Source organism: Tursiops truncatus, chromosome X (genome assembly GCF_011762595.2).
Source record: "Tursiops truncatus isolate mTurTru1 chromosome X, mTurTru1.mat.Y, whole genome shotgun sequence".
Lineage (NCBI taxonomy): Eukaryota > Metazoa > Chordata > Mammalia > Artiodactyla > Delphinidae > Tursiops > Tursiops truncatus.
In genome coordinates, this window is record NC_047055.1 from 16888841 (window position 1) to 17033019 (window position 144179).

General features: G+C 43.5%; 1 protein-coding gene and 1 non-coding gene across 2 annotated transcripts; both read left to right on the forward strand.

The window, feature by feature from the left end:
- The first annotated feature begins 1727 nt into the window (after nt 1-1727).
- Nucleotides 1728-110466, forward strand: GPC4 (glypican 4). Its single transcript, XM_019919063.3, has 9 exons — nt 1728-2399; nt 72955-73113; nt 87386-87777; nt 100474-100639; nt 105852-105982; nt 106076-106222; nt 106816-106952; nt 107615-107790; nt 107889-110466. Exons 1-9 carry the CDS (start codon nt 2240-2242, stop codon nt 108089-108091), a joined length of 1671 nt encoding a protein of 556 aa, XP_019774622.1. The 5' UTR covers nt 1728-2239; the 3' UTR covers nt 108092-110466.
- Nucleotides 110467-126028: 15562 nt separating this feature from the next.
- On the forward strand, nt 126029-126131 carry LOC117310519 (U6 spliceosomal RNA). Its single transcript, XR_004524663.1, has one exon. It is a non-coding gene; the product is annotated as a U6 spliceosomal RNA (small nuclear RNA).
- The last annotated feature ends 18048 nt before the right edge of the window (nt 126132-144179 follow it).

Here is a 144179-nt window from a genome sequence, read left to right on the forward strand (position 1 = left end):
ATGCATCAATCAATGAAAGTTAAAAGTGCTCTGGGCTAAGCCCTAGCAATGCCTTGAGGACCTGACGGTTATCCGTTTAAGGAAAACCTGGACCATTTGAAAGTCCCTCGAAAATGGCAGGAAATTCATCTGTAGCTGAGTTTGCTTATTTAGAAAGACTCCTCTCCTAGCTGCAGAGTTAAATGTTATGCCAACCCACCGAAACTGGAAATTTAAGTCCCACTTATAGACGGGTCACAATCTGTCTGTTTCTGCTGATGATCTCCAAGAGTTAATAAAATGTAGAAGAGTCTGCAGTGGGCTTTCAAAACAACAGCTAGCTACTTTCTACAGCTCCTCACAGCCAACCATGTCAACGAGGTTCGCAAACAACAGTGGAGGAAGTCTCAACAAACCCCATGAGGGTGATAATTGTAATGATGGTTCATATCTTCACCCTATGTAGTTTTATGGGAATTGAGAGTCTAGCCAAATAATAAGTTCCAGCCCCTTTTATCTGCCCAGTTCCCAGCACACTCCCGAGGTGTCTGAGGCGCTTCTCACCCTAACCTCTTACAGCAGATTGTAACAATAACAACCGTAATGACAAGTTCTCAATCTGCACAGTTCCCCTCATTAAAGGAGCCCTAGAAGCTTCAAAAACACTCATTAATGGAATGTGACAAAGCTTAGAAGGTGGGAAGACTCACCCATTTCCAGTTTTCAGGTGGCTAAGTGGAGACAGGGACCCGGAGAGGTGTGAGACTCTGTTAAGAGGCTTAAGGGCAGAGGGGAAGGGGGTTCCTGGGCTACCTTTATTCCATGTGACCTGGGAGTCAAGTCCCGGGTTCTGGACAGCCCCCCCTCCCCGCGGCAGCTACATGCTATCAGCAAGTCGCTTCTCTTCTCTGGGCCCCAGTTTCCCTTCGTGAAGGGGGGTTTGGGCCAGAAGGTTTCCAAGGTCAACCCTGAATTTGCTCTGCGGTTGGCAGGGCAGCGGTTCTCCCGCTTCAGGGTTTGATTAGACCTGTAGCAGAACCAGACTGGGGGCTGGGGGGGCTGAGAATGCCTGCCAGGTTTCCGAACAGGTCGGTGCTCCATGAGCACCGTCTGACGGAAAGCAGGTCTGAGGAGGCCAGGTGAGGCTCTAGGGCCAGCTCGGAGTCCCAAGTCCCTCTGGTGCCCGCTTCAAACAATGAGATTAATGCCAGCGCTTTCCACTCCTAGCCCAGGAGCTGGGCGGTTACGGGCGTCCTCCAGGCTGCGGGGCTGTAGCAGCGGCGGAGGGGTGCTGGTGGTTAGGTATCGAGGCCGGAGGGCTCCGTCCGGCTTTGGCCCGCGGGCAGCGGGTCAGGTGGCCGCGCGCAGAAGGCCTAGGACTCGGACGTGGGTTTCAAGTCCCCAGCCTCTCGGTCCCCTGGGACTTGGGCCCTTCACCCCGGAGAAGTCAGCCTGTCCTCCCCGGGTTGGGGGCGGCGGGCAGGCTCCCCGCCTCCCGGGAGGAGGGAAGGAGGGAGGAGTCCCGCGGGGCGTGTCGCGCGAGGGCGTGTCGCGCGAGGGCGCGTTGCGCGCCCGGTGCGGGCCCCCTAGGAAGTGGATTTGGACGCTCCGGATCCAACCCCGCTTCCAGGTTTTCTCCCGTCCCGGCCCTGCTTGCTCCCGCCCGTCTCCGGCCCCCCCGCCGCCCGCCCCCTCCCCCTGAGTGCCGCCCGCTGGGCCAAGTTTGTGGAGCGTCGCCGCGCACGCCGGCCAGTCAATCAGCGGCAGAGCTGAAGAGGGCACAGCCGTGCGGCCGAGGGCAGAGCGAGCCGAGCCGAGCTAGCAGGGCGGACCAGCGCCGGGCAGCCCGAGCCGCGCGCCGCGAGCGCCCGCCGCCGCCCCTCACGCCCTCCTCGGCCTCCGCGGCGCCTGCCACCTTCCCCTCCTTCCCCGCGCCCCTGTCCCGCCTCCGGCCAGCCCGCCCCGATCGCTGCCCCCGCGGAGCCGGGAGGTCACCGGCCCGCGCCTCCGCTCCCCTGGGCCGCGCACCGCCTCCACGCCCTCCTCCTCCTCCCCGGGCTGGGCGCCTGGCACCGGGGACCGTTGCCTGACGCGCGAGGCCCAGCTCCACTTTTCGCCCCGCGTCTCCTCCTCCTGCTCTCCTCCTCCTCCTCCAACTCCCCTCGCCCTCAGACTCCGCTCGCGAGCCCCCGACTCCGCGCCCGCCCGCCACTTTCCGTCCCGCCCCGAAGGTGGGAGCGCGTCCGCCCCGGCCGGCACCATGGCACGGTTCGTCTTGCCCGCGCTGCTCTGCACCCTGGCCGCGCTCAGCGCCGCGCTGCTGGCTGCCGAGCTCAAGTCGAAAAGTTGCTCGGAAGTGCGACGTCTCTACGTGTCCAAGGGCTTCGACAAGAACGATGCCCCCACGCACGAGATCAACGGTAGGTGGGAGTCCCCGGGAGGCGAGCGCAGAGACGGGAGAAGGGGCCGCAGAAGCCCCCTCGCCCCGCCGCCCCTCGCGCCGGACGCAGGTAGCCGAGACGGAGAAATGGGCAGGCGCGCCGGAGCGAGCCCCGACGCAGAGCGTTCGCTGCGGACGCCGGGGCCCCGGGTGCGCAGCAGGCGGAGGGGCGCCGCCGAGTTACCCGGCGGCACTCCCGCGCTCAGCTTCCTTCCCCCACCCCCCCTCCCGCGGTCTCCCTGGTCCCAGGAAGCCCCAGAGGACTCTGGCCCGCAAAGTGCGTGTCACCGGCTCCCTCGCCTTTTCCGGGTTGAACTCCTTACTGGGCTCCCCGCTTTGTTGTGTGGGTGACGAGAGGTCGGGTAGGGTGGAGGTTGCCAGGTTCCGGGGGGCGCAAAACGTGGAACTTGATGTTTCATTGATGTTCTTTAAAAACCCACTCCCCGCCTCTCTTCCACCGCTGACACGGATTAGGAGTTTTAGTAGCTACAGCGGCTTTAGAAGTGGCCTTTAAAAACCAAACGACTCTCCCTCCACTCCTCCAAACCCTGACTTTTGGGGACTCTCCTGCTTTCCGGAACGTGTTGGACGAGAAGGGTATTTCCCCCCCTTTTCTTTATTTCTCACCCCATTTTAAGGGTTAATTGCACTTTAAATTACAAATCTTTGAAAGGACTGATTACTGGAAGCCTGAATCTCAGTTGGGAGATGGTTATGCAAATAGAGACCGCTTAGCCTGTGAAAAAGTTCACCGGGTTTCGGCGCTGGGGGTGCGTGGGGTGTTTGTGAAAGCCCTTGCAGCGCTGGGAAGGCAGCTTTGCGGCGGGTGCCCTTCGCCCCTCCTCGCCAGGCTGGCGGCGGTGGCCGGGCCGATCCCCTCTGGGTGGCACTCATTCGCAGAGGCCAACTGTTGCGCGCAGTCCCGCGGGCCGCGCTGGGGCCAGCGGCCGCGCAGGTAGCCTCCTCGCCCCGAGGGTTCGGAAAGAACCACGAATCTAGCTGGCTGATGGCCAGCTTAACCTAACGGAGAAGTGAGCGATTCGAGCCCCGGGGGCCAAGCCTCCATTCCAAACCTTTCATGGAAGTGAGCAGAGCGCGCCTTTGCCTCGCGGTGTTGGTCACCCGGGTGGGGCGGGCAGGGGGCCGGCAGCCAGCAAAGGAAATACTGTAATTTCAACCAGGCGCTTCCAAAGGCTTAGGAAGACTTGGGGGTCATTTTTTGGGAAGGGCTATTAATAACCTTGGAGATTAAGTGCAGTCATCAATTACATAAAAATTACAAAGGTAGTTGAGGGAAGTTGCTGGGCACTTTTCTTGTGTGACCGGCATCTATCTAGAAATAGAACCTAAGAAATGGTTGGAGCAGCCTAGGACCCCACGCACCTTGGGAGTTATCAAGTAACTCGCACGTTACTGATTAGAGACTGTTTGCCCTTGAGCTGCTTTTTTGGGGGGGAGCTCACGTCTGTCTTCACAGCGGCACGATTTTATTGGTTGTAGAGCCCTAAGAAGCCCTCTTTCTTTCCCCTCTCCCTTCCGCCCCGCTCGAAAAAGTAAAGTTGAGTTAGTAGCCACTGAAGCTTGGGGGCTCCACAGGTCAGACCTGGGGTCTTTGTGCCCTGCACGGTTTGGGCCCGGGGCCCAGTGGAGATGATTGGCGTGAAGGTTACAGTTGTCATTCCCACATTTTGAAGGGATAGATGCAGCGATGCACTTAATGGGAACGTGACAAGTTTTCATCTTCTGCTCGTGCAAAACAATATGTGCCTTTGAGGTGGACTGGAGGCGTTCGGGGAGTGGGCTGTGAAATTGTCCGCCCCACTTTCTCCAGCTGTGTTCTGTGCAGGCTTGCAAGGGCAGGACATCTTCCCCCGCCAGCATCTCAGGAAAAATGAAGTTTGAAGGGTGCCCAACGACAGTGCTAGGTGTTCCCTTTGATTGTCATGGTCCCCAGAAAACACCTGAGGAATGTTTTTGCATAAATATTTCTCTGGACATATTCCCCCTAAAGATAAGAGCGTTATTAGTGACCAGCAGCAGGAAATGGAAGCTAATGTGCTCACACCCAAAACATTTTATTCTTTTTGTCTTGTCCTTCATCTCCCTCCCAGGGCTGCTGCTTTTATTTCCCCTTTTGAATGACCTACTGGACTGCATTCTCCCGAGGAACAAAGGAAGTGCCTTTTTAGCTGGAATCCTTGGAAGACCACCAAGGACTTTAGCTCATGCAGTGCAATTTCGCACCACTTTCAACAATAACAAAAATGCATGACTGAATGGCTCAAAAATGTGGAGTGTTAGAGGCATTCATTTGAGTCTAGGACACTGTCACAACACAGACAGACCCAAGTAAATACCTTTAGACGGCCAGTATAGAAACGGGGTAATCTTTACCATCACCCTGGCCTCTCCAGCTGCATACATTGTCGTTGTCTTCCCTGGGCTCCACTCAGATAATTTTGGTCATTTGGGAGAGCATAGTCAACGTAGCGACTTGAATGAATTAGTTGCCAGGCACTTTCTTTGGTTGGGGGTGTGTGCGTATGTTTTCTTAAGTGCAAAAAGTCCAGGATTGTTTTCCAGGCAAAGGGTCACAGTGTCTGGGTGCCTAGCCCCAAGTTTAAGGTTTGATTCTTGATGGCCTTGCACTTGCCTTCTAGAGGTTTGAAGAGGTTTTGAGAATACTCCACGTTCTTTAAGGAACGGTTCAGTCTTTTTAGATTATAATTAAGATAATTTGATGTGCTCTCAAGGGTGTTGGGGAGTACAGCATGCTGACAGGGCTCCGACCTAGGTCCTGCATTGCCTATCCACTTGACCCCTGAACTTAACCAAATAATGTGTAGCCCAGATGCCATGATCAAAAGGGATCTTTAACACAAAGGATGGGTTTTTGTTCAGCTTCAATGGGCATATCTTTTGGAGCACCTACTGTGTGCGAAATTCTGTGCTTAGCATCATGGGGGCAGCAAGAAGGACGGGAGGGCCTCTGCCACCAGGACCTTCCCAGGTGATAGGGAGATAAGCCTTGCACACACACGATTGGAATACAACATGGTGTGCGATAAGGACCATATGAGTGGTACAGATGAGGAGAAAGGAGTACCTGGGGAGTTCAAGGGAGAAGGGATTTGGGACTAGGATATTAACTTACTAATGGTAGTTCAATAGTAAAAAAAAAAAAATAGTATTTATAACAAGGAATTGTAAAATCTTACCATTCTCATTGCACCTCCCTCCGTAAGGACAGGATAAAGGATATGCAATAATTGGCATTTATTACTAATCTAATCTTTGCTTGTAATTGTCTTGAAGAGTGAGGCAGTTGGTTAGAAACCTACTTCACCTTGCCAAAGGTCCCTTCCACAGTGACATCGGATGATACCAAGGAGAACTTTGCATCACAGGTGTGATTTGGGAGTTTTTATTTTCCTGTTCCCATTTACGCTCATGACCAGTGCACCTGTGAGTGTGCACGCATGCGCACATGTGTACCTCGGAGGGAATCACATAAGCTGTTAGGATTACATGGGAAAACATGTGCTGGAGAAGTAGGAATACTTCCTTTTTTTTTTTTTTTTTTTTTTTGCGGGGCCTCTCACTGCTGTGGCCTCTCCCGTTGCGGAGCACAGGCTCCGGACGCGCAGGCTCAGCGGCCATGGCTCACGGGCCCAGCCGCTCCGCGGCATGCGGGATCCTCCCGGACCGGGGCACGAACCCGCGTCCCCTGCATCGGCAGGCGGACTCTCAACCACTGCGCCACCAGGGAAGCCCCAGGAATACTTTCTGATACTGCGTTGATTATTCCATGTAAGACACAGCATATGTCTTCAAGAATTGTATTCCCTCTTACCTACTTTAAGTAGATGAGTTGGATTTTGCAGAGAACTTGTGATTTTTCTCACCTGTCAGTATAGAAATTGTCCCAAGTAGTACAGGGACTATCTCCTGGACATGCTCAAAAAAGAACTTGGTAAAAGTTCCGGCTTATGCAGCTCAATCTCTAGTTAGAACATACAAATATAAAATGTTTGATTCAGCATAATTACTATTTTCGTTTTTTGTTTGACTCACGTTGGGTTGCACGCAATTTCAGGATTAGCTGGAGGGTAGACTGAAGAATGAAAAAGGAAGGTTTTTTGTTGTCTCAACAAGGGAAACATCAGTGATTATCTAAGTCAGTTGGGAAGGGGTCTGTGGCTCCCCAATAACATCTGTTTTAGCCCTGAGGTGGTTGCCATATATGTTCACCAAAAATGCATTTTGGCTTCAATGAAAAGATGAAAAGAGCTGGTGGCTATTAAGTGCTTTCCCTGGGCCTGGTCCTAAACAAGATCGTCTCATTTAAAGTCCACAGCAACCATATAAAATCAGAATGATGATTATATTCATCATCCCCATTTTACAGACAAACAGATTCACAGGGATTTAGAAATCTATTCGCAGTCTTACAGCTAGTTAATGTTGGAGGTGGGATTTGAACCCTAGGTCTTATCTGACCCAAAGTATAGTCTATGCTGTGTTGTACAGATAATAAGAAAGTACCTTCCCAACTCCCATAGGGGGCTGGTCTTAGAAACATAAGCTATGAGAGGACCAGCAACTAACTGGTAAAAGACCATCATCACAGCACTATGCTGATGCTCTAGTAGAGAGATCCAGTCGTGTCCTTTGCAGGCAAAGTGTTGTACCCAGACAGAGACAATCTAATGTTAACAGTAGAAGGACTGTAAATTGTATTTCCTGGGTCATGGGGAGCCCACGATAGCTTCTGAGGAGGGGAATTTCGTTAGTCAGGCTGTTTCAGGAAGATAACTAGTGGCACTGCAGAGTTCAGGGTTGGTGAGGCAAGGGGAAAGCAGGGAGAGCTGTTGGGAGGCTGTTTTAAATAGTTCTTAACTGCCTCTTGTCTGTTACATCGGATCCATGGTCTTTGCACACAGCTGTCTTGTTTCCTAGTTCATCGTGTGTGCAGGCACACGTGTGTCTTCTTGCCTCAACTGTAAGTAACCTGAGGACAGATGGCAGCTCCTGGCATTTTGTGTGCCCAATGGTACCAGGTGCGCGAGTGCGGTGCAGTATTTGTTAAACGGGTAGGGGGATGACAGATAATTGTATTGCCTTGTCTGGCAGGACACCGGTGCTATCATGGGATTATACTGCCTTGGTGATAGATCATCATCCCATGGTCTCTTGCTCTCCTGGGAAGCTTTTGGGTCTAAACATTCTGAAGTGAAATAAATTTAGAGTAAGTCTCCTAGAAATGTTGTTATAACTTGGAGAATGTTTTTATTCTCTTGGGAGTGTACTCATCTTCACCACTTCATTAATAACCGAGTGTCATAGGCATTTTTCAGAAGCATTCGGAATTCTGTTTTTCTTTCCGCCTTGAGATATACCTCTTTTAAGAAACAAACAGTTGAGACTTGTGATGAGGCAATTTAGAACAAATGGAGAAGAGTAATTTAACACCTTAGATTCAGCATATAGAGCTGTCTGATGCACGTCAATTACCTTTAAAAAAATAAAATCTTAAATTTGTTGTCTTTATCAAGGTGAAGAACACAGGCTTAAGGATATCAATATTTCATATAAGCGGGGAATTCCCTGGCGGTCCAGTAGTTAGGGCTGTGTGCTTTCACCTCCTACGCCCTGGTCGGGGAACTAAGAACCCACAAGCCGTGTGGTGTGGCCAAAAAAAAAAAAAAAAAAGCAGACACTAAAATACGAACAGGTAAAAACTAGCATTTTCAATTCCACTTGGCTAAACATCTGTTGCTTACTATAGAGAACATGAAAGTGCAGAAAATTCATGAAGCAATTCCATCTTGGAGGTAATTTGAAATATATTTAAGTTCTGATGCATTTAATTCAGCAATCTGGTGGGAGAGAAAAATCAAAGAGCTCCATCAACCAGGTATTCAACCTTTGAAAAAGAAACTCTAACAAATGTTAGAAATTAGGAAAAAAATTGAATGGAAGAGTTAAAAAAAAAGTCAATAACCTCCAGGAAGCCTGGAAACTATGTAAAAACATCTTATTGGAAGCCCAGATAAATGTGTGCCAGACATCAAAAAGACCAGCTGCTTGGGGGAAGAAAAAAAGAACCCGGCATGACTAACTGGCAGAGTGAAAGAGGTGCTTCAGGGAAAAAGGCATCTTTCACAAAATGGAAAGTTTAAGCCAGCAGAAGAGGGAAGTCCACGAGGTATGGCAGGGCAGGTACAAACTAGAAATTAAGTGAGCTGAAAGAATCAGAGGTGAGCCTTGCCAGGGATTTGAAAAAGGGCCCATGTGATGATAATGGTGAAAAGGGTGGGCTGAGTCCAGCCTCTTAGAGGAAAAGCAATATGGCTTCTTTAAGGGGCAGCCATGCCTGATTAACCTCCCAGAGATCTTTGAAAGAAGCAAGTGGGTGGATACAGGGAAACAGACCTAGTTTAGATTGTCAAGAATTATGCAATGGGATTCCAAGACGGAGTATATTCAGAAAATGCATTTACTTTGGGATAGGTGAGGACATTGGGTTATTGAAAAGAGGAAATAATGGAGGAAGGGCGGGGGAAGAGGGAAGAAACCCCACTGTCCTAGGTGGAGTAGTTTACATGGAAAGGCCATGGTTTCTTGAAAAGAGCAGTTCTAGCCTAGCTCTGTGACAAATCAGTTGTCTTGATACCTTTGGTGAGGTTCTTTCTCCTCGATTTGAAAAATGGGAGTGGGGTTGTTAGAATACTGGATTACATCAGTGATTCTCAACCCTGGCAACGCTTTAAAGCACCTGGAGAGCCTTTTTTTTAAAAAAATAAATTTATTTATTTATTTATTTTTGGCTGTGTTGGGTCTTCGTTGCTGTGTGCGGGCTTAGTTGAGATGAGCCGGTGCTATTCTTCATAGATGGAAGGGAACTCACAGAGATTCTGTGATTCTGAATTTTCCAATGAAATTCATCACAAAGTGTTATCTCAGAAGAGAGCTTTGATTTAGACCCAGTGCATGCTTGTTTCAATTTTGGCTAACTTGGATTTCAGAGGAACGTCTGGTTTATTTATTTATTTATTTAAAAAATTTATTTGTTTTATTTATTTATTTTTGGCTGTGTTAGGTCTTCGTTGCTGCTCGCGGGCTTTCTCTAGTTGCGGCGAGCGGAGACTACTCTTCAGTTGCGGGGCACGGTCTTCTCATTGCAGTGGCTTCTCTTGTTGCGGAGCACGGTCTCTAGGCACGCGGGCTTCAGTAGTTGTGGCTCGTGGGCTCTAGAGCGCAGGCTCAGTAGTTGTGGTGGTGCATGGGCTTAGTTGGTCCGCAGCATGTGGGATCTTCCCAGACCCGGGCTCAAACCCGTGTCCCCTGCATTGGCAGGAGGATTCTTAACCACTGCGCCACCAGGGAAGTCCAGGAACATCTGTTAAACTTGGGAAAAATATTTTTTAATCAAGACGCAAGTATATGCCATAACCAGTGATGCTTTGCTGAGGGTGGAGAAATAAGACTAGGACATTGAGAGTACTTTGGAGAGAACTAGACAGGAATCCAGCCTTGCTGTTGTTTATTGATTGTCAGTGTGCTAGGTGATACTTCTTCCCATCTCTTTATTGGTAAAATAAAAGAAATCTCTTTATCCCTTACTTTAATGTCCTCTTTGCCATGTGTTTATTCTCTTCAAGTATCTTATCAAGAAATAGAAGTACAGTAAATCCCTAGGCTTCTGGTCGGCACAACCATCCAGAACACAGCTGGGAATGTGGAAGTAAGCAGAAAAGCTAAATGATGGAAACAGCTGTCATAAAGCCCATGCATTCTACTTGGAGAAAAGGCCTTCAGAAATTTGTCATCCGCAATCATTGATTTTTTTTTTTTTTTCGGTACGCGGGCCTCTCACTGTTGCGGTCTCTCCAGTTGCGGAGCGCAGGCTCAGCGGCCATGGCTCACGGGCCCAGCCGCTCCGCGGCATGTGGGATCCTCCCAGACCAGGGCACGAACCCGTGTCCCCTGCATCGGCAGGCGGACCCCCAACCACTGCGCCACCAGGGAAGCCCCGCGACCATTGATTGAATAGCTCTTCTATCAAGAGCAGAATGCTAGGTGCTGGGGATTCAAAGAGTTCCTTTAAAACCAGAATCAAGCTTTTTTGAGGCACTTACATTCAAATTAGGTAGATAGGGTTTAAATGTGGGAAGATAGAAAGTTTAGGTTACCTGGCTTCCCAGCACTACTTGCTACTCCTTACCTGATTAGGAGTAGCACGTAGTGCTGGTTGGGTTGTGGACCCATCAGAGGAAGGGATGGGTTTGGAGGCAGGCAACCACTGGACCGCCAGGGAAGTCCCTCAGGGCAGTATTAAATAATTGTATATTCTGATTTAAAAGTTCCGAAGGTTTTTTTTTTTTCTTTTTCTGCACCATGTAGCTTGTGGGATCTTAGTTCCCCCACCAGGGATTGAACCTGGGCCCTCAACAGTGAAAGCGCAGAGTCTTAACCACTGGACCGCCAGGGAATTCCCAGAAAGTATATTTTAGAAAGAGTGGACATCTTCTAAATACAAAAAAATTGCTCTTGAAAGCACATTACCTTTTTAGAGCACCTAGTTTCCCAACAGTGCTGGGTCAATAAGGAGTAAATTCTGTGTGTCACTTTGTCCTTTTCTGGAAAAAAAAGTATTTTAATATTAATATTAATACCACTGAGTATTACTAATTCAGTGGTTTACTCACTTCAGAGCTTTTGGTTGGTGATTTTGTTCCTCTGCACCTTGTCTTCTAATCCCCTTAGAATGTCAGATACTGCTGTTACCACCTGCTGTGCTCAGCTTGGGAAACTGACATGCTGACCTGAAGCCACTAAAGGCAAGAGTTGGTTTTGAGTTAGAGGTGACAGGTTTAAATATGTGAATATTGGTTTCCCTTTTATACATTTACCAAACTAAGTAAATGGATAATCATATTTAAAGAAACACTAGAAGTTAAGGACGGGAGTACTGTATTAAGAATGAGGACACATTTGAGGGTCCTTGTCTCTGATGAGGTGGCTGTTGGAACCTTTAAAGGAAAAGAAGCTGTTGCTGCCCGGTCACGGCCATGTAGCTCCAGCTTTTATCACACTGCCCGGCACATGGTAGGTGTTAGAGAAATGTTTGTGGTTCACAAAGAAGTTCAAGCATGATTTGTGACTTTTGTATTCATTCTGGGAATGAATATTTCTATTCATCCATCCCTTTTAATTCAATTAACTTATTTTTAGCTATTTATTTTAAAATTTCTAATACGTTTAGTCCTAGATGCCTAAGTGAGAAAGAGAATCTTTTTTTTTTTTTTTTTTTTAGAATGTAGTGTTATTTCTCAGCTTGCTCAGAGGTGGGAGCTAAGTATTTCATGTGGTTTGTTTTAATCCTGGTAGACAAATGGTTGCTGCTTCTTACATTGTCTGTTCCAGACATTAATAGGAACTCTGCTGTACCTGCAGAGGTACTTCTAGAAAAAATAGCCTTTGCTCCTGTTCCTTTCTTTAGACTCTCAGCCAGGTGTTTGCGTCCCTCCCCTTCCCCAGGCAGTTCAGGTTGGGCCCCAGACAGGGTTGCCCTCTTTGTCTAGTCTAGCTCAAGGTCACCTGGTCCCCACTTCATCCCAGCCATCTTTTCATGCCAGTCCTTTCTCCTCCCAGCTACTTTGTCCGTTGGCTTTCGCAAGCCTCTTTAAGCCTGGCTTCTTTCTTGATGTTGGGCTTCTGTCTACAGGAGCAGACTGGGAAGTGGTTTCTTTTGGACTGCAGAGGTTTCCTTAGTTCTCCAAACCCTTGACGTCGGCATCCCAGCAAGCATCAAGCCGCAGAAAAAAATTTTCCCTTCAGTTATTGTTTCTATTCCACCAGCCGGGTTTGTCTCCGTTGAGTTTTCAGTCTGGTGTTTGGTTAGAGATGAAAACAAAGAACTGTGTCCTTGCAAACTGCAGTGTGAAGCATGTGGTTAACAGTTACACTTGCAATGGTCCAGCCTGAGTGGGAGTATCATTTTTCTTGGCAGTCACTTCACAGAAAGTCCTGCTTCTTTGGTGCCAGAATAAGCAGTCATTGCATTCCTTACAATTTATAGTCAAATTATTATCTACTATTGTTAAAATTGCCTTAATTATGGAATATTTCCCCACGCTAAGATTTTAAAAAGCAACGCAAGACAACTTTTCACTGGTGTACTTCAGAAATAGTCCTTAAAAATCACTCTCTGACTAGGATGTCAGAGGCTATGATGAGGAATAGTTTTTTGTTTTTATGAGGAGAATTTTTTTTTTTTAAGGGGAGGAGTGCAGTGGGTTCACTTTAAACCGAATCCTAACTAACTGCCCCCAGCTGGCTGGTTGGTTAATATTCTGCCTTGTTTATCCCCAGTTTGGAAGTAACTTTCTTTTTCCCCTGCCTCTTCAGGTCCCACAAGCCTGGATTCATTCTGGGAAGAAGGCTTTACTGGTGGGAGGTGGGTTGATCATTAAGCAGTGTGGCGATGGGAGAAGATGGTCTTGTGTCTTTCAGGTTGGAGGGCAAATGAAGAAATCAGAACCTTCCAAGATAAGACACTGTTCGTTTTCTTGGGATCAGAACAAAGGTTTAGGTGACTGGGTGGGCAATGTTTCTGTTTAGATGCTCTCTCAGAATCTCTGCCTTTGAGCTCTGCTTTCAATATGGATCCAAGAATCTGTCCTCTTCTCTACCACCTCGGTAACTACTGTCCTGATCTCATCTCCCATCACCTCGTCCCTGGATGATCACAGCTGCCTCTGACGAGTCTCTCCGCTCTGGCTCTTGCTCCAGCCTCTTCCCCACCAGTGTGTTCCCAGCACATTAGCCAGCGTGATCCTATTCTGTTAAACCTCACTCTGACCTTATCACTTGTGCTCAAAGTGCTCCAGTGACTCCCATTGCCACCCAGACCGAAAGCCAGAAGCTTAGGAGGCCTTACAGGGTCTGCCTCTGGCCCCCTCCCATGCCAGCCTGCGCTTTTTATAATTTTCCCCCATATACTGGTCTGTCTTCCTCAGCAGGGCTGGCTCCCTCACAGGGTTCTGGGCTTTGCTTACCTATCCCCTTCATGGAGGAGCCTTTCCTGACCTCCGTGTAAGCTAGAATGCCTCCCACAGACACTTTGTCCCTCTCCCCCACTGCTTTGTTCAGTTCTCACAATCTGACCTAAGGGCAGGGACTTTGCCTCTTTTACTCACTGCCCTACACCTAGTGTCTAGTGTGTTGCTTGCACTCGGATGTTTCTTGAATGAATGCATGAGCGATTCCTCCTGGCAAGTAGCGTGCTCTTAACCGTCCGAAAGCTTTTTCCTGACTAAGAGCATCCTACTTGCGAGTGTGAGGCTACACATCTGACCCTCCATCTGTAGAAGGAGGGTGCCTAGGCCGAAGGTTCATTCAGCAACTGCTTTCGAGTACCTCTGAATTGATGGGCATGGTGCTGGGCGCTGAGGGTGAGGCAGCGACCAAAGAGGACACAGGCTTCGCATGCATGGCGTCACGGTCTAAACGGCGAGACACATATTGACTTGGTAGTTCTCCAAATCAGTATTTAGTGACAGTTCTGATAACTACTTTGAAGGAGAAGTAGTCTTGAGTGCATATTGTACATGATCGGAGTGGAGCACAGTGTGCTGGAACTTTCGACCCCCCATTTAGGCCCGTGGGGCTTTTCTCACTTCCTAGGAGATGTGCGTTTTACACCATCACAACCACCACCCCTGCAACTTGAATGGCAGGGTCTGTTACTGCCAGTGGGTCCTGAGGCGAAGGCCGGAGTACTTGGAACAGCCCAGGGGAGATGGGCCTAAGTTAGCGAGGCTTACACGGAGCACTCTTCTCTGGTTTTATCTCTTGGCCATCATTTTAGAGATGGGGCTTACGTGGGCACCAGAAAGGGCACGGTGAACTCTTGTGTCACCTTTGCACAGTTGTCTTCTGTTCTCGGGGTGCTCCGTGGGGGAACCACCAGGTACCATGAGTACTGAAGCCTCCAGGTTTCTGTGAAAGGTCAGCGTCCACTCTTAGCCCCACAGAGACCACAGAAATGCTAGTTTTTAGAAAATATTTTATTGAAGTATAGTTGATTTACAATGTTGTGTTTAATTTCTACTTTGCAGCAAAGTGATTCAGTTATACATATATATTCTTTTTCATATTCTTTTGCATTATGGTTTATCACAGGATACTGAATGTAGTGCCCTGTGCTGTACAGTAGGACCTTGTTGTTTATCTATCCTGTATCTAATAGTTTGCATCTGCTAATCCCAAACTCCCAATCCTTCCCTCCCCCACCCCTCCCCCTTGGCAACCACAAGTCTGTTCTCTATATCTGTGAGACTGTTTTTGATTCGTAGGTATGTTCATTTGTGTCGTATTTTAGATTCCACATGTAAGTGATATCATGTGGTATTTGTCTCTCTCTGTCTACTTACTTCACTTAGTATGATAGTCTCTAGGTCCACCCATGTTTGCTGCAAATGGCATTATTTCATTCTTTTTAATGGTTGACTAATATTCTGTGTATATACATATGTATATGATACACACATATGTGTATTATATATACACATGTGTATGTGTATATATACACATGTGTATGTATGTACACCACATCTTCTTTATCCATTCATTTGTCGAGGGACATTTAGGTTGTTTCCATGTCTTGGCTATTGTAAATGGTGCTGCTATGACCATTTATATAGCGTGTATCTTTTCAAATTACACTTTTGTCTGGATATATGCCCAGGAGTGGGATTGCAGGATCACATGGCAACTCTGTTTTTAGTTTAAGGAACCTCTGTACTGTTTTCCATAGTGGCTGCACTAATTTACATTCCCACCAACAGTGCAAGAGGGTTCCCTTTTCTCCACATCCTCTCCAGCATTTATTATTTGTAGACTTTTAAATGATGGCCATTCTGACTGGTGTGCGGTGGTACCTCATTGTTGTTTTTGATTTGCATTTCTCTAATAATTGAAATGCTAGTTTTTTTGACCAGTGAGTGGCTCAGCATGAAGCCCTCCGGCCCCTCAGTGACTATTCCAGTAGAATTCTGGGTCAGCAGAAACGGGCCAGATGCTCTTGCCAGTTGGTAGCAGGATTCCTTCCCTCTCCAAGCCTTTATGAATGGCAACCGAGTGTGCAGGTCTGCAAGACAGGGGGACCCTGGCTGTGCAGATGACAGGGGGACCCTGGCTGTGCAGATGAGTGCAGAGGCTGGCCAGGGAGATAGGATTGTAAGGAAATGCAGCCCAAGTGATAAGTGTTCTAGCAGTTATCATCGGAACAGGATGGGAAGGAGCATTCCCTGCCGTACATTGAGCCCCTCAGAACAGGGTTGTCCCCATTTCAAGAAGGAGTGTATTTCAGAATTTTATTATATATATATATTTTTAAATTGAAATAGGATTGATGGTTTTCAGAATTTTAGATGAGTACTCTGGATGAAAGTAGGGCCTTATTTTTGTTAGTATGTTCGGAAATTCCAAGCTCTAATGAGGAACCCTGAGGCTGAATTATGTATAGGCACCACCTTGCGTGCTTGACAGTTTTACCTACCAGTGCACAAGTAGTCATGAGATCCCAGTATTCCCAGTGTTTCCCGGTTACAAACCAGTGGTTTTCACCATCTTCTAATCCAGACCCCCTCCTTTTACAGCAAGGACAGTCTGTATTGCAGTGTTGAAGGCTGAAGCCCCAAGCTCTTGATTTAACGTAGTGAACTGGCTGTATCTGTAGTAAATGGGTGCGTATGTTTGTATGCAAGGGCCAAGTCTTGCGTAGATATGCAGATTAAGGTGTTCCCTATTTTATATATGGATTTAAATATGAAGATTTTGGCATATGCCCTATTTTAAATACAATAGGCTGGCACTATCAATATATAAGGATAAGTTGCCTGATTAAAAATAGAAATAAGCATTTTGTTTCTTGTTGTCCAATCAAGCAAATGGTCCATATGCTATGAAGTACTCATGGTTTGGACTAAGATGTGTGGGTTCATGCTGGGGCAAACCAGTCCTTAGCTATCTAAACATAGCTTTAAGTTTAGGGAGAAGTGATTAATTGTCTCTGGTTTTATTTTTAAAACAGACACAGCATGGAGCATTTTTTCCAATAACCTCTTAGTGTTTCTCTTAGAGCCCAGAGATTTTCTTCGTTGCTCCTAAGCTCAAGAATGAAGTAAAATACAGTGAGATTCTGGGATAATGGAGGCTGAGGCTAAGCTTGTTTATCTCTGCTGGATCTGTAATAAAAGGGTTTCCTAGGCAAATGAATGGTGTAAATAAGATCTTAGGAGATGTTTGACACCTGCATAGGGGAAGCCAGGATCTCCGAACACCTCAGGAACAGCCATTTTAATTGAAACCATTGTGTTAATTACAAGTATCTCTCTGTTTATTGAAGTAGGGTCTCTAAGTTACTATGGTGGGAGAGTGGGAAGTCACTTTGGGTTTAAAAGTGATAAATCTGTGTTTCTTTAAAATATTGTATAATTCAACTCATATTCCCTCCAATTAGTCAAATTTATAGAAGGCATTTCTGTAATTGACCATAGCAACATGAGCAACTAATGGCAGTTCTGCTGTTAGGGCAGGATATGTTTTCCTTCTTGAAGTCCCAGCAGCTGTTGTATCCTCAGAGTTTTCAGAAGGGAAAAACAACCCGAAAAATTGAGATGTGTTTTTCATGTGAGAGGAATGCAAGCTGATCACTAAGAATAAAGGGAAATGACTGCATTGGCGCAGTTATTAATTTCAGAAATGTCTTTGAATCTGTGCTATATGCCGGAGTGTTATGCCAATGCTTTGTGGCTTCCTGGGGTGACACTTAAGAAATGTAAGATTTAGATCCTGTATTTTGCCAAGTACGAATTGCCTCAGTATTAAGTGTTTTTCTTAAAAATTGGTTGTAAAGGAATTTTTCACCATTTTCAAGTTACTTGATGTGTGATCAAACCTTAAATTTTCATAAGAGTGTATATTTAGTAGTGTACGCTCTTGTGGAAGAAAGCAGAACCCCAACTGCAGACAGCTTCCAAGGGACCATTAAAATGTCCTTAAAGTATTTCACTTGTATAGTCATTCTTGGAAATGAAGGACAATTTTGATCCTTAATTTAAAAAAGGAAGAATAGGGCTTCCCTGGTGGCGCAGTGGTTGAGAATCCGCTGCTAATGCAGGGGACATGGGTTTGATCCCTGGTCCGGGAAGATCCCACATGCTGCGGAGCAACTAAGCCCGTGCACCACAACTACTGAGCCCGCGTGCCACAACTACTGAAGCCTGCGCGCCTAGAGCCTGTGCTTTGCAACGAGCCCGCGCGCCTAGCGCCCGTATGTTGCCACCGCAATGAGTAGCCCCCACTTACCACAACTAGAGAAAGCCCACACACAGCAACGAAGACCCAGTGCAGCCAAAAATGAATGAATGAATGAACTTATGTTAAAAAAAGGAGTTACTCCCTCTTAATTGGAGGGAATATTAAAAAGAAAAAAAAAGGAAGAATAGGTACTTCCTTGGCCATCCAGTGGTTAGGACTCCAAGCTTCCACTGCAGGGGGCACGGGTTCGATTCCTGGTGGGGGAACAGATCCCACATGCTGTGTGGCACAGCCAAAATAAAAAAACAAAACAAAACCCCAGGAAGAATAGCAGGACATTTTACTCCAGCTAAATGTAAAATATTGGAGATTTCTTCAAATACCACATCACTTCAGTACGTTTCTTGGTTGTATTGAATTCTGTCCACTGAAGTAGTTGACTTTTGTGCTTTTGTTCTTTTCTAAACAATTTATTGTAACCTTGACCAGGCCTTTCTCATCTCCTTTCTCTTCTCTTCCTTTCCTAATATTTGTTTTGTTTAATCAGTCAATATTGATACATTTTTTCCATTTTAAAAAAAACAACCAAGAGGGACTTCCCTGGTGGTCCAGTGGCTGGGCCTTCAGCACTCCCAATGCAGGGGGCCCAGGTCCAATACATGGTCGGGGAACTAGTTCCCGCATGCCATAACCAAAGATCCTGCATGCCGAAACCAAGACTCGGCGCAGCCATATAAATAAATATTAAAACAACAACAACAACAAGAAGAGGCTAACGTGATTTCATTAGCCCTCTAATTGCTTTATTAATGGAAACCTGTTGGTCCGTTCAAGAGCGAGGGTGCTGGTGACCGGTTCTTCAACCATATGTCTTTAATTTTTAAAAATCTGGCAGGGCCTGAAACTTTGAGAAGTCATGTCATTTTCTTCCAAGGTTTTAAAAATTTAACTGTAATATAAACACTACCTACTTAAGATTATTTAATCCATATTCAGTAAGATTCCTACAATCATAGTGATCATCATTATTTTAGTTACAATAGATAGTATGTACTGAGCACTCATTATGGGTCTGTTTGGAAAGCATTATGTAGAGTAACCCATTTTATATAAACAGAAAATAAAAAGACACGATGGAAGGAGAAGGGAATGAGGAATTGTAAAAGCAAGGCTTATGCCAGTGAATGGGCTATGCCAGTAGGCTTTCCAGGTAGCATTTATCTGAGAAAAAGAAACCTGACAGTTCTTCAGGCAGGACACTTTCTTGTTGTTACTAAACCTGGAACGAATTTATTATATAGGGTTTTACGTAAAAGACATCAAACAGTGTAATAATCAGTGTCATCAATATGATGTCATTTATTGTACTGATCTCCCATAAAAACCCCAAGAAACAACATTTGAGAAATTCAGTCTGGCTTTCAGATCCATGGTATTATCTTCAGTCTAAAGAATTCACCTCTTCTACCTTTCTGGGTAACTGCTTCCTTTTTGTGTATGAATTCATATCTCTTGGTCTCTGAGTCAGAGCTCTCCTGTAACAACCCCATGATATCAGCAAGTACAGCCACCTGCAATGTCCAGAAAACCAGAAAGAGTTACATACCAGGGGAAGTGAGAGCCTGTGGGCTGAAGCCACTTTAGATCTAGGGATTGAAACCATTTTGGGGAGCTGGACAGCATCTTTGATTCTTCAGCCATTTTTCTTCTCCCTGTCCTAACTCTGCTCTCAGGACTTTGTACCTGGCACTCAGAATTGTTAGAGTGTCATTTGGCCTCCAGAGATTGCTGTTTATGGTAGGTTACATATTTTCCAATTGAAAAGGTGATATAACAGTAATAATAATGAGTAACTTTTACATCCTTTGCACATCACAGCCCAATCCCTATTCACATGTACACGTTTCTATGTGGCTTAAATTATAGTACTTGGTGTATCTGCTATTTTTCCAGTTTGATTGAGATATAGTTGGCATACAGCATAATGATGTGATTTACATATACCATGAAGTGATTATCACAAGTTTAATTGAACATTCGTCGTCTTGTATAGATAGAAAATTAAAAAAATAGAAAAAAAATTTTTTCTTTTGATGAGAACTCTTAGGATTTCCTCTTTTAACAACTTTCATATATAACATACAGCAGTGTTAATTCTATTGATCATGCTGTACATTACATCCCTAGTACTTATTTATCTTATAACTGGACATTTGTACCTTTTGACCACCTTCATCCAATTTCTCCTGTATCTGCTATTTTTAACATAACATGAAAAATGCTTCTGTAGTTCTGTCGAATTCAAATTTTCTAATAACTGTATGGTAGTCCCGGAAGTTGATGTACCAGAATCTACTTTACGTACCCCATACGGCTGTTTAGTTATTTCTGGTGGTTTGTAGATGTGTGTGTTGGGTTTTACATTGAGCACAACGGTGATCATCTTCATCCCTATGTGTTTGGCTTCTGTTGAAGAACTTCCTTAAGTTAAATTTTATGTAAATCTCTTTTTTTTTTTAATTTCAGAAAGCTTAAAAAAAAAAAAGGAAACGTTCCCCTGGTGTCTCAAGCGTGCTGGCGGCACACTCCAGCCTCCTCTGTTCAGGTGTGCAGGGAAGAGAGAGGAGAGGAAATCTGAGGTTTAACCCAGGGACTTGGTCAGCTCTAAGAGTTCAGTTGTTTTTTCCAGCATTTCCCAGATGCACCCTCTCTCAGCTCTTGCCAGGAACCTACATGTACTTTGGTCCCTAAAAACCTAGTTCAGCAATAATCCCAGAAACAGCTCAAATGTTGGTTGTTGGGAGGGGGGATTAAACCTGAAGGCGAGTATGAATTAGCTGCTTGCAGGGCAATGCCTTTTTCTCTTGTTCTTCTGCCCTTTGATTGGAGGAGGGTTTCCCACATGTCTGTGTGTCCCACTTAAAACAAAACAAAGGGGAAAACCCCGAACAAAACCCTTCCTAAAAACATTTGTCATTTAAACAGAACTTCCTAGAAAGCAGTGTCATTTTTTTTCTCAAAGGAGGGGCTTGTAATAACCCTCCTTCTCACTCCTCCCCCAGTTTTTGACAATGAGAAGATTTTATGACTATTAGTAGTGAAATGGCTTAATTCAGCTTCTTATTCTCTATGGAAAATAACTTTGCTATGCCTAGTGTCTGTCTCTGGTCAAAGGGCGTTTCCTCTGTCATTGACTTCCACGGTTTGTCTGCTTTCAGCTTTGTGGACGGGAGGGTACAGTCTCGCCTTTTAAATTGTCCGCTTCATCTTTTATCTTTCAACAGGTCCTGGAAAGAAATCGTCCAACGGCTTCTTTCCAGTGTCAGTTTTTGAAAGATCCATGGTTTGCTTTATTTTGACAGGTGGCTGGTGAAAGAGGTGCTTACAGGGTGGGGTAAAGGAGGAGGGGCATCTCAGTGCAGAGAGAGGAGAGAGGTTAGCTGCTGCTTCTGGGGCTTTCTGACACAGGGCGAGTGATCATTGTGCTCTTTCTCCTCAACGGGGCCTTGAGAGGAGTTTGCTGACAAGGCCTCCAGTTGGAAGACAGCTGTACCCTTTTTAGGACCGTTTCGGGGTCTTTGCCTTTTACTGGGAGCAGAATTAGAATCTGGAGAGGATGCAACTGTGTAGATTAATTTCTGGTGATGGTGAACAGTAGTGATAAGTCATTCAAAAGCTAGGTGTCTTTATTTGGGGGAGCTGTAGCTTTGGATCAGCCCCAGAGGCCAGGCCAGCGTGCTATCTCCGTTGGTCTCAGCGACCCTGGTGTTCAGGGATATCTTCCAATCGTCCTGAGTTGCTTTTAGCCATGCTTGCGTTAGTTTATACCACTCCTGGGGATGGCAAATTGACTGTCGACTGCCTGCTGGATAAGTTAGTGCTTCTTTGTTATAACTGAAGCAACTCCCCAGGTCTTTTAACCTTTGGTTATTGGTAGCTTCCTGAGATTGTCACTTCTAGGGTTAATGGGCCTTTATGATGTCCTAAGAGTTAGAATACATATGTATCCCTTTACATCTTCTCTCCGGTACCAGACTGCCCTCTCTCCCCATCCCATTCTACCGCTGACTTTTCATCATTCCAGTTTCTGTCTCCTGAGCCTTCAATTCAGGTTACGGCTTGTTTCATTTGCACAGCCCAGCATTATACAAGAATATTCCAGGTGGTTGGAAGAGAGGTAGGAGAGTGTTTTCTGACTCCCATCCCCTCCCTACGTTCGGGGACAGTTGTTTTTGGTGTTGTCGACTACAGTACATTTAACAGATTAAGCCCTGTTAATAATTAAGAACAAGATGTAAGGTTTAAACGGGTCTAAAGAATTAACCAGTAAAACAAGTGAAGCTAAGACAATACATAACTGAAAGGATTGGGGATCCAGGAGGCTCTTTTCCAGACCCTCTTTTCTTGCTCAAGCCCAATCCTGGCTTCCAAGTGGCCTCTTGGGGAGGAAACTGAGTGATCAGTAACGGTGAAAGCAGGGAGCAGAAATCGGTCCACATTGTCTTTTGTACTAGAACACTGTGGTAACAAAGGCCTCTTGGAAAGAGGGCCATCTGCTGAGGCAGGGAAAGCTTTCTGTCTGCCATGAAGGGGGATGCTTCTTGCATGGGGTTTTAGGAAATTCACTGTAAATTAGAGAGCCTTGATATTAAAGAAAGTGGCTCAGTGTCCTAAGTGAAGGCAGATGCTAGCAGTAACAGCAAATAATAATTAAAGTTTTTTTTAGGGAGGGGTTTCGAGAAACTTGACAATATGCATAGCTCTTAATTCCTTTTGCTGACCTTTTCAGAAGTTCTAAGCTACTCCACTATGCCGTTTGATTAGAATATTTACATTCGACTTTAAGCTGATTTGTTTGGTTTGGTTCGGTTTGGTTTTTCCCGTAAGCAGACACAAGCTGTAACATAAGCACGGAAACATATCACTGGCAGGCAGGAGAGAGCCTTCCTTGGATGGCCTGTGAGTCAGGAAGCCTGGGTTCTGCTCCCTGCTCGGCCCCTGACCAGCGGGGGTGATGGGCATTCAGTAAGTCATCATATCAGGGCCTGGTTCCTGGTGTTCATTAAAGGAGGGCGTTGCACTAGATTATCACTAAGATCCTTTCCAGCTCTGATATTCTGTATTTCACTGCAAATGTGTTGAGAGCTGATGAGATGATCTGGAAAGATGAGAGGAATAGAAGGAAAGCCCTTTCCTCATTGCATATGTATTCTCGAATACAATAAAACCTTGAAATGAGCAGTTCTGGGTAACTGAGCTTTCTGAATGGTTTTTGTCTCCTTCCTCGCTGTCAGCTGTCATTCTGTATCGCTGTCAGCATGCCGGCTTTTAGCAACTCCTGTCCCCCCTTCTTGGCTGCTTCCCTTGTGTTCTTAGAAACCGTAGCATTAGGCTTACCAGAACTCTGTGCCAAGTAAGTGGAGAGAAGCTGCTGGGAGGGCCTCGCCTATGACCCCAGCCCGTGGACGTTGGTTGATCAGAGCTTTTTGGGGCTTATTTTTAGGTTCCAGATAGGCCATGTGTCACTCTATCCCTGTTTGTCTCAGGCTAGACATTAGTGTAGTTAATAAGCACATTTCTTTTCTAAGCTAATTAGTCACAGTAGGTGGATGAGAGGAGGTGCGGAGGCACTGAGACCGGGAAGGGGCCGGGGACTCAGTGTGTATCCCAAGGTGTAGCCAGATGGCTAGACATGCATCAGAAGATGCCTCGTTTTCTAAAGGATCAGAAAAGTGGTTGGGAGTGAAGAGCTAGGCTAAGGAGCCGTGGCTCGGATTCTAAAGAGAAACCCGGCCCAGGCGGGCCTCTCTGCTTGAAGTAGGGTGCTGCCCGGGCCAGTGTGTGTACGTTTAGGATTCGCTTGTCTGCCTGGTGCCCGGAATGTTGCACTCGAGCTTCTGAAAAGCTACAGACACGCTGCTTGCTCCCTGTGACTCAGGACGTAGTCCCAGAGTGGGAACTTCAATCAAGCCAACCCTCCAGAAAGTTCCTCGGCAAGGCATTAACATCCCAATAGGCTTCCTTTTTCTGAATTTTCTTTCAGTGGCTCCTGCATGAGACAGCAGAAGTGAAATGATTCATCATTACGTTCAGAATAGTCTCTCTGGCCATGAGGCCAATAGCAGTACGTAACCCACAATCCAGGCGGATAAACCTTGCCAAGTAAAAGAAGCCAGACTACTCATTCGCCAAGAACAGCAGGACTGTCAGGTCCCCTCCCCACCAGCCGTGGCACACGTGTTCTTCCTTCTGCCTAAACTTGCCCCTACCTACTTCTGCCCATTGAATATTCTGCGTCTCTCACAAACCTTTGCCTTCATTTTCTCTGATACCCATGGTTGAACATCTCCCCTTCTTGCCCCTAGCATTTTGCTAGGAAGGAATAGATGGACGAATGAATGGACATTAGAATTAGAATGAACTATTCATTCACTTATTCTGTAAGCATTTATACAACATCTTCTATGTGCCCAACTAAGTGGCAGTTACTAGGGATATAAAAAGACAGATCGTGTCTCAGTCCTCAAGGAAATAATCCTCATCTCCTACTAAAATTGGCTATTGGTTTTATTACCTCTCCAGGTTTGGAAGCTCCTTGAAGTCAGGCATCCTGATGTCTTGCTCAGCTCTATAATCCCCCATCATGCCTCGCAGCACAGTACAGGAGCTCCATAAGTGTTTATTAGCTTGATTTGAAAAACACTCAACTTTTGCCCATGAAAAAAAAAGGGCATACGTTCCCAAAAGCCCTTTCCACAGTGTCGTCGTTGGCGTGGTGCTTTGATCTAACAACAGCAGGCGTGTTAGTCTTTGAAGCACACACTTCCCTCAACATCAAGTGGACTAAAAACACAGAGGGTTAAGACCAGTCGCTGCCAGCCAGGTACAGGAAGGGTCTTCTTTTTACTGTGAAGCCTCCAAAATAAGGACTTCTGCCCACTTGTACTTCTGGATAAGTGCACGTTCCAGCCTGCCACCTATCTTGTTATGCCCAGAGTTGATAGAGTGCTTTTAGCTACAAATATGTGCATCTATTGAAAAGATTCGATGCCGTCTACTCAGCTGTAGAAAAGCCTAGCAGAAGAATTGTTTCAGGAAGAATAAGGCTTTTAGACCACACAGTGGTGTTGGAGAAAACAACTTCTAATTATCTAGTTCTTGAGTCTAGTGTGAAAATAATATAGCTAGGGATAATTTATTATGCTGAGTGTAAATGGGTGTTCAGAGTTAGAAATTGAAGAACTTACTGGGGGAATTCAAGTATTTAAGCCCTTTGATTCAACCATCAGCACTGCACTGAGAGTTAGGAAAATGAAGGGCTGCAACCTCACAGGTCCTACATATCATGTGATTAATTATCAACAAACCTTTCGAAGTATGATGATAAAATTAAATCCAGCTCTCATTTACAGGAAACCCTGCCTCTAGTACAAATTATAGACTTACTAGGTTTATCTAGCAAGGCCTGTCCTTTAAGTGCTATATAATTATTCCTAAACCTTTCAGGAAAGAATTTGAGAAATAATATTTTAAACCCATAAGCTATAGTTCACTAACAAGTTGGAAATCTCATTTAGTCTTCTGTGCTTGCTGGCTGGCTTATTTATTTATTTATTTAAAATGTTCAAAAATTAACCTTTCCTGCCCAGAAATGCTTCCAATTCTCTGCTGTTCCTACTCTGGCAGACAACTATAAATAACAAGGAATTAATATCACTACAAAATGCTTCGGGACAGTTATTCGCAGCATGTAATTGAAACCCACTGCTGTTTTCATGCCGCATGACTACAATAACAGAAAATACTGGGAGACCAAAGGAGAGACTCTCGGCTCACCCCAAGGATAACCGGACGCCTTCTCCCGTAAAGCCACTTTGCCCTTGTGAACTGAGGCCGGTGTGTTATGGCCAAGTAAGATTTAGTGGACATCTGTGAAAACAGGCTCCTGTCAGGACACAGCTGATCAGCAGTCACAGTGAGGATCTGAACGGCCCATTGGCCCATAGCACAGGTATCCTTCTTCATGGGCTGCAGATCCCAACATCTGCTACCTCCAATGGGCTGGGTCGCGTGATGGACGCCTCAGAGGGAGGGACCGAAGGCTTCTGGCTGCTGTCCCCCTCAAGTCTTCCCACAGAATCTGGTCTCTAATGGCCATAATTAGCTTGGGGTCCAGAAGCACTGGGTGTGAGGTTTTTTCTAAAATCAAATTCTAAAATCAAATTCTGCATAAAAGGAGCTCTCATCTCAAAAACATAAACTAAACGGACTAGAAACTGGAGGCGGGGGGTGGGGGGGAGTCCTTTGTACTCAGAGAATAGGTACTTTTACTTTAAGTGTGCCAGAGTGAATTAGGACTATTAATGCTTTCACAACTCTGCTAGTTATTGAGCCGGTCCTTAAAACAAGGGAGGCAAGGGGGGATCTGAATAGACGGATCTCTGACTTAACAGCCACTTCTCAGGTTGTTCTTTAGGCTCTGAGCATGTGCACCTGCCTCTCATTTCCATTCACGTCATTAAGAGCCGCATATCATGTGTAATACAGGACCATCAGCGTTCTTTATTGCTGTTCTTTGAAAGGGAATAAAATCATGTCCCTTTCATTCTCTCTGAAACACGACGTGTTAGAATTAAGGGCCCTGGTGCTTTGCCCAATTACTTTTCCAGATAAAGTTTCTTGATTAATGTGCCTAGAAGTAATTTTCATTTAAACAGGCAAATATGTATTCTTTGTTTAAACGTTTTCCAGTTCCATTTGTGTCCCTGGTAGAGTCCTCTGAAGGAACTGCTTAGATTTAAAAACAAAACTAAACCAAACCAAACCAAACAAAAAAACCCCAAAGAACAAAAATACCTCCCCAAACCAAATAAAATGGACGCCGGTGCCCTTAATGCTATTTCACAGCCACGAGGCCCCGGTATCAAAAAGCTGCTGCATAAAGAACCGGCATCAGTACCCTCAGCAAAGCTGAAACCCCAGTCCTATCCCTCTGCCAAACTACTATTATCAGTAGTTTAGGAATGTCCCTTAATTTTAGCGTTAGCTTAATAGCACATACACATAGATAAGCCATCCACAAATCAAACATGAGTTTTGGCTCCCTTGCTTTTTGGGATGTGGGTGGGAACAGCAAAAGGAGCTCAGCAGTTAGATGACCTGTATTGTAACTAGTACAGAGGGCCTATTCTGGGATAAGCTTCAAGGAATCTTATCGATATATCAACTTCACAAGCATCTTGGAAGAGGATTTTATTTCTTCATTTTTCTGATCAGAAACCGAGCCTCAGTTTTTCTGACTGTAAAACAGGATACTACCTTTGACAAAAGAAAGTAATATATGGGAAGATGCTTCAAGAGCCGTATGAACCACGTGAGGCGGCATTGTTAAGACAGCTACTTCTGTTCTGGTTATACATAGGTACTTTCAAGTAAAAATCAAAACCAATGAGCCCAATCTTTTGACTGTTCCTGATGTTTAACAACAGAATTTTTTAGTGTTTCTGACGTTTCTTCGAAGACCACCTCGATTACAAACATTTTTAGACTCCTTTTCCCCAACCTGCCACCCCATAAAAATTGATTTGTAAATGCCGCTGCAGGTCACCCTGTTTGCGAGCAACACCGCGTCCTTGAACGAAATGCTCTACTACAAAGTCAAAAAGGACACGTTCCTGTGAGGCAGAGGCTGTGTTGCCCCTAAATACATTTTCTTTATTTACTCACAAGTTGGAAAGGTGCAGGGACTTGGTAAGGAAGTAGTACTAGGCTCTTGGAGTCATCAGTTACCTGTACTGAGATACATTTTGATATTTTTATGCCAACAGATGTGCATTCATTATGAGTCCTGGCTTAGGGTTCTCTGGCCCTGATCTGAGTCCCCTCTTGAGTTCAAAAGGGCTGCTGAGGGGATCCTGAAGGGCAGTGCCTCCCAGCAGGGTGTTACAGACTAGAGAGGGCAGGCCTTAGTTTTCAAGCTGGGTCCAGATACCCTTCCTGTTCTGTGGGGAGTGGGCGGCAGGTCAGAAAGGGGAATGCTGGCTAGTAAGAGATTTGCTGCGGGGGGGCGGGGGTGTCAGGGCTGTATGCATGTGCCCGAGATGTGACATCTGTGCTGGTAGCTTCTTAGGGTTCCTGGTTACTCTGAAGGTCTTTGCTGACACCCTTGGGGAGTGATGTCTGACCTGGGACCTTTCGAGGTTCCTGCTTGTACATGTAGCCCAACGTCTGAAGCCTCCTGAAGCCTTCCGGAAACGCTTTACATGTGCCAAAGACAAGGCCCCGAGTCTGCTTTTGGCCTGGGTTCTCCCTCCTACTCAGGTAATTGTGCATCCTTATGTAACCTTTCAAACTGAAGACTGAGACATTTATAGCAACCCTAAAGTTCCTCTCATCTCTTCTCACTTTCCCCTTTCAAAGTTTGAGCTTTGAGGTCCGGGGTGTGTGTGTGGGGGTTTTTAAGAAATGCGTTTAATTCACTGCAGATTTAACAACGTCGTATGTATGGCCCTGCTCCCAGCTTCAGCTGAAGGACGTGGCTTTGTTTGACAGAGATCCTTGAGACTTATTAACTTTTAAAGAACAGATAGCACGATTCCTTCCAGGAAAAAAGAAAAAGGTTGTATGGCTTCTTTTCATAAAGGAGTCAAAGTTGTCACAATTAGTTAGGGCTTTTTTATTTTGTGCATGGCCATTTGCTCTGGGTAGTGGGTTCCTATGGACACATTAAAGTGCAATTCTTTGTGCAATTTTAGTTCTCTGAAGAAACTTTTCACGTTGCATTATCACAATAATAAGCATAAATGTTTTTGAAAGGGCTTTTTAACTTTAAGAGCAACTTTTAATATTTTTTAATGGACTTTATTTTTTAGAGCACTTTTAGGTTCACAGCAAATTTGAGCAGAAAGTACAAAGAGTTCCCATGTACCCTACGCCTCCCCACATGCACAGCCTCCCCTGCTATAAACATCCTGCACCAGAGTGGTGCATCTGTTACAGTCTGAGCCTACAGAGTTACATCAGTGACCCTACGTTATCACCCAGAGTCCACCCTTTACATTAGGATTCTCTCTTAGTGTGACACATTCTGTGGGTTTTTGACAAATGTATAATGACATGTATGCACCATTACAGTATCACACAGAATAGTGTCACTGCCCGAAAAATCCTCTGTGCTCTGCCTATTCATCCTTCCCTCTCTCCCTGCCCCCAACCCCTGGCCACCACTGATCTTTCTACTGTTTCCGTAGTTTTGCCTTTTCCAGAATGTCCTATAGTTGGCATCAGACAGTATGTAGTCTTTTCAGATTGGCTTCTTTCAGTTAGTAACATGCATTTAAGTTTCCTTCATGTCTGTTCATGGCTTGATAGCTCATTTCTTTTTAGCACTGAGTAATATTTCATTGTCTGGATGTACCACAGTTTATCCATTCACCTACTAAAGGATATATTGGCTGCTTCCAGATTTGGGTAATTATGAATAAATCTATAAACATCTGTGTGCAGGTTTTTGAGTGGATATACTTTTCAGCTCCTTTGGATAAATGAGTATGTTTAGTTTTGTAAGGAACTTCCAAACTGCCTTCCAGAGTGGCTGTACCATTTTGCATTCCCCCCCAGCAATGCATGAGAGTTCCTGTTCCACAGCCTCACCAGCATTTGGCGTTGTCAGTGTTTTGGATTTTAGCCATTCTAATAGGTGTGTAGTGGTATCTCATTATTGTTTTAATTTGCAATTCTCTAGTGATGATGTGGAACATTTTTTCAAATGCTTTTTTTGCCATCTGCGTATCTTTGGTGAGATGCCTACTCAGGTCTTTGCCTCATGTTTTTAATCAGGTTGTTCATTTTCTTATTAATATTTTTTCATCCTATGACAGATGTTCATTTGCTCTCTTCTAACTGGCAGCTAGACAGTTAAATTTTGGTTACATATCTCACCTAAGATATGTAGGGTTTAAGGCAGATCATGCTTGGTATATGTTCCCCCGGGCTTGCTGAAGGATTCACTTTTATGAACATGACTCTGGTGAAAGGGCAGGTAAAAGTTAGTGATCAATTAAGTGTGCAGCTGCCAATTAACCTATTGAATGTATAAACCATGTCAGAAAATCCAGTTAGTTCTGCTATAACACAACTTATTCATTCCTAAAAGTCACTCTGCTATGTAAAATCATGCAGTGAAACCACAGGGCTTATTGGGAATATTGGGGTTAGGGTCCAACAATTAAAAAAAAAAAACTTCACCTGTGGCACATTTTAAAAGCAGGAAACCTAAGAAAAACAATAGCCTACTTTTGCACATGGTTAAGAAATATATAAAAACTACAATAAATATGACACTTTACCTTAAAGAACACCTGAAGTTTGCTTGTGGTCACGGGGGTGGGGGGTGGTCAGAAGGGTTGCAGACTGTGAGTCCTGGAAGTGGTAGAAGGATGTTATCTGAAGTCAGATGGGAAGTTAATAAATGTGAATGGGTGTGACTCAACAGGTGAACTGACAGAGCTGGTGGATGTTTGTGTGTTTATGTGTAGATTCCTACTTGGTTTGTTTCAGCTGGTTGGAGTCCTCTGCTTCTACCTAGTGTTTCTTGAAGATGAAATCACCAGTGAGGGAACCACAAGTGAGCTGTGAAATTCACAATTATGCCCAAATTGCTTCCTGATTTATCAATGGCATTGGAAGAAATTTACATTTTCAAAATAAGCATTGTAGCCAAGTGGACTATAGTTAATATCCTTTGTTGATTTCTTGAGTGGCGGTGGGTAGTAGCTGCTCACATGTGACCTCCTTTGTATGTGCTGCTCAGAAGTGCTCCTCTTGAGGGTCCACTGACCAGGGCTCTCATCACCAGTCAGTCCCTCCACAAGGGGCCTCTTGTGCTGCCTGGGAGGGCCGGTTAGCATGCGAAGAGTGACTTCTGGTTTTATATTGATGGGAGAATGCTGTGTTAAGACCTCTGGCTTACTCATAATTGCTGGTGTGGGTGAGGCATTGGCCAGCAATGAGTGGCAAGAAGGCTTCCCTGGAGCTGGTCTAACTAAGGCTGGCTGTATATTTGAGCCCTCAAATGGACTGTCGTCCTAGAGTAATTAAAAGCATATTAGACTCTGGTCTTCTTTCCAGTCTCTGGCATGGATCGTAAGAGGACTGGATTCAGTTGTGTCTCTTTTCTGTGCACTTTTCCCCTGATGGATTAAAGAAACCAACTTTTACTAGGGAAACTTTCAATCATGTCAAAACCTCGTTTTCAAAGGGAAAACACCACCTTAGAGAGGAACTTATTTTCAAATATAGACATTCACATTGCATATAAGTATATAGACAAGTGCTCTAACAACAGCAGCAAGATGCTGCCCTTCTGTTCTGGAGAACAAATACATTATTTTCACTTTGGAGGGAGGGATTCTCCACAAAATACAGATGCTCTGCTCTATGTGTATTATTTCCTATAATTCCCCTCACTAAACATGCTTTGGCTCTGTTATTCTTGGGAACCTTTGGGTTTTTCTGTAGATTGGCTGAGACAGATCCTTAGCCTTAAAACTTCTTGCTATCTGGGAGCTACATCAAATTTATGGGGCTGCTGTGCTTGATTGGGAATGGGTCCTTGGAATTAGGAGCTGACATTGTAAAAAGGTCAAGGTTTTGTGAAGAAAACTCGGAACTGTCCCATCTCCGGGTCAAAGCCATCTAGTTTTCCTGGAGCCCCATATTTCTCTGTTACTATTTCCTATTTAGGACCACTCTCTTATCTATGGAAAACTCCACTGTTTCAGCACTGATTTTCGTGTGTCACCTCCTTTCATTCTTGCAAAACATTGTAAAATTACTCCCCCCTCCCCCGTTTTCCACTTAAGGGAACTGAGACTTATCTAAGTCTCTTGCACAGGATCAAGCAGCATGCAATTTGAACCCAAGACTTTCTTTTTTTAACTCTTATTTTTTTTCATTGTGGTAGATTTCACATAGAAAATCTACCATTTTAACCCTTTTCTTTATTTTTTTTGGCTGTACCGCATGGCTTGTGGGATCTTAGTTCGCCAAGCACAGATCAGACCCGTGCCCTCAGCAGTGAAAGCGTGGAGTTCTAACCACTGGACCACCAGGGAATTCCCTATTTTAACCATTTTAAAGTGTACAGTTCAGTGGCATTTAGTACATTCCATAATATTGTTTAACAGTCAGCACTCTAATTCTAGAATATTTTCATGTCAAAAGTAAAATCCTGTACCTGTTAAGCCACCATTCTTCATCTGCTGCGCCCCCCCCCCCCCCCCCCCCAGCAATCATTAATCTGCTTTCTGTCTGTAAGCATCTTGCCTATTCTGGTATTTCATATAGATGGAATCATACAGTATTGGACCTATTGTGCCTGGCTTCTTTTACTTAGCACGGTTTATCCCCATGGTTGCATCTATTGGCATTTTATTCTTTTTATGGCCGAATAATAGTCCATTGTATGGACATACCACGTTTTTAGTCCATTCCTCATTTGATGGATGGCCTGTGGGTTGTTTCTACCTTTTGGCTAATTCAGTAGTGCTACTATGAACATTCATGTACACGTTTTTGCTTGCAACACCTGTTTCAGTTTTCTTGAGTATATGCCTAGGAGTGGAGTTGCCGGGACATATGGTAATTCTGTGTTTCATTTTTTTTTTTTTTTTGCGGTACGCGGGCCTCCCACTGTTGTGGCCTCTCCTGTTGCGGAGCACAGGCTCCGGACGCACAGGCTCAGCGGCCATGGCTCACGGGCCCAGCCGCTCCGCGGCATGTGGGATCTTCCCGGACCGGGACACGAACCCGTGTCCCCTGCATCGGCAGGCGGACTCTCAACCACTGCGCCACCAGGGAAGCCCTGTGTTTCGTCTTTTGAGGAGGTGCCAAACTGTCTTCCACGGTGGCTGCACTATTTCACACCGCCATCAGCAGGTGTGAGGTGAACGCAGGTCTTTCTGACACCAGAGGCTGTGCTCATTTTCTTAGGCCATACCGTCTCCTAATAACTCCGCAAAGGCTCCGGCAGCCCCCTGCCAAGTCTCTCCTCCAGCCAACAACAGAAGCACGTTTCAGCATGTCTCGTGTTTCGAGGGGAAGTTGGTGGTAATACGACTTCGGCTTGGGGGAAAGAACAGGTGTTTGCAATTTGTCAGTGGCCATCTCCTCTTCCTCAGTGTCAGGTAGTGGTGAAGAGGGTAGGCTCTAGAACCAAATACTGTATGATTCCAATTCTAGGAAATATCCAGAGTAGGCAAATCTATAGATAGTCGGGTCAGTGACTGCCTAGGACTTAGGCAGTGATAACTATGGTATGGAGTTTCTTTTTAGGGGTCATGAAAATGTTCTCATATTGGCTGTGGTGACGGTGCACTAAATATACTAAAAACTATCGTGTGGTATACAGTTCTTTTTTTTTTTCTTTTTGGCCACACCGCGCGGCTTGTAGGATCTTAGTTCCCCAACCAGGGATTGAATCCAGGCCCCTGGCAGTGAGAGTGCAGAGTCCTAACCACTGGACCGCCGGGGAAGTCCCTGTGTGGTGTACTTTAAATATTGTATGTCACTAAAGCGTTAAAAATCAATGTCGGCTCTAGAGTCTTACTGCTGCTTATTAGCTCTGACCTTGGACAAGTTCCTTAGTGACTTCTGCTCCAGGGTTCATATGTGTAAAAGATGGTAAAATAATAGGTTATACCTACCTCATAGAGTTGTGAAGATCAAAGGGGCTAATATAGATAATATAGTGCTTGGCATGGTGTCTGACACATAACCAGTGGTCACTGCATGCTGGTAACTATTAATATTAGCATCATAAAATAGTTTTTGAAGATCCAACTGATAGATGGTGTTCATGATGGGACAGTGAAGACAGGAAGTAGGTGGAATTCCTCTTGCAATTTGAATTCTTAGTTCAACCCTGCTGCCGAGGGCAGTGAGCGATACAGGACAGCATAATGAGGCAATAATTCGGATAGTAATGGGAGATGAGGTCATGTGGCAGGGGGCGTTGGGTAGAGACCTAAGGGCTAGAAAAAGAATATTGGTGCTGATGTGGGAGAGGAAATTGTATTAAAAAGGCTGCTCTGCCCTTCACTGACAACAGATGTTGGGAGGTCTTGGGCTCTGGGCTCCAGGGTCTCTGACCCCCTTGAAATTCTCTCCGGTTTCTTTGGAGGTCATGATCCCACAGTTGGAGGAGTCCTGGTGTAGATTAGCTCCCTTGGATATGTTTTCCTCTCTCTTTGCCTAATGCCTCCCATACCCAGGAACTTGGAGGTAGGTGCTCATGCTAGCAAAGGAACCAGCAGCTTTTCTAGAGCAACGGAGGAAAAAGCTGGGATGGGATGGAAGGCAGGAGCCTAAAAGACAGGGATCTGTGAGTGAAAAGAAAGCAGAACAAAACGCCGAGCTGCTGCGCTGGTCCAGTTGCTCTCAGGCTGAAGGCCCTCCAGAGAGTCAAGCCCTTGTCTGTGTTCCAACTTGCAGGCTCCAGGCATGGGACGATGTCCCACTTGAGGGGCACACAAGAGCAAAGACAGCCTCCCTCCCCCCAGTATTTGAGGAGACAGACTCAAAGCAAACACATAAAGGGACTGAGGATCATGTCCAGAGAACATGCTCTCGAGTCCAATGGGCAGGCTGTAAACCGAGTGTGTAAAGTGCCTAGCGAGGCAATATGGTTAAAGGTTTAGGTTCACAGAGTGCTTTCCTGCCGTCTCTGCACCTCCTTTCCATAAGCCGGTGTCCTGCGTGGACTGATCGTGTTTTACGGCCGGGAACACCCTGGGCTATCGACCCGCTGAGTGATTTGTCACTGAGAGACTGTTCAGCGCTGGTGTCTGCTTCTGTGAGGGTATCTGTGCTGGATTCCATCATGGGGGTAGGGATGCCTTTGCCAGCCGAAGCCGCACACGCACGCTCTGTGGCCGAGCGCATGCCTGGGCCATCGTGGCAGATATGGGGATATCCTTGCCAGGAGGCTGGCAAGTGTGAAATGCCATTGGCAAGGACCGGGGCCCGGAGCGTGCAGCGCTGTTGCCCGGGGCAGGGGAGGGGGTGGTCGTGGGCAGCAGGAAGGGGCCTGGGCTCTGATGTGCAGCTTCTCCCTGCCTGCTCGCCCACCCCTCTCCAGCCTGCTGTCTGCCCATCAGCTGTGGGACTGCCAGCCTGAGCACGTGGGCTGCTTCTTGGCTTCGAGCCAGTGGCGAGCTGGGAACCTGTGACTTTGAGACTTGGCCCTTTTCAGTTCTCTTTGTTCAGAAAAAAGTTTCATCCTGGCTCTCTTCAGTGGCTGCCGAGGATTAGGAGAACCCCGGGGAGACTTGGCTATAGGACAGCTCTCAAAGCTGTGCTGGGAAATTTGAAGAGGGGCCATTTCTCTCTGTCTTATTTCAAGTGACATTCTTCTCTCCTTTCCTAAACGGGTTTTTACTGTTGCAAACCCTACAGCATAATCCCCTCGTGTACTTTTGTGATTCCGCAGCTATGGAGGGGATTAGACCAGTATCTGGACCAATAAAATATGGTAAGGACCGTTGAAATGGACAATAAGAAGGAAAGTTCAAATCTAGGCGCTTGTTTTTAATGGTTGGACCAGTTAGAGCCTGTGCTTGTTTTCCTGGGTTAGCATTTCTCATTCTTTAAAAAAAAAAAAAAAGTCTGCTTTTCACTGCCTTGGAGGGAAAAAGAAAGAAGGGAGGCTTTGCTCCCCTGAACAGAACTTGAGAACCGGACAGCTAAACGGCCAAAGGCTATGGTATTCCCAAGTACAAGTGGGCCATTTTCCAGAATGTGTAACTGCTTGTACTTTCCCCAGTTTAATATTGTTAAGAAATGGAAATTGCCTCGGTTGTAAAGTGGTTTCGTATTAAACTTTCTTTTATTAGTGTCAATGGCTTTTAGCTTTTAAAAAATGCTATTTATTCCATGACTATGAATAAATTGTTTTTTGAGAATCTGATTATTAAAAGAGACAGATTTTTTCCATTTTCTGTACACTGCCCTTTGGTATATACGATAAGTGCCTCTATCCGTCTTGTTACCATGTTTCTTTTGGTATCTTGGGGAGAACTTAACTGTGAGCTGCTTCCATTAGAATTATTTCCTGGAGGACACATTAACAAATCAAAAAGCTGTAGATGACTACATATACACATACCGGGGTGCTTGGTTCGGTTTCTGTAATCCCACAATATACAAATGTTGGCAGAATTTCCATGATTGTATTAATCCTGTGAGCTACTTTGTCATGCATGCTAGCTGATATTTACAAATGGAGGTCTGAAATGGTCCGAAACTTTGAAGTTGCTTTATTGTGCAGTATGTGAAAGTGGAAGTGTTTATATTTCTTGTTTTAGACTATACTGGCCAACTGGGCAGCAAAAAAATACACAGTCTCCTAATAGGCTGCAACAATCTCGTAACAAACCTGAAGGTTCCTGGGGAGTTTTCACAGCCTAAACCAACAAGGTTTTGTCAAAGGTTTTGCCAAGGTCTTAAACCCTATGGATGGGTTTTCAATATCTGCTGTGAAATGTTGGTCCATTTCTATGTCATCCACATACCTGCTGAATGACTTTCTTAGTCAGTTTCTGTATTGTGAGCTCAGATGGAATACGATAGCCCTGCTACAAGGAGTTCCTGGTTCTTCAAGGGCTCTGCTTGATTAATGGGAGAGGATTTGAGCATAATTAGGAATCACATTGCGTTTGAAGACTGGAAGTGGAAGCCCAAGAAGGGTCACTGATTTGTTCTCAAGGTCATAGAGTCAGACCGAGTCAGCCTCGCTTCCTCTCAACATGTGTAACAGACTGGATATAGGTTGCTTTTGCCCTTTCCCCCACTCTCCCTATTGGATACATTTTAAAGGTTTCTATAATCAAAGAAGGTCTCGGCTCACCCTGGCCATGCTCTTTGTGACTTTGCACATCTCTCTTTTCTTTCCTCCACCCACCTTCCACTGGTTGTCTGTTTCTCCCACTGGCCTTCTCCCTTCCTGTCCCTTTCATTTTATTGTTATTGTTGCCCTTCTGCAGAAAGTCTCTTGGTAGTGTTCATGTGTTTTAGAATAGCAGACGATATTCCAGGCACAAGTGAGTTACCCTTTGGGTTGTATAAAGAGTAGGCCTTCCTTTTTCCTTTGGTTGCTGCGGGGGGAGTGTTGGTTTTGGTCTCTCATGGACTGGAGTATTTCCCCCCTCCCCCAGCTCTATAAGGCATGCTATGAAACTTACCGTGTTAAGGTGTACAATTCAGTGGTTTGTAATATAGTCACAGAGTTGTGCAACCATCACTTAACAGTCTATTTTAGAACATTTTTGTCTCCCTCCCACAAAGAAACCCCTCTAGCAGTCAGTCTCCCCTTATCCCCCCCCACCCCGCCTCAGTCCTAGGCAACCACAAATCTGTTTTCTGTGTACAGAGTGGCATCCTGAGGGCCCAGTGTATGGTCCCTTCCCTGTGATAAGAGGAGCCGTGTGGCTGCTCGCTTCCCCACCTTGACAGTGGCCTTCCTGAGTTTTGCCCATTTTTCCTCACTAGCTTGACATATCACTAACTTCTTTAGTCCAGTAAGCTTGGAGATGAGTGTGCCCTGCACTCCAATTCCTATTCTACAGGTTCCGGGATAGGACCTTGGAGAGCCTCTGTGTTGAACTCCCTTTCTGATGTCTGACTTCCTGCAGCCTCGTTGTTTGTCAGATGCCCCTTGAACCCTGGTGATAGAAAAGCCCAAGACTGGAAGCCTGCTCAAGGCAGGGACTGTGAAACTCCAGCTCTGAGCCCAGTGCCTGCCTGTGGCATAGGAGATGCTCAGTATTCACTGAATGAGTGAGCTTACGCACTGATATTAATGAAGATTAAATTACGCTAGCATTTTGAGACATACCTGTCACTGTTAACTGAGTTCATTTATGCTGTTGTGTACGTGTGTGTTTTCTTTAAATAACCCAACTATGGAATCATTTTAAAAATAGCATGTAAAGCTGTTGTCAGAACAAATTCGGGATGTATCTCATTTTGTGTATTAATGAGACATATGCTTTCCTCTCAACCTTTTGTTTCTTGTGAGTTGGGTCCCTATCGAGGAGAAAACAACATGATGCTCTGTTTATTTTCAGGGGAAAAAAGGAGACGGTTTAGAGGACGTAGTAGGACTAATGCTATAGACATGAGTACTCCAGGTAGCTGCTTTGGTTCTTTTTAGCGTTTTTCTCATTTATATGAGGATGAGCATCTGGTAAGGAATGCTTTTACTTGCCATTGAGGACATGCCTGTCGTGCAGTCAGAAAACAAGTGGGAGTGAGACATTCTATCTGAGATATCTCTGATTGCCGGAACAGCGGGCTTGGTGTCAAAGTTGAGAAAGTGTCAATAAAACGTTAATGGGGAGACTCCAGGAGTTCAGGGCATTTTGAAGCTCAGCACGTATTCACATCCCTCTGGTATCAGTGAAGATTCCAAAGTGAAACCTGTAGGGTCATTTGGTTTTAATGTTGTCCCGCAATAGGATATTAAAAGCCACACACTAAGGAGCGCAATATTGAAAATTGCTTTGAACTTGCAAAGCTTGCTATCTCAACTGTCCCAGCAACTTTCAAAATGTGATAAGCAGGAATGCAGCAGTTCCAAAGACATGTGCTTGCTCTTAAGCAAACGCCTCAAATGCTCTTAATTTGTACCAGAGACCTTATCAAAGGCCTTGGCAAAACTTCCCGTTTGGCAGTTACGAGAATTAGTTGAGCTTAACCTCTGAGGCGTGGGGTAGGGGTTGGGGAATGAGCATTTCATGCTACTTTCTCGTTGTCAAGGCAGGTGGACCATGGACGAGTGGAAAAGGAATTGGGAAGCAAAGGGGAGGGAATTTGAGAGGATCCTCTTTTCCGAGCTGCCACAACTTTCCCTCCAAGACCACTGTCCCCACCAGGCACAGTAACCTATTAGTAACAACGTTAACCCCATCAGTGAAAACTTGGCTTTGTGTTAAGCTTTGGATGTTGGCGCTCCCACCCTCAGGCCCCATTTAGCCATGATACTGCTAGGAATAAAGCCTTTTTAAAGAAATTGTTTGTTCATTCTTACTAAGGACTTTTTAACAGTCCAGAAGACAAATTCCGCGTTAGGAAAATAAGTGATGCCTATCTGGCTGTCTGTGACCTTGAAGTAATGACTGGCTTTCCTAGAATTAGGATCTGTATTGCTTGAGAAGCTTTTATTATTTTATTTTTAATAGATCTTTATTGGAGTATAATTGCTTTACAATGGTGTGTTAGTTTCTGCTTTATAACAAAGTGAATCAGTTATACATATACATATGTCCCCATATCTCCTCCCTCTTGCGTCTCCCTCCCACCCTCCCTATCCCTCCCCTCTAGGTGGCCACAAAGCACTGAGCTGATCTCCCTGTGCTATGCAGCTGCTTCCCACTAGCTATCTGTTTTACATTTGGTAGTGTATATATGTCCATGCCACTCTCTCACATCGTCCCAGCTTACCCTTCCCCCTCCCCGTGTCCTCAAGTCAATTGTGAAGCTTCTAAGTAGATGGTAGAAGAGTGGGTCAGAAGAATATTTTCAGAGATGCAAAGTATCTACAACTTTGTAGATACAATCGTCAGCAACCAGAATTTTGAAATAATTCCATCTTCCTCAGGAAAGATGAAGGGATAGTGTTTATCAGTAAATGGAGACCACAGCTGTTTTTCTCTAACATATGGCAGGGGGATAAAAATCTTTTACTATATTTTGGCATTTAGGAAAATGTTATAATTTGGTTTCTTTGGAGTGGTGTGTGTGTGTGTGTGTGTGTGTGTGTGAGTGAGCGAGCGAGTGTGTGTGTGTGACACATTCCCCTTTATACCATGTGTCTCGATTTTTAATCATTTCCAGAAAATGTAAGAAACGGAAAGAATTCTGAAGGAACTAGTAAGAAGTAGGTGTTCATATTGAACCAGAAACTGCATTTAATGGTGTTTTCTCCGTGAACATCTAAGAGTAGTTGTCAGTAGTCCTGAAGCTGACTGGCTGGGGGGGATCTTTACACGTAGGGTTAGATGACTCTGGAGAGAGGGGTCCCAAGGGTTAAGCTTGGGAGTGGGTCAGGAGATTTCATTCTAGAAAATGAACACCCGCATGTTATGATTACCCTTAATTTATTATACCCTTGGGGCCTCCTTACAAAACAAAAAAACATTCTGGAGTTGAAAAGCAAAATTTGGGCTTCATGGAGCCTCCTTCAGCTGTTGAGCCAGGGTCTGGGTGGAGCCGCTTGGTGTTGGGATAGGGGGCCACACTCATTGCTATGAAATTACCTGTAGCCCTTTGGGCTCAATTTTAGAATGACTTTTAGAATGTCCTGGAAAGTAAATTACTTACCTTGGGGCCTCGGTTTCTGTGAATTGCCTCGCTCTGTTGGAAACCTTGTAACTCATATAATGGCCTAAGGTTTGTTAGATTTATATTGATCAGTTTGGAAAAAGAGAAATCAACTCAAGCATGTTTTCTTTTTTTTCTGTGAAAGAAATCCTATGTCCATTAAGGACAAGCTTCGTGTATAAAGATAGCTTTATTTATATTTAGAAATGATAGCTGCAGGCTTTTTAAAACATTAATTAATTAATTTGTTTTTATTTTTGACTGTGTTGGGTCTTCGTTCCTGTGCGCAGGCTTTCTCTAGTTGCGGCGAGCGGGGGCTACTCTTCGTTTCAGTGCGCGGGCTTCTCATTGTCGTGGCTTCACTTGTTGCGGAGCACGGGCTCTAGAGTGCGGGCTCAGTAGTTGTGGCGCACGGGCTTAATTGTTCCGCGGCACGTGGGATCTTCCTGGACCAGGGCTCGAACCCCTGTCCCCTGCATTGGCAGACGGATTCTCAACCACTGCACCACCAGGGAAGCCCTAGCTGCAGGCTTTTCTTTGATGAGTTTGTTTAGATTCCAAAACCTGAGCATGTTTCAGCACTGGGGAAGGGAGGCTACTGACACTTCCCCCAAAAGACAAAGTGATTTGAGTAAAGCAAAAGAGTTGGTAGTAATATGTACACACGTATTGTGTGTATGTGAGTTTTTAGTCCTGAAACTAAAAGTAATTTAAAATAACGAACACCGTGTTTCAACGGACTGTGTATTTGCCTTAAAAGTATCACTATCACTGAGTATGAGTTGCTTCTTAGCGATTTGTAGTTCTGCCCTGTCTCATTTAGGCCTAGAAGTCAAGAAAAAAGTAGACTTTTAATTAATAGTTTTAAAATTTGCCATAGTTTCCAATTATGTTTATATTTGAACAGGAAGAAGGCTTAGGACTTTAAGAAAAGTGATGCTCATAAAACACACTGAAGGGGAACTTACTTGAAGACTGGTTTCATATATGTGTACACACACACACACACACACACATACACAGAGCAGTAAATTGGGAAGCCACAACAGCTTGATGAATTTTTCAAATATTTTAGGAAAGGTTTCAGAGCACTCATGAAACAAAAGCATTAAGGACTGCTTGTCATAGCTAATAAAGTTTGCTTGGATCTCACTTGATTTTTCTGCTTCACTTCACAAGGTAATTGAAACTTCCTTTTTACTTCGAGCTCCCCCCCCCCCCCCCCCCACCAAGAGCTACAGTCTTAAAAGAACATCTCTTTTGGTTAGCAATTCTATGGAATTTTTCTGAATGTAGGACTAGGTCTTAAATAGTTATAGAGCTAGTGGTCTTTCAGTCCTTGGCAGGGAAATTAGTAAAATCTCTAAGTGGCTTCTGGCGGCTGAATAACATCCAAAGAGGAAAAAATGGCTTATTACAGCTGGAGCATTTAAAGCATCTCTTGGGTAAGACTGGAAATTTGATCCAGGTCGAAAAGTAGAGATGATGGAACTGTCCCCCTGGAACAACGAAGGTATGAAAATAGGAATCTCCAATCGTCAAAAATCCCTGAAGAACTTAGGTATAGGAACTATGAATTGATGCAGATGTGTCCAAATGATGAGGTTTCCCAGTGATCCACGTCTGCTTGTTTGCTTCTTTATGTCAAGTGGTTCTCTAGAAAAATGCTTTTCTCCATCAAATAAACCAACCTGGAACTCTTAACCAGCTCTTGCAAAATAGCTTCTTCCTCCCTCCCTTCCACCCATGGTTGGTTTTGGGTTGACAGTAAAAGACAAAACAGATTGTTGACTTTACCAGAAAATTTGGGGGACAGATTTTGCTGCTGTGGCTGCCGCTGAGGTGAACAAAAACCTCAGATTGCATGTCCCGTATTCTCAGGGCAAAAGCACTTATTTTGGGAGCGATGTGGGTGGGTTTTGAGGCGCTCTTCTGTTTTTGTTTTAAAGCGTTTGGTAAGAAGACACTTAACTTTGAAATTTTATTTTCATATGTACTGGCTTGAGAGCCCTGACCTCCCACCTCCGCTCAATCCACCTTGTCAGCTTTCATTTTTAACTAAGTAATCAACTAGTTGACATAACTTGCTTATTTTAAAAGCAATCATATGGGAGTAATTTGGCCTCTTTTTTTTTATCAAGTCGAGTGTTAATTATTTTGATCTGCCTCTTGAATGGTGGGTTGTTAATAGTAATATTAGTCACAGCTGGGCTGTGAGTGCTTGAGTCCGGATTCCTTGGTTGACTGTTTCATAGGTCACTAAACAATTTTCTGATGAAAATGATTTATTTAAAGCCTAATTCTTGACCTCTGTCTTCCCCAGTGCCTTAGGATAATTAAATGCTCAGTACTGTACCTCTAACTAGTTACTTGCCGTTCAAGAATTCCTCATTTCAATGTTCATATCATATTCAGAAAGAATTATGTGTCCTGGAAGGAAACCTTTGTAAATACTGGGGTGTTTAATTCAATTTAAATTCATTTTGAAGAGACTAGTACCATGGATTGAGTGACTGCATTATAACTCACTGTGCAAACGAAGGATTTGAAAAATATTTGGACGTTCTTGACTAGGTTTCATGCCATTCTTTATCAAGTGCATCATAATATATTAGGTTTCTTTGCTTAGCTCACACTGTCTAATGTGTACAAGTTTAATATCATTTAAGACAGACTCTGGTTATCTCATATAAGTGACAGTGGTTCTGTGAGAACTATAGCTTCACAGAAATATAAGAGAAACAGGAACTAGGGTCAGAGGCCCGCCAGGGTATGAAAGGATCATAACCTTTCTCAGAGAAGGCAAACTTGACTGATATGCTAGTTTTTATAGAGCACTTTATTACATGAAGGAATGTAGTAACAGGACTGAAAGCAAACATATAGCAGTAATAAAGATTAAATCAATTGTATGTCCTGCTTTGGGGGGAGATAAAAGGATGTGGTTTTATATAAAATTACTTAATTATAAGTAGGATAAAAATGTCCTGGTTTTGCATATCAAAAAGGTACAGCTCTTCCTCAACTTACAGTAAGTCAAAAATGCATTTAATGCACCTAACCTACAGAGCATCATAGCTTAGCCTAGCCTACCTTAAACTTGCTCCGAACACTTACATTAGCTTACAGCTGGGCAAAGTCATCTAACACAAAGCCTATCTTATGATAAAGTGTTAAAAATCTCATGTAATTTATTTATTTATTTTGCGGTACGCGGGCCTCTCACTGTTGTGGCCTCTCCCGTTGCGGAGCACAGGCTCCGGACGCACAGGCTCAGCGGCCATGGCTCACGGGCCCAGCCGCTCCGCGGCACGTGGGATCTTCCCGGACCGGAGCACGAACCCATGTCCCCTGCATCGGCAGGTGGACTCTCAGCCACTGCGCCACCAGGGAAGCCCTCATGTAATTTATTGAATACTGTCCTGAAGGTGGAAAACAGAATGGTCGTTTGGGTACAGAATGGTTGTAAATTTATCGCTGGTTTTTCCTCGTGAATGCGTGGCTGTCGCTGCCCCAGCATCACCAGAGTCTCCTACCACATACCCCCTAGCCCAGGAAAAGATTGACATTCAAAATTCGAAGTGCGGTTTCTATTGATTGTGAATCACTTTCGCACTTTCCTAAAGTCGAAAAATCATAAGTTGAACCTTTGTTAAGTCAGGGACCGTCTGTACTGTATTTTATGACGTGTTGCATGTATACGTTTATGTATAAGTAGGATTTACACTTGGATATATGAACAAAATCAAGAAGCCAGGTCAAAGTCTAAAGATGTGTCATCCTTGTATCCCTTTATATTGAAGTAGTGTCAGTATTTTCTTAGATGATAAAATTACCATGCTCTTAAAAATATTGAGCGTGAAGCTCTAAGTGAATCCACAGTCTTTTAGATGGTAAGTCATGAGAGTACAAAAGACGTCGAAAGGTGATTAATTTTATTAACAGAGCTTTTGTGAAATGAAAACATCCCCTTAGACCTTGGTGTGGAGGAGGGAAAGAAGGCGGTGTTTTCAGCTTGGACATTGGGAGTTCTGTAAAATATGCTCCCTCGCCGGCCCCGGGGTGTCTTGTTCAGGGAGGCCTGCATCGTTATTGAAGGGCCTAGATTGGCCATGCAGATAATTGGGATTAAATTAAGACTTCATACGCTGCCAGGAAAAATAATAGCATATCCATTTCATCTCCAGTACGGTTTCAAGATGATTCACAGTTGGAAGATAGATGGCATGGACTTGAACCACTATGCATTTTATTTTACCCTTTGATTTGAAAATCTCAGCAAATAGATACTTTACTTGAAATATTATAGGTGAGGGGGGGGCTCATTGTTCCAGTTTGCCCAGCACAGTCCAGGTTCTCAACCTGTCATCCCAGCATAATTGTTAATACCGCCTCCTTTCACTCTCAAACGGGTCCTGGGGGTGGACTGTAATATACGGTCACACTAAGGACAGGAATCGGTATATTCACAAAAAGAACTCGATAATTAAATATGATTTAAAAGAGTCTTGCTCCAAAAAAATGGGTACGTGAACTTGCAAATATTTGCTAGATGTGAGTTAGCCTGAGTTAGCAGCAGGTTGATGTCCTGGAGGAGCAGGTTCTGTGTATGTTGGAAGAGCACTTTTCAAAGACACAAGAAAGCCGTCTAGACGGTGTCTAAAAAGAATCACTTAGAATAGAATTGAGGCCTATTCCGATGGCACTCCAGGGCCCCCATTATGAACAGCCCCTCTCCTGACCCTGGCTGCGCACGCAGGCACAGTAAGAGTGGGGGCTCAGGACTCGCACGCGCTGGGAGGAGTTTTGTGGGCTCTCGAGTATCTGCTTCCCTCCACAGGCTTCTGCCTGAGAGTTGGATGCGGTATATGCAACTGCCTTCCTCCAGGGCCTGCCAGTGTTTGTGTTTTTGAAATCACCGATAAAGACAATCTTTTCTTTTGTGAACCTCTTTCCAGGGAACAACAAAGAGCAGCCAAGAAGCGCGCTTTGCTGTTTTATTTGTGCATTTTTTTAAACTGCTTCCAATGCTATAGGGCGAAACTATGAATTATGGTTTTGTGCCTGGTGATCAAATCTCCCCAGCCTAGGGAACACCATAATACCCAAGTTGGATAGAAATGTCCAAATAGTGCAGAAGAGGTGTTTTCGAATCAGATTTATGTGTTTATTATTATGACGTGGTTTAGTGGACCTGGAGCAGGGTGATTGATTCCCAGGCTATATGGGATGACCTTGGATAAGTCACTTAATCCCTCTGTGCTTTAGGTCCCTTTTCTACTTTTCCAGGCTTAACAAAGCTACGGAAATACTCTTCTGGGGTTAAAGGAGTGAATTGCTTGCTTACAGGAGACACATTCACTCACCCACCCTTGTGTCTCGCTTGCTAAAACAGGAGAGGTCACGGAGGGCTTGACAAGCGCCTTCAGCTCTAACCCTTGCCCCGAGCAGGATGAGATTCAGAATGCATAGAGTTCCCGGACAGGAATGTGCAACCTAAGTGTAGCAGGAGGTAAGAAGGCCTGGAACTGGCCCGCCCACAGGCCTGCAGGACTATTTTTAGTTCTGGGGCACTAGGGTGGGTCAACTCCTTTTCCAGGGCAGTGTTTTAAACTGGAGCCATGAGTGGCAGGCCCCTCTGGGGAAGCTTTAAATTGGGCCAGGATCGGGTCCCAGTCCATCCCTGGCTGATGATAAGAAAACTGAGTTATTTGGGCAACAGTGGATAGGGCAGTTACATGTTACTTACCAGGAGAATATCTCAGTTGAGAAAACTGGATTACCTTGGAGCAGTTGGGAAGTGCTTCTTTTCGCCATCTGGTTCAGAGAGACCATGACAGAGGGAATAGGGCAAAGTAGCAAGGATAGAACACATGGCTCCCCATGTTTTGAAAGTACCTTAGCTCATAAGGCCAGACTCGGACCACCTCCGCCTGCTTTCCATGGAGCCCTGTGCCCTTGGAGTTCATTGTCAGAGAGCTTCACGTGTGCATCTTTATGGTCATGGGAACAAGTTATGTTAATCTTGCTGACTTTCAGTTTCAGTGGTGATTACAACACTTATTTCTTAGGATTTTCTTACCTTAATCAATTGCAAGTGATTTTTCTTGGATTCTTTTAAATGAAAAATTAAATAGAGAAAGACCATAGTACATTAGACTTGGGGCTAGCGTACAGGGGAAACTGAGACCCCCAAAGGTTAAGTACTTTGCTTGGATACAATTTATGAAGTTGGTCCTAGGGACTTACCTCTGTCGTGCTAGGCTGGCACTGGGAGTAGGTTAGGCTGGCAGTGGCCATGGGAAGAATGTTTTGCTTTAGTTTATTACCGTTTAATTCATTGCTGCTTTTCAGTCCTTTACCCTTTGATAGAATCAGAATCATATTCTGTTTGTCGGTGGTATAAGTTTAAAATTGATTTCCAAAGGATAAGTCTGCAAAGTCCGTTTATTTCTGTAGAAATGTCCCCCCATTAGCCTTGGCAGGCCTCCAGCCTTGCAGACGTAATGGACCGAAAACTCTGCTGGTTGCCAGCTTTTGGCATTCATACACTGGAACGTACCAACTGGACCATCCCACAGAGGTAGACGTAACTGTAGTCTCATAACTTACAAAAATACAGCTACTCTATTTGGCCTGCTACTAAATGTAGAATGTAGAAGTTGCCGTTGAACACAGAGAGGCAGGGTTGGGGAAGAGAAAGTACACTGCAGAAGGAATCCGAAATGATCCGATCTTCCTAAGAACCTCTAAGGACCTCCGTTGACTAAGAAATGAGAGGTTTGGTCTGAAGGCCCTTTCCAGCCTTCCTATTCATCCAAGTATTTACTGAGAACAACTCAACCAGGTACTGCAGCTCTGAGGACGCTCAGGTGAATAAAAGAAACCATTGGCTGCTAGAGGAGCACCCAGTCTAGGAGCTCATTCGGGGGGCCAGTGCTCCTTAGCTCTGCCCTCCACAGGAGGTCCCTGGGTGCCCCTGAGGAACAGAATCATGGGAACATAGTAAGATCTTAGAGCTCCTATGAATGTTGGAGCTAGAGCGGGGGTCAGAAGTCATTTAACAGATGAGGTCACTGACACCCAGAGAGGTGTCACATCACCTGTCATACTTGACCCACATCACCAAGCTGGCTTGTGGCAGAGTCAGTTTGAGGACCACGGCTTCTTATCTTCTTCATCATTGCTCTTTTAAAAAATCAATCAACCTATCTATCTATCTATCTATCCATCTATCTATCTATGGCTGCATTGGGTCTTCGTTGCTGCACTCAGCCTTCCTCTAGTTGCAGCGAGCAGGGGCTACTCTTCGTTGCAGTGTGTGGGCTTCTCATTGCGTGGCTTCTCTTGTTGTGGAGCACGGGCTCTAGGTGCGCGGGCGTTAGTAGTTGTGGCACTTGGGCTCAGTAGTTGTGGCTCGCGGGCTCTAGAGCGCAGGTTCAGTAGTTGTGGCACATGGGTTTAGTTGCTCCGTGGCATGTGGGATCTTCCTGGACCAGGGCTCAAACCCATGTCCCCTGCATTGGCAGGCGGGTTCTTAACCACTGCGCCACCAGGGAAGTCCTTCATCATTGCTCTTTAAATGATACTGTGGTAATCTCTCTCTCTCTCTCTCTTTGGGCTTAACAGAATATTGGTTTGGTGTCATCCATGGTGACCATTTTTTGCTGAGTACAGAGTGAGAATGGTTCACCATCCTTTCCTAAATCATTTTGATCATTTGTCTCTGGTGCACCAGCTCACTGGCTGCGTTCTCTGAGGGACGCGCAGTAGTGCTCAGGGTAGGCTGCAGTGGATCCCAACCTTTTGTAGTCTGAGAAAACCATAGTGCGTTCTGTAAGTGGGGCAGTATTCAGTGTGCAGAAAGTACTTGGCAGACCTGTAAATCCATAGATGTTTGGCAATATCGCTAAGACCCACAGGTTGAGAACCACTGAACTGAACCATTGGAAACACGTGTGTGCGCCTTCATGTAATGATAACATTTGGAGCTTTGGTCTTGGAACTTGATGTTATGATCTGAAATGCTTTTAAACTTGAGTCATCTCAGTGCATACGTGATCTATGCCTTCATTACATTCTTTTGACCTGAAATGCATGAAGCTGATAAGGACTTGAGAAGGCCGTTCTGATGGCATGTAAACACTTGGACTGATAAATGTCCTGCTATAGTATTATATCCTCGCTGTCCAGCTCTTGAGGGATTGCTTATTAACATTTTATCAGCCAATCATTTGCCATTTCTGATCTTACTGTCTAAAACGTGTGCCCTCTAACCTAACATCTAGTACAGGATGTTGCTCCGTCTTTTTGCAGAGAAAAGCATGTGAAACAGCTGCAAGTATTTAGGAAAGATGAGTAATGCAGAAAATAGTGCATGTTTGCAGGTTTTAACAGGGTTGTTTCCTTTTCTAACAAAAAATAAATGAGAAAAATCACAGCCTGTAGGTTTGGAAGACCTCAGACAATAAAATCATTCTGACTTTCGTTTATGAAATGGGGCTGGAAATTCTTCAGACTTTCTTGTTCTTGAAGAGATTTCCCTGTCAATGTTGGTATTCAGCATCAGAATAAAAATGGAATAATTTGAGTATGGTAGAGCAGTAAGTCAGAGGGTCTTCTGGGAACAGATCTCAAATCCAGCAGGCTCTCAAATAGATGGTTTGACATGGAAGCTTGGTAGGATGTTGTCATAACTGGGATGGAATGGAAATGGGTAGGGGTGGGTTGGTGGAATAATGCATACTAGACCCCGAGCTCCTTTAGGGCAGAGAATGTGATCATTTTTTATCCTCATCACCTGGCACAATACTTGAGTGACTAGAGACAGAAAACTGGTGGAGATATAGGTAGAGCAAGCATGGTAGTGGTGAAAGACTAATGAAATTGGGATGAAAAAGCACAAGTTTTAAAAATTAGGTGGAAACCACGGGGGGTGTCTACAGGCAGCCACCAAAACTATAGTTGAAATAGAATGAAACATTAAAAACAAATTGGGGGAGGTTGTAAAAAATTACTTATTTGGCTTTGGGGCTAAAATTCTGCAGCTGTCATCAGGGAGAATGCTCTGCCCAGCAGCCTGAGTAATGAACAAAAAGAATTTTCAGAAGAAAATAAATCAACAAGCTCTGTGACTGGCCAATTGCGGCCTCCCACCATCTTTGACAAGAATGACATTTTACCCACCCAAGCCATTCTCCTAAAATGAATTGATAATGTTTGCATTAGAAGGATCTCTTGTTAGAGAACGAGACTGTCTTAAATTTCTTACTGAGCTTTCAGCTGTGTTAGAAACAGTGGCTATTCTTAGATTTTCAACAGCATTCATATCTGGATATCTTTGGGATAATTTGTTGTGTTCTGACCTGGAAAGTTGATTATGTTTTCCTTTTACTATTTCTGAAAGATGTAATTCACATGAGAGTTATTAAAGTTATCTGATTCTTATTTACTATTTCATTCCAGTTTTACAGTTGTGTGTGTGTATTTGAAGTTCTGAATGCCCTGGGTAAATTTTACGATGAAAACAGGAAGTAGTGACTATATTTAAGTGTTTTCTTAGTTGAGGGATTAAAACCCATGTTTTCGAGTTTGTTTTGTTTTGGCCATCACTCCCAATTTAAATGGCGTTGTTGTTTTCTGGTGGCCAGAGGAGCTTGTGGAGACCAATAACTTGTGTTAAGCTTGTATGCGAGGTCATTTCAGATGAGATTCCTAACTGTAAAACGTCTATGGATGGCATTCAACATACTTTTTGGCCTGACTGAGTAATTCCACTCCTAGGTACATACCTAAGAGAATTGAAACCCTTTGGGCAGAAAAAAGAAAAACAAAACTGTAAATTTGGGGATTACTGAGATTTTAGTGCTGTAAAACTGGTTTCCTATTAATGTTTGTATCCAGTATCAAAAATCTGATACTATAATAAATAATGTAAGTATGTTTGTCACAACATTATCCACAGTTGTCACAAGGTGGAAACAACCTAAGTGTCCATCAACAGATGAATGGATGAACAAAGTACAGGCCTACATCGTTTTATTGTGCTTCACTTTATCGCACTTCACAGATATTGCGTGGTTTTGTGTTGTTTTGTTAAACAAATTGAAGGTTTGTGGCAATCCTGCATGTTCATGTCTCAGTCACATTTTGGTTAATTCTCACTATATTTCAGACTTTCATTATATTTGTGATGGTGATCTGTGATCAGGGGTCTTTGGCGTTACTATCGTAATTGTTTTGGCATTTTTAATAATAAAGCATTTTAAAATTAAGGTCCGTACTAAAGAAGGCATGTAAAATTAAGGCATAGTGTAGTGTAAACATAACATTTGTATGCACCAGGAAAGCAAAAAATTCACGTGACTTGCTTTGTTGTGATAGTCACTTCATTGTGGTGGTCTGGAACCAAACCTGCCACAAAGAAGAATGAAGCACTGATACATGCTACAGCACAGATGCACCTTGAAAACCTTATGGTTTGTGAGAAAAGCCAGTACAGAGAGACTATATATTGTATGATTCCTTTTATATGAAATGTCCAGAAGAGACAAATCCATAGAACCAGACAGTAGATTACTGGTTGCCTTGGGCTGATGTGTGTGTGCAGTTGGAGGGGAGAGAATGATGGTGACTACTAATATGTATGAAACTGCTTTTGGGGGTGAGGAAAATGTTTTGGAATTAGATAGTGGCGATGGTTGCAAAACTCTAAACATACGAAAACCCACTGTATTGTACACTTTAAGTGGGCAAAGTGTATGGTATGTGAATTATATTAGGGTTTTTAGAAGTTGCAGGGTGGGAGTGGAAAGCAGCATGTTAGCATCGTTTCCGATGTCCAGTTCTCAAATGGCTAATGTCGGGGCTCACCTGACAGATGGGATGGAAGAATTACAAGCTGGACCACAGGAGACCAGGGTTCTAGCCCTAACCAAATAAGCTGATACTGTCCCACCTTGGACAAGTTCATCCACATTTGCAGGGAACTTCATTTCCCATTCTATAGACTGAGGAAATGTGATCTCGAGATCATAAGTCCCTTCCAGTTCTTAGTAGTTGGAAACTTTGATGGCATTTACTTACGTGCAACCTTATTTCACTGTTCTCCATCCCCAGAGAATGAAGGGTGATGTTGGGAGTTGAGCCGTGGGAAAAATAGCGTATCCTTTTCATAATAAAAGGATTGAGGGTATCTGGGGAAGGGGGGAAGGAAAGGAGCTTGGCTTAGTCACTTTGGGCTGCTATAACAAAAATATCATAGATTGGGTGACTTAACAGAAATTTATTTCTAACAGTTCCGGAGGCTGTGAAGTCCAAGATCAAGGTGCCAGCAGAGTCAGTGTCTGGTGGGAGCCTCTGGGGTATCTTTTGTAAGGTCCCTAATCCCATTCACGAGGGCTCCACCCTCATGACCAAAGGCTCCACCTCCGGATACCATGGCAATGGGGATTAGGTTTCAACATATGAGTTTGGGGGGTGGAGGTATACAAACATTCAGTCTATAGCAGAGCTATATGTTTAAAAAACAAATCTGATTTCTCAGACTATTGGGTGAGGGCATGCATGTGGGGTTAATTCCTATTACTGATCCAGGCCGGACCTTGACAATGATTTACCCAGGCACCCTTTGGCCTCTCTGCCTTGGAAATCCCAGCTCTCCTCATGCCTCAGCTTTCTGTCAGAACCGAAATCCATCACCACCATTTGTTTTACCAAAAGTAACATCGTCTCTGCCCTGCCCTCCCCTTCTGCCCTTAGCCTGGCTCGCCTGACCTGACTTACCTGTTCTTTGTGGTGGGAGACAGCTCTGCAATGGGTGGGAGGTGGAGGGCGTCCAGATCCACCGCAGCACCCATTCATCATCGCTCTGAGAGGAAGCAAGGAGTTTACAAGCTTTTAGTGAAAAGTCATCGTTGTGTAGGTTTTCCGGAAATAAAGATTGTGTGAGCCATCACCGAGGGCTGTTTTCAGGACATCCCTCACAGAGGATGTTCGTTCGTTCCCCCCAGAAATGCTGGCAGTGTGTAAGCTTTTCATCCCTTCTTTAGCAAGGCATCAGTCTGGTGCTTTTAGTGTCTGATCCTGCTAAAGAAGTAGGAAGTGTTAAGAGGGCCTTGTTCTAAAGAAATGATCTCTGAATATCAGTGCTAAGCACCATCTATGACCACACACATGTCCATTTATAAAATGCCCTATGACACTGGGAGCCACGATGGTTTTATATCAAAGTTCAGTCTCCAAATCGGGTCCATTTAAAATTGTAAAACCGTTCTGAACTTGTATTGTGTTTATGTTACACATAGGGTGCAGATGTGGCAGGTAACATTTGGTACACTGGCACTTTTAGAATGAGAAATAGTGAGCTACTGTTTTCTCCTGCTTCTTCCCTTCTCTGTCCTTTTCCTTCAAGGTTTTTGTTTCCATTATCATATGTAATTTGTTTGGGGGGGTCTTTCCCTTACTGAGCGTCCTGCCTTGTCACTTGTTCTCTTTTGTGAGAGATGAGCAATTTTTGCATTGGGGTACTCTAAAATGAATGAATGATAGAATTTATGCAATTTGGTGTTCCAGAAACTTTGCTTATTTTGGCCTTTGATATCACCCAGGCTTTCTAACATTTTATTTCCCTGGAGCACTTCAGGCAGCTATGGTGTTCTTCTGGCGTGCGCAGTGGCTTATTCTAAGGCATATGGTTTGAGAAATGGCTCTTCTTAAGTATCTTATTTTTGCTTTCTTCTTGGATGTTTCAGATCTGTTTCCTTCACTAAGACCTAGTTGTCTTGAGATAAATTAAGAATGGTCTGAAGTGCAGACAGCAGAGTCTCTCTTCCCAAGTAGGAAAATATGTGTTTGTAGAAATAAACAAGCCCGTTCTGAGAAATAAATTTATTTTCATGTTTACTTAACTTTTTTCTTTTAAATCTTTTAGGATTAACATTTTTGGTAATATGAATCAGCTGTTTGAAGCCCTTTGAAAGAAAAAACAGCATCATGACCTGGGTCAGCTCTCTGGTCAGTTGTGTCTCTGGCAAGGACACCACACTCAGGTGGAAGGACAAAGAATGTTCTTTTTTGGAACAAAATCTAAGGATCTAAATGTATACAAAACAAACCAGTTTTCGTTAATAAATCACTCCATTGATCTCTCTCTGAATACATCTAGAACTTTTGTGAAGCTCTTGAGTTGTAACCTCGGACAACTGTTGACCTTACACTTGTGGCAGTCAAATATTATGTGTTAGTTGTCTTGCTTCATCTGAAAAGGAAATATTTGGAGTAACAGATTTTTCTAGATAACTGTTCTTTTACACATCAAACAAACTTTTAAAGATGTTCTAAACATCTCAGTGAAAATATTTCTGAAATATTTATTCTCCTGCCTAATTAAACAGAACGATAAAACCATAACTAATTAAAGAAGACCCAGGGTCAGCAGGGAAATCATATAATAAATGATACTCTAACGCAGTAATGTCCTTAGGGGTTTTTGAAGTATGAGGAGCTATTTGCCCCTAAGCTAAATGGCCCTAGAAGGTTCTGCCTGTGTTGCTTCTGCCTCCGTTTTCAGCTGTCACTTGAGCTGTCCTTGATTTGGGTTCACTCTTTGTCGTTTTTCACCCAGGGCAGAACTGAAGGTCTAGAAATCAGACAACAGAGTTGGTCAAATATGCAACTGGAATATTTGTGTGCAAAATAAAGGCGGCGTCCCAGAGGGTGGCTCCAATATTCTGCAGTAAATTTCACAGACTTTGACTGTTTCTGTTTTCCTCTTTTTGTTGTTGTTAAACCTCGGCTTCCCTTGCTCATTGGGTTGTCTCAGAGGTTGAGGCAATGTGTGAGCGATTGCTATGCTTCTAGGGTTGTTTACTGAATGAGTGTACTATATCGGTAGTCCATAAAAAATACTTTTAAAACCTCTCCATATGTGTAATTAAAAAAAGTAATATTCCCATCTTTCCACACCAAACTTTAATTTATTTTCCTTCGTCTCCTCCAACTCCCTTAACTTCTTTTTATCTAACTTCGGAACTTTACTTACCTCCTTTGTATCTTTTAAGGTTCAGTGCCAGTACACAGGAGCACAGGTGCATGGTAATGCTTTCTGTTATGTTTTTAGCATCCTCCGTAACTTGTATATTCAGGGTCCCCTTTATTCAAATGCATATTCTCCTTGCCTCACCAACCCCACAAGCTCTAGCTTATTAGATGAACGGGATTTTTCTCCTTTGCCAAAATATTTGGTGTTCTGTCTCCTCCCAGGCTTTATTTTTGTAAATATGCACTGATTTCACCTTTATTGTAAAGTCGGCCGGCCTACTTGATATGGAGATGAGTCTTACTGGTTTCTACTTCCCAGGGTCCCCTCTGGAACCCTTCTTATGAATAGGAATCGCGTTGACAAGCACCAATCTCTTGGGCACAGTGGCTGTTTGTAATGACGGCCGACACATGTTGGCCAAGACAATTTCACCCTTGAGTGACTTCAGAACTGGCTGGTGGATACCATCTGGTCCCAGTGATTTATCTACTCCTGGTTTGTGATTAGATGCAGAGCATCGTGTTTACCACTATTTGATCTAGTACCTCTGACCTGCTGAGTTCAGTGTTCTGGTTTGGGAATGCGAATCTCTTTCCAAGACAAAGAGTTCATTCAGTCTCTTGAGCATCTCCTTTTTAGCCTGTGACTGTGATTAAGTGGGTCCTCGGATGCTCTAAATGGCTTCCTCTCTTACTCTGTTGGCTTTGCGATCTCTTGCAAGTGGCTCCTGCCTAATTTTTATTTTGTGTCTAACCTTCTATGCCTTTGGGGCTTTTCTCCGTACCCAGTCTGGGACTAGCTTTTTATTTCATCGATGATACCTTTACTTCTTTTTACTCTGGCCTTTTAGCCATGAGGAAGGTTCTCTTCTCTCTCTCTCCAGCCCTGTCCTCAAAATCTAAGTGCTTGGGAGCACTTACTCTGAAGTAACAATAAGGAAAGGTCCCCCCCTCCCAACCTCGTATTTTCAAGCCAGTCTCCAGGCATCTTGCTTGTTGTTTACTTTCTGAACCCTTTTTTTCTCTCCCTCAGTAATGCCTGGTTTTGTCATAGCTTCTTACTCTAAAATGGGCCATGTAATTTTGAACTTTTCTTTTCCTCTCCCATGGCGTTGTTGAATTTCATAGTGCTGGGATCCCCACTACACACTGTTTATCCAGTTCTTTGGTGCCTAACTAACTTCTATATACTACTCAGGACCAAGGCCAGGGTATCTCAGGCCCCCGTCCTCCCCTCCCTCCCTGCACACCCCCACCCTATGGAAACATTTGTTCAGGAAGCACTTTTCATCTTTCCAAACCCTGCCTTCACATCCTGGCAGGTGAGTATTATGTTGATGAGTTTTCCTTTTCTCACTCATGTCTGTAAATTATACGCACAATTGTGAAGGGGAAATGCAGGGAAATGTATGGCCCCAGTCTAAAACCTAGTAGAGAAAGACCTATTTGACAGAAATATTACAGAAATAAAGAGAATAAAAGGAGGTGATCAGATGATAAACTGACAGACGCTCTGAGGTCGATATACTCTCATCAGCAACATCAAAAAATCAGCACTTAAATGCATCACGATTGTGCGGGGCAGCTGTCATTTCCATCTTTGTTCTCCCTTTCTTTGATGTGATAGGGAACAAACTCCCTTCATCTGGGGGTCAGTGTTTTTGTTTGTTTGTTTTTATTTGATACACACTTATCCTTAGATACTCTAAATTTCTGAATCATCCACCTTTATTTTATAGAGCAGAGTGTTCTTTCAACAAAGTGATTGGCTATTAAGAACTGATCATTTGTCAGGATAGTGCAGTTAACATAGTATGTACTCCAGGCACATGCGTTTTTTTAAAGAGTAAGTTGCATATTTAAGTAAGTAAATAGGAGTGTCTTATTTCAGTCTTTTGTATTCATGAGTGCAGGAGTTCTAGAATGCAAATGATTCATAGTTTATTTGTAGAAATACTTGGATGTTGATGCAAAGTTGATTCCTCAAAATATTAGGCTGGGCTATGTGAAATTGTTGATATTTCACCCTTTTGACCTGAAATAATGGCAACTTCATATGAATCAACCTTTATTATTTTTTTTGTTAATCTCCAACTTTATAACAGAGCCACTTCAAAACTTAAAGAAAAGATCCTCTAGTCTGTAATCCCAAAGTGATATTGCTATAGCCTGAAGTTTTACCAAGGGACAGTTTTGTGTTTGGGCTAAATAAAGCTAAATTGCTGGTTATTTCTGTAATTTTTAGAAGCAATGCTTCTTAAGACTACTAATAATAGTAGTAATAATCACAACAGGAAAACAACACTCTTCCCTTGATTAAATATAGCTGAACCCTGAAGCATAGAAAGGACCTCCCTTCTGAGGAATATACAGCCATTCCTCGGGATTGGGGTGGGGGGTTGGTTCCAGGACCCCGCCCCCCCAGGGATACCAAAATCCATAGATGCTCAAGTCCCTTATATGACCTAGTACATTGTTCCATATGCTTTAAATCATCTCTAGATTACTCATAACACCTCATACAATGTAAATGTTATGTAAGTGGTTGCTGGTACATGACAAATTCAAGTTTTGCCTTCTGGGACTTTTCTGGAATTTTATTTATTTTTTAAAATACTTACCTAATTTATTTATTTGGCTGCGCTGGGTCTTAGTTGCGGCATGCGGGATCTTTTTTTTAGTTGCGGCATGTGGGATCTAGTTCCCTGACCAGGGATTGAACCCGGGCCCCCTGCATTGGGAGCACGGAGTCTTAACTACTGGACCACCAGGGAAGTCCCTAGAATTTAAAAAAAACACATATTTTCTATTCACGGTTGGTCGAATCCACAGATGTGGAACCTGTGGATACAGAGAGATGACTGTATAGCATCTTTTGATGTCAGTATTTATAATAATAGCTACTATTGAGTGAGGCCCTATATAGTTTAATGCTTATATTGTATATATATTATATATAGTTTGACACTTATATAGTTTAATGCTTTCAACGATAACGCTTTCAACGAATCTATGAAGTAGATTCTGTTTTTGTCCCTGTTCTACAAAAGAAGTGGTCTAGAAGTAAAGAGATCAACCCAAAGTTGCACAATTAGTAAGCGACAGAATTCAGTGCAAACTCAGGTCTGTGTAACTCCAAAGCCTTGATGCCTTCCGTATAACATGGTGCCTTCCTGCCTCAAAGACTCAGAGCAAGTACTGTGTGTAGGAAGCTTTTCAGTTTCCTTTGTTTGAGTTTCCTGCTTGTTGTGACTTTATTCATTTGTTTTGTAATGAACTGGTCTGACTGAGGAACCTTGGTGATGGGGAATAAAATAAGCTGAAGCTCTAGGTTCATTAAGAGCCCGATCCTTCCTGTTCCAAGTTGCTGTTCACTGTGAGATGAAAAGAAGCTTGAGTTCTGTATGCTATTCCCGGGCTGCCACATTTGTCAACACTATTATAAGAGTTTTAGCCAATAATGCATCATGTTTTTTTTTTAAAACATAGGCTCATTATTTTTTTTCCATAGGCTCATTTTGTAATAATCCCTTAGGTAATTTCTGTTTACATTTGCGGCCACAGATCATGGTAGCACAGAGGTTCATCTCACAATAATGGAACAATGCCTTTTTATAAGAGGATACCCACCGTTTACCCATACCCACTCAGTCATCAGGCCAAATGGAAACCCAGAAAGTCAGACTTGTGTCACTGAGCACCTCTTGGCGTGTATGTTTATGAAACTTGAGATTGAGCTGTGGTTCTTTTCCAAGCTTACTTAATTATGGTCTCAGAATCATATTCTATGATTGAACTTATCATACCATAGTAGGGTTAAACTTCCATATGATTAGTTGGTCTTTTTGTATTGGGCTGTATCCATTGTAATATATTCAACCTAGAAACGCCCATGGGCAAAAACATAAGTATTTTTTTCAGATCACCCGGTCAAACTCATTCTAACTTAAGCTGTTCATTTGCAAAAACCAGGGCTTATAATGCTGGACATTCAGCTTTTGGAATGGCCTTTCCCTACTACATTGAAACTGAAAAAGTTACTTTAGTTTTTACTTTCCTTTGAAGTACCTTTAAGTATATTCTTAAAATACATCCTAAACCACATACCATTATTCATTTTTCACATAGGATAAAACATCTTCAAGGAGAGGAGCCGAAAACAAGTATATTAAAGTGACTTATTCTTTTCTGGCAAGAAGTCCTGGTGTGAAATTGGGTCCTTGAATTTTCCAAAGGAGGCTGTATTTACTGACCTTCTTTTCTAAGAAGGGCCATTTTAATAATTTTTGCTCGCACATCAAAGACTTTTCACAATAATTATAGTCAGTAATTGCAGTAGTAATGCTGTGTGCCATCTGCAGGCTCTGTGTAGTGGAAACTGGATAGAAAAACGTGTCCCTCTGCTTGATGGGAGTTACCGTGAACTTGAGGCCCTGGTGCCAGATTGCCACTAGCATCAGCTTTAGGTGGCCCTGCCACTACTCGGCCCTGGGTCTCATACCAGCTTCCTTTTCTTTCCCTTTCCCTGGGCCCATTTCTCTTCAGTTCTTTCTCTCTCCCTCCCCTACCCCTGCAGCCTGAACCTCCCCATCCCCCATGGTTGTTGCTCATCCTAAATTAGCTGATGGGTCTTGATGCAGACTCACATTCCCAGACTGGAGGAGTAATTGGAACTTCTTTGGGATCAGATATTTGACCAAATCAGTTGCTTTACGAGTAGTTGGCCCATGACCCAAAAGATTTATGGAAAGCAATTGGATATTGAAATAATGAAACAGGTACTTACTCTCCCATTGCTCCAGGCCTTTGAAAGCTGTCTGATGTTTGGAGTTTGTGAACATGAGGCCTCCAGACTATCTCCTGGCCAGACTCTGATGCTCTGGTACTTCTCTTAGGTCCTGTGACAGACACCATTCTATAGTGATTCCAGTGTCAGCCCTATGGCAGCAACCTTCCTGTCTTCTTCGAGGCTCAAAGCAGAATGGCCTCTCTCCTTTCATCCCCACCCAAAGCAAAACACGGGAACACGCAACCCCTTTATTCTTAGTTTTCTGACGGTTCTGCAGGAAACAGGGCCAGGGTACCTCTGATGCACTAGTTGCTTTCTGGAACATTCATATCTATCTCTGTGGCTCTGGGGTGACTAAGAGGACTCTGATCTGGCCAGCCTATATCTGAGGATGGTCAGGAATTGAATAGGCCAGTGGGGGCTTGGATGCAGAGCGAACGACTGGTTTCTCTCTTTTCCTCGTCACTTGTTGGCAAGGTCAATCACTTTTCCATCTTCTTCTGTAACGAAGTAAATTTTTTTGTGTGTCATAAATAAGTAATCACATTAATCTGTTTAGTGCCCAAGATCTGCCCTTATTTTTCCCTTCTCTTAAACCAGAGGAAAATGGTAGATGGCTGGCATGACAGCCCAGCCGAAGAATTTCCTAATTGATACCTTACATTTAACTTTAAGTACCTTTTTTTTTTTTTTTTTTTTTTTTTGTGGTACGCGGGCCTCTCACTGTTGCGGCCTCTCCTGTTGCGGAGCACAGGCTCCGGACGCGCAGGCTCAGCGGCCATGGCTCACGGGCCCAGCCGCTCCGCGGCATGTGGGATCCTCCCGGACCGGGGCACGAACCCGTGTCCCCTGCATCGGCAGGCGGACTCTCAACCGCTGCGCCACCAGGGGAGCCCTAAGTACCTTTTCATCAGTTTCAGAGCCCAGAACAAACAGGGATTATTCCTAGCACGGTAGAGAGGAATTATGAAGTCTCTCAATTCCTTTGCTCTTTGGTTTGTCAGTCACTTGAGGGCATAGAAGCTCCTCTCCTCTGACCTCAGCTGCAGGAGTTGGATGGGGTGTCACGCCAGTGATTTATTGACTATTGGAATATAAGGTTCGGGAAGCTCATCATCAAGGGACCAGATTTAGATCTAGAGACGTTTAAGAAATTGAAGCATGAACATCGTCTGAGAGATGGCATTTTTAAATTAATTTGCGTGTTCAGTGACCTGATTTGTCAAGCCAAATAAGTAAAGCATTTGTGTGAAGTTTTTCCTTTGTGGATTTTGCTTTATTGACCAAGAAAGGCAGCGGAACTAGATGCCCAAGGAATTTGCTCATTGCAAGATTTTGCTTTGAGTCCAAGCTAGTACCTTCTGTTAGTTTTGGATGACTCAAAAAATGGCCACGGCATATCTGGCAACGTATAGATTATATTTGAGTAGATGAATCTCTCCCAGTTTGTCCAAAGGCACCTCCTAAGGCACATCTGTTGATGCCCCCAGTGTAAGAAGCATGGGCTGGGTGGATTTGCCTGGGATAGTGTCCCCTCTCCTGTCTTTCGAACTTGAGTTGTTTCTAGATGAGATCAGAAGACCTCAGAGATCTTTGGTCGGGGGAGGGTGGAGGAGTGGCGTGATTCAGAATATATACATTAAGAGGGAGAGAGAAGAAGCCTATAGAGCAACAATAAAATCCACTTCTGTTCATCTTGTAATTTTCAAGAGGGTGGAGACCGAGCCTTTTGCCTTTTCTGCACCGAGGAATGGCATGTAGCACGTAAGAGGCACTGGGCAAATACTGCATTAAGCACCAACAATTTTTTGTGTGTTGTCAAATTGGGCCAAAGGTTAGTTTGGGAGAAGTGAACCAATACTTTGATACAGAGTTGGAGAAAATTTTAGGACAGGGTTCCATTTGCAGATAATCTCTTGAGGTGGAATGGTTGAAGTAGTAAATGTACTCAATTTTTTAATCCTCATGAACAAATCAAATGTAATTAATCAACAGGTCTGATCCTAAAGGAGAGATTCTGAAAGGTGAGATTGGGGAATTGAATGGCGCCAAGGAGACGGTCATTAGAATAAATAGGGAGATGGCCATTAAAATAAATGCCAGTCAGACCTGGGATGCCTCACTTATAAAGGCAAGCAGGTAGAATGTATAATAGAGAATGGGAACACTGGAAAGTTAAGCAAACTTAATCTTCTAGGAAGGGCAACATCATTTCTGTAAGTGGAATCTGTGCTTGATTAATGACCTTGTGTTTTTCAAGGGACTAAAGCATATGTGGACAGAGGGAAACCAGTGAATGTGATCTATCTGGGCTTTCAAAAAGCTCTTCGTGGGATTGCACAGCAAGCCAAGGAAACTTAAAATAACTGGCATCACCACAGAATTGTGGGGCTATTCCATCCAATACTATGATTGGCTTTGAGGCAGGAAGCAAAGGGTTAGCGATAAATAAGTCAAGCCTCTGTATAGCCACATTAACAGTGGCATTCTCTCCAAAATCAAGATGGAGACAAATTTTGCTTGAAACTCTAGTAAATGGCCTAAAAGAGGAAATGTACGTTGAAACTTTACTTTTGGCAACAAAAATGGGACTGAATTCTAGGGTGTCTGCCCCAAGGGTGGCAGGCCCAAGTGTTAGGATACTAGATGATGGTGAAGAGGAGCTTTTTTGAGGGTTGGGGAAACTCAGCCTTGCAAAATGAGGGCTCTGCCTTTCCTCCATCTGCCTGCGCTAAGGTTGCATAACACTTTTATCTCATGCTATAAAAATTAACCCCTGTTCAACTGTGGCCCATGTCCATGGGAAGGGAGACTAATTAAATTAAGAGTCCTTAAATGCACATCTGTATTAGAGTCAGCTGTAACTTACTGTGACCTTTAACAAGAATTTTGTGCAAGTGGGTTTTAATTAAGTACAGACTTTGAAAAAGTAACTTTTCTTTCCCCTTCGCCGTTTCATTGATACCTGGCTAGAATTTTAAAGAATGGTTCGTGTGGCTTGAAATCTGTTGTTAGAGAATCATTTTTCTTTACGTGAGGCAGTGAACTTTCTTATCACTCAGGGTAAAGGCATTCTAAGTAGCCATTTGGAAAAATATCTGTGGGAGAATTCCTAATGAATGACTATGTTGTTATTTAGGTATATTTTTCCTAGAAAGTAGATTTATTAAAAACCTATTCTCACACTGTATTCAGGAGGGAGGAATTTTAGGTATGTCATGAAAGGGGGAGTAAAGAGAAGTTAAGGAGGGTTTTTATTTTTCTACTTACCCAAGCTGAAAAAAGGCATAAAAAAGGAGAAAACAATGTTAAAAATGTTCGTGACCCACACGACCCGTGACACGCATATAAAACGAAAGGCATTAATTAATGTTTGTATTAGCGCCTCCCCACCCACCTACTGCATTTTCTCCTACACTTGGAATAGACTTGGTACCCAGCTGTTGACCCTTTCCAATCTTGCTGTGAAACCTAAATGGCTGTGGCGGGTTATCTTAGAATGGGGCTCCTCGGGGTTTCTTTAGAGAGGAAAATCGCTCCCTGTTGGAAGTCTGGTGTTCCATCAGACCCCTGGGAGAGGGGGACAGGAGCGTCTCCAGTGTTTTTCTGAGGATGCCTTCCTCCTCCACTTTCTCTGAGGTCTGATGTGGTTGCCCGCAGGAGACTGCTCTCGGGGATCATTGTAAGAGTGTACGCTAGGGGTGCAGAGAAAGGACAAGATGCTGGGGGCCAGCATCCCTCCCATCCCAGGAATCCCCGTGACCCTCTGAGCCTGGTCTCTTCACTGTCTTAGAGATGGCCCTCACGAGGCCTCGCTCTACCAGTAATTAGGACGCTTGGCTTGGGTACCTAGGTTCCAGAAAGAAGTACTGTTGGGCACCAAAGAAAAAAAATGTCCTAGCCAGTGGTGTTTCCTCTCTAGGCTACATTTTATTTGTAGCTGAATTTGAAACAGGCGTATTTGGACTCGGGCATTCTGTTAAATGACGAGCTCAATGGAGATCGGAAACTAGTGTTCGAGAGAAACTCTCAAATGATGCTACTCCAGGTATGTGCACCTGAATCACTGACAGGAGAGATCTTCATTATTTGTAAAACAAGTAACAGAGCTCCTTCTTTTCCTGCTTGCCCCTGTCGGGGGCCCCCGCCCCCAAGTCAAGTCACCAACACATTTCCGGGAGCCTTTTATTAGCTTAGGTAGTATTTACTGGATCCTCAGAATTGTTGAAGAGATTGGGGTTAATCGCCAGTATTATTATTCCTGTTGAGTCCTGGACCTGGACGAAGTGGTTGGAAATGTGCAGAATAGATGCAGTTGCTCTACGTGCTCTAAAGTGATGGTAACATAAGGTCAGAGTATGCATTTCAGGTCATTCACTCAGTTTGGTTGATGTGCCTTTCTTCAGTGAACCTTTGGTACAGTTAAAATGGAGATTGAAGATTGTCAGATAAAAACTTTGGTTCATAATTTGCTTATCAGTATAAAGCAATAAAAAGCCCTGCTTGATTTCTATCTCAGGTGGATTTTAAAGCTGTTGCAAGCTCACTGAAATGAAGTGCGGGGTTTGAAAGTAGCAGCCCTGACTCTTCCAACGACACTTAAACGAAGTATTCTTAGGAAAATATAATAGAACTGATTTTTGAAATGTATGTGTTTCTGATTGGCCTTCTAGCCTACCTTGCAGGATTAGTGGACCTAAAAATAATCAGTAGCAAAGCCCTCCAGAGCTGTATTTCGGAAAGGTTTTGCAAAATGCTAACTGGCTGCATTTCCCCTACTGATTGGTAGGTGATCTCAAATCATACATCTCCATAATGACTGTAATTTATGTGCTTTATTATTACGGTTTAGGTCAGAAGGCTTCAGGCTTTGGATGTGCATAGCACATTACATGCAGTCATTTCACTGCTGTTTCGCAAGGGAGGAAGGATGGATTAATGTATACATTCCCTCATCCCCCAGGGATTATTAAAAACCTTTAGAGATTTTCTTTCTTTGTTCCCATGAAGCAGAGCATTGTATATTCCTCCTGGGGTTCTTAGATAGCTTGGAGGGGATGGAGTTATACAGCAACCTGCATTTTAGCTCATTTTGTGGCTACACGAATTTAGATCTAGAAAGTGAACGGAAACTATTTTGGTGACTCTTTAGACCAACGGCAAGGAATTGTTTTACCTTCAGAACAAATAAAAATTAGGAAAAGAGTAAAGTAGCAATCGAGGGATTAGGAAAATTACTGCAGCAAGTAATAGTTTGATGTTGCTCCCCAATATTAGAATTACATCAAGTGTTTGATGTAATACTGATGAAAGCCCCCCCCACGTATTGATCCTTTTTACTTTGAAAACTGAAGCTTGCTTTTTTAAAATTTTTTTTTATTTTTTATTTTTTTTTGGCTGCGTTGGTTCTTCGTTGCTGCGTGGGCTTTCTCTAGTTGCGGCCAGCAGGGGCTTCTCATTGTGGTGGCTTCTCGTTGCAGAGTACGGGCTCTAGGCACTCGGGCTTCAGTAGTTGTGGCTCGCGGGCTCAGAAGTTGTGGCTCGTGGGCTCTAGAGCGCAGGCTCAGTAGTTGTGGCACACGGACTTAGTTGCTCCGGGGCATGTGGGATCTTCCCGGGCCAGGGCTTGAACCCATGTCCCCTGCATTGGCAGGCGGATTCTTAACCACTGCGCCACCAGGGAAATCCAAAGCTTGCTTTTTAAAAAAAAAGAAAAAATAAAATTTATCTTAGAAGGGTTAGATTTACAGAATTTGCGAGGATAGCCCAGAGCTTTCCTATACCCCAAACCCAGTTTCCCCTATTATTAACACCTTACATTTCTGTGGTACATTGTCACAATTGATAAACCAATATTGATGCATTATTGTTAACTAAAGTCTATATCTTATTCCGATTTCCTTAGCTTTTTTTTTACTAACAGTTTCATTGACGTATGATTCATATCCCAAACAATTCACCCATTTAAAGTATACAGTGGCTTTTAATATACTCACAGAATTGTGCATTTATCACCAAAATCAATTTTAGAACAGTTTCATTATCCCAGAAAGAAAGCTCATATCTTTTAGCTGTAACCCCTCCCTTACTTCCCATCCCCCTGCCCACCACCCTCCCCTCTCAGCCCCAGGCAACCACTAATCCACCTTCTGTCTCTATAGATTGACCAAGGCTGGACATTTCATGTAAATGGTATTATACAATATGTGGACTTTTGTGAGTGGCTCCTTACTTAACATAGTATTTTCCAGATTTCACCATGTTGGAACACGTTTCAGAAGTTCATTCCTTCTTATGGCTGAATAACATTTCATTATTCAGATACACCTCATTTTGTTTATCCATACATTGTTGGACATTTGGCTATTTTGAATAATGCTGCTGTGAACATTTGCATGTAAGTTTTTGTGTGATTTCCTTCATCTTCCCCTAATGTCTTTTTCTGTTCCAGGATCCCAGCCAGGGTACCACATTATGTCTCGTCATCGTGTCTCCTTAGGCTCCCAAGGCTTTTCTTTTGAAGGCCCTTTAAATAAATGTCTGTACTTACTTGTCATCAGTTCCCCATCACTTATGCATGCCACTGAACTCCTAATTGATAATGCTGTCTTTTCTGGCTATCTTTATTCTCCTAAATTCTGCCTCCAATAAGAAATTTCCCTGAAGTAGCTGGAAGAAAGAAGGTGCTGCTCTCCTGGCCCCTCTGCCTCTCCTAGCACAAGTCATCAGAAAAGTCTCTTTCTGGAGAACTTCATTCAGTAGCTTATCAGTATAATAGATGCTCTTCATTTTTGTCTTGGTTTTGTAATTGCACTGTATTCATAATGCTTCCTTCTTTACAAAGGGCTTCTTTAAGAGCCTACAGTGAATCATGTAGAGCTGGGACTCAAACCCATATTTCTTGCTCCCCAGATCAGTCTCTTCTCCCCAGACTACCATTAGACCTACAGAATAAAAGACACAGATAGTATCAAGTATTTGGAAGCTTTTTAAATTCACTTCTTTAAAACCCCTTGTCAAGAGCTAAGTATCCATAAACTTCACCAAGGAGGTAAAAGAATTATATGCTCAGAACTACAAAACATTAATAAACGCATCGAAGATGATTCAAAGAAATAGAAAGATGTCCCATGCTCTTGGATTGGAAGAATTATATTGTTAAAATGGCCATATATCCAAAGCAATCTACAGATTTAATGCAATCCCTATCAAATTACCCATGACATTTTCCATAGAACTAGAACAAATAATCCTAAAATTTATATGGAACCATAAAAGACCCAGAATTGCCAAAGCAATCCTGAGGAAAAAGAACAAAGCTGGAGGCATAACCCTACCAGACTTTAAACAATACTACAAAGCTATGGTAATCAAAACAGCATGGTGTTGGCACAAAAACAGACATGCAGCTCAATGGAACAGACTAGAGAGCCCAGAAGTAAACCCACACACCTATGGACAATTAATCTTCGACAAAGGAAGCAAGAATACACAATGGGGAAAATACATTCTCTTCAGCAAGTGGTGTTGGGAAAGTTGGACAACCACATGCAAATCAAAGCTAGAACACAGCCTCACACCATACACAAAAATAAACTCAAAATGATGAGACACCATAAAACTCCTAGAAGAGAACAGCAAAACATTGTCTGACATAAATCGTACCAATGTTTTCTTAGGTCAGTCTCCCACGGCAACAGAAATAAAAGCAAAAATAAACAAATGGGGCCTAATGACACTTAAAAGCTTTTGCACAGCAAAGGAAACCATAAACAGAATGAAAAGACTGGGAGATAATATTTGCAAATGATGCAACCAACAAAGGCTTAATTTCCAAAATATAAAAACAGGTCCTACAATTTAATAACAAAAAACCAAACAACCCAGTTAAAAATAGGCAGAAGACCTAAATAGACATTTCTCCAAAGAAGACATACAGATGGCCAGCAGGCACATGAAAAGCTGCTCATCATATCTAATTATTAGAGAAATGCAAATGAAAACTACAATGAGGTACCACCTCATACCAGTCAGAACGGCCATCATTAAAAAGTCTACAAATAATAAATGCTGGAGATGGTGTGGAGAAAAGGAAACTCTCCTGCACTATTGGTGGGAATGTAAATTGGTGCAGCCACTATGGCAAACAGTATGGAGGTGCCTCAAAGAAGTAAAATTAGAGTTTCCATGTGATCCAGCAATCCCACACCTGGGCATATATCCAGAAAAAGACGAAAACTCTAATTCAAAAAGATACCTGCACCGCAGTGTTCATTGCAGCACTATTTACAATAGACAAGACATGGAAGAAATTCAAGTGTCCATCAACAGACGACTGGCTTAAGAAGATGTGGTGGATATAGATAATGGACTGTTACTCAGCCATTAAAAAGAATTAAATAATGCCATTTGCAGCAAACGTGGATGGGCCTAGAGATTATCATACTAAGCGAAGTAAAGTAAGAAAGAGAAGGATAAATACCATATGATATCACTTATATGTAGAATCTAAAAGATGACACAAATGAACCTATTTGTGAAACAAAAACAGACTCACAGATGTGGAGAACAAACTTGTGATTGCCAAGGGGGAAGGAAGGATTGGGAGTTTGGGATTAGCAGATGCAAACTATTATATATATAGAATGGATAAACAACAAGGTCCTACTCTATAGCACAGGGAACTATATATTCAATATCCTGTGATAAACCATAATGGAAAAGAATATGAAAAAATATATATGTGTGTGTGTGTGTGTGTGTGTGTGTGTGTATATATATATATATATATATATATATATATATAAACTGAGTCACTGCTGTACAGCAGAAACTAAACACAACATTGTAAATCAACTCTACTTCAAGAAAATAAAATTTTAAAAAACACACACAAAAAAGGAGCTAAGTTTTCTCCAAATCCCTTTCTGCATGAAAGGCCATCGCAAAATCGAATCTCTTACATTGGCAGTTTTCCTAAGCGCTTTCCAGTCTGTTATTCTCAAATGTCCCTCACTGCAGCCCCCACCCTTAGGGTGCAGTTTGTGTGTCTCTTCTTTACCAAAGGCATTTGGTTGCATTTTTGGTAAAATGAGTTGGGCTACGGAGAATGCTTGCTGTCCAAATCGTGCTGGTGCTGGCATGCCTGGGTTTTCTGCATTGTCCCATAAAACTTTCTGGCTGCTGTTTCCTCCATTTAGGACTCTGGAGGAGTAATCCTGAAGACATTTACTTTATCTCCTACAGGTATAGAAAGCTGACACCCTAGCGGTAACTACAAGTATTCCTCTATCATCATCTCCCCCAAAATGTGTGAGAATCTGAGAGACATTTTCTTGGCTTCTACTTGGACTTCAAAATGAAGTTACAGATAAATTGGGAGATTGGGATTGACATATATACACTAATATGTATAAAATGGATAATTAATAAGAACCTGCTGTATAAAAAAACAAAGTACATGTATGCTTTAATAAACGTATAAATTGGGTATAGTGGTGTATCAGGGAGCATCTTATTATAATATACGTTAATAATGTCCCTTTACTCGTCTTTTACATGACAATGACAGAAAATGTCCTGTTATGTAAAAAAGACATGAATCTGGATGTTATTTTAAATGCATCTTCAATAAAATATGAAACTAAGCTGAAAAAAAAATGAAGTTACAGTTAGAAGTAGTTACGTTGATAGTAAATAGGCTGGCCTGAGAATGTAACCACCATTTATAACATTTTCTATGGGCAGGTGGGTTATGAGTAACTGGAAATAAATGGACATTATCTGCACCCCATCTGTACATCACAGCCAGCCTTTGGTGAGAGGAAGAAATGAAATAAAATGAGAAAGCACAGTTCTACAGATTGCCCGCCACAGAGCCCTGTTAAAGGATGGACTAGATTCCTCATAGTCAATGCCTGCTTCTTTAACTATTGAGTTGAAGTGCTTCAAAAAAAAAAAAAAAAAAAAAAAAGGAACCAATCCACACACTCAGCAGGATTGAGTAGTAATTTATTGTGATTGTCTTTGTTCAGCTTTGAAAAACGAAGGCATTGATATTAAGACTAAAGGGAAATTACACAGAGCTGGTGTGACTGAAAAAAGTTTGGCTCTTTCGAGTGATTTTTTTGTTTTTAATGCCACAGAGTTAAGCTTTAAAAGCACGCTTCATTGACTCTCATCCAAGCCTCCGACGACAAGGCTAAGGGACCTTTTTTCTTTTGAGGGCCACTGACCCACAAAGAAAAACCCTAATCGAGGGCCATGTACAAAAAGCAACTTAATTTAGGTGCTTTCTTAGAAATCCATAAAGCCTTCAATTCACCTGCTTTTAAAATTAAGAACAGGGAACTCTCAACAAGTATAACAAACAAAAAAGTCCTTCGGTTTCACATTATGTGCAGTTAGAAGAGGTGGAGTGTGGTGAGAGAGAACAGGATGAGCAGAGTGAAAAGAGAGTGGAAAGCAGACAGAAGAGGGCCATGGAGAAGAACACAGAAGGTCCCGGAAGCAGGAGGTTGAGTTAGCGAAATAGAGGAGGCAAATGATGGTTGTAGATCAACCCACTGTTGACTCAAACCATTGGATGAACTTCGATTCCCGGTTCTTCTGTGGCTCTAATGCTTCAGCCTTTCAAACTAGAATTCTTCAGGAAGGGTATGTATCAGAATCCTCTAGGGCCACCCCGCCCCCCCTTTTTTAAATGCATGAGCTCACCGCTTCCCCTGCAGTGGCTGTCATCTTCCTGTCCCACATTGGATCCTGTCGTCCCTGTGCTCAACGCTTTCAGCCTAAAGAACAAATTGTGACATCCTTCTTAAATAAGAAGTATACAGGATCACCAGGTTGAGAGGTGATCTGCAGAGAAAAAAAGCATGTCTCATTCAGACACAGCATTTTAGAGGCAGTCTCCAACAGGCAAAATGGAATGTCTTTCCATTGATACGTACGCCCTGGCTTTTAATCATAGAAATCATTTTTGGTGTTACAGTAGAAATATTCAGGTTTTAAAAATCAAATGAGTTGCTCCAGTTCTTAGTACAGTGCAGAGCTGTAGTTTCATTTTCAGATGCACTTGTCCCCTTTTCCTTCCTAGTAACTTCTCATCAGCGGAAACTGGTTATGGCACTGAATCCCCACTGGCCCATGTGTGGCTTGGGATTTAATTCATAAGTGTGTCTTGGACAGGGCCTTTGGCAAGAATGCCAGATTACATTTTCAAGGAATGCTTTTTAGAAACAGACAGAATACGTGGTGTATGCAAGGCTCAAATGGGCAAAAGTGGCCCGTTGGTGTGGCTTGTTTGCACTCAGGGGAAGATGACTTTGCCAGCAGAAACATTACCCAGGTATCTACCCCGTTGTCACCCTTTCCACAAGGCAAGCCTTTACCATTAGACAGAGTCTTCCTGTAAAGATCTTATCTGTAACATGGAAGTGGACTCTTTTTCCTTAGTTTTTGCCAAAACAAATAAATGTGCTTCAGTGTTCAGATATCAGCAGGTCTCCCGAAGGTCCTGCTGAGGGCCCCTGGTGGGTAGGTGGTGGGTGGAGTGCACGGGCCTTTTGTTTAGCTGCTGGCTAGTTCAGTCGGTCACCAGTAAAACTTTAATTGCTGTGACCCATTTTTGAAGGGTGTTTGTTCAGTGCCCAAATTTTAAACTCTCAACATCTAGCACCTTCTTATATGTAGAAAAGTATTCTTTCCTTTTGTCTCTTCGAATTTTCTGGCTTTAGGTTCTGTGTGTGTGTCTGTGCGTATGTGCATTGGAGGTGCAAAGAAGGGTGCTTTTTTCCTTGGTCATAGATGCCTATTTTGATAAGATCCAACGAATGACCCTTTCGTTTATTGTATGTGTGAACCATGTTAAGATTAGGTGAATATAGATTCGCTTCCAGACTCTGAACTGTTTTGCCTTGGAAATTCAGTGCATTACCACAATCGAATCTTTGCAGGGGCTTGAAAACCAGCCTGTGATTAATTTTAGCCTGTGAAAATCTTAAAAAAGTAGCTGCTCTCTTATTATAATTCATGTACCTAGTTCTGTATGTCCTAAGTTCTCATTGTGAGCATTTCAGTTAATTTTCTTCGTGGTGTGTGAGAGTGATATGGACTCTTTAATACAGCTACGTCAAGTACTGTACTAGTTGGGGGTCCTTTGTATTACTTTATGTATTAAGATTGTGTTTGGGGAGATCCTCAACCCTGAAACCAGGAGACACCTGGATATCTCTTTGTTCATCAGGTGTCCCAGTACCAAAGGCCTGTTGTGAACGTGTTAATCCAGTCAAGAGGCAGTTCTGGTTTTGGTTGTAACAAGGTGTTTCCAGAAAACTAAGCTTCTTCCACTAATGAGATCTAAGATGTTCGGCAACCTCACAGCTCTAAACTCCTTCACATTCTTCGCTGTGCCTCCCCCCAGCCCCACCGCCTTTGTTAGAATTATCGGTTGACCAAGGGTTTCAAAAATGCCAAATGAAGCATTGAGCAGTTTCTGGATGAGGAAGTTATTTGAAGAATGTTTCCCTTCTCCCCTTCTTTAAAAGTCCTTTAATGCTACGTATCCATTTTTGTCTGGCAATAACGCTCTCCCTACTTTTGAATTGCCAGGAAGGAAGAACGATCAGGAATATATCTGATTATGTAATTATTTGCATCTGTGCAGTTGACGGTACTAGTGTTCGTCAAATAAATTGCCAACACCATGTTATTTGAAATCCACCCCCTCCGCAAAACTACTTTGGTATCTGTCCGAAGTGAAGGCTTATTTCCTCTAAGCGCCCACAGCCAAGAAGCAGCGATGGCCGTCTGCTCCTGGCCCAGTCCATGTCCATGATTAGTGTTGTTAAAAAGATTTTGCTCTTCATTCCTGCTCCCTTGATTTATTATACACACTTACCATTGATAGGTTCATATGTCTTCAGTATACGCCTTCCTGAGTTCCTGAGACCTTAGGTCTTTTCAGACCCCTTTTGTCTGTCATGGAACATGAACTGCAATGATAGAAGGAACAGTGAAGGTGAATTGGTATTGTATTGGTGTGACTAACGTGATAGTACCTGGTGGGGTTAGTTTTGAGTGACGCCGTATCTCTTGGTCATTATGAGGGAGAGGCGTGGTCTGTTCAAAGCACAATTTTTGGTCTTTGACAGAGGAGGAACAGGGCAGAAGCTCTCCAAACTCTCAGGTCCAAACCACAAACAGAATGCCGTTGCTGTAGGGGAGGCAGATGGTCTGCATGTCTTTGACATTTTCTTGGCCCTTAGGGCTACCTAAAGGCGACATTTACTGGAAGCCATTCATCTGTATTTGGACAAGTGGCTACACCGCACACGATCATAAAGGTCAATGTTATAGTGTCTAACATCTGTACAGAAGATGCTGGACAAGAAAATCTTAAAACCAAGAATCATTTAACGTCCCCCTTTGTGACTTACCATCGACTCAAATCCCAGCGTGGACTCCGTTCTTTCCTCTTGGCTGACAGCTCCTTGAAATGCACTTACCCTTTGCTTTATTCGCCACATCAATTGCTTATATATTTGCTCAGCTTTTGGTTGTTGTCACATATTTTACAAATCATTCTTCATTTAACGGTACCCTCTCTTGCAGTGTAAACTCTCAAAGCTAGAACAACTATGTCTCATTTGCATGACTTGCACAGTAGGTAGCATAAAATCTCGAAGAATTTATGCGAGCCTTCCGTTCATATTGAATGATACTCTCTTTACTGGCCACACCGATTTTTCCTGTATGATAACAATCTTCCTGATTGGAACGTTCTTTTCCTTTTGGAGATGGCTTCATTATCTTATTTTTCCGAGAAGGAAATCAATATTTTCAGTATAATGAAACTTTTTAGATAACGCATAATGCCCGGGCCTTTGCAGGAACATCACGGAGAGAAATGAAGCCAAGCGTGTGCACCTAAATCAGACTCTTCCGTTTTGGACTTGATGAATGATGACGGAGATTGATTGTCCTACATTTTATCTTCCAGGTGATCATTTGAAGATTTGTCCCCAGGGTTATACCTGCTGCTCCCAAGAGATGGAGGAGAAGTACAGCCTGCAAAGTAAGGATGATTTCAAAAGCGTGGTCAGTGAGCAGTGCAATCATTTGCAAGCTGTCTTTGCGTCCCGTTACAAGAAGTTTGATGGTATGTATTGGAACTTTGGTCTACGTAAGTGTAGATATTTGCTTTGTTCTTGAATTCTTTTTCTTTCTTTTTGCCATGCGGCTAGCAGGATCTTAGTTCCCTGACCAGAGATTGAACCTGGGCCACAGCAGTGAAAGCGCTGAGTCCTAACCACTGGACCGCCAGGGAACTCCCTTGAATTCATCTTATACCTTTTAGTCAAGTCAGATCTACGAGCTGCCAGTGAAGTTCGTACAGTTGCTTTTCCCAAGTGCCTTTCTTCTCTCAGTGTTCAAGTTTTCTCCCAAGAGGCTCTCCTGGCTGGACCCCAGGGGCAAGTTAGCCTTACAGCTTTATTGTAGAATCCTTCCAGATACACTAGAATCTGTACGGTATGGTAGCCATTATGGAAATATGGTCACAAGGAGCCAAAAAAGAGATTAAAGTAGTTTAATTTAAATGCTTTCATTTATTTTCTTGGGTGAACACACAATAGTGTTGTTGACACAAGTCACTAAAGAAAAATCTTCCTAATAAAAAGCAGGCATCTGAAAACTTAGTCAAAATAACCACAGAGATTCTGCAGATGCTGGACTTCAAATTAAATTTCAAAATGGATCCCTCAAAGCCAACTAGAATTCCTAGAAGCCCTGTAGAACACAGGATTAATGCTCATGCAGCAGTGACCACACGGCAGTGACCCAGAGGTAGCTGCTGGGCTCCAGTCTTCATTAAGTTCAGCACCATTCCTGGCCTCATTTTAGCTGAAGCTTTGGTCAATCCACGTTAGAGCCACGAGAAAACCTATTTCAGTCCCCTGTGCCAAACACAGATTTTCACATGCACACTTTGTTTTCAGAGTGAAGAAATAGACAATCTGAGCCAGAAGAGAGGTACTTCAATCGTATCTGAAGCAATGTAATAGATGACAGACTTTCAAAATGAAAGTATGGGGTCCAAACACCTCAGGATTCCTTTCTCTGGTGCTGTTCACTCAGTTTGCAGGTCGTTATGAAGTAGATTTAATTTTAATAGGGATGATTTCCTTTGTACCTGTTGTAAAGGCCATTCTAATTACATAGTACCTTTGAAGCATGCTTTTCCTGACATTCTGTGGTGAAGAAGTACAAGGCAAATTTTTGAGACGTGAAATGTCTTTGAGCATTTCTGCAAAGGGCTCATTACCATGGTGAGAAGTGGGATTAAATTAGATTTGATCTAGCTGATAAGGCAGCTCCCAGCTAAAGAACAGGTTGTATTTCAAATGTTGCCTTTGAGATTCGTTATTTGAAACTGATAACTGATTTAATAAGTGTTAGTCGGTTCCCAGGCTGGACGACAAAAGCATATATATATATATATATATATATGTTTTTTATAAATTTATTTATTTTTATTATTTTATTTTTGGCTGCGTTGGGTCTTCGTTGCTGTGCGCGGGCTTTTCTCTGCTTGCGGCGAGAGGAGGCTACCTACTCTTTGTTGCCGTGCACGGGCTTCTTGCAGTGGCTTCTCTTGTTGTGGAACACAGGCTCTAGGCGCACGGGCTTCAGTAGTTGTGGCACGTGGGCTCAGTAGTTGTGGCTCGTGGGCTCTAGAGTGCAGGCTCAGTAGTTGTGGCATGCGGGCTTAGTTGCTCCGCGGCATGTGGGATCTTCCCAGACCAGGGATCGAACCCGTGTCCCCTGCATTGGCAGGTGGATTCTTAATCACTGTGCCACCAGGGAAGCCCCGACAAAAGCATATTTAATTTGTAATGCAGTTGAACTAAAATTTTCCAGGTAGTGTACCATTTATTGTGCCCATTTCCCCCAATGCTTTGTATGTGGAGTTGTGTTTAGTCTTTATCTCCTTTCCCTGGATGGATGGAAATAATTTATGTATCCATATATCCTGTTTATTATTCTATAATCCCCAATGCACAGGCTGTTAAGTATGTTAACACCACGTGAAGATGAGTGTTATTGGCAAAAGACATCTTAGACCACCTCTGTCTCTTGGTCACTAAGTTATCAGTATGATTATTGAAAAGAATGGTATTCTCTTGACTATGGCGTTTCTCATTCAAGACAGTAACTGAAGCAATTCTTTTTCCTTTGAGGAGAAAACTTAGAGAGATAATCAGACAGTCATCTTTGAAAACTTGAGATGCTGATATTTAAAAATTACCACTTGGGGGTTTAATAATGGGACTTAGAAGGGAAAATTCCTGCTCTTGAGAAATGGCTAGCGTGTCAGTAGCAAGATACAGTGGAGATGAGGCAGTTTCCAACCTCCAAGGTCACTGCCTCCAAATCACCCCATTTCTTCTTAGACGTGTCTCCTCCAGGTGTGGAGTGCACAGACACTTAGTGATTTCTCTTCCCAGTGGGCCTGGTAGTTTCACTATTCTTTCCCCTTCTCACTCCCCATGGTTTTATAGCATTACTCATGTGATTCCAGTGTGTACTTTTTAAAAAGCCACACAGAGAAATTTTATCAGTAAGTATTAACATGATTTTTTAAAAAAAGGACAGAAAGGGGCTTCCCTGTTGTTGCAGTGCTTAAGAACCTGCCTGCCAATGCAGGGGACACGGGTTCGAGCCCTGGTCCGGGAAGATCGCACATGCTGCGGAGCAACTGAGCCCGTGCGCCACAGCTACTGAAGCCCGTGCGCCTAGAGCCCGTGCTCCGGTGCAAGAGAAGCCACTGCAATGAGAAGTCCGCACACCACAACCAAGAGTAGCCCCCAATCGCCACAACTAGAGAAAGCCCGCGTGCAGCAAAGAAGACCCAGTGCAGCCAAAAAATAAAATTAAAAAACGGGGGGGCCTTCCCTGGTGGCGCAGTGGTTGAGAGTCCGCCTGCCGATGCAGGGGACACGGGTTCGTGCCCCGGTCCGGGAAGATCCCACATGCCGCGGAGTGGCTGGGCCCGGCTGGGCCCGGCTGGGCCCGTGAGCCATGGCCGCTGAGCCTGCGCGTCCGGAGCCTGTGCTCTGCAACGGGAGAGGCCACAACAGTGAGAGGCCCGCGTACCGAGAGAGGGAGGAAAAAAAAGGACAGAAAAAGTTTCTCTTGCCCTCCCTACCAGCCTTCACCTCCAATAAATGTGTTTAACGCTGTTTCTTTATCAGTTTCAAAACTGCCCATGAAAAATGATGATGAAACCCCAGTTTGTTTCTTCTGACTTCAAATTAGACTATGGCACAGACAATAAAGGTAGGGAGCATAGATTTAAATTTTTTTGAAGGAGTTGTAGCCTCAATGTGTTTGGCCTGGAGATCAGAACAGAGCTGGGATACTTTGCATATTTCCTCCAAGCTAGGCTTTCTGAGACAATTAACTGCTTTTATATGGTGAAATCTCAGTTGATTGGTATCCAACAAACCGTAATCCTCAAGTGGGTGCTGCATTTATTGATTGATTTTTTTTTACATCTTTATTCGAGTATAATCGCTTCACAATGGTGTGTTAGTTTCTGCTTTACAACAAAGCGAATCAGTTATACATATGCATATGTTCCTGTATCTCTTCCCTCTTGCGTCTCCCTCCCTCCCACCCTCCCTATCCCACCCCTCCAGGCGGTCACAAAGCACGGAGCTGATCTCCCTGTGCTATGCGGCTGCTTCCCACGAGCTATCTATTTTACATTTGGTAGTGTATATATGTCCATGCCTCTCTCGCTTTGTCACAGCTTACCCTTCCCCCTCCCCATACCCTCAAGTCCATTTCTAAGGTTGGCAATTATGACCTGCCAATAGTCCACAAGGCCTAAAGACGATGTTGAGTGAAATTGTGTAGGGGCTATGGTGACTCTTAGAAATTCAAGAGTAGAGTGCTTTGGTCAAAGAATTGTCTAAGTTTTTATAAAAGTCAAACCCTGGGTTACTGATGTGAACGGAAGGGAGGAAGTTTGGCAGAGTAACAAGATGGCGACTGGAGAACCAAAATGGGGCAGCAAGGTGGCATAAGGAAGGCTGGGGATAAGTACTGAGGAAATAGCAAAGGACACGTGGGAACATAGGAGGTCAAAGTACTTCAGAGGAGCATCTTTTGCCATCTCCAAGCTTACAGTATAACTTTTTTTTTTTTTTTTTTTTTTTTTTTTTTTTTTTTTTTTGCGGTACGCGGGCCTCTCACCACTGTGGCCTCTCCCGTTGCGGAGCACAGGCTCCGGACGCGCAGGCTCAGCGGCCATGGCTCACGGGCCCAGCCGCTCCGCGGCATATGGGATCTCCCCAGACCGGGGCACGAACCCGTGTCCCCTGCATTGGCAGGCGGACTCTCAACCACTGCGTCACCAGGGAGGCCCTACGGTATAACGTTGAAGTGGTGATCCTGAGCTCAGGCAACTTCATCTGTCATCAAAACTTCAGTCATGTTTATGAGATACCACTTCTTTCTAAGGCAGGAACAAGGTTTTTTGTTTTTTTTTTTAAAATAAACTTTCAAATAAAAATAAGGTTTCGAGGCTTTTAGGGAATTAGCCTTCTTTTACCAGAAAGCATCCCATTATCATTCTGCCTCCATGAGCTCTGGTCAGTGTGAGCGCTAGCGTTGGCATTTTGGAGTCAGTCCACTTATCTCTAAGGTCCTTTTTTGTTCTACACATGTAATTTTCTATTGTTTGTACCTCTAAAGAGACTATACAGTGTATAAACCAGTTTTGAAGTTGTAAACTCTGTGCACGTGTGTGTGTCTGCAGACCTGGCTGAAGTACAGAAGAACTTCCTTAGGCAGCACCTCCCCCCCTCCCAGTTCTCAGATTTCCCATATTTTAAACCTGCGCCTCTGAGTTTAAGGACTCACCTCTTTATTTTCTTACACGTTAATCTTCTTCATCTAATCTTTGACTTAGAATATTCAATATCAGAAATCGACTATCCTGGGCTAGAGACATAGAGTCAGAAAACTTTAATGACAGAGCTAGCTGCTCCCCCTGTTGGCCAGTTTTGGGAATTTTTCTTTTTTTTGAAGTAGAACTGCTAATTAACATAGCTGAATCGGTTGTCTCATGAATATGCTAATCAGATCCTCCGTTCAGGGGACTTTGAAAGAATTGCTTGGCAAAAGGAATAGAAATAATAGAAGTGCGGCATAATCCGTGTTTGGGGACCACAACATAAAAACCTGCCCCCAAATGTCGCATTTTGTGAGAGACTAGTTGTTTTTCAAAGAATCAGAGCGAAATCAAACAACCCAAATAGATTAAGATTAGAGCTGCCATGTTAAATATATTTCAGAATTACATAGTAAAAATGATGTTAACAACTACAAAGATAGATTATTGCTTGCAAACTCCCCGAATCAAATTATTTGCTAGGTGTTTTTGCATGGTGTAAAAGAAATTTTAAGAAAATAGTGACGTTGTTTGATGCTAGCCCATTGGGAATACTACTTTCATTTGCCATTGTAGGAGCAAATGTAGCAACTTTGCCCAGGAGGCAGAGCCCTCCCGGTTGTCAGCCTGTTTCTGCTGTGAACCCACTGTGACCTGGGGCAATTAACTGGTCTCAGTTTTCCCATCCATAAAATCAAGGGGTTGAGCTGGATGCTCTCTAAAGACCCTTTCAATTCTACAAATTCTGTGAATCTTCTCAACATGTGACTAGACCAGCTGCTTCAGTGAAAGGTCTTACAAGATGTTAATTAGGCGTCTGCATGGTCCCCTCTATTTTCCTCCTATCATTTCTTAACCCTCCGCTACTTTCACTGGGTCTTTGAAAACCCTCCCATGAGCCTGAAGCTTGTTAACTCGAATAATAGTAGAAATGTTCTGAATTAGCTTAAAATGCACATAAAAGAAATAATTGTCCCATCTATCTGAAGAGTGCTTCATGTCCTGCCTTTGTGAAATGATAGAAAACAAGGGGGCTGGAGAGCTTAGGGGAAAGGGTGGCCACTCTTCATATTGAGCCAAATTTCTGTTTTAATCAGTGACTAAAAGTTTTCCATGGTTCATCCTGGCCATTACCTCATTAGGCCAGTAGGCTCAGCAGTGTCGGAGACGCAGCAAGTTGAAGGCATTTGAATTCCCATGCCCATGAAAGACAAATATAGCCAACTAAGCTTCATGGCTTTTGGCTAAGCTGAAGTTTTTGGAATTTTCCTGACCCCCTGACTGCAAGTATTTTTCAACTGCACGGTTTTCTTATTGTCCTTTGCACGGCCATACTGACTTCGTACAGACCTCCCGGGTCTTTAGTTTAAGTCTTCGACATCCTCAAGATAAATGTGTCATAGAAATGTGTGACGTACATACAACATACGGCTGTTTTTGAATCCTTACCTCAGATTTCATTCATTAAGATGTCTTTTTAAAATTTGTTGCTTTTTTAAACCTCTGCTACAGTGCGGCAATCAGGATGCGTAGCCACGAAAGTACAGAAAAAGACATGAGGCCTCTGACCTTCCTGCAAACGCAGTGTTCCTTCCAGATCATACTATGGGTGTTTGATTTGGTTGGAAAGCACTGCTACTCTGTGCTTTACAATTCTATTTTCCTTCTTTTTTTTTTCTTTCCATGCAAAAGAGACTAAAACACTGGGTAATTTTGCTAATTCTTTGATAATCTCTGTGAAACGCGATGAGAAGGAGCCGCTGCCAGCTTACTGGAATCAAATCAAGAGCTCAGATAAAACACACACTTTTCTGTATTGACAAAGGTTTTCTGCCTTTTGAGTTGTTATCTCAGGTGTGGCCAGTTGTGGCTCTAGCATTGGCCGTCTCATTGAAAATGCTTGTGCAGCTTCCAGGGAGCCCTGAGCACACTCTTTGGGCCTCTGCTATTAGCTGTGGCTTCTTAAAGAAGGCGTGGTGTCAGCAAGAAGCAGCCGATCTGTTTGGAGGCGAGTAAATAAATACACAGAAGAGCTTCAGCCGAATTGCTTTTATCTATTTTTTGGTTCATTGTACTTTGAGCCTGGGAGTTGAGAGCCTTGTTGATCATCTCTGCTCGCCCTTTTTCCATGCGTCTGTCTGTCCCAGCAAAGAAAAGGGCTTATTTGATCTAGCAGTGACTCTGACTGAGAGAATTCCCAAGCCAGTCAGGCCTTTCTTGTTCATTGTCCTGGCCCATCTCTATTGCGCGCAAAGCACGTGGTCTCTCTCTCTCTCTCTTTCTCTCCCTCCCCTCCCCCTCCCCCCATTCCCTCAAGAATCTGAAGCTCTTCACAATAGAGAAGACTGGAGCGGGGAATGCTACATGGGCATACCTTCTCTGGAGGTCAGTTTGGCAGTGTTATCAGAGGTTTCAAATAGCTTCATTCATACCCTTTGACTCAGTAACTGTACTTCTAGGTTTTGATCTCAAGGAAAGAAAGATCTGCGTACAGATTTATGTACAAGAATGTTCATCACAGTATTACTTGGAATAATGAAAAATAGGAAATTATCCTGAATGTCCCATAATGATTACATTATGATCTGTTCGTATGGTGTCATAGTATGCAGTTGTTAAAACTGATGTTTCTGAAGGCTTTTTAATCACATCGGAACTGCTAAGCATACAGTGTTCCATGAGAACAGGGTATAAATACAGGATGACCTCAACCATGTGACAATACGTACCTTCATAGAAAAAGCAGGAAAGCAATTCAATAAACCATTGTTGTTCTCTTAATGGTGGGATTATGGGAATTTTTGTTTTCTTCATACCTTGCCATATTTTTCAAATTGCTGCAATTTGAAAGGAATACTTTATAGGAAAAAACGGTATTTTTAAACGAAAAATGTAAACTGCTTTGGTGGTGTTTTGCCGTGTTTGGGTTTTTTTTTTTCCAGTATTACAGTGCTCACTGTAGACAGTTTGGAAGAAGCAGAAAAACATGTGTCAGGCTCCAGCATTTAAGTCGGATGAATAGAATAAAGGGAAATAAGTCATTTTTGAAAGCATGAGATAGATTACTTTTCCTATTAGATTACTTTTCCTATTGTGTCGCTGCAAAATTGGGGTGAACTAAATTGAGAAACATTGAAAAAAACCACGCCGATTCCCTAACACCCATCCAATACCACTGTACGCGCCTCGTCTTTCTTTGGTCAGGTAGACAACGTATATACATCCATACAAATCAGAATCATCGCCGATTGTGCTATTTTGTGTCCTGAGTTTTCTCCTGATATTAGATCGTGAGCAGATAGACTGTCTTGTGAGGTTTGTGTATGAGGTCATACAATAGGTCCACGTGGAGGTTAGTATATGGAGCACTTGGAACAGTGCTTCAGCCTTGGAGCATTCTTTTCTTCTTCAGTTTTTTTGGCTGACCACGCAGCATATGGGATCTTAGTTCCCAGATTAGGGATAGAACCCATGCCCCCTGAGGTGGAAGCGTGGAGTCTGAACCACTGGACCACCAGGAAAGTCCCCTCAGAGCTTTCTTAAACATGCCCTCATGGGCCCTTCTCAGTGAGAAGGAATCCGGCTGTGCTAAAGAGACTTGGCTAGCTGGTGCTGGGAGTACCATTGCTAGAAATGGAATGTGGTCCAGGGGAAGGGACCTTACGGTACTGACCGTGTGTCCCTGGCCAAGTTAGCCCGGAGAGAGAATTAGCATTCAAAATGCATTAACTACTAAAAGTGACCTTGGGAAGAAAGGGCTGCTCCTACAGTGGCAGGGTCCTCCAGCCCCCTTTCATATGCTAACAGCCCCTAATAAGGGCCTCAGCTGGCAATGGCCTTCTCCTCCTAGGAGAAGACCATTGTTGAGCTACAGCTGTTGATTGTTAGTCAAGTACCCCTGCTTTTAGTACCCCGTGCCCTCCCTAGCAGGCACTCCTGAGGAAAGTGCCTGTTAGAAACTTAACACAGACTTGACCAAAAAAGCAAGACAGAGGAGGAGATAGACTTTGGTTTCAGTCAGTAAAATGCTTGCTTAATTTCCTTTTTTCCCCCCTTCCATTTGTAGGTGCTTATGTTAGCTGTTCTTCATCAAGTACTTGATCTTGGGTGAAAGAATGGATGGCTATAACTCTGAGTTTTCTTAACAGTGTGAGAAGTATGAGTTGTAGCATGTACCAGGAGACTTCTTTCTTAGGAATTTTGTGGATGTGGTAACTTACTGTTTGCACGCCACACCAGGGCTGTGAAACACAGCCTTTACATTAAAGAGGAAATTAATCCTTATATGTAAAAGGCAGCTTCCTAATAATATAAATACAAGGGGGTAATTTATAGCACCAAGCAAAGGGATTGAATAGAAAGGGCTTCCAGTCTCTTCAGATCACGGGTTAATTCTAGAATGCATCCTAGCACATTAATCAATAGCCAATCGATTGTTTATAAAGTAGTAGCTAATGGCATTTAATAGCAGAACTGAGGGTCTTTTGACCTGTTTCAAGAATTTTGAATGTTTATTTGATGCAAGACAAGTGGCGGGGGGATAGACGTTCCAGAAGTACGTGATGTTCTTCTTTTTGTAAAAGACAGGATATTTACATAGAAAACTTTTATATGGAAAGGTTTTGCCTTTTCTCTCTAGTAGTTTTTCCCATGTTAAATTGGTACTACTGACATTAAGAATAATCAGATGTTAGAGCCGGAAAACACTCCCACTCTCCCAGTCTCCTAGCTCAACCATTGCATTGAGGTGCTTCTGGTACGATGCAGATGAAATATACATGGGGAGGGTGGGGCATTGACCTGCCGCTTAATTCTCAGTTTTCCTTTCCCTGATTCTTTGCCTCGATCTTTTTGTATATACGCGTGCTATGCATGATACTCTGTGTTGTAATATCATGTAAAATCTCTTCCCTGCATTTCTTCATCCCGTGTTTTTCACTCAGGAGTTGCTCCACCCTCGTAGATGTCTGGGATGTTTCACAGAATTGGAAGCTAGAGCCATTAAGCATTTCCTTTGGCTGAATTGTTCCCAGTTTTATAAGGCCTTGGGTCTTCTTAACCATTCTCCAGCAGCTTTGGCTTAATTTCTATCCCCCCCAGATGGCTAATATTTGACTCTGCCAAGAAAGATAAAAACCAGCCTTGAAAGGTTTTTTTTCTTTTTCAATAATTGTAGATATAAAGAAACTCTGAAGGTGACAGTAACATTATTTCACATATTATGAATAGTGTCCACTCACTGAGCAGCTATTGTGTGCTAGCCATTATCCGTATGAGGTGAGCAGTAACAGCCCCATTTTATGGAAGAAGAAGCAACAGAGGCTCAGAGTTTAGATCTTCTGTCCCGTCGAGGTCACACAGCTCATGCTTTTCCTCCTGTGTCCTATTACTTCAGATCCTAGCACATTAACGTGTTTATTTCCATTCCTATGTTGTGGTCATTCATGAGCCCTAGGCGTAGCAGTTGCTTCATCCTTGGAACATAAATCCTTAAGCCCCCAAACTGAAAATTGAAGGCGAAATAAACCCTGCTCACAGACACCATATTTAAAATGCTTATAAACTGTCCCCTCTCTCACTCTCCTTTCAGACTCTCTGAGCAGCATTTTTCATGAATACAAGCATTTGCTGCAAGGGAGATCTGAATTCCAGTCAAGTCAGCTTCTGATCCTGGTGGAACTCTGGTTTACACTGGTCCTGGCTGGTTCTCTCTTAGCCACCAAGTGTCTTATAATTGGCTTCAGGCATAATGTTTACAATGGGATGATTGCTCGTTGTCTCAGACCTGCGCAGTTTTTCTTCAGCAGTTAAGATCTGATTCTGAGTTCTAAATAATTGGGGGGGAAAGTGGAGATGAGCTTTGCAGCGATGAATGAAGTTGCTCTTGGTGGCTGGGGACCAGGTCCTGAATGTCTAATTTGTGTTCTATCCCCCATTGTAGAAGGAAATGTGGGAAGAAAGGTGGGGAGGTGGGGAGGTTAAGGAATCTACAAGAACATATGAGAGCGGCTAGTTTGATAGGAGAAATAGATGTAAAAGTTTTTCCCCCCTTTTTTCTTACAGCAAATTATTACGCTTTGATATTGTACCTAATTGGTATGGATTTTAGAATTTAAATTATGTCTGCCATCCTTAAAAGATCTCTTTGAGACAAAAAGCATAGGTAGAATAGTCCCATTTACCAGGACGAGTAAGAACACGTCTAAGGAGAAATGAGTTTGGGTCTTTTGGTTCGCTTGACGTTTGTTTTGTTGACTTTGCAGGTGAAATAGATGAATATTAAAAAAAAAAACTTGCTGTATGAAATGAAAGATTAAGGATTTTATAGATAGTTTAAAAGTCTCTGGTGCCTCCATGAAACCATGTGTGGAACGTGGCGGGTATAGTAAAGGTGAATTGGATGGAGAAAATTCATCTTTCTAGAAATTTTCATTACAGTCTCTTTGGGCAGGAAGGTTAAGATGCATGGCAAAGCTGTGTGCTTTGATTTGAGCCCATACCAACCACTTAGTACATAGTTGTCAAATTATATAGCTAGTTGGAGAGATCAAATTAGCAGATTTTAACTCCTTATATCAGTTCTGTAGAATTTCTATATATAATCCACTCAGTGGAATTATATTTGCAACTTATACGGCCACAGTAAAGAATCTTTTAAAATGTGAAGGAAAGGAAATCAATTTTCTGAATGATTAAATGAATTAGAGTTTAATATGTATACAGCACCAAACTAAACTCTGAAAATATGAGCTAACATCATACACACACACACACACACACACACACACACACACACACACACACACACACACACACACACACACACACACACACACACACACACACACACACACACACACACACACACACACCCTTCCTAGCAGAATTTGAGTCCCAGGAAATAAAGTAATGTCCATTGTGGTATTGGACAGAGGGCATGCTGGGTTAGAATCAGTCCTGTTCTTCGTTGGATCATTGCTCTTGTACTTTGAAGTAGCTGTATTATATATAACTACACCAACCCATAGGCTGTTGACCTGAATGAGGATCTCTAAGAATGTTTTATTTTTTCCATAAAATGTTCAGTGTCTTAGCGTTTCTTTGACCTGGAACACTTTTAAGCCTAAAAAAATAGTGACATTTCATAGTGTTTTTCAGTTAAAACTGAGCTCGACATGCCACTCTGCCCCAACCCTTAAAACCAGCATTCATTAGAAATGCAAGTGAGTATTCAGAATTACTTATTTAATGAGACATGAAAGCGCAAGTCAAATAATTCTCAACATCCTGTTTCTGCACTAAATGACGTGTGCCAATTTTATGAGCAATATAGTAAAAATCCAATCTAAGGAAGGACCTATGGTTGCCTTTGGAATGTGCTCTTTTGGATGGTGAAATAATTAGTAGCACTGGATTGACACAAGGCTTCCATGCTGATCTCAATAACCAGGCTTTATTTTTCCAGTATGTGAAAGCCAGCACCACTTGGCAAGGACGCTAGTGATTCAAGGACAGTACGGGAAGTGGACCAGATGACATTTAAGGTCTTTTCTCGCCCTAAGATTCCACAACTTTGAAGTCTAGAAAAGTGCTGCCTGCATCTGGACTCTTTTTTTTTCCACGCAAGAAAATTCATCCCCAAAACCTCTTTAAGAAATGACACCCAAGGATGCAACAAAAAATTTTAAACCCAATTTATTGGAAATGTATTTTCCTCTAATTAAAACATTACCCTTACCCTGAATGCTCCACGTTCAGCACAGTTGCCAGGTTGGTGCTGATGGCTAGTGAGAGGCAAAATGGGAGAAGTTTCATTGGCTAGAGTCTTGCTTCTCAAACTTTGGGGTATAGCAGAGTGCCAGATGGCTGGGTCCCACCCTCCAGAGTTTCTGATCCAGTAGGTTTAAGGTGGGGTCCAAGAACTTGTGTCCCAGTGGTGATGGTGTGTGCCCATGGAAGCGCACTCGAGAACCACTTGGGGTTTGGAGAGAATCAGAGGCCTTCCCGGCTACCTGATTTGAGTAACTCTTTTCATTATCATTCCCCTAGCTCCTTATGTACTTTCTGGCCTCCTTCCAGGGAGAGAACTTTGGTAAAAATGCCAGGCTGTGCAGTTGTAATGGGGATTTCCCTTTCTCTCGCTGAAGAAAACCCAGGAAATAAAAGGCAAACGGTAGAGAATGGTTTTGTAGCGCTATTGCATTTTGAGAAGATCACTTAATGTTCTGGCTTTGAAGGAATTGTCTTATTTTCCTTTCTGTTCCATGTTCAATTGGAGGCAGCTTCTTTCTTGATGTGGTCCTTATATTTTGCTTTGGTATTTATTACATTTCCTGCTTATAAACTTGATACCATGAGGTGTTTATTTTTATACCAGACAGAGTCTTTAAGAATGATTAATGTTGCAGATAGACTGTTAGCTCCTCTCTTCAGGGAACTCCCTGAGAAAAGCTTCAGGAGAAATTAATTTGACATTTGTATTTAAGAGAGTAAAGTCTTTAACATTTAGGCTGTGTGGGTATGCGGTGCCCAAAAAGTAAATCTGAAAAAACCCCAAAAAACACAGGTATTCTTTTTTTTCCCAGTTATTTTTCCATGTTATCTTAATCTCATGGTTTTACTGTATGAATCCTTTAGCAGCCCGAGGTCACCTTGGATATCCCAGTTTATACTAATGTCACAGGGAACACCTGAGAAGCTCTTTTCCTGCTTATGTGTGCTGTTTCATTCTGTTTCTTGGCCTCAAGCATTTCCCAGGCAGTTTTCTTATATGTCATGCAGATGTAAGGAGGAGAAAAGGAAAAAATAATCATGTCTAAGTAAACAGCATGTCTTGAAAACACCTGTCCTGGTGTCAGGTTACAATGAGGAGGCATTATCCACTTTGGTTTAGAATCTTTTTTTTTGCGGTACGGGGGCCTCTCACTGTTGCGGCCTCTCCCGCTGCGGAGCGCAGGCTCAGCGGCCATGGCTCACGGACCCAGCCGCTCCGCGGCATGTGGGATCTTCCCGGACCGGGGCACGAACCCGTGTCCCCTGCATCGGCAGGCGGACTCTCAACCACTGCGCCACTAGGGAAGCCCTGGTTTAGATTCTTATAGTAAAAAGTTCTAGGAAACCTCATGTTTTAGACTTTATGTATCCATTTTTATCCAGTTCTTTGTTTACCTTGTGACTAAATAAGAAAAAGGAGGGAGGGAGGGAGTCCTGAGAAGTTGTCTGTTTAAAGTTTCATTTTTTCCCCTCTTAGACATAGACACACGTGACTTTGTGACACAGGTTTCCTTTCATTGACAAACGATCAGAGATGCCAAATCCCCCCAGAGAAATCCACCTTATATACAAGCATGTTTTCCAATTTAATTTCAGTATTTTTTTTCCAGTTTTCAGATTTACCTGAAAAGCAAGCACTCTGTTATTGAATTACTGAGAACTCTTTCTTTTTTCCTTTCTTTTTTGGTTTTGTTTTTAGAATTCTTCAAAGAACTACTTGAAAATGCGGAGAAATCCCTGAATGACATGTTTGTGAAGACATATGGTCACTTGTACATGCAAAATTCCGAGCTATTTAAAGATCTCTTCGAAGAGTTGAAGCGCTACTATGTGGCAGGAAATGTGAACCTGGAAGAAATGCTGAATGACTTCTGGGCCCGCCTCCTGGAGCGGATGTTCCGCCTAGTGAACTCCCAGTACCACTTCACAGACGACTATCTGGAGTGCGTGAGCAAGTACACGGAGCAGCTGAAGCCCTTTGGAGATGTCCCTCGGAAACTGAAGCTCCAGGTCACTCGTGCATTTGTAGCAGCCCGCACTTTTGCTCAGGGCTTAGCAGTTGCAAGAGATGTAGTGAGCAAAGTCTCGGTGGTAAGTGCTGTTTGCATTCTGTGTTATTGTTTTCTTTTGTTTCACATTAAAAGAAAGTTTGGGAGATGTGGAAAAATAAGTCAGTAGAATTCCATTGTCTCAATAGCAATCGTCTTTTTCTTCTGTTCTTTTCTCATCTTTCTCTCCCCTCTTCTCTCCTACACTTCGTCCTGATACATGTGCATCATGTGGCTATAAACAATACGGCGATGAACATCTTCACGTATCAACATCATTCTTTCCTGTGGTTTCTTTGGTAACTATTCTTAGAAGCAGGATACGTGTTCACTTTGGAACCTTAATTTTATTTTTTTTTTATTTTTTTATTTTTTGCAGTACGCGGGCCTCTCACTGTCGTGGCCTCTCCCGTTGCGGAGCACGGGCTCCGGACACGCAGGCTCCGAGGCCATGGCTCACGGGCCCAGTCGCTCCGCGGCATGTGGGATCTTCCCGGACCGGGGCACGAACCCGTGTCCCCTGCACTGGCAGGCAGACTCTCAACCACTGCGCCACCAGGGAAGCCCTGGAACCTTAATTTTAAAAATGGATTTAGGGACTACCTTGGCCATCCAGTGGTTAAGACTCCATGCTTCCACTGCAGGGGGTAAGGGTTTGATTCCTAGTCCTGGAACTAAGATCCCACATGCTGTGAAGCCAAAAAAAAAAAAAACAAAAAAACTTTCAAAAACATGGATTTAATACCTCCATATTCTTTTCAGCTCTTATTCTGCTTCTCCTTCAGAGAAAGAAACATATACAGATAGACTCCACATTTGGTTGTTTTGAGTGACTCTGTTTGAGCCTGCTAATTACAGTCTAGAAAAGAATTTCACATCCATTACTGTACGTTTCCTTGTTAGAAGGTATACTCAGAGCCCTTTAGAAGACAGACCTTTCTATGACCATTAATGTGGACCACCTGCTCTTGACTTAATGGCTTTGTTTATAGAATTACCAGGAAAGAGAATGGAATTGTACTAGCAGGAGAAAGCAAATGAAATGAGCCACATTTTCCTCATTTGTAAATTAGAGGAATTGGACCAGACCAGTATTTTTCAGACTGTTCTTTGGAGCCAGCTAAGGAGGTACCTCCGGGGCCTCCTTGAGGAGAGATAAGGGAGACACAGGGTTCTTCTAGTGGACGAGACTCTGCATCTGTGCCTTTCTCTCCTGGCTGCACCAGGGAAGCTTTGCTTTCCTCAGTTGTATGTAGTAGGGTTTTGAACATGATTTCAAGGGGGAAAAGATTCTATGGCCCCTTCACTCCCCCCACCCCCCAAAAAAGATGAAATTTGAAAACCTTTTGAAGGCCTTTGCACCTCTCCCCTCTGTGACTCAACGCCAGTGAAGAAATAGAATATTCTGGAGCAAAGTTATCTTTGCAGGACTGATCTTAGTGCTGTTACCTTTAGGCCCTCAAAGGAAAAGCCAAATTTTAGCCCATTTGGTTGTTTTGAGGACTGGAGGACTGGTCAAAATACAAACTAGACAGTGATGCTAACAGTAAAATATAAATCCAGTGGCTTCTTAGAGAGTTCATTCAGATTTAGAGTAGCCATATAATTTATTGTCCAAACCAGGAGGTGCTTAAAAACAATTATGCCCAGATAACATGGGCAGACCAGGATTCATGGTCCCCCTAGCGAGGAATCTTACATTTACCAGAGTGAAGATAAAGAATTGTGTATTTTAAAAATTAGGTGCTTATTGGCTTATTGGCTGTCTCACTGGGAGATGTTAGTATTAGTTTGTTGGTTGCATTCCATTATTACAGTTGTGTGTGTGTGTTCCCATTTCCCAGCCATAAGCCATCAGGAAACAATTCATTACAGTACGTTTTTGTTCACTCCTTTTCCTCCTGATATTTTCATCATAAATTGCAAAAAAATAAAACAAAAAAAAATTGTTGGGGCATATGAGGGGTGGGTGGGAGCAAGTAGGGAGGTGATGGGTATAATTAAAGGAATAGTCGGAATCCTGAACTGCTGCCCCCACCTCTGCAACCATTATTAATCTTGGAGATGCTCGTGTCAGAGTCCCTAAACAATGCACAGTTAATCCAGATCAAAGTTAATTACATTGTAGTTCCCCTAACACATCTGCCCTCCTTCAGCAATTCCTCGCATTTATCCTAAGCTGAATAGGCAGAAAGGTGCTGCTTTTTCTTTTTTTGGTGGCGGGGGCGGGGGAGCTGCATTGGGACTTCGCTAATGCGCGCGGGCTTTCTCTAGTTGCGGCGAGCGGGGGCTACTGTTCGTTGCAGTGCATGGGCTTCTCATTGCGGTGGCTTCTTTGTTGCGGAGCACATGCTCTAGGTGCACAGGCTTCAGTAGTTGCGGCGCACTGGTTCAGCAGTTGTGGCTCGCAGGCTGTAGAGTGCAGGCTCAGTAGTTGTGGTGCACGGGCTTCGTTGCTCCGTGGCATGTGGGATCTTCCCGGACCAGGGATCAAACCCACGTCCCCTGCATTGGCAGGCGGATTCTTAACTGCTGCGCCACCAGGGGAGTCCATGCGTGCCCTGTGGTTTTGAACGTCTATGTGCGTGCCAAAGAGAAAAGCAAGGACTAGAACACCCTTTGCAAGTGTCTGAAAGTGGTTTCTTTACATTAACCATCCCCCCTCTGAGTTGATTCCTGGGGAAAAGGACCAGGCTGACACAAGCCTGCCACGGTGTTAGCCTCCCTTAGCCCCGTTGGCACCCCTTTAGAGAACTGAGATTCCAGAACCCCTAACTTGAGGGGGAAGGTGGTGGTCGAACCAAGGAAGCAGGTTAAAAGATTGAGGGCTAGAAGTCTAGTCCACGTTATGCCACCTCCCAGGGTAAATAAACACTCGAGGCTTCCCAGTATCGCATTCTTCTTGACATGGTTCCCAGAATTAACTGAGAACCAATAAGATTGGTTCACCACCAATAAGATTGGTGGCAAATCAATAAGATTGACTGTTCACCCTTACTTACCTGTGCAATAAAGAGTATGTGACCCATAAGGAAATAATCACAATTTCCAATGTTACTTTTGGTATGAATTTTTTTTTTTTTTTTTTGCGGTACGCGGGCCTCTCACTGTTGTGGCCTCTCCCGTTGCGGAGCACAGGCTCCAGATGCGCAGGCTCAGCGGCCATGGCTCACGGGCCCAGTCGCTCCACGGCATGTGGGATCTTCCCGGACCGGGGCAGGAACCTGTGTCCCCTGCATCGGCAGGCGGACTCTCAACCACTGCGTCACCAGGGAAGCCCTGGTATGAATTTTTTTAAAGCAAGAAAGAAATTTCTGTGTACCTTAGTTTTGTCAAGTTGTTTGAGAAAGTTAATTTCCAAATATGACCCTAAATTTTTGGAGAATTGATCCCTATTCTATATTCATTGTATTCCCATGTCTGCCTAAGAGTTGTTTGCGTCGTTATATGAGAATACAATGAATACAAGCTGTAGGGCTCAATTTACTTTCAGTAAAACATTACTTGCCAATTGTTTAGTGGAAAATACTGTTATGACTTAAATTTTTTTTATTATAGCTGATTTACAATGTTGTGTTAGTTTCTCGTGTACAGTTTCTCATTACACACACCCACACACACACTTTTTCATATTCTTTTCCATTATGGCTTATCACAGGATTTGAATATAGTTCCCTGTGCTCTACAGAGGACCTTGTTATTTATCCATATTACATATAGTAGTGTGTATCTTTTAATCCCAAACCCCTAATTTATCCCTCCCCCACCCCGTTCCCCTTTGGTAACCATAATTTTGTTTTCTATGTCTGTGAGTCTGTTTCTGCTTTGTAAATAAGTTCATTTGTGTCATCTTTTAGATTACATATAAAAGTGCTATCATATGGTATTTGTCTTTCTCTGTCTGACATACTTGACTTAATATGATAATCTCTAGGTCCATCCATTTTGCTCTAAATGGCATTATTTCATTCTCTTTTTATGGCTGAGTAGTGTTCTATTGTATACGTACCACATGTTCTTAAGCCATTTGTCTGTTGATGGACATTTAGGTTGCTTCCATGTCCCGGCTATTGTAAATAGTGCTGCTATGAACATTGGGGTGCCTGTATCTTTTTGAATTAGAATGTTTTTCTGGATATATGCCCAGGAGTGGGATTTTTGTATCACATGGTAACTATTTTTAGGTTGTTTTTTTTTTTTTTTTTTTTTTTTTGACGAACCTCCATACTGTTTTCCATAGTGGCTGCACTAATTTACATTCCCACCAACAGTGTAGGAGGGTTCCCTTTTCTCCACACCCCCTCCAACATTTTTTATTTGTAGACTTTCTAATGATGGCCATTCTGACTTGTGTGAGGTGATGCCTCATTGTAGTTTTGATTTGCATTTCTCTAATAATTAGTGATGTTGAGCATCTTTTCATGTGCCTATTGGCCATCTGTATATCTTTTTTGGAGAAATATGACTATTTTAAATGTTGTGTTTGTAATCGATAACTTTAAAAAATAATGTTTTGCTTTACCGCTGAGCATCTTCTTGACTTAAGGACTGACTTGAAATCAAACCCTTCCACTAGGTTGAGTTATATCTAAATTACATAATAATACGACACTCAAGCATCAAATCAGTTTCTAAAGATGCCAAAGCACAAATTATGTAAAAATCTATCATCAGTGTAATGTTTCTTTTTAGAAGGCTGGAAAGGAATACTTGCACATTTGAAAAAATATTCATTACATTCGTTTTTGGAGTATGAGTACCAGCTCAACAGAGATTTTAATTTAAGGTATAGTGGTATGGGAAAGACAGTAAATGATCTGGCTATGAAAAGCATATTTCAAATTGAACATGTTGAAAATAATCTACATTTGATTGAGAAAAATTAGTAAGCTCTAACAGTGTGGGGACCCAAGCAATGTTTTTTCATGTAGGAACTGTTGTCCAAATGTAGTTGACGGGTGGAACTGGAGCAACCCAAGAAATACATTCCTTCTTTTGGTGTCCAGTAGAATTAATTACCTTGGGCCTGAAAAAGACCCTTCAGGGTGGAGAACCTCACCCACTTCATCTACAAAGAAGGCTTTAAAGTCAACTATGAAAACCATTGTGGTCTTGGGACTAGTTATGCATACTTAACTCAGAGATGTTCACACTTTCTTTTCATGAGCAGATGCCCTGCTTCTCCAGTTTACTTTTGCAACAAAAGGGTTGCTGTTATTTGCTGAGCAATGATTTGATTATCACTAAACCTTTTAAAGGCTATTAGCACCAGCAAGCTTAACTGACTTCAGGAGAAACTCGCCTCTTACTTGAAGTATGCTTGCCTTGCTTCAGTTTTTCTGGGCGCAGACATCCAGTGATTTCAGCTTACTCCATTGAGCTTTGCAATTCAAACTTCAGAAAAGTCCCTTTAATTAGGAACAGATGGTTCACGAATACCCTGGTGCTACACATCTTTGTATTACTTATTCCATCTTTACTTGTCATGGTTCATGATACATTTCTTATTTACCTGCTAGCAGCAGCAGTTTTGCGTGGAAGGGTGAAGTCTGTTGTGGTCTTTCAAAAATGCACAAGTGGTTACATGCACCGTGAAAATTAATAGCTCCTATGCCAAAGAGAGTTGCATTCTCATGGTTTCAATTAACACTGACATAATGGGGCTGTGTCTATACCCCAACCCCAAACTCCGGGGACTGTAATTAGAAATCGGTGCCTTAGCCTTGTGATGTCTAAATGACTGTCCTGCCTTGAAAATGATTTCCATTGACCCCCCTTCATTGTTGTCTATTCGCAATGCCCCGACACCTACAAGAGTACTACACAAATTAGCTTACCATTTCCCCAAATCATTATGTCTATTTTTAAAAATGAGCAATACAAAAAGCTTTTAAGTGTAGATAGGTATTCAACATTTAATATTCTTTTTCACACGCAACCTTAAAGACTAGAATTGCAAAGAGGAAGGTGGGATATATATATATATGTATGTATATATATATTCTATACACTATAATACATACAGGGGTGGAGACATGGGGAAGGTAGGAGTGTGGGAAATGTCAAGGACTGAATACTCTCAAAACAATAATAGAGCCCTCTACAAGGGGGCGGATACAATGATGCTTCAACTTATCATAACTGAGTCTAATTTAAAACACAAGACTTATTTTCAAGCATTTATGCAGTTTCAGCTACAGTGTGGCTCCAAATATTCCTGAATGAATCCTAGCTTATTTTATATGTTTTGTTATGTGTTTAAAATCCTATTATCAGGGACATAGGAGAATCTCCACCTTCTTTCTTAGCACGTTTGTGTATTGAAATCAAACCGAGTTGGGAAGTTGTTGAATATACCCTTCACATCTCACAGCATGTTTGGGTTCCCTATCTTTTTCTTTTCTTTTTTTTCTTTTTAAAATTTTCTTTATTTCAGGCTGTGTTGCGTCTTCATTGCTGTGCGCAGGCTTTCTCCGGTTGCGGCGAGCGGTGGCCTCTCTTGTTGAAGAGCACGGGCTCTAGGCGCATGGGTTTCAGTAGTTGTGGCACACAGGCTCAGTAGTTGTGGCTCACAGGCTCTAGAGCACAGCCTCAGTAGTTGTGGTGCACGGGCTTAGTTGCTCTGCGGCATGTGGGATCTTCCCAGACCAGGGATCGAACCTGTGTCCCCTGCATTGGCAGGTGGATTCTTAACCACTGCACCACCAGGGAAGTCCCCTATCTCTTTCTTTGATAGTCCCCCTATCTCTTTCTTTGACCATAATTTGGGGAACGATTTCCTGTTATTTTTGTTGGGTGCTTATGTTACCAAGAACAGATAAAAATCTAGACCCTTTCTGTTTGTTTGGTACTATTGGCAGTGCAGGGGAAAAATGTTGTAGTGAATGTATGTTAGGAACTGGAAGAAACTAGAAGGAAATGTGTTTCTAACTTGAGTGCCGCATGTTGACTGCCATCACTGTGTAATGTGGCTGAAGGCTCATTCTGAATTACTGAAATGAGATCCAGGCTGTGTGAAGAGTTCTGTTCCAGGATTTCTCTTTTTTCAGGCGGCTTGCAGTAGTTTTTAATGTGGTGTTTGGAAAATGCAGGTTATTTGGTAGAAAGTCCCAATCTATATTAAGAGAGTCTTTGCAGAAAAAAGGACTTTTCTGCAAAGGCATTTTATAGCAGAAATGGAGTGCAGATGTCACGTTAAATTTATACCCCGAGGAACGCAGGAATGAGTATTTTTAAAAGAGTCTTAATAAGTTAAAAAGGAAATGAGGACCCCTCCCCCTCCACTGACTTTTACCATGAAACATAGACTAGCTCCTAAGATCTAAATTCTTTGTTACCTTACCATTTAGAAACACCTTAGTCAGTCTTGAAGGATTTCATAAGGCTTGGAAGTTGACTATTAATGTATTGTCATTATGCTCAATAACTCAGATTGATTTTGATTTGAGTTAATAAAGGAATATCGAGTCCAGATGATCCCTTTCTATCATACTGGTCCCCCAAAGTAAACAAATCAAGCCATCTCATTCTTCTGTAATTAATGTCAAAACCTTTCCCTTATATAAATAATATGCCACGTTCTAGTAGAAATTGATCATCTCTGCTACATTTAGCTGCAAGTTTTTCAAACTGTTAAAACTTTGGCAAAATATATAGTTTCCTGTTTTGTTCCAGTAACCTCTTTTCTCTTCGTGTCCAGCAGTGTTTACTTGAGCTTTTGAGTTGTGTCTACCTCTGGTGAATATTTTTTTTTCTCAACCCTGTAGCATGGGTTTCAGTACTTGTGGCACATAGGCTCAGTAGTTGTGGCTACTGAGTGCATTGAGTGCATAAGTCATTATTAAAAATTATTAAAATTATTATTAAAATTATTTAAAAATCCGTCATCTCATCCATAGTTGTCCAGTCAGATATCGTTCCATGTAGAACAGTTGCATCCTAACTTGCCCATCAACATAAAAACTGATTCATTTGGTCAATAAATTTGAAACCTGCAAATTCTCACTAGAAAATATCCAACCCCAGAGCTGAGGTATTCACTGTGTGTGGATACCCTATGTTAGATCTGCGAGCTATGCAGGAGGACCAGCCCCATGTGCTGCCCTTAAGGTTCCGATAGTCTGGCACTCAAAAGATATACATCAAGGAAATTGAGTGTACCTGCTCTAGGACAAAACTGCCCCATTTCAAATCTTGGCCATCTACTGGAAGCTGTTGTGTTTGTCCCTTAATCTCTTTAGGCCTCTGTTTCCTCATCTGTGAAACAAAATAATAATACTCATCTCCTATGATTATTTTGAAGCTTAAATGATTTAATACATATAAAGTACTTAGAACGGAGCCTGGCACATAGTAAGTACTCTATATCATATAAAGCAATAAAGTCCAATAAAAGCTGTCAGTAGAAAATTAATTCTGACATCGAACAGAATATTTTTCTCTTCAGTATTAACATCATGACCTTCATGATCATGAAACCATAGAAACTGAATAAGCATTTTCTGTCTGAGACCATTAACCCATTCTTTATGTCAGTGGTTCAAAGGAGGAAGGGAAGTGTGTACAGTTTTCCTTTTCCTGTTTTTTCTAAATATCATTTTGAGAAATACTTTTGAATTGCTAAGTGAGGTCCGAAAAATCTGACTTTTATAAAAGCAACCATAATTAACCCCTGCCCGACTCCTCCCCCAGCCCCAAGGATTCTGGAAGTCACATCTGGGCTCAACAGACCCTTCTAAATAAAAGGAAAACATATCAAACATTAGTCAAGACCTGTGACCCAAAGGAATAATCGGATTGATCATTTTAAGTGGCACGGCATGCCATAGAGAATCAGTACGTAAGTGAGGATTAAAGCAAGGTCTTAGAACATGGTTGCCCATTTTGTTAATCCCCATGTGGCATGATCTACCACTGAGTCTTGGGTCTTCTGGTATAAATTATTTCAGTAACTAAGTTATTTGAGGACTTGAGAGAAGTGATTGATTTTGAGTGTTACGAGGGAGTAGAATGTGAGTGAAGTTGAATTTATATTCAAAATTATTAAATCCCCAGAACACAGTATGACTTCGTCTACTATTATATCTGCTTTCGGGTGAAAGGTTTGCCCCTGGCATGGTGGAGAGACCGTCGAGAGCTTGTAATGGAGTACCCTTGAGGGCCTGGTATATCATGACATGACAGCGAGAGCCATCACTGGATCAAGGAGATGCTAGATTTTACCAGAAACTCCACAGGAGAATTTAAATTGAAGTACTGTATACTATTAGGCTTTTTCTTCCCAGTGCAATAGTATTCCTTTGGCTTGTTGACCAACCTACATGGCTCTTTACCCAGAAGCCATAGACGATTCCAAAAGAGAGACAGCCATTTTGTTTGCCCACTGGGGTAGTCCAGAGTCAGAAAGGAGAGCTGGGCCTTAGTACTCTGTGTTCACCATCCTGAACTTGGTCAGGTCAGTGAGAATGGGGACCCAAGACCTGGGGGGTAGTCTCATCACTTCTTCTGGGGGAGTGAGCATTGCAGGGGACCCCTATTTCTTTAGTTCTCATGACTGTTTTAAAAGCCTTTGTCTTTCTACTTTATCCCACACAAGGGGTTTATTTCCCAGGTTCTGAATTCCCTTCATGTAAAAAACACTGCATGGTAGTCTGATCAGTGGTTGTGAGACGAAAGACAGATTTTCTCTAACTTTGGTATTTCATATGTCCTTTCTCATCCCGGTTTTCTTATAACTTCCCCAGTTCTGGTATTATTTAGTGTTTCCATAGCATGTTATTGCTGAGTTCCTTGTGATCATTTTTAGTAGTTACACAACAAATCATGTGCAGAACATGAGCCCGTACTTAGCCAAAGAATGAAATGGAAAAACTCCGCCAAACCCAGCTTCATAATCTTCCTTTAATAAAACTCTACTGTGTCATTTGGTTTGGTCTCTCTTTTAAAACTTGAGGCTCCAGCAACCTATTTTAGGATACTCCTGTAAGGCCTACTGCATAAATGATTTGACTTACAGTTGAACCAAGGATGTAGTGAACCCCATCGTAGAGTTAAAAAAGAGAAAGAAAGGGAAAGGACTTCTTTGGCCAAAAGCGTTTCTCGAGCACAGTTGTGGAGTTTAAAATTTTTGCTTATTTCCAAAAGGTCTACACCATTTGGAAATTTCTTTGTGTTTTCTAGGACAGGTCCCATAGTCTAGAAATTCCTACTTGCCTTGCTACCTAGTCACAAATGCATTCCAGAATAATCCCTGGCACATAGTAGGTGCTCAGTAACTGCTTGTTGACATGTTAACTTTTTACATTGTTTTCTCGCACGAATCATTGTTTCCTGATAAGCATCATAATAAAAAAACGCCATGCGCTAACCTGGTTTTCACAGGCATTTTCATAATAACTCTTTACCTCTCCAGAATCCAGCCATTTTGGCAATCTCACCAATGTGGAACCTAATTTAAGATAAAGCAGAAAACTACCGATGCTTAAGATTCGAGTTTCATAAATTCAGTTTAAAGAGGCAGGGACACATGATATATGTGGGCAGTCGTTTCAGTGTTTGCTAAGGTGCAGTGCTGGAGTCATATGCAGTGAGGTGGCTGCGCACAAGTCAGTTATTCTCTTTGGCTTTGGTTTTCTCATCCCTCAAATGTGAGAGCTGTACTCGGTGATCTCTAGGGCCCCTTCCAACTTCTATGAATGTCTGGCCACCTCCTCTCTCCAGGCCTGTTTGTTCCTCTGTCCAGTGAGGGGGTGGGAAAGTATCAAAGTCCTAACTCTCTGTGACTTTAAAGGCATGCTCTTGTTGCTGTCCAGGAAACCTAGCTATCCAGATCGGCTATTCCTCCAGGGCATTGTTTAGCCAAGATTTTACTGTACGTTAATACATAGTTAAAAGGACTAATTTACTGCCTAGGAAAACATTTGGCACTGGTTAAAACTGTGGAAAAGTCCTAATTGTTCGCAGGGAACCCTGACTTCGGTGTATACAACTACCGTCCTGTTGGATGTACCTCCCCCTTTTAGGCTAGAGTTCTGTTTGAGATAAGAGGGTGTGTGTGTGTACATCAGATAGGAGCCTAACAGTGTGAAGTTTTTCTTCTGATGGTGCTAATCTCCCATTCCTGTCCCTAAGGCTACTGTTGATAAGTGGTATCCAAAGTTACGCTCCAGAGCAGGTGAAGTGCACTGCTGGACTGCCCTGCATCCCAGCTTCTGTTCCCTGCGGTGGTATCTGCTTTCAGAAGTCTCTGTTTGCAGAGCTGGTTGGTACTGATAGAGAGGAATGCACTAATCCTCTGATATTGACTCCAAAAGGGGAGGGTGGCGCAGAGAGAATGACAACACAGGAACTCTTGGGGAGCTGCCAGCTTGTGATCCTGGCCATGATCCTTTCTAAGCATTGATGGAAATGAGTGACAGGATGGGATCGGCTCTTCTATGCCCAAGACAATTGCACCCTATAGAAGTGCAATTGAAAGGCCAAACAATTGAAGAAAGATGAAACCAAGTCTCATTTCTCTATAGAGGACGCCTAGCCCAATCCGTCTTCGGTGCCACCTTCATCCTTGCCTCTTCCTTTGCTCGTGAACTTTCAGTAGCTCCCTGTGTCCTGCCATATGGTGTCTTGATTTCTGCCTGGTTTTCAATCCCCTTTACTGTCCGGTCACATACACAGCCCTTCCTGTACTCAGCCAACCTTATTTCCCATAATTCCTCAACCCCGTTCTAAGATTCCACGGTCTGCTCAGTACCATGTATGCTTTTGTTCATTTCATTCTTCCTAACGGCGATGTTCTCCCTTCATCTGATCATTGAAATCCAACCCCTTCTGATTAGCGGATGCAAACTATTATATGTAGGATGGATAAACAACAGGATCCTATTATACAGCACAGGGAACTATAGTCAATGTCCTGTGATAAATCATAATGGAAAAGAATAGGAAAAAGAATATAAATATGAGTCACTTTGCTGTACAGCAGAAATTAAACACAGCATTGTAAACCAACTCTACTTTAATGAAAATTTTAAAAATAAATAAATCAATCCAACCCCTTCTTCAGAATTTAACTGAAGTCCCACCTCTTCATCAAGTGTTCCCTGAGCACTCTATGCTATACTGCTCCCAAGCCTGGACGGCCTTCACAGAACCCCAGGTTCAAATTTATTCACATTCTTCCCTGTAGGATACATTAATTTTGTCTTCTGTGCAGCTGTTGGCACAGAAGGGAGTACACACGAGGTACCCTTCTAAACGACTGGGGGCTTACGTGTGAAAGGGCAGTCTTGTAGTCAATGTGTCTGAAGAGAAGATGTGCTTGAGTTCCAGTCTGGGAAGGCAAACACGCTGATGGGAGAGGCCACAGCTGGCTATGGATGGCGGGCAGGTAAAGACCACCTCTACTACTGCGTCTTACGGTGATCCTGGAAATTTATTCGTAAAAGGACTTTGAAATCGTTGAGCCGTTTAAAATGAGTGCGAGTAGTTGAGCCTGTGTGTGATATGCAACTTTGTTGTTTAAGGTAATTCAGTGTTCATCCCTACCTCCACCTTCTTCCCAGCATACCCCTTTTCTTTATCTAATTTTGCTCTTCAGGAAGCAAGCCAGGCCTGCTAAATGTGACCCATCACGACTCATTCTTAAGGGAAGTTCATGGCCAAGCCTTCAAAGTCAACTTGATAGACTTGCAATTGCTGTGTCTATCTTTGCCCCACCGTTGTTTTTTCTTCTCCCAATTAGGTAAATCCCACAGCCCAGTGTACCCATGCCCTGTTGAAGATGATCTACTGCTCCCACTGCCAAGGTCTCGTGACTGTGAAACCCTGTTACAACTACTGCTCCAACATCATGAGAGGCTGTTTGGCCAACCAAGGGGATCTTGATTTCGAGTGGAACAATTTCATAGGTGAGCAGGCGATTAATGTATTTCTGTTGCTATTGATTGCTAAGCTTCTGCCACAAGGAATGTTTTATTTATTTTTTAATTAAAAAAAATTTTTTTTTTGGCCACGCCACGTGGCTTGCGGGATCTTAGTTCCCCGACCAGGGATTGAACCCAGGCCCTGGCAATGAAAGCGCAGAGTCCTAACCACCGGACCGCCAGGGAATTCCCTAAGGAATGTTTTAATTGTCAGTGATGAAATTTCTGTTCGTTATGTAGTGTTTGCCAGAGTTCTAACTGTACTCAGAGTTCACACCACTCTACAGGTAAATGTTGCCTTGAACTAATGGTGGCATTTCCGAAGACATTAGACAGACATTAGACGCAGCGAATACCAACTTTTAATAACAAGAAAGTGATTTTTTGACATTTTCCCCCTAAAGGTCAGTTTTAGTTCTGCATCATAGGCTGGTATCCATGTAAATGCTGGAGTACAGCCACCACTGAGCTGTGAAAGCGGCTTTTCAAATGTTATATCTGTTACATTGCAACCAAATCTGCAAACGGCCAGATACCCATTGGGTATTTGGATCAGGTGCAATCTGATTGTGGAAATGTAAGGGTTATGTTTCTGTAGAGATTTAACAATCACAGACTGCTCTGGTGAGAATGGAAGGACTTTTGTCCTGATAATTTTAGAGGTCAATGTTCTCGTCTACACCTAAAACTTAGAAAACCATTACTGGGAACCCAGACACCAATGGAAGTAAAGTGGCCTGTTTCTAAGAATGTTAATTATGTGGGAAGGGACAAATTATGGATGATTGAAATATCCAGTCATCGACTCCCTCGATGCCTGCTTAATGCATAATGGGAATCCCGGAATGTTAGTCGCAGTTGTTGAAGCTGCTAGTGGTGGTGGGGCTTCACCCACGTACTATCAGCACCCCAAAACAAACTCAGGTTTTTCTCCCATACCCAGCCACATTTACGTAATTGTAGAATTTGAGTGTCTTTGTAAGCACCTATTTTTCACTTACTTGTCCACATCATGGGAACATGTACGCAATTTGCTGAGGGTTTTTTGGGGGAGGGGAATGCGGGGATTGGAGCCGGGGAATGCTGTTTAGTCTGCATGAGAGCTGATTACCATATTAACTCCGAAAGTGCATCAATAAATTGGCTCCAACAGATTCTTGAGAACACTGACACAAGGGGAAAAAAAAGATGTGAATATCAAACGCTTCGGCACAATTGTAGCCTAAATAGCTCAAAGCTAGAAGACCTGAAAAAATCTTCCACACACAGAAAAGCCGAATCCCATGAAAGGGAAGGCGTAAGACCAGTCAACACACACACGCACAAATGGCCCATCATGCCCAGAAAGAAGCCATGGGAGAAATTGTTGCCGGAAAATATTTCCCATGGAAATAATAAGCCCATGGCGTTTCTAGATCTAAAGTTGAAAAGTTTTTTTCTTCCTCTCTTTTTTAATCCCACTCTCACCCCCACCCCAAATGTCAAGTTTGCAGCTCACTTTTGCTAAATTCATTTTTAAACAACAAGATGGTTTGCCTTTTCGCTTTCCCCTGTAACATCTAATGCACTAGTTCTCTGGGCAGAGCTGTAGCGTTTGCTATACAGTAGCAACAATGTCTGGTGACAATGATCTAGTTTGGGTAACTTTTCTACAGGCATATCAGGAATGAGGTACACTATTCTGTTCTTCTAATGTGTCTGACAGAAACTATAACTCAGAAACTCGTCTTAAAATACAAATTCTTCTACATATTTTTTCCAAGAGTCTGCAGGTCCATATTTAAAACCATACTCTGGCTTGCTTAATTAACGTCTTCAACCAGGTACTCCAAATCAAGGAGGACTTCCCTTGCTGCCACTATTCTCGCTGTGTGTTTTACAAATTACATTTGTTATCTTTGATGAAACAAAAATTCAACCCAAGTGGAAATTGGTAGGATTTCAGAATCAATTTTCTTCAGTTATTTTAAGTGATGCTTTCTGGAGGGAGGAGGAATATAATTATATCTAAGCTTCATTTTTAATGGGTGTTTTATTATTTATTTCTAATAAGCTGATATAAAAGGCCAGGAGTAATAGACATTGTTAATCTCCAGTGCTTTTTCGTGGATTTTCACAAGGGTTTAATTTGCTCTGTGGTTATAGAATTCAGTCCCAATTTACATACCTTTACCATAAGTTCTTTTTTTTTTCTTTGCAAGGAATTTTCCCCCCCTTAAAATGACTGCAGTTAATGAATGGGCAAGGGATTTTTTCCCCACTTCTTTACATCAGATGTTGGGGTTAAGTCGGGAAACTGCCTTTTGTTCATCCAGTCGGGTCGCGAGGCTGAAGATTGGGTTTCTGATTATCGGCGGCACAGTGCAAGAGGAATCGCTTTCTCTAGTGAGAAGGGGCTGCTTTGTTGCCCGGGTGGCGGGGGGCGTGTCCTGAGCACTAAACTCCTGCAGTTGGACTAGACCCTTTGAAGAGACTAAGGATGAGTTTTCCAACTCTGCCTTCTTGCTGCCGAGCCCTCGTGTCCCTCTCTTGAACTGTACCTATTAAACTGTCGTCCAGCTTTATCAAGGTGGATCCGAATAGTCAAAACACCTTGGACTTGGCTTCGTAAGAGGTTGGTTACAGGAGACCTTCTTTTTGAAAAATACTCCCACCACCACCACCACCACGAAAGTCAGTTTCTGGGAAATCATAAATTATGGGTAGGTGCACCTTGCTGTCCGTCGCATACTGCCATCGTGGTAACATTCATCTGGCTCCTGGCCACCCTTATGAACATCCCATGTTTGCTGCCACTGGGAATTTAGTATGAGGGGGTCGGGATTGCCGGCTGGGACGTCAGCCAGTTCCTGGCAAGAGGCAGGAGCCGGTCAGATACCCCGCAAAGGGAGACCTGCAGCCTAGATCCATCAGAAGCAACAACACCGGACCAGCCATCGTGGGACTCCTCTCGGGGCTTCTCATCAGGGCCGTCCGCTTCTATGGAGGCGCCCACTGGATAGCCAGGCAGGACTTGCCCTGGGGCTGAGGGGCGGCTTTGGCTCCCGGGTTGCAGCCTCCAGGCGGACCACAGCCTCGCTCGCATTCTTCAGTCTCGGGGACGTGCAACGCCGTGGCAGCGGCGCGACAAGGGCCCGGCCCCTCTCCCTTCCCAGGGCCTTGTGCACAGCCGGCAGGCCTGGAGTTGACAAAGACACCAAACAGCCAGAAGAATTGGGGTTTATGTTCCCTTTCACGAACACACGAACACGTTCACGATCTGGCCTTTCCTTGCCACTAGGGGAATAAGTAGTGACGAGGTGCGCCGTTTCCTTCCTGTTGAAACCTCTGTGTTTGAGATGTTTATGGTCTGTCCCTTCATAACATTTTTCTCTGGAGCCAGCAACTCCTTCTCGGCTCTGAAGGCATGTGCTCTCTGGACGTGGCAGCCCTGATGCTTCGACAATGATGAACACGTTTAGGTTGTGCGCCACTTGTTTACAAAAGTCCCCTTTTGCTAGCACATCAAACGCATTTTTCCTCTCCTCGAGCACAATGGTATATTCATGCTGGCAGCCTTTCCTTAGAGGTTGGAAGTGTCAGTTTATTGGCGCTTGCCACAATGCAACCTGAAACTTCATTTGTTATGACTTTCAAAAATATTGCATTGCACGGACATCTATTCGTGGTTTGTGACATCGGAACTGTAGTTGAAAGAAATGAGCCCGTGCTTTAAAATGTTGGGTTGCATTTGTTCTCGGGGGAAGGTGAAAGGTCGCTGACCAGATTTGGGTTCACTGATCTGCTGATGCCAGAACTCCTTTCCCAGCGAGCTCGGGTAGAAGTTCAGCTGTGGCCTGCGCTTTGAGAGAGACACACCATCTTCTAGAAACTCGCCCTTCTTTCTGGCAGCTGTCCTTGGACTACCTGAAGGCTGTGGAGAATGTGAGACTAACTCTCCTTTAAGGGGAAAGAACAAGTTTAAAAGTTCACTGCGTGTCATGAATGAGGCATCCTTTTTCTCATTTGGAGATTACCTTTCCAATTTCTTCTAATTTTACACAATAAGTATCAGGGAAAAATACTAAATCGCATAATCCCAAGAACCATGGATGACAAGAAAACCCATACAGTGCTTTTCATTTAAGAGATTCAATGTGTCCTAAAAAATTCTAGACTCCTCCAAAATGAAAAAAAAAATTCTAGACTCCTCCAAAATGAAAAAGTGATTTCCAGAGTAATTAGTGAAGACTCATATTGTGAACACATGGATTTTGCGCCCTGTCTTGGGTTGTCTTTTCATTTGAATAAAAAGAGGTACAGGGCTTCCCTGGTGGCGCAGTGGTTGAGAGTCCGCCTGCCGATGCAGGGGGCGTGGGTTCGTGCCCCGGTCCGGGAAGATCCCACATGCCGCGGAGCGGCTGGGCCCGTGAGCCATGGCCGCTGAGCCTGCGCGTCCGGAGCCTGTGCTCCGCAACAGGAGAGGCCGCAACAGTGAGAGGCCCATGTACCACCAAAAAAAAAAAAAAAAAAAAAAAAGTACATGTTTTTGCTTTAAAATAACTCAAGACCCTTGTATTTGAAATGGGAAGTTTATCTTAATACAAAAATTGCATTTCTCAAAATGTCATTATTTGAAAGATCATTAGAGTTCCTAGGAGCACTTTCATTTGTATTTTCTAACTGTGCACTCAAGGATCTGAGAGGGTTTCATTTAAAAAATGAAAGAAAAGAATTGGTATGCCGGGATTCGAACTGATTTATGTTTTTGACGCTTGTAAATGGAACATGAAATGAGAAGATCCGTGGAGGTCTCTGGGAGAACGGGAATGTTATTCTGCTTCCAGCCTTAGGTTTGTCAGCTGGGAGCTAGCTCAGAGCCGTACAACGACAGCCACTGACACGTGGAGGGATGAATAATCAGTGTGTTAGAAGGTTCCCGATTGGGTTTCCTCGCTGTGGAATAAAGCCTTCGTCTGGTCACTTCACACTCTAGAGAGCTAGTGGTACATACTGACTGAATGAAGTTCTGTGTCATAGAAATAGATCTAAAAGCATGAATTAATGATGATCATGCCTCGCCCTCCCCCCCCCCCAGCACCCCCCCCCACCCCACCCAAGGGAATCAAAGACAGTAAAGTAATCAGACTGATCACTCAAGGCCAAGCTAATGATTTCCTTTGTATGCTGTATTGTTCTGCCCCAAACCTCATGTTAGATGCTATGCTGATGGTGGCCGAGAGGTTAGAGGGTCCTTTCAACATTGAATCGGTCATGGATCCCATCGATGTGAAGATTTCGGATGCTATTATGAACATGCAGGAGAACAGCGTGCAGGTGTCTCAGAAGGTAAGGAAGGCCGGGTCCTGGAAAGGAGAGGACGGGGCCCGCTCCAGCCTGCGATGTCACTTCCATCACGTGACCACACTTATGCCAATACAGGTTTTCCAGGGATGTGGACCCCCTAAGCCTCTCCCAGCTGGTCGGATTTCCCGTTCCATCTCTGAAAGTGCCTTCAGTGCCCGCTTCAGACCCTTTCACCCCGAGGAGCGCCCAACCACAGCAGCTGGCACTAGTTTGGACCGACTGGTGAGCACTTTGGCAGGAATGGCCGTGTTTAAATGACAAAGAACTGAAAACATTTGCTCCAAATGCATCTTTATTTGGGACGCTTCCAACTGTTGGGTCTTTTCAAGTGAAAGTTTTCCAGCAACTTTGCACAGGGATGTCAGTGAATCTGCCTCTTTGATTCCCTAGCTCAGAAATTTCATCCGTAGGCTAACAAATGGGGTGTGCCGAGGCATATCTGAACACCTGCCTTTTGTTTCACAGTGTGGGTAACACATAGGTTGGATCCTGAGTTATAAAAGCCCGCGAGAAGAGACTGTGTCGTATCAGTGTATCTCCGGGGTGTGAGACCCGGTGGGCCTCAGATGGCGGTTCTAATGGAGAGCGAGAATGGACGGTGGATCTAGGCACTAGGCAACATTGTTTTCACAGAGCTTCTATTTCACCTGTTAATTCTTTGGGTGATTTTATACATTTTACATATCAGTGTGATCTGCATTTTTCTCTTCTGACTACGGAGAGACTCTGAGATACTTTACAGTGATGAAAAGGGCACATGTGGAGGTGGGTTTGGGGGTTTTACAGAGGTCTCTTTTTCTCTCTTTCTTAATGAGGTTACTGATGTCAAGGAGAAACTGAAGCAGGCCAAGAAGTTCTGGTCCTCTCTTCCTAGTAACGTCTGCAACGATGAGAGGATGGCTGCAGGAAACGGCAATGAGGATGACTGCTGGAATGGAAAAGGCAAAAGCAGGTTAGCCTCCATCGAACGGGTGTGCAATCTCTCCCTTCCTAGATGCCCGGAGACCTTTCAGAGAAGGTTTGCTCAGTTGTTTAGTCGAGGCAGCATGAAGCATTTCACAAGTAGGTGGCAACAACATGGAAGGCTTCTAGACATTCTTAGGAATTGGCTCTGCTGTAGAAGTGTCAGGAAGGCCCCCAGCTACTTGCAAAGAGTTCTGGGTCAAAGGTTTGTGACAGTGGTTATAAGCTGGTGTTACAGCTGCAATGAGGGATTGAGCGGTTTTAATAGTGTCATTATTTTTAATGTTTTATACCTGTGGTCCTGTGCTCGATGGCCTGGCCTCATAAAGTACCAGTTCTCCAAGGGTCTCATTCTCTTACTTGACGATGCTCTGTGTCCCTCCCCTACATACTCAGTAAGTTAGACAAGTACCCACTTCACTCTGACCCACCAACCTCCACGAAATGGGTAGTTTTCAAAAAAGGTCACAGTCAGATTGGAGAAACATAATGTATACCCAGGAAAAGGAGAGGTTCAAGTTATTTGAAAGGCAAGCACTTGCATTTCATTGCACTCCGTGGAAAATGCTAGAACCTAGGCAGGAATCTTTGACTGTCTTCTGTAACTTTTTGTTTTACTGATCATGTGAATGGGGTCATTCCTCATTGCAGGTACCTGTTTGCAGTGACAGGAAACGGATTAGCCAACCAGGGCAATAATCCGGAGGTCCAGGTTGACACCAGCAAACCGGACATACTGATCCTTCGTCAAATCATGGCCCTTCGAGTTATGACCAGTAAAATGAAGAATGCTTATAATGGGAATGATGTGGACTTCTTTGATATCAGTAAGCATTTGTGCTTCTAAAGGACAAATTGTTATATACCTTGTGATGAGAAGCAGCGGAGTGAAATCTCTATTCCATTGTTTTTTTTTCAAAAATAGGTGATGAGAGCAGTGGAGAAGGAAGTGGAAGCGGATGTGAGTATCAGCAGTGCCCTTCGGAGTTTGAGTATAACGCAACTGACCACTCTGGGAAGAGCGTCAGCGATAAAGCCAGCAGCGCTGGGGTCCCCGCTGGGGCCCGGCCCTACCTCCTCACTGTCTTCTGCATCTTGTCCCTGGTTATGCAGGGAGAATGGAGATAATTCTCAACCTTAGAGAAGAAGTGTTCATCATCAAAAAGGCACCGGTTATCACTTTTATACCATCCTAGTGACTTTGCTTTTTAAATGAATGGACAACAATGTACAGTTTTTACTATGTGGCCACTGGTTTAAAAGATGCTGACTTTGTTTTTTCATTCAGTTTTGCGGGAAAAGGGGATTTGTACGTAAGGTCGGTCCTGCTTCCTCAGAATCATGTTAAATGTGGCTAACAGTGTAGGTACAGAACTGTAGTTAGTTGTGCATTTGTGATTTTTATCACTCTGTTTGTTTGTTTTTTTTTGTTTTTGTTCTGTTTGTTTGTGGGTTTTTTTTTTCTTCTTCAATACGGTCTCACCTTGTTTCTTACAAGAAAACCAGGGTCCTTTCTTGGCATGTAACATGTACGTATCTCTGAAATATTCAATAGCTGTACAGAAGCAGGTTTTATTTATCATGTTACCTTATTAAAAGAAAAAGCCCAACAAGCAGTAAAATTGCCATTTATCCCTGTTGTTTTTAGTTGCCTTATCTGGAGAGAAGAGGAGGTCATTTTAAAAATGTTTATTAAGTTAGGACAGAATGTGAAGGCGCAAGGGGGCTTCTGAGTCACTTGTCAGGTTGTATTCGAACATCAATACAAGAAGAAGGTTATACTTCATTTATAGCTGGTGACTGGAAGAGACTGCAGACTACCCATTTTGGTTGAGTTGGATTGTATAAACTAAGATCACAGGTCCATTTCTTGAAGCCGCTTAAAGTGTAGTCCATCTAGAAGATTCCTGTTGCATTCTCCCTCGAAAGATATAAGGCATGCAGGATATCGTAGTTATCACCTGTTCACACTTAGTTTGGGGGTGGGTTTGGTTTGGTTTGGTTTTTTTATCCAGGCAAGTGAGCACGCCCACCGTTTGCTGGTCTTCATGTCCACACTTGACCCTCCTTGAATTGATATCCCAACAATCTCATTTGGTCCTTCTTGTTGCAGATTTCAACCCCGGTCATATAGAGGGAGCTGTCTGGGGGCTAGCCAGAACTGGGGTACAGCCTGGGCTCAGGGAGTAACTATCAACACTCAAGCAAAGTTTTCGTCCGAGCAGGTGTATTTGTGTTTGTTTTTGGATCCCAGGGTTTTTTTTTTTTTTTAAAAAGAGATTTAAGGTGTCTTATTTGAGTCTTTTTCTCTCCCAGCCCCGTCTGATCGGAAAGGCAAGGGTCTTGCCATGCATGGTTCACAGCTGTGTGCTACCCTATCAGGCAAGCAGCCCACTTGGGGAGATCTGAGCGTCCAGATTGTTTTTCATGTGTTGTCAGGATTTGGCGGGGGGCGGGGAAGGAGTCGGAGTAGGTAGAGCTGAGAAGACCACATCTTAGTGATGACCTTTAGCCGCTCGGGTGAACGGGCAAAGGCCATTATCTCTTGTCCCAGGCCAAAGAGTAAGTAAGCACTGCCTTGGCCCCTTTGGAGCCCTTTCTTTCCTTGAGTCCTTACCAAATGGCAGCCCATAAAACTATGAGAATGTAACAAAACTACGTTAAAAAGAGTTCCCAGAAGTCTTCAGAAAGAATCACGCTCTGCAAGTCTCTTCCTGCTTTAGACAGCCATTAAGATCCCAACCAATTCCACGGAAGCTGAAACCCACAGAGAGGTTGTTTGTGTTATTGTTTAATCTTCAGTTGTAAGAGTAATTCTCTATTTTTATATTGAAACATAATTACTTGATAGCTCAGGGTCTACATTTCCTTCAACTTTTTACACCAAATTCTGTAGAATGGACAAAATGGAATATTGGGGGCTGTTGTCAACAGAGGCTTAATTTTATTAGAAGTAGCCAGTTATTTATTAAAGCATGATGTTAATAAAATAGGCATATTCTGGCTGGTGTGTATAAGTGTTTTGTTCTTTTATTTTTTTAAACAAATCACAGAAGACATAAAATTGAAAAGGCGCTCCATTTATGTATGAGGAAAAATTGATTGTAAATAGCTAAGCTGCCTTGTGAGAACTTGGAAAATGTGCTGATACTTAGTAACTACCTCAGTTGTGAGGAATTTCCTTTTTAGCTTAGACTGCTATTATTTTTACTTGGTAGAAATGAATCTGGTCTCCAAAATGTGGCTCAAAGAGTTATCCCCATAGACGTTGTTAGATTGTTTTTTAATTTAAAACCTTGAACTCTGCCCAGCTGTTTTCTTTCAGTCAAGTTCTCGAAACCAATAACATTTTCCGAATTAAATATTCTTGAAGGTTCTTCTGGAGTCTAACTGATTTGTTTTCTTTCTTTGCATTTTTTTTCCTGTTACTCTGTTATTATTTAAATTGTCTCTTGCTTTTGAACTTGAATATGAAATAAACAAATCCTAGACTTTTCCACTCAGGTCTGACTGGATAACTCTTGGCTTCTAACCAGCTGGCAGGCTCACACCCCCACACCCTCCCCAAAACAGGAATAAAGGCAAGTTGAATATTTTAAAACCTAAGAGTTTAGCATATGAGGTAGAAAAAAGCTTTGTGAGGAGACCTTACTTTTCCAAAGCCTCAGTTAATAGCACGTGAAGGGTTCGTGCTTTACAAAGTCGTTTCTCATCTGTACCTTAAGAAACAACATTTTACGACACTTAGATTTGTACTTTATTTCAAAAAGTCAGTAATTAGCACCTATGATTTTGATAAAACCATACAAACAATTGACTTAAATTTTTGAACTTTAGTTCCTGAGTGTTAGAAACCTAACAGTTTGCAGGTAATTTTTTACGAAAATTAACAGTTAAATTTTTGAAGTAAAATGTATCATATGCGATGACAGAACCAGAATAAAAATAGGTATAGATGGTGCTACACAAAATTCTACTTGCCCTTTTGTGTTGGCAGACTATGTCCATTTGCATAGCTAAAAGGTAGTATGTTAATAACTACTACAGGAAGCCTCTGTGTGTGTGTGTGTGTGTGTGTGTGTGTGCACTCACTCTCAAGCAAATACCAGACTACCAAATACAACTTTCTTTTTTGAAATAAAAAAGCACTGAGAAGTTTCTTCCAACTTAAAGCTTAGTGGGAAAAATATAATTCGGCCTTCCGTGATACATTATACTTTAAAAGTTCAGTTTCCACTTTTAAACTCCTTATTATTTTCTTGTAAAAATCCTTTTTATATATGTGAAAAATACCTGAAAGATAACCTGGTAATATAGGAGTTTTGAGTCCATCAGTAAGGCAAATGCCATATAATATTTGTTTGTCTAATTTAGTTTTTACGTAGGTAACATATAGACAGGGTTTAAAAACCAAAACACGTACTATAAAGGTGCAAAGCGCAAGTTTCTGTCCCGTTCCTGCATCCATCTGCCCAGTTACCTCCCACACATTACATAAACTTATTAATTGAAGTTCCTTTATACAAATAGAAGCAAATATGAATAGATTTTTCTTTTTTGCCTCTTTACATGAAAGGTAGCATATTATACCCAATCATCTCATATTTTTTAGATTAACTTTAAAAAGTATTGAGAGGAGGAAGAGGGGTCCCTAAAGATAATGGATTCCTGTTCTAAAGGCATGGCTTCTCCATGCTGCCACGGTTTGGATTTTTACTGCATTTTGGCCCAGATTAATCTAGGTAATTTTTCAAGAAACAAACATGGAATTGACGAGGAGCAGTTGGGCGTTGTAGTGCTATCATCCTGGAGTGCACGATTAGGATGCTGCCTGTGGTTCATTGAGCTTCATTTTTGGCGCTTTATTTCCATATCATCACCAGTGAAGAAGACATTGGCAAAAGCGATTGGGAAGATCCTCTTAGAACACAGCACATTAATACCACTCTTAATGCTTGGAAATGGTTCAGAAATGAAATGTGCTCTGGAATCGGCTCATATTTAATAGAATGAAGTACTCTTAATGTTTCCTCACGCCCAAATGCCTGGAAGCACCATCAGCTGCCACACAGGATGGAGGTGAGAGTGTTAGGAAAATGTGTAACTAGATCGTCCAGGTTACTGCGTGATTTATCTGTCCGGCGGTAGAGGAATCATTAGGATATGCAAATGTCCACATTCAGTTTTCATGTAAGATTAAAGTTTTACTCATCAATGTTTGAAGTGATTTCTAAATTCGGAATTAATCAGTAAAAACTACAGAAATCCATTTCTCAGCATGAGTGTCCATGTGCGGAATTAAATGCCCATTTTACTCTACTTTTGACATTTAAATGTTGGGAATTCTGAAAAAATAATACGGGATCATTGTAAAGAATAAGGTTTTCATGTGTCAATCCTGTCAGGTTAAAGCTGATGAAAGGTGACAGGTGTGGTTAAAGAATTGAAAAAACAGCACATGTGTGTTGACCCAACATGCTTTTCTAAAGGTCTTATGGACTTTGATCAAAGTTCTCTGCACTTGTGTTTCTTAGCAGACAGAGTTGGAAGTCCTGTGTGTTTGTGTGTGTATACACACAATCATATCTACACACAGAGGTGTATTTGTGTATTTTCAAACACTTAATCCCAGTTAGACTCTACCCAGTTAGACTATCCCAGTCACTTATGGGCTGCCCTGCTGGTAGTGGTGTGTGTTTGGGAAATGCACACTATTTTAATAATAGCCTAAGGGAAACATAATTTGGAAGGTAAGTCTCCTGCCAAGAAAAAAATATATACACACATGCACATATAAAATGCATTCCAGATAGAACTTAGATTTACCACTGCCTGGGATTTGCATTTCTGCATCACCACTGACAGCCTCAAGCTGCCTGTAACCCACTGTTCTTGGTGGCTCACGGCATGGGCAGTTGGTGCCAGGTTGGCCAGAAAGAAATAATCATGGTCAGTGGGTGATTTTCTGAACATGCAGTAGGATCTCAATCCTCTTTCACTACATTTGCCCTTCAAGGTCTTTAGTGCCCCTGCTCTCATGTCTCTCAAGTGTAAGGAAAAATTGTTGTTATTCTGTTGGAGTTCTGAGTACTTTGGAACGAGCTCTGGCAGCAGCAAGGAACAGTTATTTGGGCATGTTTACTGTAAAAGGGAAAGCAGTTCCTTGCCGTTAATTCACCTGTAACCTCTCGACTGAGCAGCGAGGTGGGATGAACCTGTGTGCCTGGCACAAAAGCTGGGCCACGGCAATGATCTCACACGATCCGGCAGAGTAGAAATCCCTCCATTTTGCAGATGTGTCAAATGACTGGAAGAAGCTGGGTAACTTGTCCAAGGGGTGACAGGTAAGAAATGCAAGAACCAGGTCTGGAACCGAGGTTGGTCTGCCACAAAAGCCTGTTTATCTCAAGTGGTATTTTTCCTCTGATTACCCTCTTCCCCTTATTCCACCTCCCTGAGTCATCAGGAAGGGGGACGGGGCTTGTCAGGCTTGCTGCACGTAGAGCTGTCCTGGTCCTGTGGAAGGGCCAGGGTAAGGGTCATGGCAGACACTGGTTGACTTGGCTGACCCGAGTTCAGGGCAAGGAGTCCAGGACCACCTGGAGACAAATCTTGATGATGCCGAGGTTTTCTAACCGCAGTGGCAGTGGCTCTTTGCTCGGCCCGATTTCAAAACAGAAAGAGCTCGGATGATAGTGCAAGGGACCATGTGGTCTCTACTTGCTGGTTCTTGAAGAACTGGGATTAAGTCAAGTGAACCTGTCTGTCCTCTGCAGGACAGCCTCACGTGACCCTGTGTGAATGGGCTCTGGGGGTGCCCGGACAGCTGCCTTGATCTGTTGAGAAGAATACCATGGTTTACGTTGGGAACATTCACACCTGCTTAATCAGCGGAGCTTTGTGAGGACAGATGGGATAAATGGGGCCCAGTGAATAGTATCTGGGCTTCTTAAAGAGCCCTTGACAAGATTCCACCTTGAAAGTTACACCTGGGTCAGAGATTGGACACAAAGATCCGAGATAACAGGAGCTGCTCTAGCCTGGGGAGTGTAACAATAGGTTCCTCCTGCTGGGCTGGTCTCAGTTCATCTTAGAAAGAACATCTGAAGACAAAATGTGTGCTTTAGGGTCAAGAGAGTTTGACTTGCCATTTCCTGCCTCGGACAAGGGGGCGGAGGGGAGAGAACCCTGGAGCTTTTGTTGGTTGTTTCCTGAACATATGTCCTAGCATGCCCATCAGACAGTATGTGCTAGAAAAATTTGCAAGGTCCTTGACTAGAGGTATTCAGACCTTGTTACAAGGTCCAGAGAGACGTAATTTAAGATTGGCAGGGACTGAGGACTCTGCCTCCAAATGAAAGGCAAGTGTTGGCCTCACTAGTCTGAGGAGAATCACACCTCTAGAATCGGGAGTTGTGGGAAGGGTGAATTTCTATAACTAAAGTTTAGCCAACTGCCTTCTTAGAATGTGTAAATGGTCCATTTTGAACAAAGAGGGTTTCTTCCCTTACTCAATGAGTAGTGAGTATGTAACTGGATAAACCAAAGATGAAAGAAATCCCTGGATCCAAGAGGTGGATCAGAGCGGTATGGGGGAGGAAGGCAGCGTCCGAGGTTGCTGTGAGGGACTGGTGTTCTGCAACTTGCCCCTTGGGCCACTGGCCTCCACACAAGTCGGGGCTGGCTGGATCCTTTTGTGCCTCACATTGTGTGATTTGTCTGCTAAGTTCCCATTTGGAGAAATGTACAAGCAAACGAATTTGCACGTCCTTGTCATATTGAAACAGATGAACTACCTAGAGAGGCCAGCTATTGGTGAGCAGAGGTCTCTAATGGCTCTGGATATGTGGGCCTCCAACATCACAGGGATTTGGGGCAGTAATCTGATCTATGACACGTCTGGCCTTGGTTTCTGCACGGGAGGACGAGGGAGGATGGGAGGACGAGGGAGCATGTAAGTCAGATGGGGTCCTTATCGTCAGGAAGCCACTGGGGAGAAACGGGGATGTGGGACTAACTGGTCTGGGGATGGTAGTGTGATAGGTATGCGTAGTGAGGCGGCAGAAAGGAAATGTGCGTAAAACGCAGAGGCGATGCGTTTGCTAGTATGGGACTAGGGAAGCGGGGTGGGGGGGTCCAATACGAAGCTCTCAAAAGCCAGGCAAGGGAATTGAAAATTCAAGGGGGGCACAAGCTAACGCAAATAATTGAATGGGATTTGACCTGATGCCCAGGGTGTATAAAGAAGATGAACTAAGTATGGGGTCGTCCTTGGGCTTGACAACGTGCTCAACACTACTCTACAGCCTAAAGGCTCAGCTCCCTTCATAGCCCCGTACACTCTAGCCTCTCCCAGACGATCTTGACTTGGAACTTACTGGTGAAGACAACCCAGTTCCACCCAAGGAGTACTTTTTGGACGTCCAGACTCAGAATGCAGTCAGACACATTAAAAGCGCTCCTCCTGGCCTCCCAGCCCATCACACCCTTGCATGCCAGCCATGCACACGCACACATCTCCATTTCTTTGGGCACTGCTTCCAGCTCACCTGCATGCCTCTGCCCACACAGGCCCTCCAGAGCTCCAAGGCATCTTGGGCCACACCCTTCTGCTCTGGCCTCCTGGCTCTGCAGAGAAACACAGAGAAGGATCCTTGGAGTCTGGTTCCCCAGACACCGTCCTGCAGGGACCTTGGGATTGCAAGGGAGTGGGGAAACCTCTGCAAGCATTAGATGGCCAGCTTGAGGGATGAACGGGCCAAATAACCATCAGGTTAAGGAGAATCCCTGCCTGCTTGCCTCCTGCCGTCCCAGGTGGCTTGTGTCATTTTGCCCCTTGGGTGATCACAGTTGGAAAACTGCAAAGCTTGACTTCTTGCTGGGCTTTTCTCTTTTAGACTTCAGGAGCTGGGAAACAGGTTGGGGCCTGGACAGGAAGGAGCTCCAGCTGCAGAGACTCTAAGATCGTGGCCCCATCTGCCCTCTTGGCGCCCTCTCTGTGGGCTGGGAACTGTCCGCATTTAGAATGGAGCTAGCCTGGACACCGACTATTGCCGAGTGATAGCAGGAAAGCTGCATTTACATCAAAGAGTGAGGTTTTCTAGAAAATGAGCAGATGGGAGCGTGAAACCTGCTTCTTGCTGGCAAGAAAATATTCTAACTCTCTAATGATGACATATTCTGATTTGAGGGTTCAAAACAGGAGAAGCTCCAAAGGGTCCCTTTACCCCTCCACCCTGACCTTTCACTGTTCTCCATCCCTAAAATACACCTCTTTCTACTCTTCTCTACCAGAGCCCCTAGAGGAGAATTCCACACACTAAGCCTTTTACCCAGGAGGCAGGCAAGCAGGACACTCAGGCGAGCACCTCTTCAGCCTCTTGACCACCCATCCCCACCCCACCTCTCTCCACCATTCTCCCACATTTCCCGCCAGACTCTGAGTTCCTGGGGAGTTGCCATCTGCTTTGTAAAGAAAGGTTTTTCTCTCCGGGTCACATAAGGAAGCCGCACCGGCTCCTCTGATTCCAGAGTTGACAGGGAGAAGGGAGAAAGCTATGCAGAAGTGTTTCCCAGGATCAAATTCCCATCTGTATCTCCCCAAAGAATCCAAAGTGGTCTTGGAAGACCATTATTGGAGTGAACGGGTGATTCTGAGTAATCCCCTTGTCTGTCTTTCCTGTAATCTTCTGGCCCAGACCACATGGATTAAGAGTGGTTTCGCCACATCTCTATAAGACATTGAGAGGACGAGATCCGATCGAAGATTGTGGTATTAGTTAAGACGCTCGTGGCTACAAGTTAGGATAAATCCAACTCAAAATGATTTAAACAACAAGGGATTTATCATCTCACATAACAAGACGCCGCGATGTAGGGAAGCTCCAGGGATGGTTGCCTCTCAACGTCATTATGAAGGATCCAGAGCCTTTCCATCTTTCAACTTTGCCAACTTCAGCATGTTGGATAGCTTTGCTCATGGTTGAAAGATGGTTGTAAAACTTCAATAAAGCTGAAAAAAAAAAAGATAGCTGTCACAGTTGTAGTAATAATACATCTTCACACGCAACTTCCTGCTGGTAACAATGAGACTCTTTTTTTATTCTCAAGTCTCCTTTGAAGAGCTAATACCCTCGTCCAGCAGACATCCCCTCACCTCTCATTGCCTAGAATCAGCTCACATGCCCTGAGCTGTTGAGTATGAAGGCTAACCGAGATTCATGCCCTGGTCGGAGGCCAGTTTTACCTGAAAGACGTGGCTACAGGGAGGGGGATGAACACTACCCTGAATAAATTAGGGGATGATCAGCAAGGAAGAAGGGAGGAACATCTATTGGGGAGGTGAACAACTGGGTTGACTACACCTGTGCACTACCAGAGGGCAACACCAGTAGGCCTATAGGGCACTCTTGCTGCATCTGGGGTGGGGAAGTGCATTAGGCATCAGCAACTTTGGCGGGGATAGACAACTTCATTGAGCTTCAGGGATTCCAGAATGTAGGGGTACAAAGAAAGAAATTCATCACCTTCTGGACATACCAGCTCAACTCAATTCCCACAGTCTCTTCAAGGACATCCAGGTCAATCTTGAATCTTCAGTGATTGGTTGTCCTCTACAGTAGTCCTGCCAAGTGGTTGCCCAAACACTGCTTGAACACCTCCAGTGGCAGGGATCTCACCACTTAACAAGCCATGTTATCTCTAGGGAGCTCTAAATATTAGAAAGCGTTTTCTGCCGACTCCAAAGTGTCCACACATGTACTGTTTGCTCAGTGATTAGGTGACAAAGCCTTTGAAGTTGCTTGCTGTCAGTGTTTACTGGAAATGGAAGTTTTCAGATGTTTCTAACTAAAATTTCCTTGCAACTTCATATGTGTTGCCAAGAGATACTTAAAAAAATAAACAACCAAATAACTCTGGGGAATTTTTGGCTTGTCTTCATTAAGATCTGTAAATATTTTTCATAATTCAAACCCATTTTGGGTTTGACTGGTTTAAATTTTAACAAGAGATTAGACCATAGCATATCCTAATAACTAACATTTTGGGGGAAAATGTTTTAAGGAAATGCATTGCAGTATTAGCTTTGAAAGTAGTCATTGTATGTGAGTCCCACATTGCTCCTTCCCAGGTTAGATTGGAGAAGCCTAGCTGAACTGGTTGTCCCTGTGGGAAGAGGAGATCATTTCCCTTGGCGCCACCTTCACGCAGTGTGGGGTGGTGTATTTGCTGTGTTCACGTGAATCCAGATGAATGGGGAATAACAATGGCTCCCGCCTTGGCCATGACAGTTCAAGGGCTTGGTAGCATTGATTGCTGGGCTGCAGTGGGTAGGGGTTGGGGACAATGTCCCAGGGAGAGTCTAGGGTAGAGATTAAGGGACCTTTTGTCCCCCAGTGACTGTTCTTCTCTGACTACATGGATCACCACTGCCTAACCAGACCAAAAGTAGTTGTCCAGGCTCACCAGAATAATGGATTCTAGTCAATTGTTCTCGAATCTCAGTATGATGCTATGGAAAGATTTTCTCTATGTCCAGCTGGGAAGACTGCCCATAAATATGCTTGCATTGTCAGAGACATGATATCACATTTTTTTGAACTGAAGTATAGTTGACGTACTGTAATATTATGTTACAGGTGTACAATATAGTGGTTTACAATTTTTTAAAGTTATACTCCATTTATAGTTATTATAAAATACTGGCTAGGGCTTCCCTGGTGGCGCAGTAGTTGAGAATCTGCCTGCCAATGCAGGGGACACGGGTTCAAGCCCTGGTCTGGGAAGATCCCACATGCCGCGCAGCAACTGGGCCCATGAGCCACAACTACTGAGCCTGTGCGTCTGGAGCCTGTGCTCCGCAACGAGAGGCCACGACAATGAGAGGCCCCCGCACTGCGATGAAGAGTGGCCCCTGCTTGCCACAAGTAGAGAAAGCCCTCTCACAGAAACGAAGACCCAACACAGCCAAAAATAAATAAATAAATTAAAAAAAAAATACTGGCTATATTCCCCATGTTGTGCAATATATACTTGTAGCTTATTTTATACCTAATAGTTTGTACCTCTTTATCCCCTACCTGTTTTTTGCCCCTCCCCCCTTCCTCACCCCACTGGTCACCACTAGTGTGTTCTCTATATCTGTGAGTCTTCTTTTTTATTATATTCACTAGTTTGTAGTATTTTTCAGATCTCACATATAAGTGAGATCCAGTATTTGTCTTTCTCTGTCTGACTTATTTCACTTAGCATAATGCCCTCCCAGTCTATCCATGTTGTTGCAAATGGCAAAATTCCATTCTTTTTCATGGCTTAGTAGTATTCCAGTGTGTGTGTGTGTGTGTGTGTGTGTGTGTACACCACATCTTTATCCAGTCATCTGTTGATGGACACTTAGGTTGTTTCCATGTCTTGGCTATTGTAAATAATGCTGCTATGAACATTGGGGTGCATGTATCTTTTCAAATTAGAGTTGATTCCATCTATAATGTTACCCCCTCTTTTCACCATCCTCCTGATTCATGTTCCTTCCCTCCACCACCAACTCTGAAGCCACTATCCTTGCAGCAGCCCTACTCCTCCCTTTTGGATTTGGTTTTGGCTTTGTGGAAATACGGTTAAGGCAGATTCATTCTTCTCTAACAGTGGTCAAGAGTCTGACATAGCCTGTGGAACCAACCTTCAGAAAATTGTTCCCAATTCCCAATAGTCATACTTGGCCATTCTTCTCCTTTAACAGATGTGCCCTCATTTTTCCAGTGGTGTCTCCTGTTCCCTCAAGAGGTCAGCTACTCACTGCTCCTGTTACTCGGTAGGGAGTGTTGTCCCAGCCTGTGGCACACTTGGAGTCCCCCCCACTTTGGGGCACATCTCCTGACTCTGAAGATGGATATAATTTTTTGAATAGCCAGAAGTTAGTAAAGGCCAAGTCTGATGCACTGGACACAGCGTTCTGTCACTAACCAGATCCTTCTGCATATTATATAGATGCCAAGGAAGCCAGGTTCTCGTGGGGTGCCCTCAGTCTCAAGGTAAGTAATTTTGCTCGAAAATGAGATGTGATTATGAAAGGAGAGAGATTTTCTCGCTCGACTCAGAAGTGGGTTCCGAAGGCAGGCCACGTGAACAGTGCTTCACATCTGTACTTGGGAGGAGGAAGCAGCATGCTTGGAACTGCAAGTCCTGCTCTGTCGTTAAAAGTCACCGATTTCATGACTGCATGGACTCATGGTGGGCTGGTGTGAGGCTGCATCAGGAGGTCCTATCAGCTTGGTGGTCTTATCCAGCTTCCTTCAACATTGGCCTTTGTCATCTTGTCACCCATGACCTGCTTCTCCAGCAGTCATCGCTGGTGTGATCAGTGCTCAGACCCATCGGAACCTCAATCTCTCACAGACAAATTCTGAAACTGGAAAAAAAAACTAAGGAAGGCCGGGTTTGTCCCAGGCCCCCTCAGCCTCCCAGGTAGCAGTCTCTTCCTACCCTAGAGACTCGGATGGTGTGCTTTCCCTCCTGGAGCATCTGCAGTTTGACAGGGAGCAACGTCTTCAGCCGAAGCAATGACATCATCATTGAGGGATTTGAGGAGAGGGCGGTGCGGAAGGGCAGGGCGTGGGAGGCTGCTTCCAAGTTTCCCAAATCACTCATTAGCTCCGAAAAACACCAGCCACTGGACTGTTTCACATCCTCCAGAGAACGTGCCACCAAGATGGTCTCCAGAACCTTGTCACGACTGGCCAAGAGGAAGATGGTTTCCATTTAGTCTATACTTTCGGCTGCTTCCCCGAGGGAAGGCCGGGCCCATCCTACTCACTGTTTTTATAACAGGCAGGAGCCTGTCTGGCGATGCGGCCAAACTTGTCGGGTGGCTACGTGGATTGCAGATAAGCTGAGTGACGACTCAGGGTGGAAGGCACCATGAGTGGATGCCAGCCAGACCACCACGGCGCAGGCAAGCTGATTATACAGGCGGATCCCTACTCTGGAGAGGGCTGGGCTGTTGGGGAACTGGAGGCTGGTTCAGCAGTCCACCTAATTTGAGACCTAAGTAAAAATGTGTGTTTGGTAATGGAGACGCTCATATTGAAAACAGGTGGTGTTTGGGTTTTTGCCTACTCTCGAAAATGGATTGTCTGAGGCCCACAGTGCTTTTCTGGCTCCAAAGTCTCAGCCCGTTGTGGGTTTGGAGCTCCGCTAAGGATGAGGCCTGCTTGAACCTCTGTTCTGAAGGGGGCTCCTTGAAGGTCAACAAGGATATGGGGTTGTCGTTGAGTTGCAGACCTTGCCTCACAATGAAGAGCAGGGGAAAAAATGAAGGCTGCTGGTCCAAGGCATCATGTAAGCACATGGGAGAGAGAAAGCTGCAGCTGACATGCTAGTACAAGGCATAACATACACAGAAAATGACAAACGTAGAAGGTAACGCAACTGCCAACCAAGCAGTACGGACTAGGGTTTTCCAGACTGTTCTCTCAAAGCTTACTATAGTGCATTGGAGGTATTTCATAAGTAGGGTTGATTCGTTGGTGCATTCCTTGATGCGTTTATTTATTCATTCCAGAAACTTCTTCCATGGAGAGAGGGGTCAGTGTGTGTGTGTGTGTGTGTGTGTGTGTGTGTGTAAGTGAGGGCTCCTGGTTATTATTTAAATAATGCATTTCCTTTCTTTGCTCTCCGCAAATCATACCCTCATCTTCATCCTGTACTGTGCTTATTTTCAAGTGCAGTCAAGAATAAGTCAGAAAGTGATCTGTCCAAGTGTTGCTACCTAGAAACAGAAAGTAGATTCCATCTGTATGCCCAGTCATCCGTAATAGCCTCTACTGCATGTCATCTCTTTTTTTTTTTTTTTTTTTTTTTTCGGTACGCGGGCCTCTCACTGATGTGGCCTCTCCCGTTGCGGAGCACAGGCTCCGGACGCACAGGCTCAGCGGCCATGGCTCATGGGCCCAGCCTCTCCGTGGCATGTGGGATCCTCCCGGACCAGGGCACGAACCCGTGTCCCCTGCATCGGCAGGCGGACTCTCAACCACTGCGCCACCAGGGAAGCCCTATCACCAGGGAAGCCCTATCATTTTTTTAAAGAGAAACAACACCCACCATTGTATATTGGTTACAACCAGTCAACGTAGGGCTTAATTGGAGTTTTTGTGGGTTGGCGCAGTTGGTGTGCTGGTCCTATGTATGTGGACGTAGAGCTCAGACAGGTTGAAAGGGGGGCATAGTGGGATGCCTGCCACCACCAACCCACTCTGCAAACTGTCTTTGGGTCAGAAGAACCGCTATGTGTAGGTAATGCTTCAGTGTTTGAATGGGACTTCTAAAGTTTCGACCTGCTCTACAGGTCAGTGTTTTAAAGACAACTCAATGGATTACATTAGTTCTACACAGTTGGGAAAGGGTAGCCAAGGGCTTGAGCGTGGCCCTTATTGTTAACATCACTTTCGATTGTGGCTTATATTAAAAGACTACGAATACCCCCCCCCAAAAAAATGAAAAGGAAAAAAACTACAAATACAATGAATAAATTTACTGTGAGATTTTCAATATGTTGGGCCACATTTGGCCATCTGTGGAATTACTGGGAAAATTACCTGCAAGATTTTACGTAGTTACTGGTCTCAAATACTTACTGGAATGCAACAAATACAGAATCATCGACATATACAAATCCTGATGAATTTGCAGGTGGGTATCTGCAGGGTGTTCAGCAGCGAGCTAGGTGATTCTCTGAATTCAGTTCCCGAACTAGGAAGTTCAACCTTAGTACTCTGTTTCGTGTGAAAATATGGGCAAACTTGGTCTGGCTTTCTGATTCCCATAGAAATGCCCTGGAGAACACTCTTGCACTGTTGGTGGGAATGTAAATTGATACAGCCACTATGGAGAACACTATGGAGGTTCCTTAAAAAACTACAAATAGAACTACTATACGACCCAGCAATCCCACTACTGGGCATATACCCTGAGAAAAGCATAATTCAAAAACAGTCATGTACCAAAATGTTCATTGCAGCTCTATTTACAATAGCCAGGTCATGGAAGCAACCTAAGTGTCCATCAACAGATGAATGGATAAAGAAAATGTGGCATATATATACAATGGAATATTAGCCATAAAAAGAAACGAAATTGAGTTATTTGTAGTGAGGTAGATGGACATAGAGACTGTCATACAGAGTGAAGTCAGTCAGAAAGAGAAAAACAAATACCGTATGCTAACAGAGGTATATGGAATCTAAAAAAAAAAATGGTTCTGAAGAACCTAGGGTCAGGATAGGAATAAAGACGCAGACGTAGAGAATGGACTTGAGGATACGGGGAGGGGGAAGGGTAAGCTGGGACGAAGCGAGAGAGTGGCATGGACATATATACACTACCAAATGTAAAATAGATAGCTAGTGGGAAGCAGCCGCATAGCACAGGGAGATCAGCTGGGTGCTTTGTGACCACCTAGAGGGGTGGGATAGGGAGGGTGGGAGGGAGGGAGATGCGAGAGGGAAGAGATATGGGAACATATGTATATGTATAGCTGACTCACTTTGTTATAAAGCAGAAACTAACACACCATTGTAAAGCAATTATACTCCAATAAAGATGTTAAAAAATAAAATAAATAAAAGTAAAAAGAAAAAATAAAAAAAAGAAATGCCCTGGAGGCTTTCCGCCTCTGCAGTCTGTGGGTCTGAGCCTCACGTTGGACAGCATGGCAGTGTAGCCAAAGGGGATCTGAGACTGGAGGCCATTTGGTTTATGCCCATTTGGGGGTCTTAAACCCTCATGAAACTGAATGGGTCTTTTTACTTTTGTTGCTGAGTGAGTGGGGTAATTGCTTCAAATTCCATTTTGTTCTGGCTGGGGCCTCATGCTCTTGTTTTTGTCTCTTGAGGACTGTACTTGATCTTCTCACTTGAGTACTGTAACTGTGCTGTCTGCAGTGTCCCTAGGGGGTGCACTCTTTGGCCATGTTCTCTGATAACTGGTGAACGATGAAGAAGTCCTGCTCGTTTTCAGTGACTAAATGGAACGGGAGTGTAGAGCTTTGATCCCGGTCATGAATCTTTCAATGAACTCTCCTGTGAAGCCCCCCACAAACTGTTCCTGGAGGACAGCTCCTTGTTAAGGAGACACCACAGATCTGAAGGTAGTCTGCCCTGGATGTGACCAGAGGGAGGAAAAATGGCGTGGGAGGTGCTTCATATACCCTTTGGGGAGATTTCTCTCTGCATATATGTGTGTGTAAAAATAAACATTGTGATTTTGCTTTCTCTAGCATGAACTCAGCAAAGTTAACCTAATTAGTGAACTTAGAGACCATTCGAAACCTTTTCTGGTTTCTTTATGCTATGCTGAAATCCACATATAATTAGCCATTCATTTTTAAATCCAGAAGAAATTATTCATATGTGTAGGTGAAAATGTTGAGAAATAAAGAGGGAAGGGAGAGGGTAGGAAAAGATCATGTACAGGCACAGTACATGTGTTTCAAATTTTTTTTTTCCTGAGACTCTGAAAAGAGAAATGAAGTTTTGCATTTACCAAGTCTATTAGGTTTTCTGATTTTAGAACAGGATAAACTGGGTTTTTCCTTCCCAGTTGTAAGCTAGAATTGAAATTCAGGCCAACTTCGTCTTATTGGACTTAGAAAGTATTTTCCAGGCAGAGTATATTAAGGCACAACTTTTCTCGTAACTGATTAGTATATACAAAAATGTTTGAACAAATGCCTTCTTCATTCCATGGAAAATAAGGTTCTGATAAGATACAGGAATAAAAATATAACCACCTGTTCAATAAAGAGTTCCATTGGGGAGAGAGAGGCAAGGAGAATCTGTGTGTTCCTGTGTCCTCAGCCCAAGGACTTTCCTAGTCCGAATGACCTAAGTTACTAAAAGAAAAGTGGGTGAGTCCCAACCAATATATTCATAAAGTTTGCTGCTTTCTTAGAAGTTGCAACCAAGCATCGGGCAATGCTCCTTGGGCATTTTTCATGGGCTAGTTTGCGAAAGTCAAGTGAAGGAATTGTTTGAATCTTCTTTGACAAGTGCTGTGTGGGCCAAAGCTTCAAGGAGATTTATCAAAGTCATTGAAGCAGCTTCTACAACAGAGGAGGGATGTAATATCTAAGTTGTGTAAACCTAGGCCATTCGGGCTGGGAGGCAGCTGAGGGTGAGGCTGTTTTAGCGGAGCCAGCATTTCGAATTCACTCTTCCCTTATCCTCCTTGGCCTACCTTCTCAGTAATGGATTTGTCAGCGACAGGATTGACCTAACCAATTTCCTAACAGCAACGCCTTGTTGTCGAGCAAACAATTAGAGTAAGAATGTTGAGATTTGTGCTCAAATTGTATTTTGTTACACCGACTTCCTTCAGACCTCAAGTGAGTATGGTATGGAGAGCTTTAACATGAAATGATCTCTACGAAGAATTTCATTTTCCCAGGATCTTTGAATGAAACGGATACTGATCCGCTATTGTTTTCTCCCGGGGCTTACCTGGAGGGAGAACAGAGGGGCTATAGAAGTGTGTGCTCCTCTCTTTCTTTGGGGGAGAGATCAGGCAGATAAGAGTGAGGGATCTTCAACCAGCAGGGACTCCCCTTCAGAGCAGGAATGTGAACAGGTCAATTCTTCCAGCTCTTGATGGGTTTGGGTTAGGAGTTTGTGTGTATTTACATGTATAGAATTGGACACGCTAGCCCTGTCAGCTTGGGCTCATAAACAAATACGATCAAGGGACTCTCTTTACTTGATCTTTCTTTGACAAAGAATGTACATCCGCACAGGGCTGGAGGGTCCCACTCTTCCCTGCAGCCCGATGCAGCCATCAATCGATTCCCTGCGTAGCGGTAATGTACCAGGTGCAAACCTCCTTAAATGTTATCATCCAGCCCACGTTTCACCATTTTGTTGATGAGACTATCGTGGAAGACAATACAGTTTAGAACACACAGAGGATCAGCAGAGCTTAGAACGTGCAGGTAAGGAAGAATACTTATTGGACCAGAAAGTCTGGAGCAGGGGCTTCACTGTTTTGTAAGTGAGGAAGGAATTAAAAGTCAGCATTAGGTGCTGGCTTCCAATATACTAAAATTGGAACGATATAGAGAAGATTATCATGGCCCCTGTGCAAGGATGACACCCAAATTCGTGAAGCGTTCCATATTTTTGAATGGACTTGAGGACACGGGGAGGGGGAAGGGTAGGCTGGGACGAAGTGAGAGAGTGGCATGGACATATCTACACTACCAAACGTAGGGTGGATAGCTAGTGGGAAGCAGCCACATGGCACAGGGAGATCAGCTCGGTGCTTTGTGACCACCTAGAAGGGGGGGGATAGGGAGGGTGGGAGGGAGACGCAAGAGGGAGGGGATATGGGGATACATGTATACGTATAGCTGATTCACTTTGTTATAAAGCGGAAACTAACACACCATTGCAAAGCAATTATACTCCAATAAAGATGTTAAAAAACCCAAAAAGTCAGCATCAGAAACCCACTCTAAGCTATTCTAGGTTGTTGGTTTTATTTTTGTTTGAGAACACTGTTGCAAAATATGACCCATGCTGTAGGTTCAGTCATTCTCAGTACTTTCCACGATCTTCGTGATGTCCTGTATTTAACACCTCCTGCAGGTGTTGTTATAGAAGGAGCACTGTGGCCTTCCTGCTTCCCATCATCAAACATCGCTCTTTGACTGGAGCTGCTCAGAGGTTTCCTCTTTAACATTTTCAAGCCCAATAGTGTGTGGGTTCCACATTCTTTTCTAAATATGCAAAAGCCACCTGTTTGAAAATGTGGTCCAGAATATGGCTGGGGCTCAGTGTCGGGCTCGCTGCTTTGCAGTTTCCGGAATCCACCCATATGTGTGTCTATATTTAGCTGCCACCATCAACATTTTCCATCTCTTACATGTTTAGCCAACTTTTGTGTGGGCTGTTGCTTTGACCTTGCAGCGAAATTCTAAGCGTGTATGGGACCAAAATAAATAATGAAAAGATCATCTGTTCACCGCAGCCAGGCATACTAGAGAGAGGAACAGCTCCTCTCAATGGCTTTGGGTGGCTGAGCGTCTTGTACCGGCAACTTGGGTTTTTGCCCCTCGGCAGAGACGCTCCCTCACAGATGCACGGCAGGGCCCCATCCACTCTGGGAGGGGTGCAGGCGATGTAATGGGGACTGGTCATAGATGCCTGGACCACAGCATTCTAGAAAAAGCCCAACCTTCCACCTGCTTGAGTGGGACAGAGACTGGCAACAGAGGCTATTTCTGGGAGATCCAGAAGGGGAAGGAAATCACATGGCGTAGATTGTTCTTGTTTAATAATTTCCTCCATAAAACTTGCTTCAAATGAACAGCCAGGACAGATTAGCGAGGAGATGTGACAAAAGTTGAGCCTTTGAGGGCAGGGATTATGCTGAGAAGGGACTGAGGAAAACCCCATGACGACGCAATTGTCAGCTCATTTCCTTTGCTCTGTACAGGATGGTCATATGTCAGCATCTGGTGCACTATCCCCTGTTAAAGGAGCAGAGTGGGACAGCGTGTCATAGAACAAGCCCTGGATGGTCAACTCCACGAGGGAGGGGCCCAGATCTGTCTTGTTCAGGCACTTATTCGAGAACAATGCCTAGAACAATGCCTGACATGGATTAGGAGATCAAGCATTTTTCGTTTAAATCCATGACAATACATAGTATCATAATGTAGTTTAAAGAACGAAACAAGAAAAAAATTAATAAATTCATTGGTCTCCTTTGAGGATGTTAGGTAACTAAATCATCTGAAAAATGGTGAGTAGAAAGAAAGAATCAAGCATTTATCTTCCTTTCCTACGTAAACCATACCCCAGGGGAACCAAATATATTATGAGGCGAAGATTCATTTTACTGCAAGCATTCCAGCTAATAAATGAAGAGAGACTGACAGAATTTTGGGGTGTCAAGACTTTGCATCCACTAATAAATCAATGAGTCCGGGCCTTGATCATCGGCTGCATTAACATCACGCGAAGAGTGACAAGCAGACAATGCATGCTTCCTGATGACCTACATGCCACCATTTATGAAGGAATAGGCCAAAAGAATAGAATCTGAACCTGATCAAGCTTCTAATTCAAGCTTCCAATTGACAGGAAATCTAGGGAACAAAGCAGTATGTTGTCACGAGTAAAATCCAGACTGTGGGAAACTGGAAAAGACAAACGCTAAAGGAAAAAAGGAGAGAAAGAGAGAGAGGAAAGGGGGACCTGAGAGATTTTCAAAGGCTTAAGAAATGTATTGATTAATTGCAATGAATGAATCGATCCTGATTTGAACAAATAAATTGTTTTAAAATGTTTTTAAGGGAATTCCCTAGCAGTCCAGTGGTTAGAACTTGGCGCTTTCACTGCTGAGGGCTCGGGTTCGATCCCTGGTCGGGGAGCTAAGATCCTACAAGCCGAGTGGCACGGCCAGAAAGAAAGAAAGAAAGAAAAAGAAAAGACAATATAAATCAAATGTTTCTTAAAAGAGAGAAATATTTGTTGATGGATGAACGGTGGCAAGTTGAAGGGGAAGGCTGCAGCTTGACAAGCTCGTCTGCGCTCGGGGACTAGCCCAAGCCACGGGGCAGCGGGACTAATTTTAGTTCCCACCTGCTGGTGGAAACAGGGCTCTGAAGATTCTGCCAGGCTTGATTGGAATTATGCTCCATTTCAAAGCTGTAAAAAGTAGATGCGAAGCTTCGAGCAAGCAGAGACCACATCTACCTTATTCAGTGTCTTCCAAGTGCCTAGGAGCCATGCGAGGCACACAGTAAATGCTCTGATGTGTTTGCTGAGCTGGGAGAGCTGAATCCACATCCCGCCTGTGCCGCTAACTTGCTGTGAGATAGCTAGGCAAGTTATTGCTCCTTCTCTGGGCTTCTGTTTCTTCACACCTACAAAGAAGGAACTGGGCCTATTGCTAGCGAAAACCCCTTCCACTTCACGTATTCTGTGATTACAGAAGAAGCACTTCATTTCCCAGAAATGTGACCAAGCTTAGCCCTAGATCAATCTGTGGGAATTACTTCAGGGCCACGAACACCATGACACTTCCTGCATTACACCAGCAAACGTCCTCCTTGACCACAGGAGAAAGACCACTGCTTTTGTCCCATGGTTGTGCACTCATGGGACTTGAGTTTTCTTGTGAGTTTCCAGTTTGCTTTATGTTCACAGGAAAGGGGCCATATTGACCCAGAAGCATTTCAGTTTGTCTCCCCACAGGGAGCCAGCTGAGTGAAGGTCAAAGGCCCACCTGCTCGGGTGGTGTGAGCTGTCTAGAGCTCATTAAACCAAAGGGCGGCCCTTCAGAGTTTCCAGAACTGCTGAACAGCCGAGCAGGTTCTTTCTGACCCACGGAGCATGCTCACACAAGTTTCCTTATGTGAGCCTGAGGGTAAGTCCGACTCTGTACCCAGAAGCATCTCTCTGGGTCTCCAAGCAAAGGAACTCCCAAGGAAGAGCGAGGACCACAAAGGCCTGAATGGAGGGCTGGAAACAACTTCAATTCCTCCCCCACCTCACCCTGCAACCAGGCCCCAGCTCCCAGCTCCTGTTTATTCATGGCCTGAGAGCTGGGGGGAGGGCCAGTGATCTGAGCACTCTCCTCTAGGGAATAAAGCCACCCTTCAGTGATGGTTTAACTGCAGCCCACGCGGAGGCTTATTCAAGGATTGGAGGCTTATTCAAGGCCATTTATCAAATCAACCAGATACAGATGTTTGTAACTTCCAAGGGTTCTGTCCCAGGGTGTGTTGTGTTGTGGGATCCCGCTGCACCGAGGCTTGCAAAGGCTGCAGCCTGGTGAGTGGCTCCGAGCTGGACACTGTTGGAAGTTAGAACTGTTAGTCTAAAAGGGAATATTAAGGCGGAAAAAGGCGTCAACAAGAGGCAGCCAATACTAGACAATGGACTTGAGGATACAGGGACGGGGAAGGGTAAGCTGGGACAAAGTGAGAGAGTGGCATGGACATATATACACTACCAAATGTAACATAGATAGCTAGTGGGAAGCAGCCGCATGGCACAGGGAGATCAGCTCGGTGCTTTGTGACCACCTAGAGGGGTGGGATAGGGAGGGAGACGCAAGAGGGAAGAGATATGGGAACATATGTATATGTATAACTGATTCACTTTGTTATAAAGCAGAAACTAACACACCATTGTAAAGCAATTATACTCCAATAAAGATGTTAAAAAGAAAAGAGGCAGCCAAGTTCATTGGAGACCTCATCCAGGGTGAGGAGAGAGAAAATGTGAGATTTGCTCATAAGCGATCCATCCCGACTTACTCCACTGATGGGGTGTAATTTCGATAAGGGTTACCATCTAGTTTGGTGATGGCGCAGCCCATGATCTTCTGAACTGTGCTGGTTCCAGATTGATTTCTTACCTCACTTGCTTATTTATCATTTGGTTTCTACCCCCATCCACTTCCCTTGAAGGATTGGAGGCGGCTTTCTTCCCTAGTGAATTTTCAAAGCAGGACCATTTTGAAAGACCTTTTTACACTGCTAGCTGCGGCAGGCTGCCGGGCTGCAGGGGGCAGGCCGGCCCCCAGTTCTGGTTACTGAACCATTCAATACGCCAAGTATTTATGGGGCACCTGTGTGCATAGTTCTCTGGGGCTACAAAAGAGAAAGAAAAGCTGTTTCTGTCCTTTCTACTTGGCCCAATCCACTCCCAGGGCCTCGGGAACTCTAAGGGGTGGGGAGCAAAGGTGAGAACCTCAGAACAAAAGGGCCATGTGGCAATTAGGAACTCAGGAGCCTCCTATAGAAACCGAAAGATGGCCGGGCCCTTTTAGACATCACCACCCATGCTTCCCAAACTGAGGTCCGCAGACCCCTAGGGCTCCAGGGCCGTGTGCTGTCGATGGCGTGGGACTTGAAACCACCGGAGAAAACGTATGTCTTCTTACTTAAAGATAGCGATTAGAAAGTGGAGGCAGGGAGAGAATTCTTTTTTCCTTTTAGACCTGTTATTTTTATATTCAAACAAGCACATAAGCATTCATAAACTGAAAACATGAGATTATGCTCTGAAGCAGCCTGCCCCCCGCCCCCCGCGTCGGTGGGACTTGAATTGAGTGATATTTCTGTGGGACATTTTAAGGGGCTCTAAGACTTATGACTGTGCAAGCTGGTAGAATATGCGCCACATGGGTAATTTCAAACTTCTAGTAGCCACGTTCAAAAGAAAAAAGGAACAGATGAACTTGATTCTGGCAATAGAGTTGCTTTAACCTGATATACCCCCAATATTATCATCTCAACCTGTAATCAATATTTTAAAAATTAGCGAGATAGTTTACATCCTTTTTTTTCATACTAAGTCTCCGAAACCTGGTGTGTGTTTTCCACTAACCACACAACTCAGTAAAGACCAGCCACCTCCCCAGTGTTCAATAGCCACGCGTCACCAGTGGCAACTTTACTGGACTGTGCAGGCCTCACCTGCTCATTTTATAAATGACGAAATAGGGCCAGGCCTGGAAGTTACACTTTCTGGTCTCTGCTTCCTAAACTTCCCGCAAAACTTTGTATTCTTATCCCAGATGTTTACTCTTCTCTTCCTTTAGGGTGTGACTGTCCTCTTACTTGGGGAGGCAGCAGACAGACAGACGCGCACACACACACACAGACATACACACACACAGACACACACAAAGTATTTGCTCACATGCTTTGCAGTTTGCTTTCCACACTGCCTTCCTAGCCCCACACAAACGAAAATGTTCTCTCCTGTGGCCGGCTGCCCCCGGGTCCAGGCTTCCAGACTAGCAAGGGAGATGCTCCACCCCCAGGTCAGAAGTTCATGGGTGCCAATGGGTTCACGTGCGAAACCTCCATCCCCACCCTGGCTCACTCCACACATACTCCCGTATTTTCAAAGAGGCCTTCTGGACATCGGCTCCTTAACCTCACTTTGACTGTGGGAAATTTTACACACTAGGGCTGCAGTCTTTCAGGGTGGAGTGGGTCAACGCTTTTCCAGGAGACTGCATAGTCATTGTTCCAATAAATGAAAAAATCCAGTGACGGTAAAGAGCAGAAGGAAACTCACCCACGATCCCTCTCCCCAAACATAAGCACTGCTCGTAGTATTTCCTTCCTGCATGGGGCCTTTTGATGGGCCTGGGACACTTATTAGGAGGGCCAGCTGGGACTGGGACCACGGTGGCCTTAACCTTCTCTCAGTGTGTTTCCCACAGCTCGGGCCGCTTGCAAGGGCTTCCTAAGGAAGGGGAGCCCTCCCAGCCCCTTCCCACACGCATCCCCTCCTGACAGACAGGAACTAGCAATGAGACTGACCCTCTCCGTCCCCAGCGCAGCCTCAAGCTGTCAGTCGTGCACACAGGAGCCCAAGCAGCCTGTGGAGGTTCCTTGACCCCATTGGCCCCGGGCTGACCTCCTGCCAGAGCGGAGGAGCCCGACTGCCAAGAATGCAGTGGAATCCCGCTGAGGCTGGAGCCGAGGCCCGCGAAAATGCGCGGAATGCCATTTGTTCAGACACACTGGCCTTTGCACAGAAAAGCTCTTTGGGCTTCAACAAAGGTAGGACACATTGTTTCAAGACTAAGGGTCTTATCCAAGTTCACTTCACTCGTCTCAAAAGGAGGACGCCAGCTCATTAAAAACAGAGCAAAGCAGCGGTGCTGCAGAGATGACTTGAACTTGACAAAGTTCCCACCCTGTCTCAATTTTGAGACTGATGTCAGATCTCATGTTAAAAAGAAAAACCAAAAAGAAAAAAAAGGCCCTTGGGCTGTTCACAGAATGGGTATTCTTATAAGGATAATTCCACTGTGATTTACAGTGTAAGGAAAAGATTTAGAAATTACTATTATTTAGAAAATGATTTTTTTAAATTTAAAAATTTTCATTAGGATTAATTTTCATTAACTTGAGGGGATTCCATTTTGGTGGCAGGGCGGGTGTGTGCTGGTGAGAGGCACGTGGTAAAGTAACATCAGAACTAGACGGGGGCTGCCTAACCTTTTCCTAATACTTTCCAGTTGACACACCTTTTTTAAAAAAAGTCATTTTTCCACATAATTAAATAAAGTGTGACCTTCAAGGTAACCAAACAGGTACGGGCTGTTATCATGGTGAGATGAAGAAACTGAGGCAGGCCACCAGGAGGTGAAGGGACTAGCTCATGCCGAAAGGCTAATCCAGTAAAAATACCGTTAGTAATACAATCATCAAATATCATATGATATTGCTTATATGTGAAATCTAAAAAAAGGGGTACAAATGAACTTATTACAAAACAGAAGTAGAGTCACGGATGTAGAAAACAAACTTATGGTTACCGGGGGATATGGGGCGGGGAGGGATAAATTGGGAGATTGGGGTTGACATATACACGCTACTATATATAAAATAGGTAACTAATAAGAACCTACTGTATAGCACAGGGAACTCTACTCAATACTCTGTAATGGCCTATATGGGGAAAGGATCTAAAAAAAAAAGAGTGCATATATGTATATGTATAACTGATTCACTTTGCTGTACACCTGAAACTAACACAACATTGTAAATCAACTATACTCCAATAAAATTTTTTTTAAAATACAATCATCATCATCATCATCATCATCATCCTACCAATAACATCTGACATATATACTGCTTCCTTCATGCCAGTTACTGTTGTAAGGGTTTTGAACATATTTCCTCTTTACACTAAACATAGTCCTATGGAAGAAGGTACATATCATTGTTATTCTTCCCAGTTTATAAATGAGGAAACTGCAGCACAGGGATAGTCAGTACCTAGCCTACAGTCACACAGCTAGTATGTGTCACAGCCCATATTTGAACCCAGACCTCTCCAGCCCCTAATCCTGGCTCCTATCACCTTTTCTCCTTCGCAGAGTGGAAAGAGCATTTGATAAATATGGAAACTGGTCCATTGCAGCTCTGTCATGTTTGACCCCAATACACACTTCCTTCTTTCAGCAGTTATCGAGTGACCACTATATGTATGGTTCCGTGTGTGTGGTATAGGGGACATGGTTGGGGGGCAGAGGTGAGAGAGAAGAGATCTTCAAGAAATTTACTGATTTACTTATTATAAATTTATTTATTCGTTGTTCCTGTCCTCACTGTGTTTATGCTCCCGGGTGGCAGACAAATGTGTAAACATCTAGTGAGGTGGAATGCAAAGGGGTTCAAGGGGGGTGCTGGTAATCTATAGGGGGACCCAATGCCTCAGCAACAAGGCAGGGACATGGGACAATGTGACTAGAGCAAGGCCAGGGGAGAGCAGGAAGCTCCATGTGACTGGAACCTAGGATGTGGGGAGGCTTGAAACACTGAAAGGTGAGTCCAGAAAGGCAGTTTAGGGCCAGATGCTTGAATGGAATGCTGAAGAGCTGAACTTTTATCCCTTGGGTGATGGGGAACCACTGAATGATTTTGAGGAGGAGGATCAGAGAAGGATATGACTTGCTATGCTTTTTGGCCTCACAGCTTGCAGGATCTTACTTCACTGACCAGGGATCAAACCCACGCCCCCTGCAGTGGAATCACGGAGTCTTAACCACTGGACCTCCAGAGAAGTCGCTGACTTGCTATGCTTTTTGAGGAAGAGTACACGAGAGGCTGGGGGAAAGCACCTTCACTGGGAATGCTGAAAGAAGATCCTGAGTTCCAAGTGGAACGAGAGACATCGGATGATACTTCCTATCAATACAGCATGCACCTCTGTCCACCACCTCTGAGATTCCTGTTTAGAGGAGTAAAATCATGGCAATGATCTATTAACTTACTTCTTAGAAAGAAACGAACAGGACCTGTTGGAGGGCATTCCAGCCTACTCATGAGAGATACCTACTTTATCAGTTTCCTAATGTTACTGTTAACAACTTACCACAAAGGCAGTGGCTTGAAACAACACAGATTTATGATCCTAAGGTTCTGGAGGACAGAATTCCTAAAATCAAGGAATCGGCAAGTCTGTGTTCCTTTGGGAGACTTTACCAGAAAATCGATTTCCTTCCCTTTTCCAGCTTCTAGAGGCTGCCGGCATGTCTTAGTGGATGATGCCTTCCTCCACCTTTAAAGCCAAAATCCCAGCATTTTCAAATCTCTCTGACCTCTGCTTCCATTGTCACATCTTCTTCTCTGACTCTGAGCCTCCTGCCTCTCTTTCGTAATGTCTTTGTAATGACGATGGGTCTACCTGGATGATCTAGAATCATCTCTCCAACTCAGTTGTGATCCTTAACTTCATTACATCTGCAAAGTCCCTTTTGCCATGTAGGATAACAGGCTCTGGGGGTTAGGCTGTGGGCATCTTTGGAGTGGGCATGATGTAGCCTGCCATGCCTAAACTCCTTTAAATAATCTATTTCTTAAGCACCTTAGAGAAAAATGGATGTCCATCAACTGTAACTATTTATGTTTTCTTCCTGGTACTTGAGGAAACTCTGGTGGAGACACCATATGGGTCAGTAGTGGTACGCTCCATGGCTGTCCCCTACCACTCACAGAGGACCCTGACAACAAGACATGGTCACTGACCTCAGAAATGAGCCACTTGGGCATGGACATATATACACTACCAAATGTAAAACAGATAGCTAGTGGGAAGCAGCCGCATAGCCCAGGGAGATCAGCTTGGTACTTTGTGACCACCTAGAGGGGTGGGATAGGGAGGGTGGGAGGGAGATGCAAGAGGGAAGAGATATGGGGATATATGTATATGTATAACTGATTCACTTTGTTATAAAGCAGAAACTAACACACCATTGTAAAGCAATTATACTCCAATAAAGAGGTTAAAAATAAATAAATAAATTCAATAAGAAACATAAAAAAAAATCTCAGGAATTCTGAGCTACCTCTGAAGGCTGAGGAAGAAATTGGTATCAGGGTGGGCAACTAGCTGAGTCTTCCACAGTTTAAAACAAAATGAAGAAAGAGCAGTAGAAGCGTATTATGAGATAGAGAAGCAGACAGATGAAACGGCTAAGGATGTAAAATGGTGGTTTCTGGGAAGTGGGAATTGGGATGGGGAAAAGCAGTTTGGGGTTTTGCTCTCCTGAAAGCCTTGCGTCATTTGACCTTTAAAATTAGGTATATACATCACTTAGATTTTTTTTTTTTAAGCTGCTTTTGAAACGGGTATGGGGGGAAGGGCATGCAAATACTGCAGATGGCAATATAAACTTGTACAAGCTTGCCGAATGGCAGCTGGGTAATACGGATCAAAACTTTTCATGTGTGGAACATTCAGTCCAGCATTTCCACTCCTGGAATTTATTCTAAGGAAGTAATTGGACAGCCAGTGCTTTGATTATAAAATAGAAAAATTGGAAACTATCTACGTGCCTTGATTTGAACAAGTGATGGCTCATCCACACAGTGCAATTCTATGCCGACGCTTTAAACGATGGATTTGATACCTACCAGATGGTCAAAACTTGTGAAAGCCTGAGGGACTTCCCTGGTGGCGCAGTGCTTAAGAATCCACCTGCCAATGCAAGGGACACAGGTTCGTGCCGTGGTCTGGGAAGATCCCACATGCCCTGGAGCAACTAAGCCTGTGCGCCACAACTACTGAGCCTGCGCTCTAGAGCCCGCGCGCCTAGAGCCCCAGCTCCGCAACAAGAGAAGCCACCAGAAGGAGAAGACCGCGCACTGCAACGAAGACCCAATGCAGCCAGAAATAATTAAATTTATTTTTTTAAAAAAAATTGTAAAAGCCTGAAAACAGCAGGAGTTGCTCAGCATGTGAAAAACAACGTAATGTTGATATAGTGCTGGCGAGTGTACCCTGCTACAATCTTTTTGGACGAAAAAGCAAAAATTGGCATTAGAGAAATGAAAAGTGAAATACACACTTTGATCAATTTTTCTCATAGGGAGTCTAAAATGGTATGACTACTTAGGAAGAAAAACACCACTACTTAGTAAAATGGAGAGTAAATCAAAGGCCATTGTCCACGTACCACTAGGTGGGCCGTGCAAGAACATCTCTCATAGTGTTCAGAGGGCCTGAGGCTGCATGCACTCCACCCGAACGTCCATCAACAGAAAACGGAAATACAGCAGTCCGTGATGAGCCGAAAGACACACCAAACAGCAGCACCCAAAGTAACGCGAGAACATCTGCGGGGTTTGCAAACATTACATTTTGCGGAAGACAACAGAAAACCAATGAACGAATTCACCTAGGTACATAACCTTCCACGTGAAGATAAACGACCTTACACGGAGAATCACACTCGGGAGATTTAAAACCATGAAAACCAGTACTAACACCGCGAGAAATGCACCTCCCGGAGCCTAGTTGAAACCCGCAGCGCTTTCCTCAGGCTTTTACTTAATTCCAGTTTCACCGGGTCGCGGTTGCGGCTTGCTTCCAGGTGGCTAACGAGTCCTTTGCTTCCCAGGCAGTAGACCCACACAGAAATACCTTCGTAAATAAAGCCAAACGAAACCACAATGAACCCTGAGCCTATGCACCGAGAGTAACACGGCTGACAAGCTGATCGAACAACAAGCTTTCTCGTTAGGTCTATTTTTTTCACACACATATCAGCCCTGCTTATTTTCCGCAAGGCCTCCAAAAATTAGAAGCTCGGTGTTGCTTTGACTCCTCAGCAGGCGAATCTTCCGAAAACAACAGAAGATTTACACATGCTGAGGAGTGGGGGGGGCCTATGTCTAACAGTCTCGGAAGACAATGCCAGGGAGATTGACCCCACTTGTACAGTGAGGGTGAACGTAAGCTCGGGTCAAGAGCTTGCAACACTTCTTTCCAGTGAAGTGACTGAAGTCTCATTCTTTGAAATAATAGCTTTAAAGGAAAACTATGGCTTTCATTTGAACATATATCGCATTTCATTCTCGTTATGCAAATGAACGCTGAGTCCCCGCCCCCGAGATTCACGCCCAACGTGGGCCGAAGCCCGCTTCCGGTGGCGTTTACCCGCTTCCGGTGGCGTTTACCCGGGACCCTGACTACGGGTCTTCTGCTTCTCAAGGCTCTGAGTGTGATTTCTTTGGGGTAAAGGATTTTGTTGACTGCTTAAGAAAACGTCAGAGCTCTGCATTTGACACGAGAGACGGTTCACAACAGAATATCAAATGAAAGGTAAAAGACAACTATGAAACTATATTTAATATTAGACTTTTTCTTCCAAAAAGAGATGTCTGTGTGTGCGTTGGGCATGTACATGCACAGAAGAGTGCTTACACCAAAATTATGCTTACGCTAAAATATGACTGGCCGTTATGCCTTTTGTTAACTCTTTATTTTCGTCTATGTTTTCAGAAATTTCTGTGCTTGACGTATGGAGAAAAAATAAGGAAATCAACAAAAAGATTTCATAATAAGCAAATATAAAGGAATTACAAGAAAAGAATAATAAGCACAGTAGAAATAAAGACAAAGAATCAAGGAAGCCAAAATGAGTTTTAAACCATTTTTATTGGACTATAGTTGATGTACAATATTGTGTTAGTTTCAGGGGTACAGCAAAGTGAGTCAGTTATACGTATATATATATATATCCACTCCTTTTTAGATTCCTTTCCCATATAGGCCATGACAGAGTATGGAGTAGAGGGCCCTGTGCTATACATTAGGTCTTTATTAGTTGCCTGTTTTATATATAGAAGTGTGTATATGTCCATCGCAATCTGCCAATTCAGCCCCCGCAAATGATTTAATTTTTTTTAAAGATTTCATCAAGGAAAAGAAGAAGGCGCGAATAACACTAGGAATGAGATATGGGATATAAACAAAGATACAAAAGTGCGGCCCGCCAGGCTGGCTCCACACCCAGTATCATTCCTCTCCTTCCTCCCTACTGAGTGTCTGCATGATAAGGGGCAGCAACGTGAGGTCATAGGTCAAAACTTCCTTACAAGTATTGGAAGATACAGTCGAGACCATCTTCTAGAAAATAGAGCCAAACAGGAGGTAGAAAGCTGGGAGCGAAAAGACAAAAACTAGGGGTTCGTTCCAGGATGTACTACATCTAACTAAAGGAAGTCCAGAAAGCGAAAACAAAATGGAACGGAGAAAGTTAAGAAAGAATTAGGGTGCAAAATAGAGAGCTAGTGGGAAGCAGCCGCATAGCCCAGGGAGATCAGCTTGGTGCTTTGTGACCACCTAGAGGGGTGGGATAGGGAGGGTGGGAGGGAGATGCAAGAGGGAGGGGATATGGGTATGTATGTATACATATAGCTGATTCACTTTGTTATACAACAGAAACTAACAGACCATTATAAAGCAATTATACTCCAATAAAGATGTTAAAAAAGAAAAAGAAATGAGCCACTTGGGGCCCATGAGCTCAAAATTATGAATGTAAGAATTAAGGGTGGGGACTTCCCTGGCGGTCCAGTGGTTAAGACTCCACACTCCCAATGCAGGGGGCATAGGTTCGATCCCTGGTCGGGGAACTAAGATCCCACATACCGCACAGCACAGCCAAAAAAAAAAAGAAAAGTGAAATCACTTAGAAAAAAAAAAGATTAAAGGGAACCACAAAAGAGCTTAATTCAAAGACTTTCCCTGAGCTGCTTTTTTTTTTTTTTGGCCAGGGACTGTGCTAGGTGCTCGGGATATAATCATGAATAAGGCTTGGCCCTGCCCTCCAGATGCTCACACTCTCGTGGGGAAGGCAGACAGTTTAACAATGCAGTATCATGTGACAAATGTCCCCATGGCTGCATGGCCTCCAGAAGGCTGAAGCATCCGTGAAACCCTTGGGGAGGCCTGGAGGTGCTAAGCTGACCCAATAAAAGGAGGAACTAATAAAGAGCTACATACATTGAGACTTTTCAAATTCACCTAAGCACTTTACATATGTGAACTTATTTCATCCTCATCAATATCATTATGCCCATACTACAGATGAGAAAACCGAGGCACAGAGAAGTTAAGTGACTTGTCCAAGCTCACAGAACTGGCAAGTGGCAGACCTGGAATCCAGCCAGACTGGCTTCAAAGAACATGATTTTAACCACAGTGTTATAATGGCTTCCTACGTGAAGATGCTATGCTTGGGTTGGTTCCCAGAGGGCTGGGATTACTGAGGTAAATCTCCAGACCAAAGTAGAGCTGCCCCCTGACCTCAGAGTCCCTGGAAAGTTTGTTCTCAAAAACCACATTGCAAGGTAGCCTGGGAGATGGTATTCCCCCATCAGCCCTGGAGGTGTCAGAGGCAGCAAGGTGTCCGCAGGGTTCCTGTGAGCAATTCAGCTGCATTGTAGCCCACTGGGAATGTTAGGTCTTGGAACTTGGCTGGCTTTGTCATCTAGCCCCTCGGAAACTCTGGAACTGCAAACTGGTTTTCTTGTTTCATCTAACAAAGACCAAATAGAAAAGGTAAATGAGAAAAATTCACTGTATCTCTGCTTTTAGCGCTCTGTGTGAACACTTCCCCTCTTGTTAGGGGGGTTAATTAAGAGTTGACTAGATACATATCTTGACTATATGCTGGAGTCTCTAATTGAAACCCCATCCATTTGAATTTCACACAAGCGTTGAGTTAAAGCTTCTTTTGCCCTGGCTATGAATAAATGGTTTTCTGGGCAAATTCATGGTGTAAACTCGAATGCCTGGATGAATTAAAGAGAATAAATATCTCAACCCCTCCCTCAAACACTGCAGGTGTGTACACTGACAAAAAAATAATATGCTGATTAAAAATCATTCTTACTCATTCAGTGGATCCTCCAAGGAGTTCCATGTACTCGTTTTGTTAGGCTGAACCTAATAACTGTTTGAAAATAACGTTGGAACCAGCTTGTGGGGTCTGGCACACCCCACCTCTGCTTTGGATCACTTTGTGTATGCATAGAATAAGTTATAGGGCTTCAGCATTCCCTGACATTTAATTTAGTTATTTCATCAACTATTTTCAAAGGGACCTTTAAAAGGCTTCTTCCCCCACCCCCACCCATTTCATGGCATTATTTGAGCTAAGTGTGTTTTTTTAAATAAATTTATTTATTTATTATCTTTGGCTGCATTGGATCTTCGTTGCTGTGCACAGCCTTTTCTCTAGTTGTGGCGAGTGGGGTCTACTCTTCGTTGCAGTGCGTGGGCTTCTCATTGAGGTGGCTTCTCTTTGTTGCCGAGCATGGGCTCTAGGCGCGCGGGCTCAGTAGTTGTGGCGTGCTGGCTCTAGAGCGCAGGCTCAGTAGTTGTGGTGCACGGGCTTAGTTGCTCTGCGGCATGTAGGATCTTACCAGACCAGGGCTCGAACCCATGTCCCCTGCATTGGCAGGAGGATTCTTAACCACTGCGCCACCAGGGAGGTCCAAGTATGTTTTGAATATATTACAGCCAAGCCTCTGGAAATAAAGTGAAAGGTTTTGAATGATGTGGTCTCTGGGGCCTAGACTGGCCTTCCCCCAGACAAATACCTACTGGTGTTTGGAGTCAGCCGCCCAATGGCCACTCCTTCTCTGATTGCCCAGGAGGAATGGGCCGCCCCTCTGCCCCTCCCGTGTGACTTCTCCCACAGCCCCACCGCCCAGCACATGCTTTGTGTACCTCTCTGTCTCCATCAGACTCTTTTTTTTTTGACATCTTTATTGGAGTATAATTGCTTTACAATGGTGTGTTAATTTCTGCTTTATAACAAAGTGAATCAGTTATACATATGTTCCCATATCTCTTCCCTCCTGCGTCTCCCTCCCCCCCCACCCTCCCTATCCCATCCTTCTAGGTGGTCACAAAGTACCGAGCTGATCTCCCTGTGCTATGCGGCTGCTTCCCACTAGCTATCTATTTTACGTTTGGTAGTGTATATATGTCCATGCCACTCTCTCACTTTGTCACAGCTTACCTTTCCCCCTCCCCATATCCTCAGGTCCATTCTCTAGTAGGTCTGTGTCTTTTTTTTTTTTTTTTAACATCTTTATTGGGGTATAATTGCTTTACAATGGTGTGTTAGTTTCTGCTTTATAACAAAGTGAATCAGTTATACATATACATATGTTCCCATATCTCTTCCCTCTTGAGGTCTGTGTCTTTATTCCCATCGTACCCCTAGGTTCTTCATGACATTTTTTTTCTTAGATTACATATATATGTGTTGGCATATGGTATTTGTTTTTCTCTTTCTGACTTACTTCACTCTGTATGACAGACTCTAGGTCCATCCACCTCACTACAAATAACTCAATTTCGTTTCTTTTTATGGCTGAGTAATATTCCATTGTATATATGTGCCACAACTTCTTTATCCATTCATCTGTTGATGGACACTTTGGTTGCTTCCATGTCCTGGCTATTGTAAACAGAGCTGCAATGAACATTTTGGTACATGACTCTTTTTGAATTATGGTTTTCTCAGGGTATATGCCCAGTAGTGGGATTGCTGGGTCATATGGTAGTTCTATTTGTAGTTTTTTAAGGAACCTCCATAGTGTTCTCCATAGTGGCTGTATCAATTCACATTCCCACCAGCAGTGCAAGAGGGTTCCCTTTTCTCCACACCCTCTCCAGCATTTATTGTTTCTAGATTTTTGATGATGGCCATTCTGACTGGTGTGAGATGATATCTCATTGTAGTTTTGATTTGCATTTCTCTAATGATTAATGATGTTGAGCATCCTTTCATGTGTTTGTTGGCAGTCTGTATATCTTCTTTGGAGAAATGTCTATTTAGGTCTTCTGCCCATTTTTGGATTGGGTTGTTTGTTTTTTTGTTATTGAGCTGCATGAGCTGCTTATAAATTTTGGAGATTAGTCCTTTGTCAGTTGCTTCATTTGCAAATATTTTCCCCATTCTGAGGGTTGTCTTTTGGTCTTGTTTATGGTTTACTTTGCTGTGCAAAAGCTTTGAAGTTTCATTAGGTCCCATTTGTTTATTTTTGTTTTTATTTCCATTTCCTAGGAGGTGGGTCAAAAAGGATCTTGCTGTGATTTATGTCATACAGTGTTCTGCCTATGTTATCCTCTAAGAGTTTTATAGTGTCTGGCCTTACATTTAGGTCTTTAATCCATTTTGAGCTTCTTTTTGTGTATGGTGTTTGTGATTTGCGTATATTGAAGAATCCTTGCATTCCTGGAATAAACCCCACTTGATCATGTTGTATGACCCTTTTAATGTGCTGTTGGATTCTGTTTGCTAGTATTTTGTTGAGGATTTTTGCATCTATGTTCATCAGTGATATTGGCCTGTGGTTTTCTTTCTTTGTGACATCTTTGTCTGGTTTTGGTATCAGGGTGATGGTAGCCTCGTAGAATGAGTTTGGGAGTGTTCCCCCCTCTGCTATATTTTGGAAGAGTTTGAGAAGGATAGGTGTTAGCTCTTCTCTAAATGCTTGATAGAATTCGCCTGTGAAGCCATCTGGTCCTGCGCTTTTGTTTGTTGGAAGTTTTTTTTTTTTTAGACAGCATTTTAAAAAATTAATTAATTAATTTATTTTTGGCTGCGTTGGGTCTTCGTTTCTGTGTGAGGGCTTTCTCCAGGTGTTAACCTTATGGGGATTCCCTTGTGTGTTATTTGTTGTTTTTCCCTTGCTGCTTTTAATATGTTTTCTTTGTATTTAATTTTTGATTAGAGATAGTAACCCAAACTGTAAGATAATTTCTGATTACGGTAAATGCTATGAAAGAAATAAAAGGATCATGTGATGACATGGCCTAGAGGTTGGAGGGTTCTTGAATTGGTCATGGAAGGTTTCAAGGAGCCATTCATGTGGTGTGTAAATGTTTGTTGAATGAATAAGTAAATGAAATAATGACAGATGAACAAATAGAAGTAAGTTGGTTTCTGGTATGAATATATGTTTATCATTCCATAGTGTATGTAGCTCTGTATAGCTATAGTTGTCTATAGAGACTTGTCTCCTAAGGATAGATCATGGGCTGGGTAAGACCAGAAGTCCCCAGGTTAGATGCCACTCTAACTCAAGAAGGAGCCTAGGGGAATCAACTGTGAAGACCAGGATTTTTGCTCTTGGGTGACTTGAAGCTTTGAAGCTCATAGGCTGATGCCCTTTTCCTTAGGGGAGGGTTTGAGAGATGAGGTACCACGAGCTTAGTCTGTATAAAGTCACCTGCCCACCACCACCTGGCACAGGCAATTACAGGATGTGTACCTGCAGGGAAGGTTGAACTGGGAAAGAAGTGTGAGTTGAAGGGTACACAAGCAGCTGGGGTGGCATCAGACCTTCTCAGAACTGGGCCACCACTGGAGATCA

Bases quoted from the DNA above. Each gene is read 5' to 3' on its own strand.
- GPC4 (XM_019919063.3), top strand. From the start codon at position 2,240: ATGGCACGGTTCGTCTTGCCCGCGCTGCTCTGCACCCTGGCCGCGCTC. The intron at 73,114-87,385 runs GTATGTATTGGA...TTTTGTTTTTAG, and splicing joins CCGTTACAAGAAGTTTGATG to AATTCTTCAAAGAACTACTT. The intron at 106,223-106,815 runs GTGAGCACTTTG...TTTCTTAATGAG, and splicing joins GCACTAGTTTGGACCGACTG to GTTACTGATGTCAAGGAGAA.